The sequence below is a fragment of the Euleptes europaea genome, chromosome 18 (genome assembly GCF_029931775.1).
Source record: "Euleptes europaea isolate rEulEur1 chromosome 18, rEulEur1.hap1, whole genome shotgun sequence".
Taxonomy (NCBI): domain Eukaryota; kingdom Metazoa; phylum Chordata; class Lepidosauria; order Squamata; family Sphaerodactylidae; genus Euleptes; species Euleptes europaea.
The window spans coordinates 9,891,376-10,030,845 of record NC_079329.1 but is presented as its reverse complement, the minus strand read 5'-3'; the positions used below and the strand labels follow the sequence as shown (position 1 = coordinate 10,030,845).

Genomic DNA, 139,470 nt, shown 5'->3' with positions numbered 1-139,470 from the left:
AGCGGCTCTCCAGGGTCTCAGGCAGGGGTCTTTCACATCACCTACTTGCCTAGTCCCTTGAACTGGAGATGCCGGGGATTGAACCTGGGACCTTCCGCATGCCAAGCAGATGCTCTACCACTGAGTCACAGCCACTCTCCATGGCTCTCCAGGGTCTCAGGCAGGGGCCTTTCACATCACCTTCTTGCCTAGTCCCTTTAACTGGAGATGCCGGGGATTGAACCTGGGACCTTCTGCCTGCCAAGCAGATGTTCTGCCACTGAGCCACGGCCCCTCCCCAATCAGGAGGAATGCCAGCCTCTGTGACATTGCAAAGAGTGAGCTCCTTGAAGGGTGGACGCTAAATAGCCTTTATGCTTTAAAAATAAAACTTTTAGCAATGGAGGCATGCGTCCAAATTTAACTTTAAAAACCATTTCAGTGATCAGGCTTTTGGGAAATGCTGCTCAAACGTCTAGGAGCAATTCATATTTAAGGGGGACAGTGCTGCTGTCTATGGAATCTTTTCAACTTGTTTGGACTAATCGGTTTATGGAAATACGCAGTGTTTTTTTGAAATGCCCTATGCAAGGATTGACAGGCAGAATTTGGACCACTGCAGAGGGTTGTTGTGAGGTTTAAGTGGAGGAGAGAACAATCTGAGCTGGTTTGGGTCCCCATCATGGTGTAGTGGCCAGCGTGGTGTAGTGGTTAAGAACGGTGGTTTGGAGCTGCGGAATCTGATCTGGAGAACCGGGTTTGATTCCCCACTCCTCCACATGAGTGGCGGAAGCTAATCTGGTGAACCAAGATGGTTTCCCCACTCCTACACACGAAGCCAGCTGTGTGACCTTGGGCAAGTCACAGCTCTCTTAGAGCTCTCTCAGCCCCACCTCCCTCACAGGGTGTCTGTTGTGGGGAGGGGAAGGGAAGGTGATTGTAAGCTGGTTTGATTCTTCCTTAAGTGGTAGAGAAAATTGGCATATAAAAACCAACTCTTCTTCTTTTTCTTATATAAATAAATACAATAAATAGAAAACTATAGCAGCTGTACACTGGGATAAGCATAACCTGTTGAGTTTTGCTGTTAAAGCGCGCTCGGCCTCTTTCTAGGGAAAGATGGCTGTCCTGAATCTTTTCGTTTCAACTTTTTGTTTACCAACTTAGCATCCAGGTTTGCTACGGAGACTCATGGTCCCGCACTGAAGGGGGTGCGGTGGGCAGCCCGTCCAGTGTGCAGCTGCTCCTCGGAGAAGGGATCGTGAGGGTCTTGGGCCGTTTTGGGAGCCACGTGGAGTACCTCGCCTTCCGCACCAACCAAGGCCGCATCTTTGCCTTTGGACCCGGCTTCGGCCCAGGGACGTTCTTTAACGCAGAACCTTCCTTCCCAAACACGGTTCTGCGCTCCATCAGCGGCCGTTCCGAGTCTCTGGTTGATGCCATCGGGTTCCACTGGGACACTGAACAGTGAATGACAGGGGCATTGTCTTCCATCTCTGTGCCCTGCCCCCCCAGCATTCACCAGAACCCATTTATAAAGCTGTGATCAATGTGCCCTCAATCAAAGAATAAAAAATCATTAAAATAAATCCAAATGTCTTGTCTTCATTATAGGGTAGGGATGCCAGCCTCCAGGTGGGACCTGGGGAATCCCCTGGAATTACAGCTCCTCTCCAGACTACAGAGATCAGTTCCCCTGGTGGAAATGGATGTTTTGGAGGGTAGACTCCATGTTATTATACCCCATTGAGTTCCCTGTCCTCCTAGGGTTGCCAACCTCCAGGTAGCAGCTGGAGATCTATAGGTATTACAACTGATCTCCATGCAATAAAAATCAGTTTCCCTGGAGAAAATGGCCACTTTGGCAATTGGACTCTATGGCATTGAAGTCCCTTCCCTCTCCAAACTGTAATGTACTACTGTCTCATTGTATTAATATTCAATCACAATAAAACAGTTGGAAGCTGAAGAATCAAAGCAGGTTATTTTATTGGCCAATATAACAAAATGCTGGTGAAAATTGCCTAAAGCGCAGAGCAATTTCCACACACATCAAAGGATTGCAAGCATGGATATAGACTTTGATAATGGGTGGTTACAGAAACGTAATACACACGTAACACTGAACTGTTCAATAAACTTTTTGGACGTATAAGCAATTATTTGCATATCCAATAGAAAATGCTCTTCAAGGCGTTGCCTAATGGTTAATGAGGAGGCACAGCTTCACATTCCAAGATGACATGTCTTGTCTTAAATCAAAGCTCCAGGCTTAATTAAGGAAACTGCCTGTACCAAGAGGGAATGACCTCACCAAGTCAGCTGCCTGCAAACTGCTTGCTGGGTCACTCTGACCCAGGCTCCTCAGCAATGAATATAGCTTGACCAAAGTACATGTTACCCATAATGCAAAGTGATTCTAGACTTGTACATAAGAATCTATATATGTGTGTGTGTGTTATGCTATGTGAATATGCATATATGTGACAGCATATATGTTTTCTCTATAAACTAAGTTAATTAGGGCACTACAAAACCACGCCCTCCTCAGGCTCCACCCCAAAAACCTCCCAACCCGGAGCTGGCAACCCTATGTCCTCCCCAGGCTCCATCCCCAAAGTTCTAGGATTTTCCCTGCCTGGATCTGTGTTCCAGGCAACAGATGGAAGGCCACATTTTTCAATGCTGTCTTCTTTGTAAAGACTTCCTGTAAGTGGAAAGTTAGTAGAGCAAGGAGTGGACTGGGCTAGATACCACCCCCATATCCTAGTAGTAGTTGTTGTTTTTTACTTGCAGAATTCTAACAAAAAATACATGATGGAGCATTAAAATATAGTATCTCTTTTATCACCTCCTTCTGATGCTTGTATAAACCAGGCCTTAGGGCCTGGTTACAGGTTATACTTGCTGCTGAACTGGGTGGTAGGATGCTGTGGGTACTGCTGGCAAGAAATGGCACCATTTTTAATGCAGCGTAATGTGAACAATTCTCTCTTAAAGGTTTTTTAAGCCCAACAACTAGCACATCAGGGGACAAAGTTCTAGCACAGCTCACTCCTTGCAGTGCTAGATTTCTACTTGCAAAGAGTTTCTTGATACAATATTTAAAAGGTGATTTGTCCACCTACAACGAAGTGGTGCAGTCCATTCTGTTACTTCATTCTGTGCCACGTGTAAATCAGAGCCAAGCTACAGCTGCTCACATGGAAAGTAGCTGGCTCTGCAGTTGCCAATTCCAGGTTGAGAAATTCCGGGAGATTTGGGGGTGGAGCCTGTGGAGGGTGGGGTTTGGGGAGGAGAGGCACCTCAGTGGGGTATAATGCCATAGACTCCACCTTTGAATGCAGCCATCTTCTCCAGGGAAACTTGACCTCTGTAGTCTGGAGATCAGTTGTGATTCCAGATCTCCAGGCCCCACCTGGAGGTTGGCAACCCTACTATTTGCAGTCTGCCAACCTCTCCTTCACCACCACGCGTACCAGTACCCCAAAGGCAGGGAAAGTTGAACTGGCCAGAAGTGCTGAACTGCTTTTCCTTGGCAGCCCAGTTCTTGAGGAATCAAGCAGTAATTCCCTTTGCTGCTAGATGTTGCTTATTTTATTCTCCTTTTAACCCTTCTGGTATTTGTCAGGAAAGGAGCAGGGGAGATCTGGAAACAGGATGAAACGCTGCTCCTCTCCTTTGCCTCTCGCCAGCAGAGCCAGGAAGTAAAAAAAAAGACCTTCCCTCTTTCGGTTCCTCCAAGCAGCCAGCAAAGCTCAAAGTCTCAGTGAATAAACAGGCAAGTAGGAAGGGTTGGCCGAGAGGGAAAGTGAAAGCTGAGAAGCAGGCTGAGCCAGATCACAAAAGCAAAACAGGAGACCATTAAAATGAGTGAGGAGCAAGAGAAAACTCTCCAGCAGTTCTGTGCCAACCACGTCTTCCTCTTTGAGGGTCACAGAGTGGAAGAGAACTTCTCTGCCGTGGAGGCTTTGATGGACTCAATAGTGAAATGGGCTTACCAGTCCAGCAGTGGGTTGTACCCCCAAGGCCCCATCTGCGTGGGCAGCTACAGAGAAGGGCTGCAGCTCCAGCCAGAAGGCCGTCCCGTCAATTTCGACTTCCTTGTCCCGATAAGATTTAACCCGAAGTTGGCCCTTGTAAGCGGGGGCCTCCCTAAAGACCCCAGCAACTACGAGCCGAGACTCCCCACCTACATGTTCCATGACAAGGGGGTGCCCGTGTATCGCCGGGGCACTAAAATCCTCGTGGATCTGGAGGCCGCGGAAGAGGCACACGTGGAAGTCCACTGTCATAACAAAAAAGCGTGGTTGGAAGATGACGACGTCGACTTGGATGAACTGGACGAGTACAAGGTAGGTTTCCAAAATGTTGCTGAGGATTTTGCCGGTGCAATATGTTGGAGGTGAAAGATGTGCTGGAAATCGGGCACACTGGGACAGATGGTGTCCATTTTGCTGCAAGAACGTAAGGAAATAAGCACAGGAGGGACCCAACACTATAATTACAAAGTGCAAAAAAGTTCTATTCAGAAAAGTTACAAGTGATAAACAACATCAATATAGAATCAAAGCATCCATGATCCTATGTTAACTGCAGTTAATATTACAGGATAGTCACCATGTTCCATTTAGGATACATCAGTGACCACTGGACTTTGTTAACATAGGATCATGTTGGATACTTTGATTCTATATTGATGTTATAACTTGTAACTTTTCTGAATAGAACTTTTTTGCACTTTGTAATTATAGTGTTGGGTCCCTCCTGTGCTTATTTCCTAACTACCCAGTATCAGTACAGTGGTGACTTTTTTTTCTAGCAAGAACGTAAGTGGCAGATGCCTGGCAATGCACGTGTGCAGAGAAATAAGCATGCATTTGTCGCATATTACGATACACAGTGCCTATGTTTTCCCCATCATTCACAAGCTGCTTCAACTCTGCCTATAGCCGATTCAGTTTTTACATATATGCCTGACGCAGTTTAAGTGCAAACTTGAAAATGTGAGTGAACAAGTGAGGATGAACCTGGGTACGAACTACATGTTTGGCACCCTTAGCAAGCAGCCAGAGCTACAACTCTGTTGGGGTGTGTGGGTGTCAGTGTGTACTGTATGAAAGGGCCCTTAAAAGGCACAGGTGCAAATTCCAGGTCTCTCTTGACATAAAGAGTGAGCCACTCTTTTCCCCACTCCTCCACATGAAGCCAGCTGGGTGACCTTGGGCTAGACACAGCTCTCTTAGAGCTCTCTCAGTCCCACCTACCTCGCAGGGTGTCTGTTGTGGGGAGAGGAAGGAAAGGAGATTGTAAGAGGGTTTAATTCTCCTTATAAGGTAAAGAAAGTCAGCATATAAAAACCAACTCTTCCTCTTCTTCTTCTTGCTTGACCATAAGGGGGCTGCACCAAGCCTTGAGTGTAAAGTCCCATCAGGTCGCAGCCGACTTGTGGCAATCCAGGGTTTTCAAGGCATGAGACTAACAGAGGTGGTTTGCCATTGCCTTCCTCTGGAATTCATTGGCGGTCTCCCATCCAAGTACCAGCCAGGGCCGACCCTGCTTAGCTTCCAAGACCTGATGAGATCAGGCTAGCCTGGGTCATCCAGGTCAGGCCGCACCAGGCCTTACCATACGAAATTGTGGTGCCAGACTTCTAAATTTCCCACTATAGTTGACCTGGATGCTACAGTGGGAACAGCAGCCCCTCAGCATACCTGAAAGGCACCCTCTCCTGGCCAGGGCACTGCGGTCACCATATAGATGCCAGCGGGGGCTGCAGGACATGCATCCCTCCCCCTTTTCCGGTCTGTACACAGCACACCCGCTTTAGGGTTTGGAGGGAGGAACCCTGCAATACTTCCTTCCTTCCCTCTTCCTAGGAGAGCCTCAAACACCACAACCTCGACCCCGTCCAAATCCTGAACGACTTCCACAGTTACGTCGAGATTGCTTTGGACCCAGGTATGTTCCCCCACTGGCAGAGAAATCCCTCGGCTCACACTGCAGCGCATCGTTCTAGAATGGATATTCAGAGGGGTAAACTGCAATTCCTGTAAAAAAAAAACCTCTCTCCGTAGCACAATTCCAGGGAAACCCCACGCTCGTGGATATTTTTTGCTTCAAGTAGGCTCCGCTTCCCACCGATACTCAAATTGCAGTCTTTGTTTGGACAGGATTTCTGAGTCTTTAACAGCTGAGCTACAGGCAAAAATTCAATGGCCCTCTGCTCTCCTGCTGAGAAAAGCTGCACCCATTGAATTTCTGCCCGATGCGCAGTTGTCTAAAGGCACCAGGAACCCTGCCAGGAAAAATAAATGGGGGATAAATTTACCAGCCACCAGTTCCCCTTTAAATAATTTTCTCGTATTTCTCTTCCATGTCTCTTCCAGCACATTCGCACCCTCTGCAAAATGGTAAGTGTAAAGTGATTTTTAAAGAGATTCCGTCCCCCCCCCCCACACACACACACTGGGACAAGAAACTATGCTGGGGGGGGGGAGAAGGGAAGCTCTTATGGCATAGCGGGGGTTGGAGAAAGGAAGCCCTTATGGTTGGGGGGGAGCCCCTCAGCTGCCTGTTCCTCATTTAGGGACTTTTTTACAGTCAATATTAAAAGTCAAGCCAGTCTGAGTTCTAATTTGATGCTACTTTTCTTTCGTATGTTAGATCCCGTTTTCCAGCGAAGGCTCCGTCCCCCCAAAGTGCCCACCATTACCCCCTGGATGAGACGTGAGTTTTTATTACGGATCCCTTCTTACATGGAAAATATCCATGTCTGAGGAGGGGCCTTGGCTCAGGGTGTCCGTTGTGGGGAGGGGGAGGGAAAGTGACTGTCAGCGGGTTTGATTCTCCCTTAAGTGGTGGAGAAAGTCAGCATATAAAAACCTCTTCTTCTTCTTCCCTCAAGAGGACACGCAGCTAGAGGCCCTGCGCCAAGCTGGTCCTGCCATCCAGCTGACCTTCCTCGCAGGGCCTGATGTCGTGCCTGTGAAGCTGGTGCCTGCTATCCAGGGGGCCCTCAAGCTCTCCAACCAGTGGCTGAGGGAAGACCTGACCCACCTCTCTGACTGGTGGGGCGGGGACCTGGCCGACGAGAAGAGAAGCTTCCTCCGGAAAGTGGCCGCTCTGCAGGAGGTCGGGCCGGAGCTGGTAGCCAAGGGTGGATTTTGGAGGTAAACAACAATTGATTTAGGAAGATGGACTGGGAAGGGGAACAATGGCCAGGAGGCTGGAGCTAAAGAAAATGGGGGTACTGCCTTCCCTTTAGAGCGGGAAGGAGTTCTCACCTACCTCTTGAACATTAAGATTTCATTAAACTAAAGTAACAATATGAACATATGAAGCTGCCTTATACATAATCAGACCCTTGGTCCATCAAAATCAGTAATGTCTACTGAGACCCGGCAGTGGCTCTCCAGGGTCTCAGGCTGAGGTCTTCCACATCACCTACTTGCCTAGTCCCTTTAACTGGAGATCCCGGGGATTGTATCGGGGACCTTCTGCATGCCAAGCAGATGCTCTACCACTGAGCCACAGCCCCTCCCCATTGCCTGGAATACAGGATGCTCCTCAACTCACTCTCTCTCTGCGCCTAGGCTCTCGTTCAGCCACGCAGAGACTGTGCTTCTAAAGGATGTCGATGCGGACGGGGGACAGAGAAAAGCAGCTCTGAGACTTCTGAAGTTTGTCAACAATACAAGATGGATGCCAGAATATGGCCGAGTCTTGTCTTCCTACCACCTCAAGGTGAATCTGCCAAGCAAACCCAGGGGCCGGGGGTAGATTGAGCAATTTTTTGTTTGTCCACCTGTGTTAGCCAGCCCAATGCTATCTTCTCTTTCAGCTAAAACACAAGCACGTTTCTAACCCTTAAAACAGCATGGAAATTCTGGGAGGGAAACAAGCGTAGGGCTGTGCCCTTTTTTTCCCCTCGGTATTTTTCGGGTTTGGGTTTAATAAACCTGGAAATTTTCGAAACATCCACAAAAGCCTAATATAAGGCATTCAGCTTTTTAAAAAAATAATGGAAAATTTTCGGGTTTAGTAAACCCGAACCCGAAAAATATGTGGCTCGGAGCGGAACGCTGGGCTCCACGGTGGTGAGGACTTAGCCAGTAAGGGGGGAAGGGAGGGAAAGAGGAGGGGAGAGGGGAAATGATGGCGGGGCCAAAGTGGCCCCGAATACTGCTGAAAAAAATTGACATTATTTGGGATCTGGTTTTTCAACTCCCTTTCATTGCAGCCATGTTTTTACTACTGAACCCCCCGCCCCCAAAAAATACTAAAAATGTATTTTCGGGGGGGGGGGTCTGTTTGGCTGCAGTCAAATGCACAATCCTAGGTGCGAGTGCAGTGCTTACTGATGGACGTGAGAAGGCAGCTGTCTCCCGTCCCAAGTTTTTCAAAATAACCGACCAGCAATGTTCCCCCTCACACTCCCTCTGCTCCAGACCCTTTTATTCCACGCTCTCTCCCTCCCCTCCACGCTGTCTGAGAAATAGTTCTTGGAGAATGCCAGCGGCTGCTGACCATTACCATAAAGTCACCTTCCTCTCAGTCTCCCTAGTTGCCCATTTTGCACAGCTACCCCCGATCCTTCCCCATAGTCACAGATGCAGAAGCACACCTGCCTAGCCCCCTAACCCCCCCCCCCTAAACACTTGGAAGAAGCAGAAGAAGAGTTTGTTTTTATATGCCGACTTTCTCTACCACTTAAAGAAGAATCAATCCGGCTTACAATCGCCTTCCCTTCCCCTCCCCACAACAGACACCCTGTGAGAAGAGTTGGTTTTTATATGCTGACTTTCTCTACCACTTAAAGAATCAATCCGGCTTACAGTCGCCTTCCCTTCCCCCACCCACAACAGACATGCTGTGAGGTAGGTGGAGCTGAGAGCGCTCTAAGAAAGTTGTGACTAGCCCAAGGTCACCCAGCTGGCTTCATGTGCAGGAGTGGGGAATCAAATCCAGTTCACCAGATTAGCCTCTGCCACTCATGTGGAGGAGTAGGGAATGAAACCCGGTTCTCCAGATCAGAGTCCTGGGGTCTGCTCTTGCCAGCGGTGACTGTGGGATCTGGTTAACCTCTCCCTTCCCCTCCATTTTTTTCCAGACCGTTCTGCTGTGGTGCTGTGAAATCTACCCTCAGAAGGCACAATGGGAGACCCTGCTGTCCTCCGTGCAGAACCTCTTGAGGATCCTAACTCACACGCTCACAAAAGGCAACCTGCCTCACTACTTCCTGCGGCCCGTCAACCTCTTCGGCAAACGCTACCAATCCAGCCCTACCACCTACGGGCCCTTAGCCTTGCAGGCCCTCTGCCATGAAGCTGAAGTAATGTTGGTCGATGTTGTGGGATACCTGCTTCCGGATGACCAGCCAGGGGTCCACTGTGTCAGTGAAGACTCTGAAAAGATGGCAGCTCTCCAGGAGTTTAAAGAAAGGCATCGGGAAGAGCTGAAGGAACTCAAGAAGATGGAGGAGGAACGCATGTATGAGGAGGTAGAAGTGGGTGAAGGATAAGGGCTGAAGTCCTGAGTGAAGGACTTAGAAGTCCTAGCTGCCATGCCTGTTCTGAAGTTTAGAACTGGCCATTCTGCTATTAGGTTTACCAACATTTTGAGGACCATGCTGTTCCCTTTGAAAGGATCTCAGCCCTCGCGTTTACAGAAGAAAAACGTCTGAAATCATGCAGATAAATGCTGAAACAGAAACAAAAGAGCTTCCAGACCGTGAAGTTCCCCAGCACTCTTCCCCATCTCTACATGCATTCAAAACGTATAAATTACACAATTAAAAGTTGCTTGTAATGGCATTTCACTTGAGACAGGTTTAATGCATTCCTTCCTATGGTACATGGTGATGACTGAGCATGCTCATTACGCTCCAGCTAACCACGGTGGGGAGGAAGCGATGAAATTCATTCCCCTCTTGGTGTTCAAGATGCTATAATTTTTTTAAAGCTCTGGTCCTTTTGAAATGATAGGAGTCCTGGGAAAGGGGGCATTATTGAGGATCTGAAGAAAAGCACTTCCTCTGATCCTAATTAACTATACACGTTCAGGTCTCTTTGATCTGTGCAGAGGCGCTCAATAGCTTATCATATCTTGGAATAGGTAGTGAAAATAGGGTTTGACAGATGCATGCTGAGAGCCACATATTGCCCCCACCAGCGCTGAAGGGAGAGGTAAATATACCTCCCACCGTACTGCACTACTCAGATCCAGGTCTAAACGAGCAGCTCCCAGCTCACCTAGGCCCCACACGTCACCAGTCAGCAACAGAGGACAAGGGAACTAAATGCAAGATGGTCAAGCTTCAGGCCTGGAGGAGTCAAAAAATGGTTCCTCTACCTTAGTTCTGCTCTACAGGGCAGGGGGGTTCTCACACAGGCCCCGACTTATTTACTCTGATTGCAGAAGGGGAGGTGGTTCTGGCCACAACATATACTTCACTGACACCCTCATCCCATGAGATTCGCTCTCCAGGAAGCATCTTGACCCATGAGAGTTCTCAGTATGTTTCTAAGAGGGCAATACACATAGATGATGCTCGGCAAATGTAGCTGATCCTGGGGGAGGAGGATTTACCCGGTGTTCCCTGTTCTGATACCAGATTAGAAATAGGTTTACCTGAAAAAAGAGAGAGAGACAGAAAGAAAGAACAGGGGAGAACACTAGGTGAAGGTGAGAGAAAAGGCCCGGTAGCTGAAGTTGGTGAAGACATCAATCCGGTGACTGCTTCCAGCCGCTGTAAGCACCTGAAGGTAACGGGATGGTGTGAGTAAAGGGTGTGCGGGATCTACCCCCACGCAAACTACTTCCAACCTCATCTGCACAGCTCTCATTTTTAAATGCCTGTTCCCCCTCCCAATTCACTAACAGAACTAGCATTCTGAAATGTGTTAGAACATTCCCTCTCGCTTCAGAAAGCTTCTTCTTACCACAATCCCGGGTCCTGCCTAATAAATAAAATTGCTCCAGTCCCAGAACCCTACTCAACATGTCTCTAGGTGAACACATGAAGCCGCCTTCTACTGAATCAGACCCTTGGACCATCAAAGTCAGTGTTGTCTACTCAGACCAGAAGTGGATCTCCAGGGTCTCAGGCATATGAACATATGAAGCTGCCTTCTACTGAATCAGACCCTTGGTCCATCAAAGTCAGTATTGTCTACTCAGACTGGCAGCAGCTCTCCAGGGTCTCAGGCAGAGGTCTTTCCCATCACCTACTTGCCTAGTCCCTTTATCTGGAGATGCTGGGGATTGAACCTGGGACCTTCTGCATGCCGAGCAGAGGCTCTACCACTGAGCCACAGCCCCTCCCCAAGGCAGAGGTCTTTCACATCACCTACTTGCCTCGTCTCTTTAACTGGAGATGCCGGGGATTGAACCTGGGACCTTGCCACCCATTTTCCAGACAGCCTTGGTTCTCATCCTTGGTAGCACCACCCAATGCCTCGCCTATCTACCCCCCCATCCTATCCAGAGCTCCCCTCCCTTGCAGAAAGCCAGTCTCCTAGCCTTGAAGGCCTCTCCACTTCCTCTCTTTGGCCACTCCCCACCCCGCAGGTACCTTGTGCTCTGGTGAATGTTCGTTGATGGAAAGAGAGTATACGCAACGAGGGATGCAGGGGATCTGGGCCTTCACTTCCCCGCTGATCTGCAAATGGTTGATGGTTGGGCTGTGGCCAGCAGAGAGGATCTGCAGAAGATGTTTGGAACGGGGACCGCAGGGTCAGTTTTAGGGAAGAACTAAACGACTCCCCGCGTGAAAGAGAAGGCTGAATGCAGGAAACGACCAATCAGCCACAGCTTTTGGGGTTATTCGGTTCGTTCCATGCGGGAGGAGGGAGGAGGACTCGAGATGGAAAGGCCGTCAGGGAAAGCCCAAAGGCAGACAAACTCACCAGGTCCTGGTAAAACATGACCTGCTGCTGACACTGTGGCAAGGGAAAGACGGTGGTGGGTGTGACCGACCGGAGGTGCCACAGGGTGAGTGCTGGGCCCCCACCGCACACCTAAGGGAGGAGAAACAGTGACGGGATCAGAGACCTTGGTGGGTACACACCACTGCATCACAACAGGAGAGCTCCCAGGAACTCCGTAGTTCCTTCAAATAACGCAGGAAGACTTGGCCACAGCTTCTCCTGCAAACTCCCTCCCTTACTTCAGTTTCAGTTACTTCGGCCGGGGAGGGAGGGTTATAAATCACAAAACAAACAAACAAATAAATAAATAAAAGAGCAAGAGGACCACGACAATGAGGAGGAGGAGGAGAAGAAGAGTTGGTTTTTATATGCCGATTCTTCCTTTAGTGGTAGAGAATCAAATCGGCTGACAATCACCTTCCCTTCCCCACAACAGACACCCTGTGAGGTAGGTGGGGCTGAGAGAGCTCTAATAGAGCTGTGACTAGCCCAAATTCACCCAGCTGGCTTCATGTGGACGAGTGGGGAATGAAACCCAGTTCTCCAGATCAGAGTCCACCACTCCAATCCACCTCTCTTAACCATTACACTACGCTGGGTAGGAGGGAAAAGAAGAGGAGAGAGGCTGCTCCCCAGACGGAGAAGCCGGTGGCAGCAATGCGGGGCCCACTGAGACAGCCAAGAACAGCTGAAGCCCACTGAATGCTGGGAACTCCCAAATCTGGTAAGCCCTGGCCTAGGGGATCTCGCCATTTCCTTTCAGCAACAGGAATGGACACACTCACCATCCAGTCAGAGTCTGTTGCCAGGCAACGGATCCACTTCCCATTCTGCGGCCGGCTGCATTCCTAGGGGGAGTGGAGGAGAACATTACAAGCAGAAGGCTACGGGAATGTTGTTGATCGGTCCGGTAAACAGAGATCTAAAGAGCCTTACTGGAAGCGGAGAGTGGTCCGTTTGCCCAGAGGCCGATCTTGTTTGGGTTAAATGTGACCACGATCACGCAGGAGTTCACACACATTTTAAAATTCTGATTTAAAGTTGCAAGCTGAAAACGGTTTCTACTCTTTTCGAGAGAGGCTGAATTTCAGAGTTGTAACTCTCATTTGAAGGATCTGAGAATCTCTTGATTGGTCAGGCTTTTTCTCTGTATGCCTCCTGCTGACAGAAGTGAGCTGGGTGGCTTAAGGGCCTTTTCAGTGGTGGGACCTCCTCACTTTGGAACTTTCTCCCATCCAGAGAACTACCCACTGCCTGACCTCTTTAGTTTTAAGCACTAGGTTAAAACATCTTTTTTCTCTCAGCCAGCTTATCAAAAAACAAAGCCAAGGAAAACAATCAAGAAAATACGGCTGGTTTTTATTTTTCTAACGTTGCTTAATTGTTTTCAGAGTGCTTTTAGCTTTTACAATCTGCTTTCTTCACACTGCCTTGTGGGTGCTTTTGTATTATTATCTGTGTTGCTTTTAATTTTGAATTGGAGGCTGCCTTGGTAGCCTTTTAGCCTTGATTTTGTAGGGCACGAAGTTTGTTAAATTTATAATTATAAAGAGTAATTGCTCCAGCCAGATGGATGAAAGCAGACGAGGGAGCGAGAACAGGCACAAAGAGAACTGGGGAGCAACCTAGAGCAAGTCTACTCAGATGTAAGCAGCATTTTATTCAAGGGGGGGGCTTACTCCCAGGAAAGCACTCTTAGGGTTGCAGCCTTTTGTGTGCTTTGGAGTGGAGGGAGACCACTCAAGGCAGGAGGGGAGAAAAGAAACCAGGAGTCTTCAGTACCTCATATTTATGCACTTCAATGCACTGCACTTGACCCCCAGCACGCAAATCTGGAAACAAAATGGAGATCAAGGGATGACGTGAATCCTCTTTGTGATTGCCCAGTCAACCATTTGCATCATCCTAAACCCACCACAGAGGACAAAGGGGTGCAGGAACTCCCTTCCAATTTCACCTTCAAAGATGGGCAGCATAGGGAAAGGCAGGATGCATGCAGTTTGTCCCGGAGCATTCTGGGAACGTTATCCAGATTTTGCACTTATTTATTTGCATTCTACTTTCCCCTCTAATGGGGACTCAAAGCAACCCAAAGGGGAGGGGCCATGGCTCACTGGTAGAGCATCTGCTTGGCATGCAGCAGGTCCCAGGTTCAATCCCCAGTGGCATCTCCAGTTCAAGGGACTAGGCAAAAAGGTGATGTGAAAGACCACTGCCTGAGACCCTGGAGAGCCGCTGCCGGTCTGAGTAGACAACACTGATAGACCAAGGGTCTGATTCAGTATAAGGCAGCTTCATGTGTTCAAAGATAATATCTTTCCTGGTCTTCCAACATTCCAAAGCAACTTGCAGTATAATCACAGACTACATTCAAATACCAATGAAATCTAAGCACTTAACACTGACAGCGTCCTGACATTACCAAAGCTAGTTAGCCAGATAATGGAACAGCAGGCTAAGTTCAGAAAGATCTCAGCAGGCCTAGCGCATCTTCCTAAATGCCTGTAAAGTCCATTACTGGTGGGTTTGACTGGGCAGGGGGCCAATGTTTGAAAGGCCCTGCCTCAACAGAACACAGATTTAACTTCCTTCAGAGGCAGGACATACAACAGGCCCTCCCACAGCTGCTACTAAGGGAGCACACCACAGACAAAAAATGGCAGCCCAAATCTGAAGGCAGGGGCAAGGGAAAAACACCAGAAAGCGCATGGAGGCTGTAAGTCCTCACCCCAAAGGCGCACGGTGCCGTCCTCGCTTCCTGACAGGCACTCTCGAAGCTGATCCCGAAGTGCCAGGCAGTGGATGTAATCGGTGTGGCCCCGATATTCACGCTGTGTTGAAGACAAGATGAAAGTGGAGACCATGCAAAACTCCCCATGCAGAATCAGAAAAACAGCCCGTCCAGGTCAGCATTCTGGCATCAGCACCAACCAGCCAACAGCCAACCAAGTGAAGAGGCATCTACCATGGATGGGTGGGGGGGCACATACGGAACAGAATATTATTAGTTCCTAGCATCTCGTGGTCAGAGATAATGTCTCTGACCATGGAAATAATGTATACAGGGATCATTATATTAGCATGGAGGTTTCTCAACAGTGATGGACAGAAAGATCAGCTTTGCAGAGATTACTCAATCCTGCTAAGAAATAGCCTACAAAAACCCTTCTATTTTGAATGTGCACTAACAACCCAGAAACTGACTGTACAGAAATATATTTGGGGGGGAGACAGAGTTGGGATTGGGGGCATTTATTCAGTTTCAGAACAATTTGAAGAAAAAATGCTGAGCGCAGAGCCCCTGAGATCACAATGGCTGCAGGGACAGCATTCAATACAGGATACACAATCCCTCTCCCCGCTTCTCCAAGGACTCACAGTAAAGGCTCCGGACTCCAAATCCATCATGTGGATAGCACAGTCTCCCCCAGCCATTAGAAGACTGTTATCCTGGAGGATTGGGGGGGGAAAAAGGACAGTGATTTTGAGCACCAAGGTAGTTTCAGTAGAAGAGCAAGACGCCATGAGATTTCCATGCTACACGCTTTTGAGAGTCAAACCTCCCTTTGGATCTGACAAAGCTAAACCTGACTTTTGAAAGCATATACCCTGGAAATCTTGTGGGTTGTTTAAGGTCCTACTGGACTCAAATCTTGCTGTGCGCACCAAACAACTGAACAGCGCCCAAGCTGCCCCCCCCCCCTTGCACTGTGGCCATACCTTCAGGTTGAGCTGAAGGCTATTGATTTCTGGCACCTCCAGGCTGTTCCTGGGGAGAAAAGGAAAGAACAGAACTTTGCATCTGTATCTGTGTGAGAGAGAGAATAAAGAAAGTAGGGATGCAGATGAAAGAGGAAGGCGGAGCTCTACCCGTAAGGTGGCCTCCTGCTCCAGGCTTCCTTGCAACCCTAGAGGACAAGACAAAATGGAATTAACACCACCACAACAGAAACTAGGCGGGCTGGGAGGGGATTAAGGAAAACCTCCTTACCTTCTTCACAATCTCGCTCCAGTTCCAGGCCTTGACTTCACCATTACCAGCACTCAGTAACTGCCGGTCCGTGGAGACCATAGCATAGATGGGCCCATCGTGAGCTGTGGGAAGAAGCAATATGTTTCAAGGGTAGATATGGCATCATTTGACCTATTCTTGCATCTCCTGTGATTGACTGCGTGCCAGCAAGTCACAATTTATTCATGGTGACCTCAGGACTATACGGCTTTCATGGCAAGAGATGAGCAGAGATGGTTTGCCATTGCCTTCCTCTGCATAGCAAATCCAATCTTCTGTGGTAGTCTCCCATCCAAGTACAAATCATGACCAACTTGGCTTAGCTTCCAAGCTTTGATGAGATCCGGCTAGTCAGAGCCATTCAGGCAGTTGAATCCCCTCCTTGGGGCTAGAAAGCTTTAGCAGAATTCCCAGGGGCAGTCTAGCAAGTAACCAGGTTGGGACAAGCAACTGCAATGCATCCTGGGAGCTCTCAGTGCATCACCTGGCCAGTCACCTACCTGCAAAGGATACCACTGGCTTCTTACTCTCTTCCTTGGCCTCTGAACTCAGTGCTGCTGAGAGGCTGGATGGGAAGAAACATGAGGTGTGAGGAAACCAGGAAGGGGTGCCCAAGAAACAGAAGAGGCGAAGTATTATGAAAAGCTTGTAGATTACCTGAATATGGCAATCTCTCCAAAGTTGTTCCCAGCAGCTAAGTACTTGCCACAAGGAGAGACACTCTGAGAATAGACAGACATATGCAGGAGCTCACGGGAGCGTTGAATATCCATCTGGCAAGAGGAGCAAAGAGAGGAAGGAATGCCAAGATCAGCCTTGCTGAATTGGGCCAAGCTTCATCTAGTCCTGCATTCGGTTTTTAGTCTCAAAGGAGAATTTCCAGCTGGGCACAAGCAAAATATCTGTTGGGATTTATCAGGAGATGAATTTGGATCCCCTCCAGATTGGCACTACTAACTACACTGCATGTTGGGTAACATCCAGGAAGGCACATAAAATAAGGACTATGGAAAAACTTCATGTCCTGATGGGAGTTGTCCCCTTTGGTCCCTTGGCAAGGGCTTTTATTCTATTTAAGAGCTACAATGACATAATCAAAATAATCAATCAGGAGTAGCTGCCAGTCTGCAGAGACAACGGCGTACACATGAAGCTGCCTTATCCTGAATCAGACCCTCGGTCCATCAAAGTCAGTATTGTCTACTAAAACTGACAGCGGCTCTCCAGGGTCTCAGGCAGAGGCCTTTCCCATCACCTACCTGCCTAGTCCCTTTAACTGGAGATGCTGGGGATTGAACCTGGGACCCTCTGCATGCCAAGCAGCTGCTTTACCACTGAGCCACGGCCCCTCCCCTAACAACAAGTACAAGCTACGGTAAGAAAAAACACATTGCAGGATGGGCTTGGCCTGAAGGTTTGAAGTGCATCCTGGAATATCCTTTGCCCTGCATCACTGGCCGCAATTCAGCCTGGTAGCTCCTCTGTTGCAAACTGAGGCGGCAGCACCGGCTGAGTTTCTGCTCCTTGTGCCAAAGGTTCAGGAGCTTGGGAAGAGGTAAGAGATGGTAACCGCATACTTCCTCACATTCTTATAACAACTATCGCTGCCTGAACTGCTCCACCAATACATTTCTAAAGGCTCCTTTCCGCTTGCTTTATGTTAATCTACCCATATTCGTTTGCTTTCAGGATGCATAACAGAATTTTAACCTGACCGAACATCCGTAATCAGAGCCCTGAAGAGCTCGCCAACCATTAATGTCTAGCTAGGCAGGTAACAGGAAAGATAAAAGCTGTATTTGTGTGTGTATTTATATGCCACATGCACTAGAACCCTGAACCGCTCAGAGACTGAGCTTCTAGAGGCCCAGGATATTAACTGCAAAGTAGAGGCAGTGTTTTGCAAAAGACAGGAAGCAGGACATTTCCAGCATCTGCAATCCCATTAGAAATCAGTTGCCTAGAACTTTTTTTTCTAAGAGTTAAGAATGGTTCCTCAGTGGAAAGGGGTTCCTCGGGAGGTGGTAAGTGCTCCTTCCCTGGAGGTTTTTAAGCAGAGGCTGCATGGCCATCTGTCAGCAATGCTGATTCTATGACCTTAGGCAGTTCATGAGAGGGAGGGCACCTTGGCCATCTTCTGGGCATGAAGTATAGGTCACTGGGGGTGTGGGGGGAAGTAGTTGTGAATTTCCTGCATTGTGCAGGGGGTTGGACTAGATGACCCTAGTGGTCCCTTCCAACTCTATGATTCATTGGCTGGGTGCAGTGCATTGTGGGAGCAATCAGAACTCCCTCCTCTTCTGTCACATTCCACGCCACCGCCTAGTTTTCTCCTCTAGAACTCCTCATCATGGCATCTTCAAAGCATTGGCAGTATATAAAAAACTACAACTCCCAAGAGCCTCCGCGGCTTCATGAGAAGCGGAGAACTACTGGGAAGCGCAAGGCATGGCGGGAGTCGCAGTTTCCGCTATGGGAACACTCCCAGACGAAAACATTTCCCGGCACCACTCGCGCCCGCCCAGCGTCACGTGACAAGGAGCTCCTGCGTGCACAATCCGGGGTATTTTCGGCTACGGTGGACGAATCCGGGAGGCATAAGAAATAACATCTCGACGGTAAGTCGGCACGGGAAAAGAATCCCCGTCCGATTCTTTGTGCGCATGCTCAGATTCTACCTCGTCTTCCCCCCCTCCCCACCCCGGCGGTCCTAACCCCCGTCCGCGTACGGGCGCGCTCGCACTGACCGTTATTTACGTCGCGTCCCCTACGCAACCGCGCGCACGCGTAAAGGGCTCAGTGGGAAGCCCCACCCCCTTGGCGGGATATCCCCGCCCTTTCCTGTACTGGAGACCCGCCCTCAGGGCCGTGGCTGGGCGCAAAGCATGTCGGGGGCCTGTTTGTTCGGGTGTGGGCGCCGCAAGGCATCTTGGGAAGGGCCTTAAATAGCTACCCGCAGGCGCAAAGCTTGCTGGGATCCCCTTTATGTCCTTCACCTTGAGTAGGGAGGCGTCCTGGCTTAGGCAAGGTAGAATTCAGCTCAAGGCACATTTGTTTTGGCCTGAATTGGCTTGGCAAGTGCGAAGGATCATGGGAATTAGCCAGCCCCTTTTTACATTATAAGGGACAAAAAGCAGCCTTGCCTTCTAGCATGGCTGCCCTAGGTACATGCAGTGGGCTCCAGATGCAAGTAACAAGCGCGCAAGCTGCTTTGCAAAAGCAGGGAATGAATATTTCAAATAAGCATTTGTTGGGAAGAGGGTGCTGCATGTGAGGAACAACCTGACCTCTCTCGTCAGTAGGGTTGCCAACCTCTGGGTACAGGCTGGAGATCTCCTGCTATTACAGCTGATCTCCAGCTGATAAGAGATCAGTTCACCTGGAGAAAATGGCTGCTTTGGCAGTTGGACTCTATGGCATTGGAGTCCCTCCCCAAGCCCCGCCCTCCTCAAGCTCCACCCCAAAATCCTTCCAGTGGCGAATTGGGACCTGGCAACCCTACTGGGCAGACTTTACAATACCAAAGGCTGACGGTAGCGATAGGGGAGGCAACCATTTCTCGGATAGGTGGGCCCAGTTTTTGTAGGTCACAGGCAGCCCCTGCAATTGTGGCCAGAAGGAACAGGAAGCTAGTGGAGATGTAGAGCCCCTGCTCAAATGTAGTGATTTTCATATGCAAATTATTTGGAATGACTTGGTATGTGTAATAATGGATGAGCTTCCTTGAAAGACAGCTTGCCCTCACCTAGCAATCCCCCCCCCTCTCAATGTGTGCGGCTGCAGAAGATAATAGGTTCTGCCCCTAGTTGGGTACCTGATGGGTGCCCTTCTCCAGCGTAGTGTAGTGGTTAAGAGCGGTGCTTTGAAGCGGTGGGCTCTGACCGGGAGAACCAGGTTTGATTCCCCACTCCACATGAGCAGTGGACGCTAATCTGGGGAACTGGATTTGTTTCCGCACTCCTACACATAAAGCCAGCTGGGTGACCTTGGGCTAGTCACAGATCTCTTAGAGCTCTCTCAACCCCACCTACCTCACAGGGTGACTGTTGTATGGAGGGGGAGGGAAGGTGATTGTAAGCCGGTTTGGTTCATCCTTAAGTGGTAGAGAAAGTTGGCAAATAAAAACCAACTCTTCTTCCTCTCTAGCACACAAGGGTTCTATGGCAAATGTGTAAGAGGGCTCCTCTGCAGATCAGCTAATGTGGAAAGGACTCCCCAGCACTAGAAAAACAATGGCTTAAAGTATCCCCATTGATCCGTATCAGGATAATAATCTTACACTATCTGAGACTCCTCAAGCCATCTGTAAAGGTAACTTCCAAACATGCTGTGGTCAGTAAACCTCCTTCAACTTGCAAGGCAGCCCTTATGTTCAGCATAGCCAAGTGAATCACAGTTGGGCCTTGTATTGGAAAAGAGCATCGGTTTAACATTCCTTTCGCGTTTCCCCCTATAGATGGATCCTACAACTTGCCAGCAGACACCAGCTGTGCTTCCTTCCAGCCACCCCTTGCCCTGCTCCCTTCTAAGTAGAACTGTGGGCTGGAGCCAGAGTAGAGCCTCTGTCTGGGAACAGGCAGTGCCACGCCGAATGCCACGGATGAGGCAAAACCAAACTCTGGTGAACGCTGTTGGTATGCCGCAATCCCGGTGAGAAAGGCTTTTCACTTGAGTGTGACTTTTATTGGGGAAAGTTGGAAGTCAATGAGGGAGGGGAGAGAGAGAGAGAGTGGGGTGCCATTGTTCACCGGCATAGCTACCATTTGGGGCTTCCAAAACTACACTGAAGGAGGAAATCTGCAGCCCTTGGCGCCAGCGTGGTGTAGTGGTTAAGAGTGGGGGTTTGGAGTGGTGGACTCTGATCTGGAGAACCGGGTTTGATTCCCCAATCTTGCACATTAGTGGCAGAGGCTAATCTGGTAAATTGGATTTGTTTCCCCACTCTAACGCACGAAGCCAGCTGGGTGACCTTGGGCAAGTCACACTCAGTCCCACTTACTTCACAGGGTGTCTGTTGTGGGGAAGGGAAGGTGATTGTAAGCCGGTTTGATTCTTCCTTAAGCGGTAGAGAAAGTCGGCATATAAAAACCAGCTCTTCTTCTTCCCACCGTGCTGTCTGGACAGCCCTGAAAGTGAGAGAAGAGGTTGAAGTAAAAAGGTAAGACAACTGAACTGAGTTTATGACCATGCGGTAGAGTGTTGAGTATAATTTTTTTTAATCTGTTGTGGAAAAGGAAACAATTTTGTGGTAATAGGCTGAAAAGAAGGCCTAGAATAGCTATAGTGCTAGGGAGACTTGACAGCTTTGACTAAAATGTATGCTGGTGGATGAAAGTAACAAGGATGTGGGATTTTTGGCTCTTGAACCTGACTCGAAACCTCTTGTTTTAGCTGCCGGCCTGCGTCGCTTGCTTTCAAGCGGCACCTGGAGACCAGAGACCAGTAAGTGTGGGGGAAGATGGGGAGGGGCTGTGGCTCAGTGGTAGAGCACCTGCTTGGCGTGCAGAAGGTCCCAGGTTCAATCCCCGGCATCTCCAGTTAAAGGGACAAGGCGAGTAGGTGATGTGAAAGGCCTCTGCCTGAGACCCTGGAGAATCGCTGCCGGTCGCAGTAGAGAATACTGAATTGGATGGACCAATTATACTGATTCAGTATAAGGCAGCTTCATGTGTTCATGAAGGGTTGGGACACAAGTCTGTGCAGTGCATGATGGACGCTTCATAAAAGTAGAGCCTACTGTATCTTCATTGCCTGTGCAAACAAGTTGGAACTGTATGATTTGTAGCTTACTTTCTGATGGCACCTTAGCTGGTAAAATACAATTGGACTCTCTTTGGAATTAGATTTTACCGTTTTCATAGTATTCATAGGGAGAGCCAGCGTGGTGTAGTGGTTAAAAACGGTGGTTTGGAATGGTGGAGTCTGATCTGGAGAACCGTGTTTGATTCCCCACTCCTCCACATGAGCGGCGGACACTAATCTGGTGAACCAGGGTGGTTTCCCCACTCCGACACACGAAGCCAGCTGGGTGACCTTGGGCAAGTCACTCTCTCTCAGCCTCACCTACCTCACAGGGTGTCTGTTGTGGGGAGGGGAAGGTGATTGTAAGCCGGTTTGATTCTCCCTTAAGTGGCAGAGAAAGTCAGAATATAAAAACCAACTCTTCTTCTTCTTCAGTCTGGACAATTCTGGGAACAAGCTGCCGCCAACTAAAGCCACCCTTGTATATTTAAATTCAGTAGGTATGCTCCTATTTAACTGTGCTATGAACTTGCTATCCTCACGGAAATTGAGGGCATCTATCTTCTCCTTAGATACTGCTGGATATATTGAAAGCTCTCTGCCCAGCTTAATATGATTGGACACAATACAGCACCAGGAGGGTCCAAGCGTAGCACAAAATGCCGTCGCACACTGTGGGCTCCTTCATTTTGTAGTGATGTGCTGAAACACATGATGGGCTGTGTGTGTAGCGCTGAGTGATGAATTTACCATTAATTGTTTTTGCCAGTTGCCTTCAACTCTCTCTCTCTCACTCTGCCTCAACAGGGAACCCAGTTCGAAGCACTTCCTCTCCGAGGACAAGATGACCACCCGCTTTAACTCCCTCAGCCTGGACAGTGATCACATGTACGGTTCCAACGGCTTCCCAGTCAACGATGAAGACCCCAAGTGGCAGCAGGCCTACGCACGGCTAAAAGAACTGCAGCGCAGGTAGAAGAGATCACTATAGCTGTGTGCCTTAGAGAGAGCCGGCATGGTGGTTAGGAGCGGTGGACTCTTATCTGGTGAACCGGGTTGGTTTCCCCCACTCCATATGAAGCCTCTGGGTGACCTTGGGCTAGTCAGTTCTCTCAGAAGTCTCTCAACCTCACCTACCTCACAAAGGTCCCTGTTGTGGGGAGAGGAAGGGAAGGTGATCGTAAGCCACTTTGAGACTCCTTAAAGGCAGAGAAAATCAGGGTATAAAAACCAGCTGTCCTTCTTCAAACACGCTCAGGGAAGCTGAACAACAAAGCTTGAGTTTGAGGGCTCTCTCTGTCTTCCAGGCTGTCCCAGGATAGCGTAAACGAAGAAGCCAGTTCAACAGAAGAGGAAAATGAGTGCGGTGACGTAGTCGTGGACGGGGAATTTCTTATGCCAGACTGCCCCCTGCTGAAGCTCCCTTCCCTCTTCCAGGGATCACTCGGAAGGGTCAGTCTTGTACCTGAGGAAGTGTTACTCTCTCTGTGAGTATAGCATCGGGTCGGGGAAGAAAATGACGCAGGAGGACAAATTATTCGTATCCATAACCACCACCTTTCCCTCCTTCTCCAAGGAACCCTTGCACGGAACTCATCCTGTGGAGCCCTCCTGGAAACTCCGGCCTGCACTCCATCCGGACGCTGCTGGCTACTCCATCTTCTTTGGGCGCCTCCGTACAGCTTCAGCAGGAAGTGGGGGTGACACAAGAAGAAATGGAAATATGAGCTTTCCCTCTCTTCTGCTGCTGTCCTTTGAATCAACACACTGATTTTTTTAAACAGGCTGGCCTGTCAAAAGACTATCAGCAAATGGCGCTATTATCCAGCCACATACATTTTGCCGTAAACCTTTTTATTCCAATTCAGCAATACTCAATGTTTTCCATTAGACTGCAATAACTGGAACCTCTTCCTCTCTACTAGATATAAATTGTGAACAACCATCTGTATATACCGGTATTTTCCTGATAAATCATCCCCCCCATGAGATATGGCAACCGGACGACGGGTAAAATGGCCTTTTCCCCAGAGTGAATCCATCTCTAGCACTGAGATCTTAATGGACGTCCCCTTTTGGGGGAAATAAAATAATCTGAGTCAGTTTCATATCTAAATGCTCCTTTATTGAATAGTGGTGTCTCCTTACCATGTTTAATGCCATTAGCAGTGGGGTTAAAACAAAAAAAAAACAAAGTTTTAATTCTATACATATTTATGTGTATATAAAATATTTTGAGAAGCAAAATCTTATTGCACAGTCAGAGGGGCCCAGATTGAATGGCTGGGGCAGGGGGAGGGGAAAGGACGAGATTGCAGGTCTGTCTCACCCACCCAGCTTGGGGGCTGTGGGGTGGAGGCCTGCAGCTCCAGACATCCTCTCCTGCTCCTAGTTTAGATGAACACCCCCCCCCACTGTTGAGTTCTGGGGAGGGAAAGGTATCCTGCCTGACCGGTTGGCACCCACAGACCAAGCCTGCAGGTACAAAGGCTTACAAAGAAATACTCATTCAGCCCCAATCCTATATTTGGTCATTAACAGCCATAGCTTTTGTCTTAAATACTTGGGGTACATAGGGAGCGAGGAAGAGATGAATGATCCTATCCCAGACAGGAGGGGAACCTGACCAAGTTTCTGACACACTCCCCATTCCTCAGGACAGAACACTGCCCCTCCTGCCCTCAACTGAGCAAAGTGGAAGGGGAAAATGGGGTAAATGCCCACTGTTGCTAAGTGAAATGCTGAGACTTCTTCCTTAGATTCTCCTCAGTTACTCCTCTAACTTACACCTCGTTCACCGCAAGTGAGCCTATAAAGCAGAGGATGGTTCTCAAAGGTTAATGCCCACCTTGTTTTTCTGCCCCTGTTCCTAGTGATTCAAGGGGGGGGGACGCAAAAGGGTAAAACAAAGGGGAGGTTTATGGGCAACACTGCAAGAGGTTCAGAATGGCCTATTCTTCTCATTACCTTGTAGCAGAGTGTTCCATTTGTTTCAGCAGAACATTTTAATGCTCCTCAATCTGCCCCAGCCCCGTTTCTGCAGACTCCTTTCCCACCAGCAAGGAAGAACTTCAGAACTTATCTGAATCTTCCATCCCAGCAACTCTGGAGAGGGCTGCAATTCTCTTCCCTATTCCTCCCACCCAGATCCCAACCCCCCACACACACACACACATTTTACTGCTCCCGCCCCCCACACAGTGTCCAGTCTTTATTTGGAGTGGGAGGAAGAGAGAAGACACAAGTCCCCCACTTTCAGCAGCATTTCTTGACTGACGGTTTCTTCTTGGGCTTGTTGATTTTGACAACCTCGTTTTGCTGGTGGAGTCGCGCCAGGTTTTCCTGTTTAGTCCGGAGCACCATGGCTGTGATGGCGTTGAACATCTGGGAAAGGGGAGAGAGGTGGCGAGAAGAGGGGCTTAGCCTTCTTCTCCAAGCAAAGCTCACCCCACAGACAGAGAAGCAGCTAACCCCCCACCACCACCAGCAGAACAGAATACCTCTTCAACATTGAGGTTCTCCTTGGCGCTCGTCTCAAAGAGCCGCACTCCCATTTGCTCGCTAAATCGCCGGGCATCGGCGGTGTCCACTTGCTTCCGCGAGGGGTCTTCACATTTGTTGCCCACTGAGCATGGGGAAAGGATAATAAAAATGAGAAGCTCCCAAAGGATAGTGCAGTCACTCTACTTCAACGTGCAAACCAGGATTACAGCCTGACATCTGCAAACCACCACACTGAGAATCATAGAGTTGGACAGGGCCATACAGGCCATCTAGTCCAACTCCCTGCTCGATGCAGGGTCCACCTTGAACATCCCTGACAAGTGTTTTTCCAGCCTCTGCTTAGACTGCCGGGTGAGTTCACCACCTTTTTAGGTAGCTGATTCCACTGTCAAAACAACTTACTGTAAAAAAAACGTTTCCTAATATCCAGCCGGTACCTTTCTGCCTTCAATTTAAACCCATTATTGAAAGTCCTATCCTCTGCTGCTAACTGGAACAGCTCCCTGCCCTCCTCTAAGCGACAGCCCTTCAAATACTTAAAGAGAGCAATCAGGTCCCCCCAAACCTCCTCTTCTCCAGACTAACCATTCACAACTCCCTCAGCCTTTCCTCATAGCTTACAATCATCTTCCCCTCCCCACAACAGACACCCTGTGAGGTAGGTGGGGCTGAGAGAGCTCTAAGAGCTGTGACTAGTCCAAGGTCACCCAGCTGGCTTCATGTGGAGGAGTGGGGAATCCAACCTGGTTCTCCAGATCAGAGTCCACCACTCCAAACCACCACTCTTAACCACTACACCACGCTGGCTCTCGCACAGAAGGGTGTAAGATCCCCACTCAACCAGATGCAAACGAGAACAGTGGATCTGTAGAAAACCTCTGGCACCTAACTGCTAACTTGAAGCCCAAATGGGCAGCGATAGCAGCATCGTTCTCCGCTTGGAAAGCGTAACTGATGTGCTCCCCCCAAGAGACGAGAGGAAGGCAGGGCTGCCCTCTACGAATCACTCACCCAAGATCTTGCAGACGCTGTCACAGTTCTGCCCAATCTCGTGCAGCCAGCGCTTGACATTGACAAAGGACTCCGGGTTTGTCACGTCGTACACGATGATGACACCATGTGTGTTACGGTAATACCTGCCTCCAGGAGAACAAGAGACCACAGAATGGGACCCAGATGTTGGTGTCAACGCCCAAGGACTCTTAGTTCCCGACCACTCCTGCTTCATTCTACCCTGAATGTTGGTGACCTCTTTTTTCCCCATACCCCTGCTTTCTAGCCCAGGCCCTTTTCCCCATAAAGCAAAAGCTGTGGTTGACACCCATCCTCCAGAACACCCAGGAATCCCTTCTGCCCCAGGCTCACGTGGAGGTGATGGTCCGGAAGCGTTCCTGTCCTGCGGTGTCCCAGATCTGCAGTTTCACCCGCTCTCCATTTACCATTAGTGTTCGAATTTTGAAATCTACTCCAATGGTTGTGATGTAGCTACCTGGGGGGGACAAAGAAGGAGAGGAAGAATAGGAGGAGAGAAGTGCAGGATGAGGTCTTGACAATGGGACGGAGAGGAAGAAATATTACACCTGACTTATGATCTCAGTTCAAGTAGACCAAATAAAAACAGGGATGACTCCGGCTACCCAGAGTGGCCAAAAAGCAGCTGGAGGCAGGACTTCCTTTCTACAAAAACAGCACATGCTGCAATGCTTTAGAGAGGCCACCGTCTGCGACGGTCAGGGGATCGGCCACAGCTTTGTCAGGGATGCAACAGCCAAACAAGAGTCGTTTCCGCACAGGGGTTTCACCTGAGATCCGTTGCTCGCTGGACCCACACTTCCCTGTAGGGAATCTATGCACCAGCAGTCTCCGAGCTCAAATCAAGTCCCCGCCCCTTGAAATGCTGCTTTGTAATTGCTTACTTTGTAGAGCTTACTGTGAGAGAAAATCCCCCCCCAAACCCAAGTGCTGCATAAAAAAGCATATTAAAAACAAAAAACGGAGCAATCTGAAAGGGGGGGGAAATCCAAGCCTCAGTTTTAAAAAGCCTTTTTGCTGCTCAGAAAGAGCTCCCAGGAAGCATTTGAATCCCCGCCTCTTTACATGCTGCTTTGTAATTGGCTGTGAGAGAAAGCAAGCTTGCGTGTCCCGCGCTTTGCCTTACGCACGGGGATTTCACCCCGGCTGAGCTTAGAGGAGAGGGAAGAATCGGGTTAACAAAGGAACAGGAAGTCCTGGGATTTGTGAGGGCTGGCAGTGAGGTCCTCTCTAATGGATGGAAAACTCATGCATAACTCCAAAGAACAACCAAGACAGACTGGAGGGCAAATGTGAGTGAAAGTACCCATGCATAAACGACCAAGGTGTGAAAGCATTCGATGAAACAATTAGTGCCATAGGGGTCTTTGCTCACTGAGTGCCCAAAGTGAACGGGAGCAACACTGTCCTATTTCTCTATCATGCCTCCTTGAGAGCCTATTATTGTTTAAGCAAAACACGTGTCACACTGTTTGCTTTAAGTGGCTTGCGCAGTAATAAATGTAGGGATGTGCTTGTGGTTTTGCTGGGCCGTATGCGAAGGATCCCTTTTTCAGACTGGCTGTGTCCCTGCCCTCTTCGGTCAGTGGACTCCTTGGTACATATCCTTTTGCATTGTCCTTACGTGTACCAACTTAGTCTAAAACGGACTATACCATGTTTTAACAAATGGTCCGCATTTTTCGAGCAACTTTGGAGCAAAAGGTTCAGTTCCTCTTGGAGGACTCTGACCCTCAGTGTACTTATTTTGTTCTTTTTTTTTGGAGGCTGCAGAGAAGAGTCGAAGGGAGGGGTTTTTCGAGATGGGTCTTATTTAAGTTTTATGGTTTTATTGTTCAAGACCTCGGTCTAAGAACAGGGGGAAACAAAGAATTGGATGTGCTTATTAGCGGTCAGGAGTCTGGATTCCTACTGGTCTGAGAGTAGAACAATTCTCTAGTGAGCTAGAAGTCAGGAGAGTGGCCACTTACCAGAAAACGTATTGTCTGCAAAGCGGAGCAGGAGGCTACTTTTCCCAACTCCTGAACAGAGGGAAAAGAAAAGAGGAAAGGGCGGGAGTTTAGAGAGTCAGCAATATAGAGAAGCACCGTCCCTTCCAGCGGCCCAAGATAATCCTCTCTGCAGAGGGTGAAGGCTCCCCACCCAAAGCAAACACGCCCAGCCCCAGCAAATTTGCTCAAGACAGTCACACCCACCAACAGCTATTGTGTCCCCATGGGTGGATAGAGCACGCGTCACTGTAAATAAAAACTGTGTGGAAGTGATTACCTCACCTATCGTGATCCGCAGGGGAAGTGAGGCAGCTTCTGCAAAATGTGAACAATCCACAAATCCCGCCTTCACTCCCCAAGGTCGACAAAATCCAACTCGGTTTGCAAACAGCATTTTTGGGTGTGACTAGTAGTCTGCAGGGGATGGACAGCAATAAATGCATCTATCCTGGATCACAAGTTCACACTTTGGCACGAAGTCATCTTGTCCCCAAAGAAGGGGCATGGCTTGGATGCAAATACCATGCAATATCTGCACCCCTTCACGTAAGAGGCCTTAGGCAGCATCCCATGGTTCCATAATGGGTGGAGTATCACCCTCGTCAAACCCTTTTCTCCTCTTCTCTCCCCACCGCTAAAAAAACCCAGCTTTTGTAGTACAGAAGGGTCCCCAACTTTTTTGAGCCTGCGGGCACATTCGGAATTCTGACCCGGCATGGTGGGCGCAGCAACGAAATGGCTGCCAGAGGAGGAGGAGCCAGCCACAAAATGATTGCCAAAGCTTAACCTCAGTAACGTCGTGGGGAAAAGCCTTGCGCGATCAAAGCAACATTTTAAAATTTGCACGGCCAATCAAATCTCCAATAGTCAATCAGAAGCCTTGCTGGGCAAAAGCCCTACCTGGCCCAACCCACTTCCTAAAAACACTTAGTAGTGCTGGAAAAGGTACCATGGTGGTCATGGTCACCACACTGGAGACCCCTGCAGTAGAGGCCGGGTCTGCCCCGTCCTTGGTTTCTAGAGCACATCAAGACTGAAAGAGAAAGCAACATACATCTTTCTTGGCTACATGCTGGTTAGAGGAGGGGCTGTGGCTCAGCGGCAGAGCATCTGCTTAGCATGCAGAAGGTCCAAGGTTCAATCCCCGGCATCTCCAGTTAAAGGGGCTAGGCAAGTAGGTGATGTGAAAGGTGTTGACGCTATGTAGGGAATCAATTCTGGGCTTTTGGCCTGGCCAGAGTGGAACAGGCTTCCTCGGGAAGGTGGTGAGCTCTCCTTCCAGGGAGGTTTTTAAGCAGAGGCTAGATGGCCATCTGTCAGCAATGCTGAGTCTAGGACCTTAGGCGGATCATGAGAGGGAGGGCATCTTGGCCATCTTCTGGCCATGGAGTAAGGGTCACTGGGGGTGTGGGGGAGAAGGTAGTTGTGAATTTCCTGCATTGTGCAGGGGGTTGGACTAGATGCCCCTGGTGGTCCCTTCCAACTCTATGATTCTAGTGACACTCATCCTCTCCAGCACTGCTGATGGCCGGGAAGTTGATTCCCTGCATTGCATCAGCACCGTCATCATTCTGCCGCCCCAAGCAGACGCTTGGCCAAAGAACCAGCCCTGCAAAGCTCCCTTCTGCAGCCAGGCCAAGAGCGGCCTGTCCCCAGCCATCAGCCAGAGGAGCAGCCGCAGAGAAGTTGCTTCCCTTCTTCCGGCCAGAAAGAGCTCTGTTCCAGCTGTCCCACCCCCACCCCACCCCCGCTGACGTAATGACAGGAAAGGCACGGTGGCGCCTCTCACCATCCAGAAGGCCAAGGGACCCTGGAGAAAGGCACCAGCGCCGTGCCAGCCAGGGAAGAACAGATTCACAAAAATTAGACTTCTGTCCTAGAGCGCGACAACCCAAATAACATCAGTGCGTGGCTTGCCAAATAATAGCACTATATAGCAGCTAGATTCGACAACCTGCCATCACTGTGGATAAGATTAAACAGGACTCACACTTGTAGATCAATTACAGTCAGAAGAACATATGGAAATTAACTGTATGGACTATACATAAGGATTTGATTCTGTAACATGCACTGTTATTTGTAATAAGTATTTAGGTGTTATTTGTACACCGTTTTCTATGCATTTCTTGCAGACAATATAATCGAATCTAGCTGCTATATAGTGCTATTATTTGGCCAAGCCATGCGCTGCTGCTATTTGGGTTAGCGAGGGAAGAACAGCCTGGCTTCCGTGGCCTGTTAAAAGCTCACTTCCTTTCTTTCGGCATCTGCAAACTGATCCTCTCCCTCCGACCGCCCTTTCTCTTCTCTCTGGGCTTTGGAGGCTCAGGGCAAGGCACATCCTATTTTCATTCACATGCTTCCCCTGCCAGCAGTGACGTTTAAAAGCTGTGAGCTGCTTTAGGAGTCCTTTTTTTTTTTAATCTGAAAAAAGTAGGATAAAAATGCAGCACAGGACAATCGTTTTCCGCTCCGTTCGAGAATCCTGCGTTCACACTGTCTCCTCACAGCGCTAGACCTGATACTATGAGTGTCCGCGACAACTTTGGTGGTAGAACTCTAAATTTTCTCATCAATTCCTTTTTTTGGTTGTTGTTAAGCATGTTGGGGAAATTATGGCCAATGAAAATTAGCTGTTGGAAACCTTCTGAGCCCTCTGAAGGAAACCCAGAAAAATGGTTATTGATGAGAACTTAAAATTGAAATGACCCTGAGGAAAAGCTTTCTAGAACTTCCTAAGGTATTGACTGGCTCGGCTGTCACCCAACGAGGCAATTAAAAAGTCAATTGTGTGAAAGTTGGTTAACTTTAGTTTAATTCATCCCACCTCAGAGTAAAACGGGACCACTGAGTGAACCGACAGCAGCCATTTCCCTACCCAAAAAAGCCATCTGTGGCAACAGAAAACAACTCAGCACCCTCCTCTATATGACAGCCCTTCAAGTACTTGAAGATGGTTATCATAACACCCAAAGGATACTGGGAATCCCTCAAGCTAGTACAACTGAGACATGGGGAATGGGGAGACCTGCATCCTGTAAAGCCAACACATAGCCAAAATTTAGCTTTCATTCAATACAATTATGTCCTCCAGGGATTGTGTAGAGCAGAAACTTTAAAGAATGAGACAGAATGATAAAATAAAGGTCTGTCGGTCTTATCAGTTACTCTGAAGTTACACTGGATTAACTCACTGTGGATTGTGCTTTCCTGAGAATGTCAGCAGGGACCCAGGAGAGGAACAAGAAGTAGGCTGTAATTTAGGGTTTGTTTTTTTAAATAACACAAAAAAAGGAAGAAGACTTTCAGAATGAATAAGAAAGAGGTCTGACGAGGGCCGCGAGAAAACTAAATGCAACCATAACAGGAAGGTAGGAAGCCGGCAGAATTGCAGGAGGAGATTAAATCAGATGAAGCTAGAAAGTCACCCTGAAAAAAATGAAGAGCTGGGAGTTGTTTTTTGTAAAGAACATGGAGTGTGGCGGGATCAAACAGGAATGCAAAAAGGAGCAGAGGTAGGGCAGGAAGACAACAGCAAAACAGAGGAAGCAGGAGAGAACATGAGACGTGAGGAATCCTTACCGGAGTCCCCAATTATGAGCAGCTTGAACAAGTGGTCATAATCCTTGGCAGCCATTCACGTGCTGGGTCAGCTCCTCCTCCCGGTTTCTGTCGCTCCTTCCTTCCTGCAGCGATTCTCTGCCGCTCCCACACTCGCCAGTGGGAAATCTGCTCTGCCTCAAAACCCCATTGCAGCTGGGAAGGGGGGGGTCTCACGTAAAGATCCCCCACAGAGCCTTTGGGTGCGAGTTCGTGTCCAGCGCAACCCTCTCCGTAAGACACAAACGCACCTTTTCCGCCTTCGGAAAACACGAAGGCCGCGTATCTCCGTGCCTAGCGCCGCTCCAGTTCTGGGGAAGGGGTTACCCGGTGCACAGCCCCTCGGTCTCCCAGATGCTTTTTGTGTCCTTAAAAGAAAAAATATATATATATCATATGACTGGAAAAAGCCACACACCTCCGTGCGCCAAGACTGTTCTTTTCCACAATGCCAGGAAGCCGCAGAATAAAGTTGAGACGAGGCTGCTGAAATTAACGAGTCCTCCTCCGACGTAACACGCAGATCTACAGTTGACCGAAAGTCTTGACTTTCTTCCAGTAGGATGGACGAGGGAGCGGGGTTGAAGCGGACGGTGGGAAACGACGGGACGTCCCTTCCACAAAGAGTCGTGCCCCCTAAATTCAAAACGGGGGGTGCCGACTGGTGTCGAAAGCGAAGGAAAACCTGAGTCTAAAGCCTCCCGGGGGAAGAAACATACGAAATTCAAGAGGAGAAGGCTAAAAAGCAGGGTGCCTTCCCCAAAGCCGGAGGATTCGCGCTTCAGATCCAGCGTTCAAGACAGAAAGCAACACGCTTTTGCAGGGGGAAAGTAAAAAAACCAAGAACAGAAAGGGGTAAGAAACTCAGGGGGCGGGGAGAAGAACACTGAGCCCCCCCCTAAAAAAAAAGACCAGCTTCCCAAATAATTGCCAAAAGGGATCAAAATTTGACAGAAACTTTCAGGAAGTGGAAGCAGGCGGGGATGACAAGACTAGGCCAGGGGGAAGGAAAGGGGAGAGGAGAAAAACGGGGAGGGGTTTTTTTTCTTTTTGCCCCCAACAGATCAGAGACCTCCCCTCCTCCCCCAAGAGGAAATCCCCCGACAGGAAGGGAAGTGGAAAAGGGGAAGGCGACCCAGGAGAAGCGCCCGGTGCAAAGCAGCGGAGGACTGACCGGGAATCACCGGAGGGCCGGAGGGAGGAGAGGACGCGGCCGGAGGAGGAGGCGCGGGGAGGGATGCCTCATTGCAGGAGGGGGGAAAGGAAGGAAGGGAGGGAGGAAGGTGGGATGGATGGATGGATAGATGCCAAGGGGGCTGGATGCCAAGGAGAGCTGCGGGGGTCTGGCGGGCCGTGCCTCCTGCAAAGCCCAGCTGGCCGGCCGCTGGCCTGGGATCAGATGACCAGGGGCTGGCCGGGCGCTCCCCTTCCCGGCTGCAGCCTCCGCCTCTCCAGGCAGCCCGGGCTGGCTGCGGGAAGCGCGAGGCGCGATTCGAGCCAGCTGGCGGAGCGCGGGGCGGGGCTCGCCTATAATGGGCGGTGCTTAGCGACGGTGGGCGGGGGCTCGGGGGTGGCGAAGGGGCGGGGGCGGGGGAAGTGAGCGGGGCGGCATCGAAAGCCGGGTTGTCTTTCTGCTTCTACTGAATCAGGCCGTCGGTGCAGCAAATATTGTTGCCAGCCTCCAGGGGGTCAAACCAGAAAAAAAAAAAGATTGGCTCTGTGCTGTATATTGGGAGAGACCAAAAACAGCACACAAGGCAACAATGCCATGTAAATATAATTATACATATACAAATCACAATCATACAAAATGCACAGGTTGTTGTTAAAAGTGAAAAAGTGTGAAATCGTGATGAATTCTATACATATACAAATTACAAACAAATCACAAACATACAAAATGCACATGTTGTTGTTCTATGTGCATTTTGTATGTTTGTGATTTGTTGGTGGTTTGTATATGTATGTAATTCATCACGATTTCACACTTTTTCACTTTTTAAATCAAGAAAATAAAAAAATATTTAAAATGAAAAAGTGAAATCGTGATGAATTATATACATATACAAATGACAAACAAATCACAAACATACAAAATGCACATGTTGTTGTTCTATGCATTTTGTATGTTTGTGATTTGTTTGTGGTTTGTATATGTATATAATTCATCACGATTTCACACTTTTCCACTTTTTAAATCAAGAAAATAAAAAATATTTTAAAAAAAATAAAGTGAAAAAGTGTGAAATCGTGATGAATTATATACATATACAAATCACAAACACACAAAATGCACATGTTTGTGATTTGTTTGTCATTTGTATATGTATATAATTCATCACGATTTCACACTTTTTTCCTTTATTTTTTTAAATATTTTTTTTATTTTCTTGATTTAAAATGTCACCATATAATACCCTTATCCAATGCTAAAAAATGCTAATAATACTAAAAAGTCAAATAATATTGCTAAATTAATCACAAATTGACTTCCCCCTCTCCCATCTAAAAATAAATTGTATAATCTTTTGCTAACGGAACTAATCCCAATACTATTTTAATTAATATATTCTTATCCTATCTAACATTATTAAATCACTATCTAATATAAAATTGATAAAAAGTGTAGATAAGTGATTAGATCAGAGAATATCTTTTAAATGGATTTTTTATACTTTTTCACTTTATATTATATTTATATTTCATTGTTGCCTTGTGTGCTGTTTTTGGTCTCTCCCAGCCTCCAGGTGGTGGCAGGGCTGTGGCTCAGTAGCAGAGCCTCTGCTTGTCATGCAGAAGGTCCCAGGTTCAATCCCCGGCATCTCCAGTTAAAGGGGCTAGGCATGCAGGCGATGTGAATAGACCTCTGCCTGAGACCCTGGAGAGCCACTGCCGGTCTGAGTAGACAATGCTGACTTTGATGTACCAAAAACCTGATTCCGTATAAGGCAGCTTCGTGTGTGTTGATGCTATTGCAACTAATGTCCAGCCGATAGAGATCAGTTCACCTGGAGAAAATTGCGATTGGAGTCTATGGCATTGAAGTCCCTCCCATCTCCAAACCCTGCCTTCCTCAGCCTCCGCCCCAAAAACCTCCCGCCGGTGGCAAAGAGGGACCTGGCAACCCTATCCATCATAGTCAGTAGGGTTGCCAACCTCCAAGTAGTAGCTGGAAATCTCCCGCTTTTACCACTGATCTCCAGCCAATAGAGATCAGTTCACCTGGAGAAAATGGCATCTTTGGTGATTGGACTCTATGGCATTGAAGTCCCCCTCCAAACCCTGCCTTCCTCAGGCTCTGCCCCAAAACTCTCCAGGTATTTTCCAATCCAGAGCTGGCAACTCTAAAAGTCAGTATTGTCTACTCAGGCCGACCACAGTTCTCCAGGGTCTCAGGCAGAGAGGTCTTTCACATCAGCTACTTGCCTAGTCCCTTTAACTGGAGATGCTGGGGATTAAAATTAATTCTGCAGCAGAACACATGAAGCTGCCTCAAACTGAATCAGACCCTTGGTCCATCAAAGTCAGTGTTGTCTACTCAGACCGGCAGCGGCTCTCCAGGGTCTCGGGCAGGGGTCTTTCACATCACTTACTTGCTTAGTCCCTTTAACTAGAGATTCCGAGGATTGAACCTGGGACCTTCTGCATGCCAAGCTGATGCTCTGCCACTGAGCCACAGCCCCTGATTTTGCAGGAGGCATTTTTTTTTTAAGTTGCTATTTATTTCTGATTTTTGGGTCATGAAGCAAATTTCCTCCAGGCCAGATTGGCCAGGGATCCTGGAGATTTTGGTTTGTTTTTTTGCCATCTTCTGGGCATGGAGTAGGGGTCACTGGGGGTGTGTGGGGGGAAGTTGTGAATTTCCTGCATTGTGCAGGGGGTTGGGCTAGATGACCCTGGTAGTCCCTTCCAACTCTATGATTCGATGTGTTTAAATACACATCCCAAGGCAATTCCATTTTAATTCATTGGGACTTTCTTCCAGGAAAACGTGTCTATAGGATAGTAGACTACAGCCTCAACCCGATACACGAATTGCAAGGCAGATGGAACACAGTGAGATTTATTCCTGAGAAACCGTATAAAGTACTACTTTATTGACTGCAGTATTGACTGAACATGTTTATTTGTTTAGGCATTTATACCCTGCTGTTCTCCCCAATGGGGGCAAAAATCAACTTACAACATCTTTCTCAGTCCCTATGTTTTATGCTCACAACGACCCTGTGTGGTAAGCTATGCTAAGAGTAGGCTTGCCATTTGCCTACTGGTAGCGAGAGGTCTGTCCCCAGCTGGGGAGTGAGGTTATGCTTAACTATTAGCAACTCTCCAGTATTTCAGGCAGAAACTCCATTTAACAATGTTTGACAGGATGCCTTTTAAAACGAACGTGCTGTTTAAAAATATTTTCTTGCAAGCACACTGTTTACCTTCACTCACACAGTGTAAAATCATACTGTGGTGCCAACTGCTGTAGAAGCAACTTCTTAAAAAAAACTGCATAGCCAAGCAGTTCTCCAATGGCCAGTCAGAAGCCCCGCTGGGCAAAAATCCTACTTGGCCCCACCCAGTTTCTAAAAACACTTGGTGGGCACCTGGAAAGGTTCAATGGGCACCTCAGTGCCTATGGGTGCCACGTTGATGGGTGCCCTGCTATAGCCCCTACACTAATCTGGAGAACCGGGTTTGATCCCCCACTCCTCCCCATAAGTGGCGGGTGGAGTCTAATCTGGAGAACCGGGTTTGATCCCCCACTCCTCCCCTGCTATAGCCCCTACACTAATCTGGAGAACCGAATTTGATTCCCCACTCCTCCCCATAAGTGGCAGGTGGAGTCTAATCTGGAGAACCGGGTTTGATCCCCCACTCCTCCCCATAAGTGGCAGGTGGAGTCTAATCTGGAGAACCGGGTTTGATCCCCCACTCCTCCCCATGAGTGGCAGACTCTAATCTGGAGAACCAGGTTTGTTTCCCCACTCCTCCACATGAAGTCGGCTGGGTCACCTTGGGCTAGTCACAGTTCTCTCTGAACTCTCTCAGCCCCACCTACCTCACAGGGTGCCCGTTGTGGGGAGGGGAAAGGAAGGTGATTGTAAGCCGCTTTGAGACTCCTTAAGGTAGAGAAAATTGGGGTATAAAAACCAACTCTTCTTCTAGGTCCCTCTCCCAGGAGTCCTGGCTCTTCTCCCCACCCCTGTCCATCACAGAAATGTGAGTCCACAGCTCAGGCTCTTGGACGGCGGGTTGGCAGTCATGGTCTCTCCTCTGTTTACTCTGTGCATCTGCCGGATCCCTCCGTTCCACATTCCGCTCCGGAGGGTTGGGATGCCAACCGCAGCCACCCCCTCAGCGCTACAAGAAATACCCGCATTGTTCTTTCGTCAGGCCCGCTCGCGGGCAGAAAAATGCCACCCAGATGGGCACAGCTGGCGTGGAGGGGGGGAGGATGCCAGCAGAAGAGCCGAGGGATTCTCTTGCCAGAACAAGGGACGGGGCTGCCCGGCCAGAAGAAAAGGCCTTTGCTGGCGTTAGCGCTTCAGCAGATGCTGTTTAACTGCCCTTGGCCTCAGACTGGAGTCAGAACTGAGGTCTGAAAATAAACAAAACCAAACTCTGATCAGGTTGGCTTGCGTTTCATTGTGGTCGCTGAACGGAGGCATTCAGGATTTACTTCTGAGCAAGACTCGACAGAGCTGAATCCCATCCCATCTGCAAACCCCATAGTTCTGGGACGCACCAGGAAAAGATCGTATCCTTGAGCCATTTCCCCCGCTGACGATTCACCACAGCCTCGTATCTGCAATTAGAGCGTCAAGATGAGGGGGCATCATTGCCCAGCGGACCTGAGGCCTCTCATTTTGGAAACTGGACATGGTTTGCCACTGCTATAGTGGCCAAGTGGCTATAGGTTTCAAGAAGAGGTGCCCAAACCTATACTAAGTTACCACTACTAGAGTGTGTTCCCTTTCTGGCCCACCAAGGAATCTTGTTTCTGAACATTCCCTTCTCTTTGAAGAAGAAAGAAGAGGAAGAGTTGGTTTTTATATGCCGACTTTCTCTACCACTTAAGGGAGAATCAAACCGGCTTACAATCACCTCCCCCTCCCCACAACAGACACCCTGTGAGGTGGGTGGGGCTGAGAGAGTGTGACTAGCCCAAGGTCACCCAGCTGGCTTCGTGTGTAGGAGCGGGGAAACAAATCCAGTTCACCAGATTACTCTCTGCCGCTCATGTGGAGGAGTGGGGAAATCAAACCCGGTTCTCCAGATCAGACTCCACCGCTCCAAACCATCGCTCTTAGCCACTGCACCACGCTGGCTCTCTTGCTGCTATGTCAGCCATTGTGGTGTAGTAGTTAGCGTGTCGGACTAGGATCTGGGAGACTCAAGTTCAAATCCCCACTCTGCCACGGTAGTTCACTCACTAACCTTGGCCCAGTTACTCTCTCCCAGCCTAACCTACCTCGCTGGACTGTTGTGAGGTTAACAGAGGTGGGGAGAATGATGTTGGAAGCTGCTTTGGATCCCCACTGGGGAGAAAAGAAAAGAGGGGTATAAATAAATAAAGACACCATTCCCACAGAATCCAGCAGCCCTCTTCTCAGCAACAAAGAAGAAAAAGGTGACTTTTAAAACTATACATCTTTTTAATAAACAGAATATTATTAAACATATATTAACAAAATATACAACAAAAATACACTATAATTTACATTTTCTTCATTATAGATAAATAAATCTCTATTTTGGTTCATCCCGTCAGCCTTATTTTAATTGTAATTTTTTTAAAAAATTCTCCGCTTCTTAAGCAGCTGGAAAAGAATCTCAAGGAAAAAATAGGATATGCTTTGTGTATTTTTCCCTGCTTTCCTGTGCAATAGAGAGCGAAAGGGAAGAGGAACACCAGGCCCTGCCAGTGGTTATGTGACCTGCCAAGAATTCCTCTGCCACCCGCTGTTACAGAGGGAGTAAATGACAGTATCTCATTTGCATACGTATATGCAAACATTAAAAGACACCCCTTACTTAACTGTTTTTTAAAAAATGAGTAACAAAGAAAACCTGGGTCGTTTATGCATGGTTACTTTCACTCACATTCACCCCCAGTCTGTCTTGGTTGTTCCTTGGAGTTATGCATGAGTTTTCCGTCCATTAGAGATGACCTCGCTGCCAGCCCTCACAAATCCTGGACCTTCCAGTTCCTCTGTTAACCCGATTCTTCCCTCTCCCCTGAGCTCAGCCCGGGGGAAATCCCCATGCATAAGGCAAAGTGCAGAACATGCAAGCTTAGTTTCGCTCACAGCCAACTACAAAGCAGCATGTCCAGAGGCGGGGATTCAAATATTTCCTGCTTTCTGGGAGTTCCTTCTGAGCAGAATAAAGGCTTTTTAAAACCGAGGCTTGGATTTCTCCTCCTCTTCTTTCCAGATTGCTCCGTTTTTTGTTTTTTGTTCTTAAAAAGCTTTTTTATGCGGCAATCGGGTTTTGGGGAGGAGGGGACTTTTCTCTCACTACAGCCAATAACAAAGCAGCATTTCAAGGGGCAGGGATTCAAATACTTGAGCTTGGAGTCTGGTGGTGCATAGACCCTCAACAGGAAAGTGTGGGTCCAGGGAGCAACGAACCTCAGGTAAAAACCCTGTGCATAAACGACCCTGGTCAAAGTGGGAGCTCCAATATATTGTAACACTGCCTCCTACTGGAGAGGTGGGGGGAATTATTATGCTAGCACACAGTTTAGCAGCAAAATTGGCAGCCCCCCCCCCCATGTTGAAATCGGCTCATTTCAAGAACCCCAGGACTAGAAGAAGGCAAGCAATTGGGACCTTTCTTTTTATTCTCCACCCAGCTAGTCAAGTGTGCAATCGCGGATTGATTCCTTGGAGTTCATCCTTAAATTAAGCAGCCAAAATGCAAAGCAGGGTAATGCAGGGATTTAAAGTGCGAACAGAATCGAGAAGTGCATCCTTGGAACATACAAGTGGATTATCCAGCAGTGCGGTAACCACTATTCTCCAAGACGGATAGTTCAGACTTCTAAGAAGTCAGGTATAATTTCTTCCTCCCCTCACCGTGGAGAGAAAATGTTACGCTTGCTAATGTCAGAGCTTGGGTAGTCTACAAGAGAGCGAAACCATCAATGCCTAAAGGGTCAAGCCCCTGATGAGCAAAAAGCCAATCCATGGAGGACACAGATCTGACAAGGTTGTGCCTGTAGATTATTCTAGAAAATTCATAGCCGATCATTTGGATAACCCAGAATGTCTGCTGGAACACGGACTGGTCAACAGGTGTAGGATGGCCAGAAGTATTTTTTTAAAAATAGTTGTGTTTATGAAAACATTTCTACCCCACCTTTGTTCATTGTTCAAGGTGGCTTACCATAATAATAGTTTTGTTTGTTGAGTAATCCAGAACATCTGCCGTTAGCCACTATTTTCCAGACAAGGCCATCCTGCTGGCCAGTCAAGGAAGGGAACTGGGTGACCTTGACTCGGTCCGCGATAATCCCACGGCTAACTGATGCCATCCCTTTGGTCACGGTTGTTTATGTTACCACTTACCTACCACCTGGATACAGATCAACGCACATCTTTCAAACCAGAATATCCTAACCGAGCCTGGAGTGACGTGGGATATCCGCCAGCGGAAATGGTTGATCCATGGATATAGCTTATAACTCTCCGCTGATCCCAGTCAAATGTGAAGTGTGGTTAGTATCTAGATCACCACACCGGTCACGTGATAAGTGAGGACCCTCTTCTGAATGAATACGATGCCGTGAACCATTAGACCAATACAAAATTGTCACAGATGGAGAAATGGGATCAGTGCTCTTACGACTGAACTAAAGGAAGAAAACAAATTCTTTTTGCCTAGAATTAAACTGATGGGCCACTAAGAGACACTAGAGCCATTTCCAAAGCAGACACGTCTCATTGGCAGCTGCTGTCCAGTTTCAGCTTTCTCCTTCATCCGCGACTGGCATTTTATATTTCCCTCCACCTTTTTCCCTTTCTCCAGCCATCTCAGGAGCTCCCCGTCATCTCCGGGCCCTTCAGCTTTTCCAGAAGAAGGAGAGGAAGCCGGTGCCACTGGGAATGCTGGTGCCACGCCGAAAGAAAGGAGGGTTTTTGCCTTGGTTTGGGCTCTTAGGCGATGGAGATATGGTATAAGTCTGTTCCTGCTGCTTCTGGAGCAGTTGCTGATGGATGATGTATTGAATATCATCCTGGGTACCAGAAAGAAAGGGAAACATGAACACGGACAGGAAGTGGGGGAAAGGAATTCAGGGAAACTCCCCCCGCTTTTCCTCTCTTGTATTCTTCCTTTTCACGGTTAAGAAGAAGAAGAAGAGTTGGTTTTTGTATGCCGACTTCCTCTACCACTTAAGGGAGACTCAAACCAGCTTACGGTCACCTTCCCTTCCCTACAACAGACACCCTGTGAGGTAGGTGGGGCTGAGACAATGTGACTCGCCCAAGGTCACCCAGCTGGCTTCATGCACAGGAGTGGGGAAACAAATCCAGTTCACCAGATTAGCCTCTGCTGCTCTTGTGGAGGGGTGGGGAATCAAACCCACCTCTCCAAACCACCGCTCTTAACCACTACACCGCACTGGCTCTCACTGGTTAAATGCTTTATCTTTTCCTCCTGCCCCCCTGAACCATTTCTTCCCTTATTTTCTTTTGCCACATTCAATCCTAGAATCCTCTCTCTCTAGCAATTTACCCTACAGCTCTGTTGTTCTCAACCATTCTTTTGGGAACATGCAGAGACGCCTTCTAGCCTCCACTTTTGTAAACTTTTTTTTTTTTCAATTTTGCCAACCTGCCTCTCCTTCTCCTCTTCTCCCTCCATCGCTTTCTTTCCCCCTTTAGGCTTTCCTTCAGAACTGGAAGGAATCCACAAAGCGAACTTGGAACAAATTGTGAATGCAGGGAAAGAACCAAAAATTCTCATGCTCATTTCAGTCGTGTTGCTGTGTAAATCTGGAATGTATTAAAACCTCTCACTGGCGCCAAAACTGTTTTAGTGGTAATTTGGGATTCTGACATTTGGCGTTGGTTACCATTAAAGGTTTCCTGGGGCATCCTGTTCCCAGCATACAAGCTGAAAGATGTGTTTCAAGGTATTTGGCTAAACCTCAGGAAATCCTGCCTGTTCCTCACCTGCCAAGCTTCTAGTTCCTGGGAAAGAGCCATCTTCTGCCTTATGACACGCAATAGTTGCTGGCTCAGGGAATCCCGTTCCAGCGAGACTTTTGCCAGCTCCAATTCCATCTCACCTTTCCTGATGCGGCAGAAGAGAAAGAGAGAAAGGTGAGAAAATAATAAATATTACAAGCAGGGTGGGTAGGTGTGATTTTGCATGGAATTCCTATGATGTCCTGAAGGTGTCACCCTGCTATGGCATAAAACAGTGGATTTCCTTGGGGATGTCTCAGAAGTTTCTTACTTAATGGCTGCTGCCAGGCAGGCTTGAAATAAATGCTTTTAGTCTTTAAGGTGCTGCTGGACTGTTGTTTTATGTTGCTACAGCCGACTAACATGGCTACCTCTCTGCAATTTTCCTGAATCCTTCCCTGTCTTGGGGAGGGGCCATGGCTCAGTGGTAGATAGGGTTGCCAGGTCCCTCTTCACCACCAGCGGGGCGTTTTGGGGGCGGAGCCTGAGGAGGGCGGGGTTTGGGGAGGGGAGGGACTTCAATGCCATAGAGTCCCATTGCCAAAGCGTCCATTTTCTCCAGGTAAACTGATCTCCGTCGGTTGGAGATCAGTTGTAATAGCGGGAGATCTCCAGCTAGTACCTGGAGGTTGGTAACCCTAGTGGTAGAGCATCTGCTTGGCACGCAGAAGGTCCCAGGTTCAATCCCCGGCATCTCCAGTTAAAGGGACTAGGCAAGTAGGTGATGTGAAAGACCCCTGCCTGAGACCCTGGAGAGCCGCTGCCGGTCTGAGTAGTTGATACTGACTTTGATGGACTGAGGGTCTGGTTCAGTATAAGGCAACTTCATGTGTTCCATGTGTTTGACTACTCCCAAAATCATGCAGCTGCAGAGGTGTCCTCTAGGAAAGGCATACTCTCTGCTCATCTGGAGCCTTGGCCGGTACTCAACAGGAAATTAGTTTGTGTCCCAGAATGCTTCCCAAATTCTCTGCACCGCACATACAGCAGTTCCTAGGCAGGTGACTCCCTCTAAAAGCCATGGTTTAAAGTAACATGGAAAAGAAACGCCTACAAGCTTGCAACTGATTAAGATCATTTTAGCTAATTCCCTTCCCTTTGAGTTACTCATTAACACGTGGAAGTAAACAGGGCTTAAAGTCCTTTTCTTTGACTGAATGATGCTGATGAGATTGCCAACCTCCAGGTACTAGCTGGAGATCTCCTGCTATTACAACTGATCTCCAGTCGATAGAGATCAGTTCACCTGGAGAAAATGGCCGCTTGGGCAATTGGACTCTATGGCATTGAAGCCCCTCCCCTCCCCAAACCACGCCCTCCTCAAGTTCCGCCCCAAAAGCCTCCCACCGGTTGCAAAGAGGGACCTAGCAACCCTATGACGAGAGGATGGGAAAAGCCACCATGGAGAAGGAAAAATACCATAAGGAAACATGGCAGCTGAGATCAGCTCCAGCGGCCCCTTGATGCAGCAGAGGAGGTGAAGGGGAGAAGCAGAGGCTTAGGTCCCTTGGCTGAAGGTGACCTACACAGCCACCCATGGAGGAGAGGTTCTAGGGCAGAGGTGGGCAAATTTTTCAACCAGGGAGCCACACCTGAGTCTCTGCTCACTTTTCGGGTTTCCAAGTTTGATAGCTTGGAAACAAGAAGGATCAGCTTCCAACATGGAGTCTTCAAAAGTGAGCACCGATGCTCTGTGGAAAGGACTCCCTGACAAGGTGAGAGGGACCCCTTCCTCAGAGATCTCTGGGAGGTGATGCAAGTCCTACCTATTTGCCAGGGTTTTTGAGGAGGATTGAAGAAGAAGATGAAGAGTTGGTTTTTATATGCCGACTTTCTCTACCACTTAAGGGAGACTCAAACCGGCTTGCAATCAACCTTCCCTTCCCCTCCCCACAACAGACACCCTGTGAGGCAGGTGAGGCTGAGAGAGCTCTAAAAGAGTTGTGACTAGCCCAAGGTCACCCAGCTGGCTTCATGTGGAGGAGTGGGGAAACCAGCCTGGTTACCAGATTAGAGACTGCTGCTCATGTGTAGGAGTGGGGAAACCAACCCGGTTCACCAGATTAGCCTCCACTGCTCATGTGGAGGAGCAGGAGAATCAAACCCGGTTCTCCAGATTAAAGTCCACCGCTCCAAACCATCGCTGTTAACCACTATACCACGCTGGCAGGGATCTTTTAAGGGGGGGAAAGGGATCTGGGGCTCGCTATTTTACCTTTGGTTTTATCTGGGGATGTTTTAACTATTATTGCAAGCCGCCTTCAATCAAGAGGAAAGGCATGAAATAAATGTTTAAATACATAAACAAGTTAATAATAAATAAAAGATTTTCAAGAGTAGAAACTGCATATGGTGGTCCGGATGGCTTACATATTGTTTGCCTTAGCTGTTATTTGAAACGGGGGAGGGGCTTACAAATAAATAAGCAGAGCCTATGGAGATCGCTTACTTTATTATCGCCTCATCCCGATCCAGTATGGCTAATTTCAAGGCCTCATCCCGCTTGCTCTCTTGATACAGGCGCCTCTGGTTCTTTATCTCCTCCCTTAAACTGCAAAGTTCCACATATTGCAGAGTGACCTGAAAATAAAAACGTAGGACACTAAGCAACAAACAAACACAAAACCCTGCAAACAGTCCCTCAGCATAGCACCCTACAATGGGGAGGCACGGCGTCCCAATACCTGATCCTGGAGTTTCATGATCTCCATTTCCTTCTGCCTCAGTAGATCTTGTTCCTGATGACTCAGAGCTAATACTCTTTTGGCGTATTCAGCCTCCTCCTCCTCTGACCTCTGTGAAGGACTCCTTGGAGGCGCCGCAACTGGTCTGACTTGGCCCGTGCCGTTGACCATCAGCTAAGGAAGAGAAAACACACACAAGCTGGTGAGGAGAAGGAGGAGGAGGAAGAGGAAAAGAAGAGTTGGTTTTTATATGCTGACTTTCTCTACCTTTAAGGAGTCTCAAACCGGCTTACAGTAGCTTTCCCTTCCTCTCCCCACAACAGACACCCTGTGAGGTAGGTGAGGCTGAGAGAGTTCGGAGAGAACTGTGACTAGCCCAAGGTCACCCAGCTGGCTTCATGGGTAGGAGTGGGGAAACCCAACCCAGTTCTCCAGATTAGAGTCCACCGCTCAACCACTACACCATGCTGACTCTCCAGAGATTTGGGACACTAAGAGGCATCTGACTCTGGGGTGGAACCTCCTCTGGGTGCCAAATCTACAACTACAAATTAATATTTTGCGCATGCTTAGGGACACCCCTAAGTCTTCAGGTATCTGATGAAGGGAGCTTCAACTCTCCAAAGCTTATATCCTGGACATCTTGTTGGTTTTAAAGTCCTGCTGGACTCTAATCGTGCTCTTCTACAGCAGGCCAACGCGGCTACCCACCTGAAACTATCCCCAAGTGTTCAGAAACCCTAGCCTTGCTCACAGGTGGCCCCATTCCAGTGCCTTCCTGTTAGACACTGGGCTGTGAATTTCAGTATTACCAGAACAAGTCGGAGACGTGCAAATAATCAGGGTCAGGGAAGAGATTATTGATTGAGAAACTTCCCCCCTGTCCAAAATCTCCCTCTCATAGGGAACTGTACATTCTTAGATGTTAACCAAGTCAGTTTCCCCATCCCCTTTTCCTTTCCTCTTCTTTTAAATAGTTATCAACTATCCTTTGTATTCTTTAGGCTCTTATAGCATGCTGTTCACAGGCTCTTCTCCTTTTCTCAGTTTTTCCTGGGGAGGCATGCGTAAAGCATATTTGCATTTCTCAGCTGACTTTGGTCTGGTTTCTCCAGTGGAAAAGGAAATATGAGCTTTGAAGGGGGGGTTTCCAAATCATTTATTCCTCCCTTCCCCACATTTCCCTAAGTAGGATTGCCAGGTCCCTCTTTGCAACCGGCAGGTGGTTTTTGGGGTGGAGCCTGAGGAGGGCGGGGTTTGGGGAGGGGAGGGACTTCAATGCCATAGAGTCCAGTTGCCAAAGCGGCCATTTTCTCCAGGTGAACGGATCTCTATCAGCTGGAGATCAGCTGTAATAGCAGGAGATCTCCAGCTATTACCTGGAGGTTGAAGAAAATGGTAGCACGAGGGCTCAAGAGTATAACACCACACTGGGTAAAAAATACAAAATAATTATGCAATCAATGAGCATACAACTGTGCAAAAATCATATAAGCACTTCTGAATGTGCAGACAATATTTATAGGCATAAAGTCAACAAACACAATGATAAATAAAATGAAATGAAAAGCATTACATCATGCAGTGGAGCAAGCAAATATGTAGCACAAATTAGTGCTCTAAACTAAATACAATCCACAACGGGTACAGGGATATCCAGTCCAAAACATAAAGTCAAACATCAATAGTCCAAAAGTATAAGGTAAGAAAGTCCAAGAAGTGCAGCCAAGGAAAAGAACCAACATAAAAGGAGAACGTGTGGCTAGTCGTAAATCACGTTTCAAAGGCTTTCTTCAGCTCCAAGAAAGCCTTTGAAACGTGATTTACGACTAGCCACACGTTCTCCTTTTATGTTGGTTCTTTTCCTTGGCTGCACTTCTTGGACTTTCTTACCTTATACTTTTGGACTATTGATGTTTGACTTTATGTTTTGGACTGGATATCCCTGTACCCGTTGTGGATTGTATTTAGTTTAGAGCACTAATTTGTGCTACATATTTGCTTGCTCCACTGCATGATGTAATGCTTTTCATTTCATTTTATTTATCATTGTGTTTGTTGACTTTATGCCTATAAATATTGTCTGCACATTCAGAAGTGCTTATATGATTTTTGCACAGTTGTATGCTCATTGATTGCATAATTATTTTGTATTTTTTACCCAGTGTGGTGTTATACTCTTGAGCCCTCGTGCTACCATTTTCTTCAACTACGTTAACTTTGGCACAGGTGTTTCTCATCATTGTAATTACCTGGAGGTTGGCAACCCTATCCCTAGGGGCCCCCAAGGTGGACTTCATATTCTACATTTCCCATATTGACAGGTAGATTCCAATTCTTTTTAATGATGAAAGTTTAACACATGGCATAAACAGGTAGGTCCCCCGTTCTCCTCCTGTACCTTTGGGGTCTGCCCGGGGGCTCCTGGAGCATCCTCCAAGCTGCTTTCAATTTCTGACTGGATGGAAGAGACTGAGGTATCTGCGTCATGCAGCCGGATCTCTTCCTTCATCTCCTTGACCTGATGGTGAAGACGGCGGTTGGAGGCCCGCAGCTCCTCTGCTTCTGCTGCGAGCGGATGCATCTGGTGATGAGGAACAGAAAGGAGGGGTAGGAAGTGAAAATTAGCTGTGGGGGGGGGTTCTTCCATGAGGCAAAATAACGTTATGGAATCCATCTTCTTCCCCATTCTTGGCAACTGAGACTCTGAAGAAGCCCACACATAGCCATCTTTCCCATTGTCATTATAACTGTTTTCCTCCCTTTCCCACCTCAGCTCCTGAGACCCTCAGGATTCGCTCTCTAACCTGGGTTAGAGACCAAAAAGGGCAAGAGTCCAGTAGCACCTTAAAGACTAACAAAAATATTTTCTGGTAGGGTATGAGCTTTCGTGAGCCACAGCTCACTTCTTCAGATACAGATACTGAAGAAGTGAACTGTGGCTCACGAAAGCTCAAACCCTACCAGAAAATATTTTTGTTAGTCTTTAAGGTGCTACTGGACTCTTGACCTTTTTGACTACTGCAAACAGACTAACACGGCTACCCACTCTGGGTTAGAGAGGAGAAGAAGAGGAAGAAGAAGAAGAGGAAGAAGAAGAAGAGGAGGAGGAGGAGGAGGAGGTTTTTATATGCCGACTTTCTTGACCACTTAAGGAACCATCAAATTGGCTTGCAATCACCTTCCCTTCCCCTCCCCACAACAGACACCCTATGAGGTAGGTGGGGCTGAGAGAGCTGTGACTAGCCCAAGGTCACCCAGCTGGCTTCATGTGTAGGAGTGGGGAAACAAATCCAGTTCACCAGAGTAGCCTCCGCTGCTCATGTGGAAGAACGGGGAATCAAACCCGGTTCTCCAGATCAGAGTCCACCGCTCCAAACCACCGCTCTTAACCACTACACCACGCTGGATCTTAGAGGATGGTTGCCAAACTCCAGGTGGGGCCTGGAGATCTCCCGCTATTACAACTGCTCTCCAGATAATAGAGATCAGTTCCCCCAGAGAAAAGGGCTGCTTTGGAGGGTGGACTCTGTGGCATTGTACCTTGCCGAGGACCCTCTCCAAACGTTGCCCTCTCCAGGCTCCACCCCCAAAATCTCCAGGTATTTCCCAGCCCGGAGCTGGCAACCCTATTAGAGAGTTTAGAGGCTCTCTAACTCGGTGTGGTGCCACGCTTAGGGTTTGTCGTTGGAGAAATTTACCCGCAGCTCCCTTTCGTGATTCTCTCTGCGTAACAGAAGGAGGTTGTCGTGTAAGGTGTCCACCAGGGCCTGGATGGATTCGTTCTCCTCCCGAAGCTGACGGGTCTGCTTCTCCAAATCTTGCTTCCACTCCTGTAACATAAGATTCTGGGGAAGGGGCGAGGAGTGGGGATGAAACAGAAGTGGTCACCGCCCCCTTCAAACCACAGTTAGATCCCATCTCCCCATTCGGAAAAGGTAGCCCCCCGGGTCATTCATGACCCATGGGGTGACGTCACATCCCGAAGTTTACTAGGCAGACTATGTTTACCGGGTGGTTTGCCATTGCCTTCCCCGGTCGTCTACACTTTACCCCCAGCAAGCTGAGTACTTCTGTTGCCCCAGAAGGTCGAACCAGAACCAACGGGTTAAAATTAAATCAAAAGAGTTTCTGTCTAAACATTAGGAAGAATTTTCCAACAGTTAGAGCAGTTCTTCAGGGGAACAGGCTTCCTCGGGAGGTGGTAAGCTCTCCTTCCCTGGAGGTTTTTAAGGTTAGATGGCCATCTGTCAGCAATGCTGATTCTATGACCTTAGGCAGATCATGAGAAGGAGGGCAACTTGGCCATCTTCTGGGCATCGAGTAGGGGTCACTGAGGGTGTGTGTGTGGGGGAGGTAGTTGTGAATTTCCCACATTGTCCAGGGGGTTGGACTAGATGACCCTGATGGTACCTTCCAACTCTATGATTCTGATTCTACTCTACTGACCTCGGAAGGATGGAAGGCTGAGTCAACCTTGAGCCGACTACCTGAAACCGACATCTGTCGGGATCGAACTCAGGTTGTGAGCAGAGCTTGGACTGCAGTACTGTAGCTTACCACTCTGCGCCATGGGGCTCCTAATCTGCTCATTACCTAGTGGTAATTAAGAGTGAATGCCTCTTAGAGGGTCTGTATCTTGATGCTGGGGGGGGGGGGAACAGGTCATATTGCTGTCCAAGGAGGAAACTCCTTCCCCATCCCCAGTAAAAAATGTAACAACAAATTAAATAGCTGTCTGCTTTGCACCTTGTAGTAGAAAAGGGCAAGAGTCCAGTAGCACCTTAAAGACTAACAAAAATATTTTCTGGCAGGGTATGAGCTTTCGTGAGCCACAGCTCACTTCTTCAGATACAGCTAGAATGTGAATCCATCTGTCTTTAAGTAGAGGAGAGTGAATTCAGACAAGCATTAGTATATAAATGTTAACAGTATGTAAATGTGAATAGCAGGCGTGATGGGATTAGGTGTGGTATGCTTTGCACCTTGAACAGCCTAATAGCTGGTTGGCCTGGAGGGAATTATGGATGCAGGATACGACTCTGGAGCCGTTCAGAAAAGATTCAGGAACTGACAAGCGGGTTATGGGCTATGACCTTCTTTCCCTGTCAAATCCATAAACTGGGTTTGAACACACAATAGGTGTAACAACAGGATGCCATTAAAAAGGGGCCTTCCTGTGGTAACTCTCTCACGCACACACACATACAAACACACGTCCTCTGAAATGTCTGGAATCCGAGCCATCCACTTCGCAAGTCTCAGCCGGCGCAGATAAGAGATTGCCACACCGACAGCACTAATCTGTTTGTGAGCTTAAGTAGCTGGCGGGGAATGTGAGGCCAGGTGAGATTTTTGGTGTAGGCTTCTTAGGGTTGGGAACATTAAGCAAGGAAGTGGGAAGGATCGATGAGGAAGAGTACCTCTGGGCATGAGAAGAATGTCCTTCCCACCCCTGGGAGTAACCGCTACTAGGCCCTACATAACCAGGAGAAGGTAGGTGAGAGGACAGGAGGCAGAGGGTTGCCAGGTACCCCCTGGCCACCGGAAGGGGATAGGGGGTAGGGTTGGCAGATCCAGGTTGGGAAACTCCTGGAGATTTGGGGATGGAGCCTAGGAAGGACAGGGACCCCAGCGGGGTACAATGCCATAGAGTTAGGGTTGCCAACCTCCAGGTATTAGCTGGAGATCTGCTGCTATTATAACCAGGGTTGCCAACCTCCAGGTACTAGCTGGAGATCTCCTGCTATTACAACTAGGGTTGCCAACCCCCAGGTACTAGCTGGAGATCTCCCGCTGTTACAACAGATCTCCAGCCGACAGAGATCAGTTCACCTGGAGAAAATGGCTGCTTTGGCAATTGGACTCCATGGCATTGAAGTCCCTCCCCAAACCCTGCCCTCCTCAGGCCCCACCCCCAAAATCTCCAGGTATTTCCCAACCCGGAGCTGGCAACCCTACACAGAGTCCACCCTCCAAAACATCTATTTTCTCCAGAGTAACTGATCTCTGTAGTCTGCTGTAATTCAAGAGGATCCCCAGGTCCCACCTGGAGGCTTGCATCCCTAATGGAGGCATGTTATAGAGTGAGCTCCGGTACCTCTTTCTCCAAACATTAAGTGCTGGAGTTTAGAGCAAAGTTTCTTAAACTGTGGGTTGCGAGCCCATATGGGGTCGCGTAACTGAATGAGGGGGTTGCGAAATTTAAAATATATTTCTTTATGATTTATTATCAGTAAATGTTTGATTTGTATACCTATTGTATATATACCTATATACCCAGGGACACAAAAAAATCTCAGGCGAAAAGGGCTTGCGAGTGAAATTTTTTTAAGAAGCCCTGGTTTAGAGCAGGGCTTCTTAAACTTTTCCCACTCACGACCCCTTTTCGCCCGAGAAAATTTTATGCAACCTCGGTTGTATAGGTATATAAAATAGGTATTCAAATCAAACATTTACTGATAACAAATCATAAAGAAATTTATACTCTTGCCAAATTTTTCGCGACCCACACATTTGGGGTTGCGATCCACAGTTTAAGAAGCTTCGGTTTAGACCAGGGGTGTGGAACGTCAGGCCCGGGGGCCGTTTAAGGCCCCCAAAATAATTTGGTCTGGCCCTTCGTGGGTCCTGGCAGATCTCCAGCTCAGAAGGATCTAAGACTGGTGATCCGCCCCCTCCCGTGGACAGGAATAGCCTCTATGCAAGGCAAATGTGAGTTTGTTTTGCGGAGAAAAGGAACCTTTTTTCCCCCTTGCAGAAGAGTTGTTAGCTATGGAGCTGCTAGGACTGCCTAAGAAAATGTGCTAACCCTTTCCCACCTGGGCCATGGAGAAATGTATTCCCTCTGTACTACAAGAGGGCTGGGGGTGGAAGTGGCGACAATGGAGAGGTTAAAGGGGGCAGGGCCAGAATGCACAGGGGGGGGAGTTAGCCAGTGTGTCCTCATTTCATCCCTGCAGGCGGAGGTAGCAGGAGCCGGCTGTAGACTCCGGCCCCGACCATGCGGAGCAGGAGCAACTCCGGCGTGCGGCTGGACGGCTACGCCCGGCTGGTGCAACAGACCATCCTGTGCCACCAGGTGGCCAAGTGAGCCATTGGTTGGATGCCTGCCTGCTTGCCCGCGCGTGGTGGTGGGGGGTCATCTGGGGCAGCTGCCTGCTTGGGGCTTGGTCGGCTAATTTTTAAGTTGATCGTTTTGTATGGCCCACGAATGATGTTATCAATATCCAAGTAGCCCTTGGTGGAAAAAAGGTTCCCCACCCCTGGTTTAGAGCACTAGTGACTTACCGCATGACAAGCTGGAGAGACAATGGCATCTAGGGGCAGAAAAGGAAAGTGCCACTGCCTAGTGCTTAGGCCTTTCTCAGCATCTCTTGCAATCTCGTTTCTTACCTCGGCTTGCAGGCTTTGCGTCTGGGCGGCATGTTCAGCATTGCTGAGGGCCAAGGTGCGGTTCTCCCCTCGCAGCAGGCTCAGTTCTTCCCGCAGCTGTTGCTCCAGTTGGGAGACCTTGGGGGCAGCGAAGAGACGTTAGATTTCGACGTTAGCCTAACCCCTAAATTTCTTCTGAATTACCGAATGCCAGCCCTGGGATCTGTGACAAGGAGAGTGCCTCTGAGCATGCACAGAGTGTTTTGGCTTTACCACGGAGACAGAAAAAAACAGCAGCGAGTTGGGGGGAGGGGCAACGAAGTGACAATAAAGAAGAGAAGAGCATGTGCAGAGTCCCTTTCTTTTAGGGTTGCCAGGTCTCTCTTCGCCACAGGCGGGAGTTTTTTTTGGGCAGAGCCTGAGGAAGGAGAGGTTTGGGGAGGGGAGGTACTTCAATGCCATAGAGTCCAATTGCCAAAGTGGCCATTTTCCCCAGGTGAACTGATCTCTATGGGTATACATCCTAGGGTTGCCAGGTCCCTCTTCTCGACCGGTGGGAGATTTTGGGGGCAGAGCCTGAAGAGGGTGGGGTTTGGGGAGGGGAGGGACTTCAATGCCATAGAGTTCAATTGCCAAAGCGGCCATTTATCTCCAGGTGATCTGATCTCTATCGGCTGGAGATCAGTTGAATTAGCAGATCTCCTGCTACTACCTGGCAGTTGGCAACCCTAATCATGACTAGTATTCATGTTGACTAGTAGCCAGGAATAGCCCTCTCCTCCATGAACATGTCCACTCCCCTCTTAAAGCTTTCCAAGTTGGAAGCCATCACCACATCCTGGGGCAGGGAGTTCCACACTTATGTGTTGTGTGAAGAAATACTTCCTTTTATCAGTTCTGAATCTCTCACACTCCAGCTTCAGCAGATGACCCCGCGTTCTAGTACTATAAGAAAGGGAGAAAAGCTTCTCCCTGTTCATTCTTATTATTACAAATAGCTTGTACATCATTGTTCAGTATGCCACATTCTGACTCCATCCCCCACCCCGAGAACCAGGAACTTGAGCTTTAAAAGTAAAGAAATGCTCAAGGTTTTACAAGAACTACCAGATCAGTGGCACAACGCTGGCTCCGTGCCATTCCAGTTCCTAGAACGACCTAATAAGTTGCTTCATGTGCAGAGGGAAATCTTTCACATCCTATTAAAATGGGTTCCAGGAAGCAAAGGCACTAATGCAGATTATCCAGGGTCAGAAGAGACCTCTCCAAGGCATCGCCACGGTGAACGGAAGAATTATTATTTATTGCTTTTCGACAAGCAAGACAGCCTTGGAAGGCTTGTCTCATTTGTTTGACCTTGTTATCAGTTCCTCCTTGCTGCTCATTTCCCACATTCTTGGAAACCAGCCAGACTGGTGTTGTAACAACAAAACCTTATGACCTCAGCAGGAGTCTCATTTGCCTCCAATGGCTCCCTTGTTCTGCACAGAAACCTTTCACGGGGCACGCCTCGGCTCCTCCTGCTTTTGCGGTTCAATAGACTCTAAAGGAGAACCATGAACAGCGGGCTGTGCATACAAACCATGTTGCAGAAACACAGGAGGGGTAGGGTTGCCAATCTCCAGGTACTGTGGAAATTCCTATGTAGGAAAATTAATTATCAATGCTCAGCCACCAATAAGACTATTATACTGGACTTGCTATTTCCAAATTATGTATTCATAAGTTCTTGTAGGTTATCCGGGCTGTGTAACCGTGGTCTTGGAATTTTCTTTCCTGACGTTTCGCCAGCAACTGTGGCAGGCATCTTCAGAGTAGTAACACTGAAGGACAGTGTCTCTCAGTGTCAAGGGTGTAGAAAGAGTAATATATAGTCAGAAAGGGGTTGGGTTTGAGCTGAGTATTGTCCTGCAAAAGTATTGTCCTGTAAGTATCAAGATAATGTGCTAATGAGGATATGGTATGTTAATATGGAACCATTGTATCCTGAAGTGATCTGTTAATGTGTGTAATCCAAAACTAATCTGTATGGCTATTGTTGAATGTTGTCTTTGTCTGGAGGTTTTTCAGGGCAGGAAGCCAAGCCTTATTCATTCTTAAACTCTCCTCTTTTCTGTTAAAGTTGTGCTGATGTTTGTGAATTTCAATGGCTTCTCTGTGCAATCTGACAAAATAGTTGGTAGAATTGTCCAGTCTTTCGGTGTCTTGGAATAAGACCCTGTGTCCTGTTTGTGTCAGTCCATGTTCAGCCACTGCTGATTTCTCAGGTTGGCCAAGTCTGCAGTATCTTTCATGTTCTTTTATCCTTGTTTGTATGCTGCGTTTTGTGGTCCCGATGTAAACTTCTCCACAGCTGCAAGGTATACGATATACTCCTGCAGAGGTGAGGGGGTCTCTTTTGTCTTTTGCTGATCGTAGCATTTGTTGTATTTTCTTGGTGGGTTTAAACACTGTTTGTAGGTTATGTTTTTTCAAAAGTTTCTCCATCCTATCAGTGACTCCTTTAATAAATGGCAAGAATACCTTTCCTATGGGAGACTGTTTTTCTTGAGTTTTCTGATTTTTGTTTGGTTCAATGGCCCTTCTGATTTCATTCTTGGAGTAGCCGTTTGCTAGCAGTGCGTGATTTAGATGGTTAGTTTCTTCCTTGAGAAACTGTGGTTCACAGATCCGTCTTGCACGGTCCATTAATGTTTTGATTATTCCTCTTTTCTGTCGGGGGTGGTGGTTGGAGTTTTTGTGTAAGTAGCGATCTGTGTGAGTTGGTTTCCGGTAGACCTTGTGACCTAACTGAAGGTTTGATTTACGGATGACAAGGGTATCAAGAAATGGGAGTTTACCCTCAATTTCCTTTTCCATGGTAAACTGAATGTTTGGATGGATATTATTAAGATGATAATATGATAAGATGATATTATTAAGATCTTAATAATATCCATCCAAACATTCAGTTTACCATGGAAAAGGAAATTGAGGGTAAACTCCCATTTCTTGATACCCTTGTCATCCGTAAATCAAACCTTCAGTTAGGTCACAAGGTCTACCGGAAACCAACTCACACAGATCGCTACTTACACAAAAACTCCAACCACCACCCCCGACAGAAAAGAGGAATAATCAAAACATTAATGGACCGTGCAAGACGGATCTGTGAACCACAGTTTCTCAAGGAAGAAACTAACCATCTAAATCACGCACTGCTAGCAAACGGCTACTCCAAGAATGAAATCAGAAGGGCCATTGAACCAAACAAAAATCAGAAAACTCAAGAAAAACAGTCTCCCATAGGAAAGGTATTCTTGCCATTTATTAAAGGAGTCACTGATAGGATGGAGAAACTTTTGAAAAAACATAACCTACAAACAGTGTTTAAACCCACCAAGAAAATACAACAAATGCTACGATCAGCAAAAGACAAAAGAGACCCCCTCACCTCTGCAGGAGTATATCGTATACCTTGCAGCTGTGGAGAAGTTTACATCGGGACCACAAAACGCAGCATACAAACAAGGATAAAAGAACATGAAAGATACTGCAGACTTGGCCAACCTGAGAAATCAGCAGTGGCTGAACATGGACTGACACAAACAGGACACAGGGTCTTATTCCAAGACACTGAAAGACTGGACAGTTCTACCAACTATTTTGTCAGATTGCACAGAGAAGCCATTGAAATTCACAAACATCAGCACAACTTTAACAGAAAAGAGGAGAGTTTAAGAATGAATAAGGCTTGGCTTCCTGCCCTGAAAAACCTCCAGACAAAGACAACATTCAACAATAGCCATACAGATTAGTTTTGGATTACACACATTAACAGATCACTTCAGGATACAATGGTTCCATATTAACATACCATATCCTCATTAGCACATTATCTTGATACTTACAGGACAATACTTTTGCAGGACAATACTCAGCTCAAACCCAACCCCTTTCTGACTATATATTACTCTTTCTACACCCTTGACACTGAGAGACACTGTCCTTCAGTGTTACTACTCTGAAGATGCCTGCCACAGTTGCTGGCGAAACGTCAGGAAAGAAAATTCCAAGACCACGGTTACACAGCCCGGATAACCTACAAGAACCAATGAACTCTGACCGTGAAAGCCTTCGACAATATTATGTATTCATAACTTCAACATAGTTCAAGCAGTTACAATAATACATGCGGCATAACAGATTTAAACATACAAATTGCCATATTTTATGTAACTGCTTGAACTATGTTGAAGTTATGAATACATAATTTGGAAATAGCAAGTCCAGTATAATAGTCTATTGGTGGCTGAGCATTGATAATTAATTTTCCTACATAGGAATTTCCATCTAGCTTATAACCTCCAGGTACTAACTGGAGATCTCCTGCTATTACAACTGATCTCCAGAGTTGGTTTTTATATGCCGACTTTCTCCACCACTTAAGGAAGAATCAAACCGCTTTACAATCACCTTCCCTTCCCCTGCCCACAATAGACACCCTGTGAGGCAGGTGGGGCTGAGAGAGCTGTGACTAGCCCAAGGTGACCCAGCTAGCTTCATGTGGAGGAGTGGGGAATCAAACTCAGTTCTCCAGATTAGAGTCCACTGAGGGACCCGGCAACCCTAAAGAGGGGTATAAAGCACATTTGCACTTCTCACCTTACTTGGTCTGGTTTATTCTGCATGCAAATGCCAAGTTCTAAGCAGAGTGACACCCTTCTAAGACCACTAGGGTTGCCAGGTCCCTCTTCACCACTGGCAAGAGGTTTTTGAGGCAGAGCCTGAGGAGGGCGGGATTTGAGGAGGGGAAGGACTTCAATGCCATAGGGTCCAATTGCCAAACCAGCCATTTTCTCCAGAGGAACTGATCTCTGTCAGCTGGAGATCAGTTGTAATAGCAGGAGATCTCCAGCCACCACCTGGAGGTTAGCAACCCTAAAGACTGGTGACGTCAATGGGTTTAGAAGGGTGTCGCTCTAAAAGGATTTTGGATGTTTTTGTTTTGTTTTGTTTTGCCAAGGAGGAAGAAGGAAACAGAATAAACAGACAGACCTAAATCTCTGGTGGGAAGTACCGTCAAGTCACAGCCAATTTTTGGAGACCCCACTCATAGGGTTTTCAAGGAAAGAGAAGAACAGAGGTGGTTTGCTGTTGCTTCCAAGATCTGATGAGATCGGGCTAGCCTGGGCCATCCAGCTCAGGGCAAACCCATAGCACCCTCCCTCAATAACATCCCCATCTCTGGCATAGATCTTTCACAGGACCAAATTAAAGAAGAGTTGGTTTTTATATGCCGACTTTCTCTGCCACTTAAGGGAGAATCAAACCGGCTTACAATCACCTTCCCTCCCCCTCCCCAAAACAGACACCCTGTGAGGTAGGTGAGGCTGAGAGAGTTGTGACTAGCCCAAGGTCACCCAGCTGGCTTCATGTGTAGGAGTGGGGAAACAAATCCAGTTCACCAGATTAGCCTCTGCCACTCATGTGGAGGAGCGGGGAATCAAACCCGGTTCTCCAGATCAAACTCCACCGCTCCAAACCACTGCTCTTAACCGCTACACCATGCTGGCTCTCACAGGTACCTTGTGCTAAAATATATTCTGGGTCCTCGTATCCCTTGGTGTATTTGCACATAGAACCAAGCTCTCTCCGACTGCAGCCATAAGGTTGGTCTCCCACACTGTTATCCAGGCAGGGTCCTTAACCCTTTATCAGTGGTGTGACAGGCAGGAAGTCAGCAGGTGCTGCATTTCCCAGCATGGAGATGGTTGGGGTCAAGAAAGCTTCTCCTGTTGAATTTCTGCTCGCTGTGTATCTATTAAAAGGCAGTATTACCCTTCCCGGGCAACCTCCTGGCCCTCCCACCGACTGACCAGATCTCACCTGGCTGAGCTGCTCCACCAGGCGCTGGTTCTGTTCGGACATGTCCAGGACGGCCTGTGAGCTCTCGCGGCTGGTGTCCCGATGCTCCACACGCTGCTGTCCCAGCTGGGCCCGGGCGGCAGCCAAGTCAGTCTCCAGCTCTGTCACACGAGTCTCGAACTCGGCCTGGCCTGATTCAAGACGCCGGCGGAGTTCGTGTTTCTCTTGCTCGAGACGCTGGGAGGGCCGAAGAGAGAAAATGGGGAGGGCAAGATAAGGAGAAGCTGGAGACATGTCATTGTTAAAAGAATAGGCTGTGAGTTAGGAGGTCTCTGGTTCGAATCCTGCCTAGTCTTGTTCAGTGACCTTAGAGGATGCTGCTGCCTCTGGGCCTTCAGCCCTCCCTCATGTCTATTTTACTAGCAGTGGTGAAACATCTCATGTATGCCATCCTGACATTTCCGTTGTCTGATGCTAAACTTCAAGATTTGTGCTTTGCTTAGGCTCAGATGCGATAGATAGATAGATAGATAGATAGATAGATAGATAGATAGATAGATAGATAGATAGATAGATAGATAGGACAGACGGACAGACAGACAGACACCCCTCCCCTTTGCACTGGCGAAGGAAACAGGCAATGGAGGGGGGTGATGAAACTCAATGACTTTCTTACTTTTGTGGATTGGACGGCCCAAGGATTCTGAAATTTGGTGGGCCTATTATAAGGAACTCAATCAAAGATAAAGAACTAAGAAAGGATGCATTTATTCCTATTTTGCTTAGATGCTGTTCATGAGATGCAACCACTTCTTTCAGGATTTCTGTTTAAAGACAAACTTGTGTGTATTTTTTTGCTTTCTCTTCTGTGCCCATGCTTAAACATGCTACCTAACCACTAGGGTTGCCAGGCCCCTCTTCACCACCCGTGTAAGGTTTTTGGGCGGAGCCTGAGGAGGGCGGGGTTTGGGGAGGGGAGGGACTTCAATGCCATAGAGTCCAATTGCCAAAGTGGCCATTTTCTCCAGGTGAAGTGACCTCTATCGGCTGGAGATCAGTTGTAATAGCAGGAGATCTCCAGCTAGTACCTGGAGGTTGGCAACCCTACTAACCACAGAGGAGGGGGTTAGAGACCTTGAAAGGACAAGGGTGAAACAGGTGCTCCTTAGTTGAAAGAGTGAGAATCTAAGGGGGTTTATTCTTGTTGGTGGCAGTTTTTCCTCCTTGAGGTCTGGTAACTTGGGAGGCCTCAGCCTGTATGGACTTTTCTAGCACACAGTACTGACAGCGTGGATCTCTGTGAAATCTGGTGATATTGGTGGCGGGATAGAAATAATTACGCACCTAAACAAACTGGAAATGGGGAGGGGGTTCTCTCATGCCATAAAGCTTTAAACACTGAAGGTTTGCTTCAAATGTTATTTTCAGGTCAACTGAAGCAAAGCTAAAGCACAGCGGTGCGGTGCGGTTGTTCAATAAGACCAAACCAACGGAGTGCTGTCGACAGAAGGAGCTCAGGGGTGAGAATTTAAGTGTGGAGGAACTGAAAAAATTATCCTTTTCTACCCCACCAGCAGCCAGCCAGAATGGGAGAATGCTAAGGCCGAGGAGATTCAGCTCAGGTGTTCGGAAACCCTGAAGAGGCAAGGATAACCAAGGGGAAGGAGGCGGCAAGGGAGAGATCTGAGTCACAGCAAAGCAAAGGATGCCTGCAGAACAGCTCACGTCCCAATCTGCGCTGCAGAGACTCAAGCAAAAATCACCCCTAAGGACGTTGCTACTTTTCCCCCAGAGGAAAACCCTGCAGTCTTTCTTTCTGTCTTCTAGAAAGCAGCAAAGAAGGAGGAATTGCCAGGGGATTTGAAATACTTGCCTGGTTTAATAGTTAAGGAGACATCAGGTATGTGTGTGGGGTTGTGTGACTTATCTGCATTTTAAGGAAGCTGAATACAAAGGGATTCAGTCTTGCAGGCCCAGGGTGGAAAGTCCCTTGATTGCTGTTTAGATTCAACCCAAATTCAATGTTAACTAAGTGCGGAAGCAGGTATCAGGAAAAGAGGGTCAAATGAGCAGGGGGTTGGACTAGATGGCCTGTATGGCCCCTTCCAACTCTATTCTTCGAAGCCAGTGAAAGATTGCCCCACGCTGCTTCTGTGGTGAAAATGGATCCTGCCAATCCTACAGATTTACTCCAGTCTGCAACTTGGGGAGGGAAGGAGGAACCAAGCCCCACAGAAACTCACACAGCCTTCATGCTAGAGAACCTATTTATTTACTATACTTAACAGTCTGCCTTTGTTGCTGGGACTCGAAGTACATTACAAAATTAGAATAAACAATGGAATAAAGAAAACAGTGGCCTTTTATGCAAGGCTGTTTCCCTCGTGGTCACATGAACACACGAAGCTGCCTTATACTGAATCAGACCCTTGGTCCAGCCAAGTCAGTATTGTCTACTCTGACCGGCAGCGGCTCTCCAGGATCTCAGGCAGAGGTCTTTCACATCACCTACCTGCCCAGTCCCTTTAACTGGAGATGCCGGGGATTGAACCTGGGCCCTTCTGCCAAGCAGATGTTCTACCACTGAGCCACGGCCCCTCCCCAGTGGCTTTCTAGGATCTCAGCCAGATGGGGTCCCTTAACTATTTTAGAGATTGACGAAGCAAGCTCTAGCGGCACAATCAATCCACTAGCCTTTGAGGTGCAGTTTCCCACATTTTATCATTAAGCCATTCCACTTTGCTTTGCTTTGATTATGCATGGTCACTTTGCTTTGATTATGCGTGCCTTTCCCGACCATCAAAGGTTGCCACGCCTCGCGCATTTCCGCGTGTTTGGCCCGCGTTTTCTGGATGCAGCGGGCAAAATGTGCAGGGAGAGCGAGGCGATCTCTGATGGTCAGGAAAGGCGTGCATAATCAAAGCAAAGCCTCGAAGCAGCCAGGGGGGTGACTGCGAGGAAACAGCCGTGCATAACAGGCCAGTGTAAGACATGCCATAAACCATGCAGCAATTGGATAACCAACGTTTAACACTGATACACTACAAACCGGACAGGATAATACGTACAGCAAACAGTGCAATAAAATGCTCTCCTGACTAGTTCCGTTCATTACAACCCTATTTCCCTGAACCTTGAAGAAACCACAGGAAAAGGGTCCGTGCCCAGGTTAGCTCAATTCTTGTCAGCTCTTGGTTGCTAAGCAGGGTTGGCCCTGGTTAGTACTTGGGCTGGAATACCACTAAAGAAGTCCATGGTTGCTACACAGAGGCAGGCAATGGCAAACCACTTCTGTTCGTCTCTTGCCTTAAAAAACGCTAAGGGGTTGCCATAAGCCGGCTGCGACTTGACAGCACTTTCCACCCCCAAAGGGAATGGCAGGCAGCAGTTTTTATAGGCCTTAAACGATGCTTTACAGGAAAGGAAATGACAGAGACCAGCTGCCAGTAATTCAAGCATGAACCATGCACATATTTATGCCAGCCCACTAAAATAACCACACAGGGCGCTTCTGCATATACTTATTGTGAGTCCTCGCATGCGCCACTTCTTAATAAGTGACTCAACAGCCAGTGTTTGGGCTGCGGAAACTTTGTGGATTATTAATTATTGGTAATGTAATGATGTATATTTTCAACTACGCAAGTGGACCTGATACTGGCTCTTTGTTGATCCCCTGCTTTGAATTTTGACGTAGTTTGGCTCTTTTAATCGCAAAAGGTTGCCAACCCCTCCTGGACTAGACAGATATCCAGATCCATCTAGCAGGGCAAGGCAATTTGTACGTTCTCGTATGTTCTCAGACCAGGCTCCGATTAAGCCCTCCACATGCTCCTTGGCTGGTACGAGCCAGTCTTGCTCAAGAGTTCCTGCAGCGAAGGTGCTGTGGAGCTTCCCCAACACTGTGCCCCCAGCTACAGTGAAACCAATACACCCGAGGGGGGGAAGTCTCTGGATTCCATTCTTCTCGGACACACCCTGGATGGGACAGCTGCTCCAAACACAGGGACGAATTAAGAACCACAGAGCAATGGGGCTGGCAACCGTTTTAGCTTCACTTTGTGGAGTGATTCCGTAACTTTCTGATTTCCTCGGTCCATGGCCCGCTCTAATCCGTTCAACCTCCACCCCCCACCCCAGCGGCAGCCCTCTGGCCCCAATCCCAGTATCTGTGAGCAAGATAAATATTTGGGTCTTGGAAGAGAACGGCAGGTGGGTGAGGTTCTCTCAGGGTGACTCAGCCCGGGCGCTTTTCTGTTCCACTTTGTCACTCTCCCTTCTTCCCCGCTCCGTAATTATACCCACTCGGTACCAGTTCCACCACACCTCCGTAGTTGATCTCTATGCCGGACTCGTTCAACCAGTTGCCATAAGTATCATGCCCACAGGTTGTCCTTGCCAGCTGCACTTTTGGGCCAGGGCCTTGGGGGTTATTTGAGAGGGGAGTGGGTTAGAGCAAAGTAAAGGGTGGGGGAAGAAGGTTTCTCATAAGAAGAAGAAGAGTTGGGTTTTATATGCCGACTTTCTCTCCCACTTAAGGAAGAATCAAACCGGCTTACAATCACCTTCCCCTCCCTACAACAGACACCCTGTGAGGTAGGTGGGGCTGAGAGTGTGTGAGTAGCCCAGGATCACCAACCTGTTTTATCTGGCATACTAGCTGCAAATAAAAAAAATATTTATTTATTATTAAGGTCACCCAGGGATGAAAGCCAGAGCTCCTCTGAGCAACACACGAAGCTTTGGCAGGTTAAAGCCCAGGAGATCCGATCCCTTCGCACATTAACGCATTTTCTAACAAGGGAATCAGTTCAGCCTAGGAAATAACATGGGGTCCCAGGATCGTGCGGCGATTTTACAAATGAGGGGCCGTCACCAGGGCCGGATTTAGGTTTGATGAGGCCCTAAGCTATTGAAGGTAATGGGGCCCTTTATATGTCCAGCTGTCCTTTTTCAACAACAAATTGTCAGTGTTTTTTGTGTTGAATATATGCTATATGGTAATTTATGGACCTAATAGGTATCTAAAGCCATTTGCACATAGCAGGCGGGGCCCATTACTTACATCATAGGAGCCTACACAACACAAAACACTGTTGCTGTATGTAGGTTTTATTTTATTTTATTTTTATCTTATATTTTGGAAATGTACATCGTTGTTTTTTTCCTTTAAATTTTTTTGGGGGGCCCAAGAGAGTGGGGCCCTAAGCTACAGCTTGTTTGGCTTATACGTCAATCCGGCACTAGCCGTCACCCATCACCGTCTACACAGGCGATGTGACCGTCCCTCTATGGAAGAACCTTCTCGGTAGGAAATGCATAACGCATGACGCAGTGGAAGATTGGATCTCTTGGGGTCCCGTGGGAGGTTTTGTAGGTTAGAACTGTGGGGACAGGACCGCGTATTGCAGGATTTCTTTTGGAAAGAAGGTGGCCCTCAGCAAGATTACCACCGAAACAGTTTCAACAGGTGCTGCAAGCCAGCTCTCCTTGACCCATTTGTACGCCACCCTCCTTCCGAGAAATCCTGGGCAGCGTCGGCAGAGGTTACCCCATTTCATCATCCTCACAGCCACCCTGCGAGGTAGGCTAAGCTAAGAGAGAGCAAGGGGCTGAATGAGGAGCAAAGCCCAGAGGCCCTCCTTGGCCGACATCCCCCGCACCCCATGCTCCCCGCTACGCCTCTCACCTCCATGGCTTCCGTGTGCTCCTTGGCCAACTCCTCATACCTCCGGCCCAGCTCTTCATTCCGCTCCAGTAGCATCTTTCCCAGCTCAGCTGCCAGCAGGAGATCCTGCTCCTTCCTCTGAAGCAGGACCCTCAAATCCGCATCCTCGGGGTCCACGTCCCCGGCGACCCCATCGCCCACAAAAGACTGTCGGCGTTCACCCCCAAAGGGGTAGAACTCAACCCCCAGAGCAGGTGGGGTCAGAGGGAAAGGGGTCCGGTGGGCTTCCTCCTCAGGGTACATGGAGGAAGCTGTGGTGGTTGCCATGGGATTGCTGGGGGGGGGGCAACTGGAGGGCAGGGAGGCCCCAACTAGTGGGGAGGGGGAGAGGCGTCCAACAGGTTAGACTGGGGATAAGCTAGATTCCACGATTCCCAGCCGGGCAGTGCTTCCTAGAGGGTTAAAGCGTGGGGGGGTGGGGTGGCAAGAGAGCTGGTAACCAGGACGGCTGGGATCTACTTCCTTGTGGGCCAAGATATCTTCTGAAAAGAGAGAGAAAGCCAGCAGTACCATCCAGGTAGGATACAATCTCGACCGTTTGGATCCAGGAAAGACAAGGTTAGGACTCCCGGGTCCTCCGCTTCTTCTTTTTCCAGTTGGGTTTTGCTGTTTATCTCCTAGTTCCTGTCTCTGCCCTCACAGGCTGTGACAGGTGAATTTTGCACTCTCCTGTCTGCTCCTCCCTCGTTCACGCCCTCACCTGTCCTTCCAATTCCCTCCCTCTCTCCGTCCCTCCCTCCCGGGAAATTTCCAGCTTCTCAGTTCTTCCACTCCCCTTTACGCACACAGCAAACTGAATCCTGGCTCCTGCTCTGTACTACTAATAGCAACAGTGTTTAATAGCACACTTTCTCTTTCGCATTCATTTAATCAGCACAACAGCCCTGAAAGGTTGGCAGTATGATTTGCTCCAGATTATAGATGGAAGATTAACAATCAGGTTAATGATGAATTTGTGGCCCGGCTGGGATTTGAACCTGCCGCTCAGAGCTCATGCTAGCATGGTGTACTGATTACGGTGTTGGACTGGGATCTGGGAAAATGCCCATACTGCTCACATTCTCAGCCATACCTACTTCACTAGGTTGTTGTGAGGATAAAGTGTGGGAAACCATGTGCACTGACCAGAGCTCCTGGAGGAAAGGTGGGATAAAAATGTGTACTAGACAGACAGAAGAACAGGTACGCCACTCCAGTCCAGTAGATTTCATTCTCTTCCCACAAAACCCAGCAACCCTTGTTCCAAATCCTCTCTTTCCCTAAAACAAGGCTTTAAGAGATAGAGCAGATTAAAATAACACACAAATAAGTAAAAGCACACAGCCTTCAAAGAATGTATTAAAGTGAATTAAAATAAAAGATGTTTGCGAACTGGGTATGGGCAGAGGTAATGGGGAGCATTTTTCTGGTTATTTTAATCTGATTATTTAAATATGCAAGCTTAAACTCTTGGAAACTGCTATTCTGCTGCAATAGATCTGCAACTTTAATGGAAGATGGGTGAAAGGCAAATGCAGAAATATTTTATTGCACAAACATTTATTGCATAGAGGCCTCCATCTGTGGAGTCTAAGGGTACCATTTATTTTATTTGTTTAAAATGCTTTTTTGCTGCTTTCCCATTTAGACAGGGTCCCCAAGGTAGCAAAAATCAAAGCATTAAATTATTTCAAGTATTAAAACAGAATATAAACTAAAGTATACATAAAATAATTCCATAAAACATATAAGGAGGGCCAATAACAGTTATTGGGGGTTCGCCAAATTCAACAACAACAACGAAAAAGACTACCCACTGGTGGAAGACAAAATAGAGGGAGGCAGACCAAATCTTTTCTTTACTTATTTATTTAAACAGTTTCCCACCCCCACCCCCAAACCTTAACCAAAGACATTCCTGGGGTGACTTACAATAGAAGTATAAATATACAGCGTTACAACATAATAAAATTACATAACTAAAACCTATTGGACCCCGCCTATATAGATATGTCTCATGAGCACCTCCATCTCTAGCCAGCTTATTGGTTCTGCACACCAACTATTGTTATAAAATCGTTAAATTGTCTCCATAAATGTTATGCACGTCAAAGGTACAAATCCCTTCTTTTTTAAAAGCATGTTTTAAAAGTTTGATGGCAGAAAATCTTACTATAGTTATTTTGAGTCACTTAAAAGCGACTACAACGAGCATTCTTAAAATGCCATCTTAGCTTGCTTACATCCATGCGTGGGTCTGACAGAACCCAGGAGTCCTGGCTCAAAGTCTCTGATTACAACAGGTGAGGTTTATATATGGAAACTTGAGATGTGCTTGCCTTAGTCCCTATGGCATAGTGCCCCCTAGAGGAGATATGCCCCCCTAATATCTATTTCTTGGACCTCCCATCCATCTGTTCCACCCGCTCAAGCTTTAACCAGACCTGAAGTATTAAACACACACATCAAAATATACCTGATCAATATTCACGGCTCCAGATTTCCCCTTCTTCTTCCTCTAGGGAGAAATGTGAACGAGAGAAAGAACACCAGTGAACAGACTGCCAAGAGAAATACGTGCCGCGGCGTGAGAAGATATGTACTGGCCTAACTGCTTTTTAAATACAGAGTCAGAGGCTGGGATTTTACACTGTGTTTTGCCTAGGGTTGTCAACTGACTAGATAAGACAAGCTTGCTGTGTTCCTGTGCTTTTAACAGCAGCCTGATCAGCAGCGATCACCATGGGAAGATTTTCACAACATAGTGGAAACAACAAGAGGAGGAGGAGGAGTTGGTTTTTATATGCCGACATTCTCTACCTTTTTTAAGGAGAATCAAACCGCCTTGCAATCTCCTTCCCTTCCTCTCCCCACAACAGACATCTTGTCAGGTAGTTGGAGCTGAGAGAGTTCGGAGAGAACCGTGACTAGCCCAAGGTTACCCAGCGGGCTTCACGTATAGGAGTGGGAACCCGGTTCTCCAGATTAGAGTCCACCGCTCCTAACCACTACACCACGCTGGCTCTGTGGATCAAGCTGCTACAAAAGGCATAAGAGAATGGGCTAGTTTAAAAAGAAAAGAAAAGTTGACAACCCTCTTTCAAGAAACAAACATTTGAACATATTAAGTTGCCTGATACCAAGTCTGAGCATTGGTCCATCAAACTCAGCCCTATCTGCATTGACTGGCAGCGGAGCTCCAGGGTCCCAGACAAAGAAAAGTATTTCTGTGTACCAGAGGGCCTTTCACTAAAGATGCCAAAGACAGAACTTGGGACCTTCTGCACCCAGAGTTTGCGCTCTACCACTGAGCCACAGCATCTCTGGATTATAAATACATCTCTGTTCCAGAGGGACAGCTGCGTGAGTCGGACGCAGCAGAAACAAATAGGAGTCTCATGGCGGCTTATTAAAAGACGAAGAGATTTACCATGGCATAAACTTCTGATTAAGGGGACTTAGGGATGCCAGGTCCCTCCTTGCTACCAGAGGGAGGTTTTTGGGGCGGAGCCTCAGGAGGGCGGGGTTTGGGGAGGGGAGGGACTTCAATGCCACAGAGTCCAATTGCCAAAGCAGCCATTTTCTCCAGGTGATCTGATTTCTATCAGCTGGAGATCAGTTGTAATAGCAGGAGATCTCCAGCTATTACCTGGAGTTTGGCAACCCTCAAATCTGTGAATACTTAGTCTTTAAATTGTCACAAGACTTCTGCTTACTGGAGATATCAATATATAACCCAAAAGTAACATTCCTGAGCTTTTCTGGTTTATGGTGCAATACAATTATGTTGAGCAAGACTCGAGTCCAGTAGCATCTTAAAGGCCAACAAGATTTCCAGGGTATAATCTTTCAAGAGTCAAAAGTTCCCTTTGTCTGAGGAAGGGAGTTTTGACTCTCGAAAGCTTATACCCTGGAAATCTTGTTGGCCTTTAAGATGCTACTGGACTCGAATCTTGCTCTTCTACTGCAGATCCCACCCAGCTACCCACCTGAAACGAAAGATTATGTGTCACTCATGGGGTGGGGGGGAGGTAAGGAGCCCCATGGCACAGAGTTAGGGTTGCCAGGTCCCTCTTTGCCACCGGAAGGAGGTTTTTGGGGCGGAGCCAGAGGAAGAGGGTTGGAGAGGGGAGGGACTTCAATGCCATAGAGTCCAATTGCCAAAGCAGCCATTTTCTCCAAGTGGACTGACCTCTATCGGCTGGAGATCAGTTGTAATAGCAGGAGATCTCCAGCAAGTACCTGGGGGTTGGCAACCCTTCACAGAGTGGTAAGCTGCAGTGCTGCAGTCCAAGCTCTGCTCACCACCTGAATTTGATCGTGACGGAAGTCAGTTTCAGGAAGCCGGCTCAAGGTTGACTCAGCCTTCCTTCCGAGGTTAGTAAAATGAGTACCCAGCTTCCTGGGGGTAAAGTGTAGATGACTGGGGAAGGCAACAGCAAACCACTCCAAAACACAGTGGTCACTAACACACATGGTCAGTAATGACCCCATGCTTACACAAAGGACTGCATTTACCTTTACATTGGGGGGGGGCAGATAGGGATGCCAGGTCCCTCTTCGCCACCAGCGGGAGGTTTTTGGGGGCAGAGCCTGAGGAGAGCGGGGTTTGGGGAGGGAAGGGACTTCAATGCCATAGAGTCCAATTGCCAAAGCGGAAATTTTCTCCAGGTGAACTGATCTCTGTCGGCAGGAGATCAGTTGTAATAGCGGGAGATCTCCAGCTAGTACCTCGGCGTTCTCCCGCCTCCTGCGGGATTTAAAGACATATATGGACTTGTTGAAGCCTCATTGAGACTATTTGTGAACTCCTTATTGAGATACAATTTGTTATTTTGGTAGCCTTGCTACCTTGTTTCTTTAGACTTGGTCCATTTTAGCCTTTGATAAGTTTCCTTTTATGTATGTTCACACTATTCACTGTTTGCACTTTTGAATACATGTTTTTGCATCCAATTGTGAGCCGTGTACTTCCCCCCCCCCATAACTTGACTGTATTAGTACTTGTGCAATCTTTGCTTTAGTACCTGGAGGTTGGCAACCCTAGGTCCAGAGGATGCATGTTCTGTGGTGGTGTGGTGGGTAAGAGCGGTGGTTTGATTCCCCACTTCTCCACATGAGTGGCGGACGCTAATCTGGTGAACCAGGGTGGTTTCCCCACTCCTACGCATGAAGCCAGCTGGGTGACCTTGGGCTAGTCACAGCTCTCTCAGCCTCACCTACCTCACAGGGTGTCTGTTGTGGGGAGGGGGAGGGAAGGTGATTGTAAGCCGGTTTGATTCTTCCTTAAGTGATAGACAAAGTCGGCATATAAAAACCAACTCTTCTTCTTTCCGCTATGACAAGGTACCCAAAACACCACCACTGAGTTGGAGCAACTGATGTCTTGGGGTTTTGCAATCTGCTCATCTCAAATTTTCATGTTGCCACCATGCTCCCATGGCAACCAGGGTGGTGTTTAGCAGGGTCAGACCCCACCTGTTTCCCTGGTTTCTTGTAGCTCTAAACACCATGAAAAATCAGCTATTGTTCTCCACACTACAAGATGGCTTTTCAGGTAATGAGGAAATCAGCTGTGGTTTTCCTCCCTCATATCCTGTTTTCAACAGTTTCTTTCAGCTTTCAAGCAGTTTCTTTTGGCTTGACTGGAAGGAAATTAACCAACAATAGGGTTACCTCACCTAGAGAAATTATGTTCAGGGAAGGTCTGAGCACAAACCCCAACCCCAATAAAGTCCTTACTACTCACTCAGGCCACAACAAGACACCTGGATTCTCAAGGGGCAACGTGAGGTGAATTTGGAAGGATGGATTCAGGATTTCCTTGGCTTCAGACAGGTGCATGCTTGCAAGGCCCTTCCCCCATCACACCGTCTCCAGAAAAAGCAGATTTGTTGTGGCATCAAAGCCTTGCTAGGAATAGAAGAAGGGCGACTCAATTGGATTAGCAATTCTGACAGGACAGAGACCAAGAGCGGTTCTCTGGGGGGAAAGCAGGACCTGTTAGGTTGAACTACAGAGTCACACTTGTGGGTTTCTTCTTTGGCTCAAGAAGAGAGATTACCATGCCCACGGCTGCCAACCTCCAGGTACTAGTTGAAGATCTCCTGTTCTTACAACTGATCTCCAGCCGATAGAGATCAGTTCACCTGGAGAAAATGGCAGCTTTGGCCATTGGATTCTATGGCATTGAAGTCCCTCCCCTCCCCAAGCCCCACCTTCCTCAGGCTCTGTCCCCAAAACCTCCTGCCGGTGGCGAAGAGGGACCTGGCAACCCTATGCCACATGAACCTCAGGCCTTCATTCTCTGCTAGGGTTGCCAGGCCCCTCTTTGCCACTGGCGGGAGGTTTGGGGAAGGAACCTGAGGAGGGCGGGGTTTGGGGAGGGGAGGGACCTCAATGCCATAGAGTCCACCCCCACTCCCTGATAGTTTGAGAACCCTACTCCCTGATAGTTTGGAGGCAAGCAAGTCTCACCCCTACATGCACACATAGACGCACCAGTTTCTCCCACTCACTCCATTCATTTATGGAGGATGCTCGTGGAAAAAAACCCTCAGAGGAGCTAACAGAATCCTTTGCCCTGCACGCAAGGAGATGGGAGCAGCAAAATTAATTTTTTACCTAAGGCAGCCATATAGCTTGAGTCAGCCCCCTGTGCGAGCATGCACTGCTAGCATGAGGAGGAAAAATCCACCCTTTTAGGACTCACTGACCCTCCCTGATTGGCAGGTAGCAGCATGGCGAGTCAAGGGATGCCAAGTAATAAAGTAATCAAGGCCAGGGAGTGATAGACAGGAGGCCTTAGTTGACCTAATGCTGCAAACGCCTGTGTGGCTCACTGGACTGCTCCACCTTCCACTTCGGGCTCAGGAGGAGAGCGGGGTGGGGTTGCTGGGTCCCTCTTCGCCACCGGCGGGAGGTTTTCAGGGTGGAGCCTGAGGAGGGCGGGGTTTGGGGAGGGGAGGGACTTCAATGTCATAGAGTCCAATTGCCAAAGCGGCCATTTTCTCCAGGTGAACCGATCTCTTCGCCTGGAGATCAGTTGTAATAGAGTTGCCAACTTCCAGGTAGTTGTAGAAAAAAATAGACACCAGTGTACTGATACTGCAAAGTTAGGAAATTAGCACAGGAGCGAAACTATGTATAGCAAAGTGCAAAAATATCTATTTGTGAGCTACCAACATAACATCATTCATAGTAACAATCTATAATCAATCCATCAATATCCATAGTTCATAGCATATCCTAGTACATTTCTTCCAAAAATATGCATATGTCTAGCTGGTTTCTTCAAGGAGTGAAGTCAAAGTAGAGAGGGGATACGGCCGTTTCAAAATTCTTCTGTTCAGTTCACCTGGAGAAAATGGCCGCTTTGGCCATTGGACTCTATGGCATTAAAGTCCCTCCCCTCCCCAAACCCCACCTTCTTCAGGATCTGCCCCCAAAACCTCCCACCGGTGTTGAAGAGGGACCTGGCAACCCTAGTTCTAATAGCAGGAGATCTCCAGCTACTCCCTGGAGGTTGGCAACCCTAAGGAGGGGCTATATTGGAATGCTCCCTCCCCAAAAAAACCCAGCTTGTATCCTGTGAGGGAACGTCATATTGTAAACTTGTCTGAACAACTATATGAACTGGATATCCTATCATTGGAATCATTAATGTGAAAAGACATATGTGGTTGCTATTTGTATCCTGCAAAAGGATTAAGAATTGTATGAAGAAAGATTGAAGCTATATCAGCTTATATTGAAAAATAACCAACATAGATGATTAAACGGGACTGAGGAAGAATTCAAAGAATTGAAACGATCGTATCCCAGTTTACTTTTCTGCTCATTGAAGACTTCAACCTCGGCGTGAATTGTAACTGTACTTGTATATTGCCACTATCTAGCATTTCAACTGGCTGAATGCAACTTGTTATTGTGAATACAGATTTGTTATAATGTGCTATCAGTAGCATTTTTCAGCTATTTTCTGTACTCCCTGGAGGTTGGCAACCCTAAGGAGGGGCTATATTGGAATGCTCCCTCCCCCAAAAAAAACACCCTGCAAGGAAAACAATAGCACATCAAGTTGGGTGCTAGTCGATTTCTTTCTGTGCTGCTTTTCTACTTTCAGGCAGTTTTTTAAAAATGCAAATAGATGTAATTCCCTCCTTATAGACTGAAATGGTACTGCCCATTCCCCCCCCCCAACTCCCCGCGTTGCCCCTCCATTCTGCTAGGTGTGTCTAGATCAGGCCTTTGTCCCCAGATTATCTGAGAAACAGATAAAGTGAGAGGGAGGAGAGGGGGGGTCACTGGCTACAATTTGTCCTTTGGGGCCTGGGGCAGAATATATTTTTATACTGTACTTAATTACAGCCTGAGACACCGTCAGCCGGCTCCTCTTAGACTCGTGACTCAACAGCAACAATTGGACGTTTGCACTTGGCCCTGCCTGCCTGCAGCATTTATTTATTTATTTATATCCTGCCTTTCTCCCCAACGGGGACCCAAAGCAACTCACATCACTCTTCTCTCCTCCATTTTATCCTCACAACAACCCTGCGAGGTAGGTTAGGTGGAGGCTATATGACTGGCCCAAGGTCACCCAGCCAGTTTTCACGGCACGAGTGGGGATTCAAAGCTGGGTGTCCCGGAAACTAGTCCAACACTTTAACCCCTGCACCATGCTGGCTGTCATCCTGAAACTGTGTGACCTCTGACCTGGGAGTAGGGTTGCCATCCTCCAGGTGGTGGCTGGAGACCTCCCACTATTACAACTGATCTCCAGGCGACAGAGATCAGATCACCTGGAGAAAATGGCCGCTTGGCAATTGGACTCTATGGCATTGAAGTTCCTCCCCTCACTAAACCCTGCCCTCCTCAGGCTCTACCCCAAAAATCTCCAGGTATTTCCCAACCCATAGCTGCCAACCCTACCTGGGAGCCCTGCTGCATAATTCTGGATGTGCAAGGGGCTGACAGAGATGACTCAGTGGTGCCAGAAATGCGATTTGCACATACTCATTACTATTTTCAAGTCTCTATCTGTGTGTGTAAAGTGCCGTCAAGTCGCAGCCGACTTATGGCGACCCCTTTTTGGGGTTTTCATGGCAAGAGACTAACAGAGGTGGTTTGCCAGTGCCTTCCTCTGCACAGCAGCCCTGGTGTTCCTTGGTGGTCTCCCATCCAAATACTAACCAAATACTAAGCAGGGCTGACCCTGCTTAGCTGACACCTGACGAGATCAGGCTAGCCTGGGCCATCAAGTCTAGTGGTACCTTTAAGACTAACAATGACCTTTTATGCTTGGCTGTTTTCCTCGCGTTCACCCCTCCAACAACTTCGGGTCTTGGTTTTGATTATGCATGCCGTTTCTGACTGTCAGAGGTCACCTCACTCTCCCCCATCATCTCTGCGTGTTTTGCCCACGTTTTCAAAATCATGATAAAACAGGTCCCTGAAAACACGGGCAAAGTCATCGTGTACAGAGGGGTAACCGCGAGGGAAACAGCCATGCATAAAAGGCCAACATGTATTCCAGAGCTCACTTCATCAGATGCACAGGGTGTACTTCCATAGGTGATGTATTTATATTTAAAGTTACAAGCAACAGAAAAGTGGATATGGGGTAGGGTTGCCAACCTCCAGGTACTAGCTGGCGATCTCCTGCTGTCACACCTGATCTTCCCCAGTCATCTACACTTTACCCCCAGGAAGCTGGGCACTCATTTCACCAACCTCGGAAGGAAGGCTGAGTCAACCTTGAGCCGGCTTCCTGAAACCGAATTCAGTCACAATCGAATTCAGGTGGTGAGCAGAGCTTGGACTGCAGCACTGCAGCTGACCACTCTGTGTAGGGTTGCCAACCTCTAGGTACTAGCTGGAGATCTCCCGCTTTTACAGCTGATCTCCAGCTGATAGAGAACGGTTCAATTCACCTGGCGAAAACAGCCGCTTTGGCAGTTGGACTCTATGGAACTGAAGTCCCTCCCCTCCCCAAATGCCGCCCTCCTCAGGCTCCACCCCCCCCAAATCCCCAGGTATTTCCCAACCTGGAGTTGGCAACCCTAATATGGGGAGATGTTTCAAGGAGCGGCCAGCTGATATGCCAAGATCCTTTTACTAAGTACCAAAACATACGTTTTAATGTTGGGTGGGTGTGACGGTTGGTGCAAAGATCCAGCCCCTGGGCCCGAAAAGGAATTCCTCAGCTGGGTTTAAACTGCCAGCTTCCTCCCACTCTCGGCCTCACCAGGAGGTGGCCAAGTGTGAAGAGGGAAATTAAACATGGGGATTGAAAGGGAGGTAAGCAAAGGAGGGTGATCAAAGAGGACGCAGGTTAATTTCCTCTACAAAAGGAAGCGAAGTTAATTGGGCTGCAGGAAGGAGAAACTTGGTGGGGGGTTGACTCAGTTGGTCTGGCCTCTTTTGGACAACGCCCTCCTTCCCCAACAACATCTTACCCCACCCCAAGCTGCAGAAGGAACCCAGATGTCCTAGCTTCTGTTTGCCATATATATATGCCGTCAAGTCACAGCTGACTTATGGCAAACCCGTAGGGTTTTAAAGGAAAGAGACTGTTTTGGTTTGCCATTGCCTGCCTCTGCGTAGAGATCCTGGTATTCCTTGGAGGTCTCCCGCCAAATACTAGCCAGAGTCGAGGCTGAGAGAGTGTGACTGACTGGCCCAAGGTCACCAGCAAACTTCCACGGCGCAAGTGGGGATTTGAACCTGGGTTTCCCAGGTCCTAGTCCGACACCTTAACTACCACACCACACTGGCTCAGTAACCAACACAGAGGTAGAGCCAAAGCAACAAAAGAGACGCTGCTTTAGTAGGGTTCCCAGGTCCCTCTTTGCAACCAACAGGAGGTTTTTGGAGCAGAGCCTGAGGAGGGCGGGGTATGGGGAAGAGAGGGACTTCAATGCCATAGAGTCCAATTGCCAAAGCGGCCATTTTCTCCCGGGGAACTGATCTCTATTGGCTGGAGATCAGTTGCAATAGCAGGAGTACCTGGTGGTTGGCAACCCTATGCTTTAGTAAAATCCAAAAGTAAAAATAATGTAATACCCTTTATTAAGTCGAACCTAAACTAAAGGACAGGGGCGTTCTCCCAAACTCTGCATCCAGGTGGATGTTAGCTCAGAAGGGAAAGAGCAGGGCAAGGGAGAAATATCTTAGGCTTTGGCAGTGCTTAAGGACTGAGGTTGCAATGGGATTGCTGTCCTTCTTCCCCATTCACAGTTAGCAGATGCTCAGCAGGCAGAAATCCAACAGGCTGTTTTTTGCCAATCGTCACCAATTGAATTTTCTTTTGCGCCCCCCACCCCCAAAATTAGCAACCTTGTTCTCTAGCTTCCACTCAGCTCTCAATACCTTCATACCATGGCCTGAAAGATGTGTTCGTCTCACACTCCCCTTTTTAACCATCCAGCATGACAGAGAACTCGAGAGCAGGCATGACGCGTTATGTTCTTTCGGTGGGTCGTGAGAAAAGGTATTGCGTGGATTTTGGTTTCAGATCGAACCCAGCAGTCCGGCTCGCCGTCAGCTTTGCCCCTCCGGCACTCCAGGAGGTCAGAGACTTCCCGGCCTCTCCCTTTCTCTCTCTTTTACCCTATGGATCCCTTTCCCCTCGAGGAAGCCTGATGTTTCTGAGTTACTCTATGGATTGACCCAGCTGGAGTAGAGAGAGAAGTGAGACAGGAAGAAGGGAGGAGGAGCTGCTATATAGAGGCAGGGCTGCTGCCAGAGGCATCACTTAGAATCTTAGCCCAGCCAAGATGCTACTGCTGACTGAGCTCCTGGTTTCTCTCTTTCTCTGGAGCATCCCCCAGGCCAGAGGAAGATCAACCAATGGCCACGAGATCAGCAAGGGGGTGGTGAGTTCAGGATGCACCAGGGGAAAAAATGTGTTTGGGGAGGGGGGTGAATCCACTGAGTCAGGTTAAAGGGATTTGGGAGGCAGGACCCCTGAGTTTTCTAGGAGGATCAAAAGATCCAATATTAGGAAAGTAGGGGGAGAGGAGGAGCTGAGTTAGCTGGATTCTGTAGGGGGGAACTGGGGTTCAAGGGTGGTATGTAAGCCAGGAGCCCCTGAGAGGGAAATGGGGTGCAAAGGGACCGGCATGGAGGAGCAGGGAAGCTGGACTAGGCAAAGACTCTTGGAAAGTCATACAAAAGTCTAGTGGGATGGAATCAGAGGGGTGCAGAACTCCTGGGTTCTCTGGCGATAGGGGTTTTGCAGCTACTGTCTTTTGTTTCTTGCCCAAAAAGGAAGGATGTCAGAGTGGGGAATTGATCTGTCTCCTTAGGGTTTCATGTTACAAACCGCCTGCAGATGGAAAAGAATTGATCCCTTTAACGCCTGTTTCCTTACCACCACCACCCTTCACCTAAAGATAAATGGCCTCTTCCTACTTTTCAATCAGTTCCCATTTTTCCCCTGGGTCTATACCCAAGGAAACATATGTCTTCCATTTCTGCTTCTCCCTGTCATTCAGAGGAGAGTAAAGAGATCCACTCCCTGTCGTTTACAATTGGATGGATCTAACCCTACTTTTTAGTCACCTTTTAAAACCACTTTAGGCTTGAGAGAAATGTATTTGGGGACCTAGAAGATCTTTCTGACTATGCAAAGTAGGTTTGGGATGAGGACAGAAGTTATACTTTTGCTTTGCGGTATATGCAAATTCGTACTCTCTGCCTCTAAGAAACTGAGATTGTAGTAACTGAGATTGCGTTGTCATAAGATTTCCCACTGCGATCATGTAGCGTTGATCATCTCAGACCCTTGCCTTTGTAGAAATCTAATTAATAAAGGCAAGGGGTATCTGTGGCTGAAATGGAACATCACTTTTCTTTGCAATGCTCTCTGCTCCCATGGCCCGATTTTTTGCTCCATACTGCCAGGATTTCTGAAAGAGAAACACACAAAACAAACCAAGTGATACCCTTCCTCAAACCAACTTTCAAAAAAGTTGGCTGCAGGACCCTTTCTATGCTAGCAGACAGTCAAAGGTACCACGTGAGGATTTTGATGTAATTCAAAAAGGTTGGCCAAAACCAAAATCTATGTAATAACTTATTAAGGCCACGTAATAATTCATTGCCCTGACCTAGATGGCCTAGGCTAGCCCTGATCTTATCAGATCTCAGAAGCTGAGCAGGGTCACCCCTAGTTCGTACTTGGATGGGAGACCACCAAGGAATACCAGGGCCGCTATGCAGAGGAAGGCAATGGCAAATCACCTCTGTTAGTCTCTTGCCTTGAAAACCCTACTGGGTTGCCATAAGTCCGCTATGATTTGACGGCACTTTACGCACACAATAACTCATTAAGGTGAGATTGATTGGAAAAAACCTGATCAGATCAAACCCATTAAGAACGCTTCATCAGGTAGATGTCTGGTTCAATGAAGCGTTCTGGAGAACTCTTAAGACTGCTCAATGTGTTGTGTAATTTCTGAAGAACCTGAAAGCTTGCACAAGGGGGGTTGATCTGGTCAGTTGTTTCACTCAGTCCCACCCAGTTCCTACAGCTAGGGTTGCCAACCTCCAGGTACTAGCTGGAGATCTCCTAATAAAACTGATCTCCAGCTGATACAGACCAGTTCACCTGGAGAAAATGGCCGCTTTGCCAATTGGACTCTATGGCATTTAAGCCCCTCCCTTCTCCAAACCCCGCCCTCCTCAGGCTCCACCCCCAAAAAACTCCAGGTATTTCCCAAGCCGGAGATGCAACCCTACATTGTCCCACATGGCTTTTGACTACAAAGTTCCCATAGTCCCCAATGTTACCTTTTTTGGTGGTCAGAGAGGACCCCTCCTTCTGTTTCCCGCAGCAGCAATGCTGGATGGCTCCATCCCAGTGTGTTGTGCTATTTTGGTTGGTCAACAAAATATATTACATGCATTTAATTTTTGGATTTTCCTATGAACTCACATGGCTACCAATTTATTTTATTTTTTTAATTTAGTCAAAAAGTTTGTTTGCTTAAGCAAATCATTGCTGCTCTAGTGATGGTCTGTTTCCTTATTTAGCTTTAGGGTTGCCAGCCTCCAGGTGGTGGCTGCAGATCCCTCACCATTACAACTGATCTCCAGGCGACAGAGATCAGTGGAAAATATGGCCACTATGGAAGGTGGACTCTATGGCATTATACCCTGCTGAAGTCCCTCCCTTCCCCAAACCCTGCCCTCCCTGGCGTTCTCCAGATGTTGCCCCCTCACACTGGTATTCAGAGGTCTACCGCCTATAATGTGCAGTTTGGCTCACTTGCTTAAATTGTCTGCTACTGTTCAGCAGGCACCTCAATTTTGCAGCTCACCGGCTTGCCACTTGTGGTCAGGATTAATGGATGGGAGTAAACGGCGTACCGTTGGGCACCAGCCCAGATTCGATGGCCTTCTGCCTTCTCCAGCTTCCTTTTCTCCTTCTGCATCAGTTCCCTCTCCAGAAACATACAGACCAGCTCCTTCAAAGTTATTTTCAGTGAGACAAAATTCAATGAATATTTCAGGATGGTTTTTGGTATGTTTCAAAAGTGCTTTATTATAAATGATTGATAAAAAAGACTGGCAGGAAACTACTTCTGTCTCCCAGCGTCTGGTTTCCTGTGCTCACCTCTCTATTCTGGGGGAAGGGGGGGAGATACCTCTCATCTACTAGATCTCAGGATCTAGCCTGGCAAAACTCTCAAAGCAATGATCCATTGACAACTTTTTTTTTAATGCTTCCTCTGGAAAATAATTTCCACTAGCATCTTTTGGCCTTTCTAAAATAGATCGGCCCTCACCCTGTCCATCTGGAAACTGCAGAGGCGGGTGAGCATGTATAATATATACATATATATATATATATATAGGACTGAGAGAGAATGGCCATCCCGGAAACAGAGGCAAAAAGGGTTGTTGTTGTGGGGAGGTCATGGGGGTCCAGAGAAACCAGGGGGCGGCTCTCGGATTCCTCTGTTGCCTCCGTGGACTGAAACAAAGGAGTCTTTGAACAGGGTAAGGGGCTGCGATGAATTGGGAATGTCTGAATCTCGCTGCAGCAAGCCCTTCCCTTGAGAGGACGTTGCTGGGAGTTTCCCCCTTCTAGTAAACTCTCCTGCCATGGCCTTTACTGTAGCCCCACCCGGGACATATGAAGAAGCTGCATAATAGGGTTGCCAACCTCCAGGTACTAGCTGGAGATCTCCTGCTATTACAACTGATCTCCAGCCGATAGAGATCAGTTCGCCTGGAGAAAATGGCCGCTTTGGCAATTGGACTCTATGCCATTGAAGTCCTTCTCCTCCCCAAACCCTACCCTTCTCAGGCTCCACCCCTAAAACCTCCCGCCAATGGCGAAGAAGGACCTGGCAACCCTACTTTATAATGAGAGTCAGACCCCCTGACCCTATACTGCCTGTTCTGACCAGCAGCAGCTCAAACAGAAGCCTCTCGCACCATGTGCAATTCTTTTTTGGGTTTTTTTTTGTTTGGTTTTTTTAATTGGAAAAGCCAGGGATTGAACCTGGGACCTTCTCCACACAGGAGATGTTGATGCCAGGATCCCATGTACAAATCTCAATCACCTACAGGTTAATAACAGATGAAATGCAATAGCCAGGGTCTAGATAGAAGCCGAGAATCAAACTGCTGCAAGAAAGTTCAGGGATTACCTGGAGGGGATGTTAATGGATCACATTTGTGGTAGGGGATCTTCACACAGAGCCAACACCAACTTAAAGCTTTAGCAATCCATCGAAGGACAATAACAATCCCGCCTCTTTCCAACCTGTCTTGTGAACCTCCAAGACATGATTTGTCATATTTTTTGTACCGTCTTGCCTTCAAAGGAAAATCCCTCACAGTGTCCCTGGGAGTAGGATTAGAAGAAGAAGAAGAGTTGGTTTTTATATGCCGACTTTCTCTACCACTTAAGGGACACTCAAACCAGCTTACAATCACCTTCCCTTCCTCTCCCCACAACAGACACCCTGTGAGGTAGGTGGGACTGAGAGAGTGTGACTAGCCCAAGGTCACCCAGCTGGCTTCATGTGTACGAATGGGGAAACCAACCCAGTTCACCAGATTAGCCTCCACCGCTCATGTGGAGGAATGGGGAATCAAACCCGGTTCTCCAGATCAGGCTCTTCCGCTCCACACCACTGCTCTTAACCACTACACCACGCTGGCTCTGAGAGGCAGTGAGAGACAGTGTGTCTGGTTTGTGGGTACCCAGGGAGTGTTACAGCTGAACCAAATTCTCCCCAGTCCTAGCCCAGCTCTCTAATTGTTACAGTGTGGTGTAGTGGTTAAGAGCGGTGGTTTGGTGCGGTGGACTGTGATCTGGAGAACCGGGTTTGATTCCCCAATCGTCCAAAAAATACTTGCCTTTTACCCAGCTAGAGTTGTGGGTTGCGTGCGGGTGGAGGAAGTCGGATCCCACAGATCTATTCCTTCCTCCTGGCATTTCCCCAATACAAGAAGCTTTCCCAGAAGACTGGGCTACTTTCTCTTTTTATGAGTTTTACATCCTGTTCTGCACTCGGACATGATTCTTATGCTGATTTTGCTTTTCTGTTGGTTCATCTTATTACTACAGTAACAATGCAATCCTAAACAGAGTTACACCCTTCAAAGTCCACCGAAGTCTTAGAAACATGTAGCTCTGCTTAGGATAGCACTGTAAAACTATTTTTCTGCTCTGTCAGGCAGCCAGTTTTAACGTTTTGTTGCTGCTGTTTTTATTGCTGGTTGTATTACTGTGCGTTGATGTTATGGGGAGAGTTTTTATTGTGCTAATGGGAGACTACTTTGTCTCTTACCCTGACCTGGATGGCCCAGGCTAGCCTGATCTCATCAGATCTTAGAAGCTGAGCAGGGTCGGCCCTGGTTAGTACTTGGACGGGAGACCACCAAGGAATACCGGGGTCACTATGCAGAGGAAGGCAATGGCAAACCACCTCTGTTGGTCTCTTGCCTTGAAAACCCTACTGGGTTGCCATAAGTCGGCTGCGATTTTACGGCACTTTACACACACACTTTCAGCGCATTCCTGAGCAGAATGTCTGCGCCGGGCTTAGGAGGCAAACCAGCGGGGTTGCCTCCTAAAGAGGTTTCGGCACTGCCAAAACTTCTGCCTGGCGCCAAAAACCCAGCTAAAAGCTGGCGTATATTTACAAAAATAAAAAGGGGCGTTCCCGAGCCAAAAGTGCTCGGGAGGCCGACTAACGTCAAACCCACCCCGCGGCTGAGGCCAGAACGCCCCGGGAACACCTCCCTGCTCGCCGCTGCGGCCTGTGCCGGAGGCTGGAGGCCGGCGGGGGTTGTGGCGGCGTCCGGGCCCAGCACTGCTGCGGCGGCGGCTGGGGACTGGCGCCCAGGCCTGCGCGCCAGTGCTGGGGCCATAGTCGGCCTCCTAAGGGGTTTGGGCGCACCCGCCGGCGTGCCTCAAGAATGGGCTGTTTGTCCCCTATTGATAGGCCACCTCAGGAATTACAAATGAAGTGCTCAAGAGGCAAATGCTTTGAATAAATACATGCTACAAGAATCGCTGTGGCATTGCCTCCCAATTGTTTCTTGCCGGCGACGTTCTCTTGCCATTTGTCATTGCCCATGTAAGGTTGAGACTTCCAAATGACTTTGCTTTCTGAGAGGAAATTGTCACAATTGCCAGCCACAGTGGTTCACATCTTTTTGGTTTTGTGGGAAAGCCCTTACTTGTGTGTATGGTTGTCGTTCCATGGAAACCAACCCTCAAGAGTCCTGCAGTTAGACCTAGCTTTTTCAGCTTTCAGAAAGGTCCCTCTTTCGGCTTAGTTACGCTCTCATGTTCCTTTTCCCCTAACGCATCACCGGAAAGCAGCCGAACAGTTCACAGAAGCTGAAAGGGAAGCGGGCAATCCCCTTCTTATGAGAATGCTGGGGGGGGGGGGTCCAACAAATAAATTAGAAGCACCCCCATCTACAACCCCCCATGTTTTCTGTACTCTTTGGTTGTGGTTAGGAGAAAAGGAAGAGTTGGTTTTTATACGCCGACTTTCTCTACCTTATAAGGAGAATCAAACCGTCTTACAATCTCCTTCCCTTCCTCTCCCCGCAACAGACACCCTGTGAGGTAGGTGAGGCTGAGAGAGCTCTAAGAGAGCTGTGACTAGCCCAAGGTCACCCAGATGGCTTCACGTGTAGGAGTGGGGAAACCAACCCGGTTCACCAGATTAGCAGCCGCTGCTCATGTGGAGGGGTGGGGAATCGAACCCGGTTCCCCAGATCAGAGCCCACCGCTCTTCACCACTACACCACACTGGCTCTGTTAATATATGGCCCTGTTAATACATGTGTAGGGGTCCATCTTTTCGCCAATAAACCCACCCTTGGTTATGTTTGACAGGAATGGTTGACCCGCTATGGCTATCTCCCTCCGCCAGACCCCATGGCTGCCCGTCTCCAAACACAAGAAGAACTGGCAAATGCAATCAGAACAATGCAAAGATTTGCTGGAGTTCCTATGACTGGAAAGCTGGGTACGTTTGGCAGAAGTGGGCATCTGGATATCCATGCTCTCTGAGGGAAATGATGGTGGGGTTGAGGTATTTGGGTTTGGTAACACATATACTAAACCCACCATTTTTCTAGAAGGTCTTTTGCATCAGACCTCAGCCTTCGGATACTCCTTTTTTTCTTTGGCAACTGGTTAACAACTATTCTACCTGCTGACCTGGTGGCCCCGTGCGACTTTGGCTATTAGTAATGAGTGCCATCTTTGATATTTGATGCTTACTTGATTTTGTAAGATGATGTGTTCAGAATTTTAACTGTGTATTTACTGAATTATATTTTACTATTACTGTATTGTGTGTTAATATTGGTCGGTAGCTGCCCTGAGCCTGGGTTGGGCCCGGGATGAGGGTGGGATAAAAGTCCAACAAACAAACAAACAAACAAGTAAAATAATTAAGAAAGTGGCTCCCCTTTTCAGTGTTTCTGATTGCTGGCTCTAAGAACTGAGTTGGGTTAGTACTTGGATGGGAGGTAAAAAGGTAAAGGTAGTCCCTCGTGCAAGCACCAGGTCATTACTGACCCATGGGGTGACATCACATCCTGATGTTTACTAGGCGGACTATGTTTATGGGGTGGTTTGCCAGTGCCTTCCCCCATCATCTACACCTTATCCCCAGCAAGCAGAGTACTCCTTTTACCGACCTCGGAAGGATGGAAGGCTGAGTCAGCCTTGAGCCGGCTACCTGAAACTGACTTCCGCCGGGATCGAACTCAGGTCGTGAGCAGAGCTTTTGACTGCAGTACTGCAGCTTACCACTCTGTGCCACGGGGCTCCTTACTTAGATGGGAGCCCACCAAGGAAGTCCAGGGTTGCTATGCAGAGGCAGGCAATGGCCAACTACCTCTGTTTGTCTCTTGCCTTGAAAACCTTACGGGGTTACCATAAATCAACTGCAACTCAATGGCATTTTCCACCACTAATATCAGAGGTCTTGGCCCTTATCGTTTGGTGTACTTTTAGTTTTTCTTCCCTTGGATTGGCCAACAAATAGGTTTGGTGCAGGTGGGAATCCTCAGGTTAGTCCCCCCCAACCCACATCTGCATAAGCCCCATCTCCTGTGGTCATGACACCGTCTGTAAAAGTGAAAATCTGTGAAACGGGCCTAAGTAACCGAAACCGTAGTCACTGGAAAAGACAGTCATGCTAGGAAACGTTGAGGGCAGCAGGAAAAGAGGAAGACCCAACAAGAGATGGATGGACTCTATAAAGGAAGCCACGGCCCTCAATTTGCAAGACCTGAGCAAGGCTGTCAAAGATAGGACATTTTGGAGGACTTTCATTCATAGGGTCTCCATGAGTCGGAAGTGACTTGACGGCACTTAACACACATACACAACTGAAACCAGTCTGCACTCCTCTAGGGATGAGGAATCAAGAAAGTTGCTGAGCCAAGTAAGGGTTGCCAGCCTCCAGGTGGTGGCTGGAGATCTCCCGCTATTACAACTGATCTCCAGGTGACAGAGGTCAGTTCCCCTGGATGAAATGGCCGCCCAGAACAGTCTCTGCGTTTACCTCCTTTGCAGACCCACAGACGCTGGAGATGATGAACCGGCCCCGTTGCTCCCTCCCGGACATTATTGGTACTTCTGAGTTGATGCGTCGCCGGCGCAGGAGGAGACGTTATGCTCTCAGCGACACCATCTGGAACAAGAAGGACTTAACATGGCAGTAAGTCTGCCCCATCCACCCCCCTCATCCATAGGGTTGCCAGGTCCCTCTTCACCACCAGCAGGAGGTTTTGGGGGCGGAGCCTGAGGAGGGAGGGCTTTGGGGAGGGGAGGGACTTCAATGCCATAGAGTCCAATGGCCAAAGCAGCCATTTTCTCCAGGTGAACTGATCTCTATTGGCTGGAGATCAGTTGTAATAGCAGGAGATCTCCAGTTGGAGGTTGGCAACCCTACTCATCCAGCGAGTAAGGTTCAGTGTGTAAAGCAGTGAGCTGTCTTGTTTTTCTGTGTTTTTCCCAATCTATGCAATATCAGCTTTTCCCTTCATACATTTAATTTCCTGTCATTGTGTCCTCCTGTGGTTAATAATCATCTCATTGCATTGAGTTATCATCTCAGCCTCTCCTTATGGTCTGTTTTACTCGAATTCCTATTTTTCCTCACTCTAACTAGAATCATAGAGTTGGAAGGGACCACCAGGGTCATCTAGTCCAACCCCCTGCACAGTGCAGGAATTTCACAACTGCCTTCCCCAAACACCCCCAGTGACCCCTACTCCGTACCCAGAAGATGGCCAAGATGCCCTCCCTGTCATGATCTGCCTAAGTTCATAAAATCAGCATTGTTGACAGATGGCCATCTAGCCTCTGCTTAAAAACCTCCTGGGAAGGAGAGCCCACCACCTCCCGAGGAAGCCAGTTCCACTGAGGAACCGCTCTGTTAGAAAGTTCTTCCTGACTGCTCCCATTCCACCACATTTCTGATTTTATTGGTCCCACGTTTTTCCTCACTCTGTCAAAGTGTTCGTTTATGGTACTGTCATGAACACCCTTCGTTTCCCTTATTCCCCTCATTTTGTTTTCCCTCTGCAGTGTCCGTTCCTTCCCCCTCTCCTCCAATCTGCCGCACGATCACATCCGGAACCTTCTTTTCTATGCCTTGCGGGCCTGGAGCAACAGCTCAGCCTTGACCTTCCGTGAAGTGCACTCCGGAGATGCTGACATCCTCGTGGATTTCAGCCGTTCCTACCATGAAGACGGATACCCCTTTGATGGGCCCGGAGGCACCCTGGCCCACGCCTTTTTCCCCGGTGAACACCCAATTGCTGGCGATACCCATTTTGATGACGAAGAGACATGGATCTACGACCCGGAGAACACAGCACCAGGTTTGCTCAGAACTACAGACCTTCTCTGAGGGAATGCACCGTGGCATAGTTAAATTGTGGGACTCCCTGCCCCAAGATGTGGTGAGGGCTGCCAACTTGGAAGGCTTTAAGAAAGGAGTAGACATGGTCACGGAGAAGAGGGCTACTCATGGCTACAAGTCAAAATGGATACTAGTCATGATGCGTACCTATTCTCTCCAGGATCAGAGAAGCATGCCTATTCTTAAGTGCTGTGGAACACAGGCAGGATGGTGCTGCTGCAGTTGTCTTGTTTGTGGGCTTCCTGGAGGCACCTGGTTGGCCAATGTGTGAACAGGCTGCTGGACCTGATGGACCTTGGTCTGATCCAGCACAGCTTTTCTTATGTTCTTTGGGAAGAAAGCTGCCACAGGTAAAATTCTCTCTCTCTCTCTCTCTTCCGCTGTTAGATCGTGGCACTGATCTCTTTGCTGTTGCAGTGCATGAGTTTGGTCACGCCCTGGGGCTGGCTCACTCTTCGGCCAAGGAGTCCATCATGATCCCCTACTACCAAGGCCCCGTTGGACTACCCCACCAGTATCGGCTTCCTCTAGATGACACCATGGGGATTGAACAAATCTATGGTGAGCGGTTCACATACTCTCAAGAAAGCAGACTCTTCAGTATTTGTCACCTTCCTTTCTGACTTAGTCTTCTTTCTTCTTCCCACATTTGCAACCTGGTTTGCAACCTGAGTATGCAGCTTGCTGGGGGTAAAGGGAAGGTGACTGGGGAAAGCACTGGCAAACCACCCCATAAACAAAGTCTGCTTAGTAGTACCTTTTTTCTCTTCCTTCCTTTAATCAAATAAAGCAACCCCATCAGTTTGCAAGCAGGGAACTGTACAATGACAGTTGCCAACTCTGGGTTGGGAAATCCCTGGAGATTTTGGGGGTGAAGCCTGAGGAAGGTGGGGTTTGGGGCGATCAGGGAGCTCAGCAAGGTAATGCCATACAGCCCAACCTCCAAAACAGCCTTTTTCTCCAGGTGAACTGATCTCTATTTACTGGAGATCAGTTATAATTTCTGGAGATCTCTAGGCCCCACCTGGAGGTTGGCAAATTATACAAATACAGTCAAAGGCAGTTAGCTAAAATGTGAAATCGCTTCAAGAACAGCAACAAAAGAGGAGGTGGCTTTTGATTAGGGTTGCCAACCTCCAGGTACTTAAACAAAAATTATATTAGTGGTACTAGTTAGTTGTAGAAAACAGAGTACCCACTCAATTGCTAAACAAATCCACAAAATTCACACTTAAATCCAGAACAAATCACAAGGTTTTATATAATGTGCGAATGTAACAAATCACATAAACATACAAGTGCAACCTAACACTATATACAATAGTCTAACAGCCTCATAAACAGAGGAAGATGTTCATATTTACAAAAATACAAAGCAATTAGCAGTGGCTTGAAAGCCTCCTTTAAGCACAAAGATTATTCTGCATTACATACAACAATGTATTAAACAAGAAAAGGCGATGCGGGCACGGTGCGTGAAGTGCAGAGGTGCGGGGCACAAACGGCAACGCCTTTCCGGATTGCGGGCGTTTTCACCACACAAAGTGGGCTTCTTCAGCCCAAGGTTCGTCTTAATAACAAAATGTCCTTCAAGTTACAAAGAGTTACTTTCACAGTCTCTCATCCATTTTCACATGTCAGTTTCAACTGCTCCTGTCTCTCCAAGCAGAGATTAGACTATTGTATATAGTGTTAGGTTGCACTTGTAAGTTTACGTGATTTGTTATATTTGCACAATATATAAAACCTTGTGATTTGTTTTGGATTTAAGTGTGAATCTTGTGGATTTGTTTAGCAATTGAGTGGGTACTCTATTTTCTACAAACAACTTCCAGGTACTAGCTGCAGATCTCCCGCTATTACAGCTGATCTCCAGCCGTTAGAGATCAGTTCACCTGGAGAAAATGGCCCCTTTGGCAATTGGACTCTATGGCATTGAAGTCTCTCCACTCCCCAAACCCCCCCTCCTCAGGCTCCACCCAAAAAAACCTCCTGCAGGTGGCAAAGAGGGACCTGGCAACCCTACTTTTGATGCATTTCAATGGGGAGGGGATTATTGGCCCACAAACCTGCCTGTTTTAAAGCACACCAGAACATTGTAAAGAGCAAGTATGCCTGAGCAGCGTGTCACCTCCTTTAGGGTCTTCCTCTTTTCGCCCATGTGTTTTCTACTTTCTCTTTTCACTATTTACTATTTTTAAAGCACCTCCTGTCGCTTCCTGTCATAGAATCAGAAACAAAATTGATTGCCCCACAAAAAGAGAGAGTCCCTCAATCTGAATTTCTTGGTTCTTGCAGTCTTCCACACAGACATATATTGTTTCTCTTATTTATGTATTTCCTTTGGGCTTGGGTAGGAGTGGGCTCCTCTGTGTCTTTTGACCTGCTCCTTCCCTGTAGGTAAGCGCCAACCTGGTTCCCGTCCAGGCGACGACAGCCCGGCGTTACCGGTCCCTACAGCGCCCCCCATCCCTGATCTACCACCGTATCAGCCTACACAACAGTGAGTGTGGCCTACTAGCTGGTAACCCTTCTCATTCTTTCCTCCCTCATTGCTTACCGGGGATGTCATGCCAAGCGCAGAGCCAAAATTGGAGCAAGATCTAGACCAGACCTTTCCAAACTAGGAAAGCTACATCAGTTCATTGGTAGTGAAGCTGGTGAGATTCTGAGTCCCGGGTCAGAGCATCTGGCTAAGGAAGAAGAAGAGTTGATTTTTATATGCCGACTTTCTCTACCATTTAAGCGAGATTCAAACCGGCTTGCAATCAAGAGCCCACCGCTCCAAAGGAGAGTTGGATTAGTGCACAAGCTAAGGACACTACAGTTTAGGGACTCCGGTTATGAGGGGGGTCTCTGCATTTAAAACACACACACACACACTAAAATCACAAAAGATTTTGGTAGTGCAATGGAGCTAGGAAGTGCAGCCAAATCGCATTCAACTTATGGTGATCCCGTAGGGTTTTCAAGGGAAGAGTCAAACAGAGGCGGTTTGCCATTGTCTGCCTCTGCCTCTATGTAGCAACCGTGGGCAGCCCCATGCTACCCAGTGCCATTGGAGAAAGGGCATGTGGGAAGGTTTGCCGACGGAAGAAGGACACTAAGGCAGGTGGGTGGGAGGGAAAGGAGATGTCAGCGGGGGCCTGGTGGTGGGCAGATGAGAGAGAGCCTGGGTAGGGTTGCCAGCTCTGGGTTGGGGAAATACCTGGTGATTTTAGGGGTAGAACCGGAGGAGGGTGGGGTTTGGGGAGGGACTTAGGGTTGCCAGCTTCGGGTTGGGAAATACCTGGAGATTTTTGAGGCAGTGCCTGAGGAGGGCAGGGTTTGGGGAGGGACTTCAATGCCATAGAGTCCAATTGCCAAAGCAGACTTTTTCTCCTGGGGAACTGATCTGTCAGCTGGAGATCAGTTGTAATAGCAGGAGATCTCCAGCTACAACCTGGAGGGTGGCAACCCTACCCCTGGGTACTGACTGCCCAGGGCCCTCCAAAACTTGGAACCGGCCCCAGACCTAGCTGACAGGAGGACTAGAAAACTAAGCACTGGCCCTTTCCTGTTGTTGAGCCTCAAGAATTGCTGCCAACTGTACTGGGGCTAGAAGACCCACAGGGAGGTTCACGGCTTCCAAGTTTTAACTGCAACAAGCCCTCAACACTCTTCTCTCTTCCTTTCAGCCCACGCTCACGATCCCCTGACCGTTGCAAGGCCCATTTTGATGCCATCGCCAATATCCGTGGGGAAATGTTCTTCTTTAAGCGTAAGAATGCCTTTTCCAGACTAGCAGGCATGGTGGGCGGAGTTGCAAGCTCCGGGTTGGGAAATACCTGGAGATTTTGGGGGTGGAGCCTGAGGAGGGCGGGGTTTGGGGAGGGGAGGGACTTCTATGCCATAGAGTCCAATTGCCAAAGCAGACATTTTCTTCAGGGGGACTGATCTCTACCGGCTGGAGATCAGTTGTAATAGCGGGAGATCTACCTGGAGGTTGGCAACCCTAGTCCAATTGCCAAATCGGACATTTTCTCCAGGGGAACTGATCTCTGTCACCCGGAGATCAGTTGTAATAACAGATCTCCAACCACCACCTGGAGGCTGGCAACCCTAGGTACATCCTCTTAACAGGGTGGCGTAACTCTTTTGTATTAGAAAAGAGCAAGAGTCCAGTAGCACCTTAAAGTCTGACAAAATTTCTGGCAGGGTATGAGCTGTCGTGAGCCACGGCTCACTTTTGCGATACAGCTAGGATATGAAAGCTCACACCCTGCCAGAAATTTTGTCAGACTTTGGCTTTTATTGCACTTGTATTCCCAGCGATGTATTAAGAGTTTGAAAATGTTATAAAAAATACTGTTCGCACTTTCTATGTATTCCCACCGAAGTATTAAGAGTTTGAAAACGTTATAAAAAATACTGTTCGCACTTTCTTTGGCCCCTTTAGCTGTGAAGACGTCTTCCAACCATTTATAAGCCATGGTATCCAAAAACCCTTTTAAAGCGATGTTTTTTACAACATTTTCAAACTTTTAAAACATCGCTGGGAATACAAAGTGCGGTAACCCCCTTTAAGGCGCTGCTGGACTCTTGCTCTTTTCTACTGCTAGTGACAGACTAACCCATTGTGATCTTTTGTATTCGTTTCAGGGGGTTACCGCACTTTGTATTCCCAGCGATGAATTAAGAGTTTGAAAATGTTATAAAAAACATCTCTTTAAGAGGGTTTTTGGATACCACGGCTTATAAATGGTTGGAAGACGTCTTCACAGCTAAAGGGGCCAATCAAAGTGCGAACAGTATTTTTTATAACATTTTCAAACTCTTAATAAATCGCTGGGAATACAAGTGCGGTAACCCCTACTGTTTACCAAGGTTGTTAGAGATAGTTGGGTGTGTTCTTCTTGGTCTTGCCGAACTCACAGGGCAATGGTGTCCTCCTCAACTGTAGAGGACAAGTCCAGCACGATAATTTTCCTGCTAATGTGGGGAGCAGGAGGAATTCTTATTCAGCTCCTGTTCTATTAGAATTAGTACAATTCATTCCCTAGTTCAACGTGACAACTCTCTGATCAGTGACTGTTCATCATCTTTGGCGTGGCATTCTTTCTGTTAAAACTGTTGATTTTGAAAGGCTTGAAAGTTGTGGGTTTAGAAAGGGTGGGGCAGATGTTGGGTTTCTGACCTCATTAACGGCCCTGCCTAACTTTTCGAAGAAAAACATTTCTGGAGGATGCAGCCCAGCCGCAACCTGGTTTCTCTGGAGCCGGCGCAGACGCTACGGTTCTGGAACGGCCTACCCCACGATCTCAAGGCCATCGACGCGGTGTATGAACGCATGAACGACAGCCAAATTGTATTCTTTATCGGTGAGTGAAGCAGTGGGGCATTGAGTGGTGGGGCTCGAGGCCTCTTTGGAACGACAGGACAGCTGAATGTTAAAGAAGAGAGCGCGCAGGGTTTGCTCTTTGTACCATCTGGGCCTCCCCATTCCAAAGATTCTACCTGCTTATTTTAAATTTTTATCTGTTCCCAAATACAGAGTGCTTTTCTCCAAGGCCAGATTAAATGCACTGCCATTGGGGGAGTTAGCAGGCAGGTTTTCAAGGGTCCCCTTTTCCGAGCGACTTTGTGATTGTAGATCAGGGAGTCTGGACGCCGTTTGTAGATTGCAAAAAGCATGATCTCGCCAGAGACAAATGGATCACAATATACATTCAGAGGTGGGGACCTGCCCTAAAGCAAGATATAGTTGCAAAGTTATTGGCTGATACTGATTCAAATGTAACCCTCGCCGTGGCAAAAGTTTTATCTATGGTTTTTAACGATACCTCCCTTTTAACTGTACTGTTTAGATATTATATTTTTGTATTTTTTGGTTATTTATATATTATGGAATGTATTGAATTTTTTGCTCATGACCTGTTGATCCACGAGCATAAAGAATGGAATGAAGAAAATAAAGGAATAGTAAAGAAGAGTGGGGCGGGGGGAATGAAAAGCCAGGGTTCCAGAGAGAAGAGAGTCGGGGGAGCCATGTTTTCTGGCTTTTTATGCAACCATGAACATCCAGGTGCCCTTAAATCTTTAAAAACCAGTCTATAAAGGGATGGTACATGCAATCCAGTGCAACCAACTGCATTAGGGTTGCCAGGTCCCTCTTCGCAACCGGCGGGAGGTTTTTGGGGCAGAGCCTGAGGAGGGCGGGGTTTAGGGAGGGGAGGGACTTCAATGCCATAGAGTCCAATTGCCAAACTGCCATTTTCTCTGATCTGGAGAACCGGGTTTGATTCCCGACTCCTCCACATGAGCGGCGGAGGCTAATCTGGTGAACCGGGTCGGTTTCCCCACTCCTACGCACGAAGCCAGCGGGGTGACCTTGGGCTAGTCACAGCTCTCTCAGCCTCACCTAGCTCACAGGGTGTCTGTTGTGGGGAGGGGAAGGCGATTGTAAGCCGGTTGGATTCTCCCTTAAGTAGCAGAGAAAGTCAGCATATGAAAACCAACTCTTCTTTATTTCCCTGCCTTTTCAGGATCATACTACTGGGTCTTCCATGAGACTCGGGTCAATCCGGGCTACCCCCGTCCTATATCCGATCTTGGCCTTCCTGCCAACACCGTTGTGGGTGCTGCATTTGTGTGGCCTCACAATGGCAAGACATACCTCTTAGAAAAGAATCGGTACTGGCGCTATGATGATCAGCTGGGACGCGTGGAACCGGGGTACCCCAAGCCTGTCAATCTTTGGGAAGGGGTACCCATGGATCTGGATGATGTCACTCGCTGGAATGACGGTAGGTTTTGGAAGAAATGTACTCCCTGCAGAGAGCGTGGAACAAATTTTCTTGCCTTTTTGTGGCCTGTAGCTCCACAAGTTAGCTTATTTATTTATTTGAACATTTATAACCCACCCTTCCTCGTGGTTCAAGGCGGCTTGCGATAATCATTAAAAGCTTTTTCAATTAAAACCCAAAATAAAATAAAATGTTGCAGGATAATTATGCAACACAGTCTACATATCTTGGTCACCACTGAAGAACTCAGGTTCTGATGCAGAATTCTTAACTTTGAAGCCGAAGACAACTGTCTAGCCCTCCTGGCTGCAAATACTAATCTGACAATACATTGTTGCTCCACTTTGCAAATGAGTTCACAAAAGGTAGGCGACCACAAGGTAATTGGCCTGTCTGACTCTATCATCCACAGAAATTTAAAAAAAAAAACTCGTTTCAAAAATGTCATTGCCTCTTCCTCTGTAGTTAACTCAGACTCGCTACAGGTAACTAGGAAAGTGACTATGGGCCAGCCATTCACTTAAAAAGCCAGTCCAAACAAGAAGTCTTGTACCAACGACTGAAACAACTGCAGCAGGAGGGGAATTTGACAACTAATCAGCAGCCACAAGGGGAAAAAATATGGTTGCTGTTAAGTCCGCGTGGGAAGGATTCACAAGATCAGAGACGGAGTTCAACAACACAGCTTTATTTGATTTCAGCACAGAACGTGCCCTGCTTATATGCTCCCCTGGCCGCCTGCGGCCACTCCCCCCCCCCCCCCGATCCATGATGGGGGGAATACCCTCTCGGTGACCAATGGGACATGCTGGCTCATGGCCAATAGGATCCGTTGGCTTAGCCAATAGGGCGAGCAGGGTTTAGGATCCTTCGTGCGGAACTCAAGCTCCTAAATCTCCCCTTGCTTACTACCCTACTAAATACATACACAACAGTTGCTGAGGGAGATCTGCTGCAAAGTCCTTTGTTGGGGTGGGGGAGTGCTTGTTGTAAAGCAGGTGTCCTGACCTAGATGGCTCAGGCTAGCCCGATCTCGTCAGATCTTGGAAGCTAAGCAGGGTCAGCCCTGGTTAGTTCTTGGATGGGAGATCACCGAGGAAGTCCAGGGTTGCTACACAGAGAGGCCGGCAATGGCAAACCACCTCTGATTGTCTCTAGCGTTCAAACCCTGTGGGGTGTCCGTAAAGCAGCTGCAACCTGGCAGCACTTTCCACCACTAAGCAAGGAAGGTCCCCATTTCCCTGCTGCTGGCAGTTCCCCAGTTAGTGCAAAATGGTTGAATGGAAGAGAGTCAGGCACAGAAGTCTCCCCGATCTGCTGGCCATAGGCAATCTGATGTTTTCTCTCAACCCTTGCAAAATCTATTCCAACCCAAGTCCTCTTTCTCCTCCTTTGCAGGCAACACGTATTTCTTCAAGGGGGCCCAATACTGGGGGTTTTCTGGAGGCAACGTGCAGTCAGACACCGGCTACCCCCGCTCCACCTCCCGAGACTGGATGTATTGCCAGGGCCCCCCCACTTCCTCTCCACCAGCCCCCAGGCACGGAACGGGCGGAGAAAAGGGGATGTGCATCTGTCACGGGTCTGCAGTGAAGCTGGCGCCCCTCTCGGCCTGGATCCTGGCTCTGATCTGGGCCCTGTGTTGACCCTTTACCGGGCACCAAAACAATGTACTTTACATCCTTGAGGAGGAGATCAAATGGTGTGTGTGGGCGGGGGGGAGATTGTGAGTCTCCTGAGAACATCCCCACCCTTTTGATGGTGCTCTCTTGAATCCCACCTCTGATCTACTTGGATCCTTTGGACGTGTCCTCCCTTGGGCTCCATGCTTCATTTCCTAAAGGGAAAGATGCCGGAGCCTCAGCCTCCATGGTGGGCAAACGCGGCCCGTGATTTCTCAAGGGTGAAAGGAAGGGTACTTTGAGGATGCTCAGAGGTGATTTTCTTTTTTATTATTATTTCATACATCACAAGGCTGAGTTCCAGCTCCGTCCAAAGCCTGCTTGACCCAGCTAACCCACCCAGTTTCATTTCTCCTGCCCACTGGCTCTCCCCCCCCCCACTTCCTTACTGTCATTTCAAGGCAAGATGAAACCCAGAAGTCACTTTAGCCAGCTAGCATCATTGACTTAGTGATTCTTTTGCAGCCCCCCCCCCCAATACACAATTATTCCTTATAAACAGATAAAGATTTCAGGGAGGGGTTCAGTTATTCTGCTCAAAAAGGACTCTGCCGAAGAAGGTACTTGCTTACCCCCACTCCCCAGATACAAGGGACGTACACCTGAAAAAATACATGGTGTTTTTTGGATAGGGCGTAAATAGTGGTATTCAGTGTTATTTGAGTCCCCAGTATTCAAGTTTTTCCAGGATTCCATAATTACTCAGGTTCCATTATTCCCTATGGGGGACATGGGAGGGGGGGCTGCAGTGGCTGTTTTTCAACCAAATGACACCAAAATTGCAGGGGAGCCAGTGTTGTCCGCTAAAGACCCCCCCCCCAGTTTTAAGTGAATTAGACAAAGGGGTCTAATTCTACAGCCCCTCTTCAGGGGTGCAGACTGGGAGGAAAAATGGCCCTGGAAAAGGCCCCCACCCCCACAAAGAAGGTCAGGAAGAAGGAGCCAACCAGACCTGCCACTCTGTCAGGCCAACTAAGATTTTCAGCAGCTGTGAGCCTCCTTTCGTGGACTGGCTGAGACTCTTACCAGCCACGAGCCACACTCCTGTTGCCCAGGAAACCTGTTAAGGGTAGGGGAAGGCCCAGCACCCTTAAAATACACACCCTGGATATTTCTGAATGTTTCCAGAAATGTGCAGGACCCGGATACCAATATTCCTGAGAATCCTGAATACCGCTCCTGATATAACCGAACATACCGATAAGGTATTTTTCAGGTATATATTCTGACTGGGTATATCCGAGCACAACTCCCCTAACCTGACATGCCTACAGTGGAAATTATGTGCATTCGTTTTGGGTGCAGGCAGTGTTTCTATATGAGGCAAACACAAATCAGTGACTTGAGAATCTTGGCTGGAGCTGCAGCTCCCGTTCAGAGCTGTAATCCTAAAAGCAGATGAGACGCTTGAGGGGTCAGTTAATTTCTGGTGATTCATCACCAGGTGTATTGCTCTCAGAAGTTTTTATAATAAAAGCCAAATGGAAACTGTCTTTTTGACTTCTTATTCTGAGTCAAACCACTGGTCTGTCTAGCCCTGCATCCATTCTGATTGGCAGCTCTTTCCTAACCCTTTGCTACTGGATCTGCCAGGGACTGAACCTGGGGCTTCTGTATGCAAAGTCACTGCTCCCCCAGTAAGCCATGTCTGGCATAGTGGTTAAGAGCAGCGGACGCTAATCTGGAGAACTGGGTTTGATTCCCCACTCCTCCATATGAGCAGAAACTAATCTGAAGAACCAGGTTTAATTCCCCACTTCTACGCATGAAGCCTGCTGGGTGGCCTTGGGCTAATCACATTATCTCAGAACTCTCTCAGCCCCACCTACCTCATAAGGTGCCTTTGGGGGGAGGGAAAGGGAAGGCAATTCTAAGCCGCTTTGAGACTCCTTAATTGTAGAGAATAGTGAGGTATAAAAACCAACTCTTCTTCCTGGAAAGGAGGGGCAGACAGAAGAAGAGGGTTGGTTTTTATATGCCAACTTTCCCTACCTTTTAAGGAGAATCAAACTGGGAAATACTTTCAGATAGAGGAAGCGAGTCCTCTTGAACCTCTGCATACACAAAGCTTGCAAAACCATCTTGTGGAGCAGGGACTTTAAAATGACAAGAAGATGTCAACAGAACCCTGAATCACATCCCTTTGAATTCATGGAAGTCCGCTGCTCAATTCACGATGGCACAACGTCCTCTGTTTTAAAACTGCACTGCCCAAACTTCTTGATACAAAGAGATCGAAATGCTTCCAGGCACTGGCAACTAATCCATTATCTCCACCCCCCCCTCCCCTTTCCCATTCCAGAGACAGAAAAAGCAGCTGCCCTGCCAGAAATCAATCAGCCTTATGCCCGTGGTCACGCATGCATTCAGATAATCCATCCGCTAAAAGGCCATTAAAAAGTCTGACATTTTGCCTTCGCTCAGGGGCAAGATCTCTTTGCATAGTGTGAGAAATGGGTGCAAAACACTTGACTTCTGTTGCGTGCAGCAAGGAATTCCACTGCTGTGCTTTAGAGGCATCAGGATGTGACACTTGGTTTGGGTCGGGGCCTTTCAAATCACTGTCAAAAAAGAAACAAACCCCTGCAAGGATCCTCCACTCAATGCAGGCCTTATGAATTTAGTAATTTCTAGCAAAATCCTGCAGTAGGGATGCCAGCTCCGGGTTGCTCCTTTTGAACCCGAGCCTCGCTAGTAAGTGAGAGAGAAAAAAACTTAGTAAGGTGATCTAGTGTACCTCTCCCTCACATTCTTTCAAAGGACAGAACACTTCTGGCTTGAGAAAACCTTCAAACAAACCCTAAACTTTGCCTCCCATTGAAAGTGGTATAGTCTAAGTAGGTCTACACCACGTGCGTTTTTTTTTCCAGGACAAGGAGACAGGATTGGTGTCTCTGATTTATTTCAGAAAACACCAGGGAAATAGAAAACAGACATTTGACTTTTAACTCAAGAATCTCTCTTTATTAAATTATTCTGTTGGCCCCAGGCCCCCTCCCCTCTTCTATCAACCCCACCCCATCCTGGTACTTTTTCACGAGTCTTTCCTTCCAGTCTGCCTTGCTCTTATCCAACTGCCCCATCCTTGTCTCAAGAAACCCAAGAATCCTGGCTCTTGGACCAATCCTGACTCCATCATCCCCTTCCCCACTCAGGAGTTAGTCGATGCCTGGGGAGCTGATGGATCCGCTTGTTCGGCAGGGACAGCTTGTCCTGCTGTGGTGTCACCTTCTTGGGACATGCGGCTGCGCTTAAAGAATCCAAACTGGGGAGGGGAGAGAGACAGGCAGGATTAAGACAGAAAGGGATCCACGGGCGTCTGCCGGGTGGCGAAGACGAGAGGGCTGTACCTTATACAAGACGACCACTAGAACGGCTAAGAGCACAAGGCCTCCAATGGTGCTGCCAACAATGACGGGAACGGGGTTGAATGGCGAAATTATCTCAACTTCTGTGGTGATCTGTAAGAAGAGAAATGGGACAGAGGAGTCATCCTTGCCTCTCAGCTGCCGCCCTCTCTAAGCCCTCAGGATAACCAGAATGTTAGGCTGTCCATTGTGTGAGGAGATCCTAGTTGAATGGTGGAACTCCCTACCCCCAGGATGTGGTGAAGGCTGCCAACTTGGAAGGCTTGAAGAGGGGAGTGGACATGTTCATGGAGGAGAGGGCTATCCATGGCTATTAGTAAAAATGAATGCTAGTCATGATGCATACTTATTCTCTCCAGCATCAGAGAAGCATGCCTATTATATTAGGTGCTTTGGAACACAGGCAGGATAACGCTGCTGCAGTCATCTTGTTTGTTGGGCTTCCTAGAGGCACCTGGTTGGCCACCATGTGACAAGACTGTTGGACTTGATGGACCTTGGTCTGATCCAGCAGGGCTTTTCTTATGTTCTTATGGAGGATGGGGCTATCCATGGCTACTAGTCAAAATGAATACCAGTCATGATGCATACCTGTTCTCTCCAGGATCAGAGAAGCAGGCCTACTATATGAGGTGCTGTTGAACACAGGCAGGATAACGCTGCTGCAGTAGTCTTGTTTGTGGGCTTCCTGGAGGCCCCTAGTTGGCTGCCATGTGAACAGACTGGACTTGATGGGCCTTGGTCTGATCCTTCATGGCCTTTCTTATGTTGTTATGAGAAGTAGACTCTTACCACAGGATTCCATTTCTAAGAATGGAGATGCTGGGCCACAAGCCTGACTGGATTTTCTACCATCAGTGACCCAGAAACTCTTCTTCCTAATGCCAGATTTGGGAAAGCTGGTAATAGTAAGGAAAAAATAGTCTGCATATACTCAGAGGTACTTATTTCAGATGCTCCAGGACATCAAAGAAATACAGCCACCCTATTGGCCCTGAGGGCAGAAAGGGAGAGTATAAATTTTGTAAATGAACTGTAAGGGAGCCGGGTGACAGGAAGACCACATTCTGTGCTACACTGCACAATTTCAGTATTTCCCTGATGAGATTTGCACCATATCCCCTGGAGAAATTCTGCCCTCCAAGTTACCTGGCTGTAACGAAATTCCTCTGGCTGATTCTGGAAAAATCTAGACTCATCTATCCCCACCGAAGCCTCACTGCGAAGACGGAGAGTCTGGGACCGCAGCTGTAGGATTGACAGGAAAATTAAGTGGATAGATACACTAGGGTACAAAAGGGATATCTGCTGTTCAAATGTCTTCAGTGTGTCCTCATGACAATTCAAAGGAGGGGGGAATCAAGGAAATGTGCTGAATTTAACACACAGTCCCATATTTACAAGAAATTGATAGAAAAGTGATATAGTAAGGGGAAAAGGATGCAGAAAAATGAAGCTGAGAACTACAAGCTTGAAGTCAATTTTATTTATTTATGTTAATTATAGTCTGTCTTTCTCATGGAGACTCAAGGCGGATTACACACTGTAAGTCAATACAATCAGTGGGATGGGACATCCAACCAACAATGCAATAGGGTTTGGACTGCAGAAATGTAAGAAGTGGAAATCTGATACAGAGCTGAAATAATGATAAAAAAAGCACAACCATTTAAACACTGCATGTTAAATGATGCCAAAATTACACAAAAGGAGTGTATTTACAGCACCAGACAACACAGGGTAGTAAAGTCTACAATCCTTCTCCTTGCCTCAAAGCATCTTTCGGAACCATTTCATTACCGTACAGCGCAGCCCTATTGGTAGTGGGGGTGGAAAGTGCCATCAAGTCACAGCTGACTTATGGCAACCTTGTAGGGTTTTCAAGGCAAGAGACCTTCAGGGGTGGTTTGCCACTGCCTGTCTTAACATGGGCTGAGAGAGTCCGGAGACTAGTCCAAGGTCACCCAGCAGGCTTCATGTGTAGGAGTGGGGAACAGCACCTGGTTCATCCAGATTAGAGTCCGCAGCTCTTAACCACTACACTACACTTGCAGCCCTAGGGTTGCCAGCCTCCAGGTTGTAGCTGGAGATCTCCTGCTATTACAACTGATCTCCGGGCGACCGAGATCAGTTCACCTGGAGAAAACGGCAGCTTTTGGAAAGTGGGTTCTATGGCATTATACCCCTTTGAAGTCCCTCTCCTCCCCAAACCCTGTTCTTCTCAGGCTCCAAATCTCCAGGTATTTCCCAACCCGGAGCTGGCAACCCTAGGCAGCCCTATCACCTATGTAAAACAAGTCATTGCAAAGAATGGCACGGAAAGAGAAGACAGACTTCTGGAGAGGAAGATTTCTTTTGTTTGTTTTTACTAAACATGAAGTGTTCTGGGGAACTCAAACACTCGTTCACTATTTTGTGGTATTTCGACTAAGCCTGTTGAAAGGTATTCCGCCACTCTTTATAGAGGATTCCACAACTGGTCTGCTGCACCGTTTTTCACCTGAAGGGGGTGCCACCTACCTTGGAATCGTTTTGAGGTCTGTAAAACTCCCCAGAAAAATTGAACAGGATGGACTCTTGGGAGAGATTGGCGATCAGACACCGAACTCTGGTGCAGAAAGAGGCTCCCAGACACCCTTTCTGTCAAAAGGAAGAAGAATGGCATTTGTAGGCGCCTTTGCTGCCTCAGAGAAGCAGCTGCATCACAGTCCTCGGCATGAGAGAATCTTGTAGAAACGGGTACTTCCTGCCACAAAGGTGGCTACATTTCCTTACCGTGGCTGGTTCTTTGGAGTCCTTGACATTTGCCATCTGGAAGGTGTGCGGATGAATGCATACGAACTGGTTCCTCTACAAGACAACATGGGATTCTCATTCCGCCTACCCGCAGAGCACGGGAATTTTGGTCCTCCATCCCACAAGCTCCCTTCACACACACACCCCAAATCCTTCTTTCTGTTCACCCACAGATCATACAAGGAGGGAAGGTGGCATGGTATAGCTGGATCTTGTCAGATCTCAGAAGCTAGGCACTAGGATGGGAGGCCAGCCCCCCATCCCTGCCGGTGGCGATGGGGAGATGGGACCTGGCAACCCTAGAGACCACCAAGGAAGGCTCTGCAGAGGAAGGCAATGGCATACCACCTTTACTTCTCACTTTCCCTGAACTGTCCTTTGTTGGAGTCACCATAAGTCAGCTGCAACTTGACAGCACTTATGTACAAACAGATCAAATGCGGTGATCCCCTTTCTTAAACACTGGAAAAGGTCCAGATGTTCTGACTTATAGGGGCCTCCCAGTTACAGTCCCTTGGTCCTCCTCATGTACTCAGGGTCGCCAACCTCCAGGTGATGGCTGGCGATCTCCCTCTATTACAACTGATCTCCAGGTGACAGAGATCAGTCCGCCTGGAGAAAACGGCTGCTTTGGAAGGTGGACTCTATGGCACTATACCATGCTGAAGTCCTTCCTCTCCCCAAACCCCACCCTCTCCAGACTCCACCCCCAAAATCTCCAGGTATTTCCCAGGCCAGAGCTGGCAACCCTATACTCACCTCTCCACTGTGGATCAAGGTTACATTCCAGAAAAAGCCCACTGTAGTCCGCATGGGGAAATTGAAGGTCACATTGACTGGGGTGGAGCGCTTGTCTAAATTCCTGACCTACCAGAACAGAAATGGATGGAGGGATGGATGGCATGAATCAGGACAAGTGAGGGGCGGAGACAGTGCATGTGTGTATGGAGATGGTAAAAGGAGCCAATATGTTACCTCATAGCTGTGTGTGACAATCTTGGTCTCTGGCATCTCAGTAGAGAATTTTAGGTATTTTGTGGACTCAAGCCTGGAGGAGAAGGTACAAGGAAGGAATTCATGCAGGTACAAGTCCCAGTCCCAGGTTGCTTTCACACTGAGGTTTTGTCCCACATTCTCACTTCCACATTGTCCTTGTACGAACATAAGGACATAAGAAAGGCCCTGCTGGATCAGACCAAGGTCCATCAAGTCCAACAGTCTGTTCACATAGTGGCCAACCAGGCCTCTAGGAAGCCCACAAACAAGACGACTGCAGCAGCATTATCCTGCCTGTGTTCCACAGCACCTAATGTAATAGGCATGCCTCTCTGATCCTGGAGAGAATAGGGATGCATCACGACTAGTATCCATTTTAACTAGTAGCCATGAATGCCCCTCTCCTACATGAACATGTCCGTTCCCCTCTTAAAGCCTTCCAAGTTGGCAGCCATCACCAAATCCTGAGGCAGGGAGTTCCACAATTTAACTATGCGTTGTGTGAAGAAATATTTACTTTTATCATTTTTGAGTCCTCCTTCCGGGTTTCCCTCTGCCTCACAGATTGTTTTCCCAAACATGCTTTGGTACAATCTTTCTGGGAAAGATCATATTCAAAACTGGAGCTCTGTTGTGAAACTTGTGTGTATCCAATAAGTAACAGTGATTTTAACAAGGGAGCCAATAGCAGCCCCACCAGGCAGTTTGCAAATGCCAAAACACCAGGGGGAGAATTCTTTCCCCCTCCTGCCTTGCTCACAAGCAAAAAAAGAGTCGGTCATTTGTGTGGGAGGCAGAAAAATCCCATTGCACATATGATGCAAAGTCCTCGTATGTTCCGCAATGAACATGCAGACTTTGTAATACAGGTTGAGTATCCCTTATGGACATCTGATATCTGGATTGACCCAGAAACCAGACTTTTTGAACAAGCATGCAGGCATTACTCACAGGGCCTCAGCAACATGCCAATTTACTTTCTGATGGTTCAATGTACACCAAATTAAAAAAAAAATTGTTTAAAATTACATTCAGGTTATGTGTATAAAGTGTATATAAAACATAAATTAATTTCATGCTTAGACTTGGGTCCCATCCCCAAGATATTTCATTATGTATATGCAAATATTCCAAAAGACGGAAAGATCTGAAATACAGACCACTTCTGCTCTCAAGCAGTCCGGATAAGGGATACTCACCCTGTTTGTAGAATCATAGAATCTTAGAGTTGGAAGGGACCACCAGGGTCATCTAGTCCAATCCCCTGCACAATGCAGGAAATTCCAAACTACCTCCCCTCCACACACCCAGTGACCCCTACTCCATGCCCAGAAGATGGCCAAGGTGCCCTCCCTCTCATGATCTGCCTAAGGTCACAGAATCAGCACTGCTGACAGATGGCCATCTAGCCAGAATCAGCATTGCTGACAGATGGCCATCTAGCCTCTGCTTAAAAACCTCCAGGGAAGGAGAGCTCACCACCTCCCGAGGAAGCTTGTTCCACTGAGGACCGTTCTAACTGTTAGAAAATTCTTCCTAATGTCTAGATGGAAACTCTTTTGATTTAATTTCAACCTGTTGGTTCTGGTCTGACCTTCTGGGGCAACAGAAAAAAACTCGGCACCCTCCTCTATATGACAGCCCTTCAAGTACTTGAAGATGGTTATCATATCACCTCTCAGTCGTCTCCTCTCCAGGCTAAACATTCCCAGCTCCTTCAACCTTTCCTCATAGGACTTGGTCTCCAGACCCCTCACCATCTTCGTTGCCCTCCTCCGGACACGTTCCAGCTTGTCTACATCCTTCTTAAATTGGGGTGCCCAAAACTGTAGATAAGCCCTAAGCTATGCCCCTTATCCCAGAAAGGTATATACTGCTCTGAAGTCTTCCATGACCATCCCGGAGAAAGAGGCTCTTAGACGGGGGAAAGTTGAGATGGTAGAAAAGGGGGAAAAAGAGCCATACCCCTTCACGATGACATTGACAGGGTGAAGTACAGGAAGCCACTCCGTGGCCTCATTATCTTCCAGGGTGTCATTCTCGTTCTTGCTAGAAGGCAGAGGTAAACCACAATTAGGGCTGCGGAATCGGAAGTCAGAGGGACAGACTGACAAGCAGGAGGTCACCCCTACCTCTGGGCCCGGACTGTGAAGGAAACAGGCTTTTCATCCCAGGAGTCATTTCTGAAGACACGGAAGGAAAGCCGGAGGAGGGTCTGGAGGGAAATGTGGACATTGGAAATGGTTGAGGCTGAACACAGTACCCTATTCCGCTTGCGAAGAAGTTGTATGCCATATTGGCCCGTGCAAAATCCAGAACAAGATACAAAATCTTGCACAATTTTTTGGTATCATTTTGGGTTGACAATAAAAAGCATCACGTGGATTTTGGACCTTTTCCTGTTTACAGTGACAGTTTGCTCCTCAATCCACTCTCGCCAGTCTTTTCAAAACAGAAATTTGTGGTCTCAGCTGCAATTTCGGGGGTCAATACTTGCCATTTAATCAGTTAACAGATGACCGCATGTGTACCAACTCCCTCTGGGCCTAAGGAATTGTTCCTCTTTCCTTGAATTTCAAAAGGGCCATAAAATTTCCCCTTTCTTTTTTGACCTTTGGGATTTCACTTTAGAGGCATTGCTTAAGCTTTGTCTTATTTGTATTGATTGGTATGTGGTTGCGGCTTTAGTTTTATACCATTTTGAGAACATGCCGGGAAAATGCCAGATAAGTGTTCCGAAAAAATCAAAGAATAAGATGTAGAAACCACAGAACATCCAGACAGATTTGCTGTAGTGCTAAAATCTGGTCTCTTTTCAGCAGCCTCACCAAGTGGAAATCCTCTCATCTGACTTCTGGGATTTCAGCATATGTGCATTTGAACGTTTATCATAAGGACGAGAAGCGCAGTTTTTAAAAACGAAAGCCAGCTATCTCTCTCGATGCTCCTTTTTGCTTTTCCAACAACTGGGGCACACAAACAACCTGGCTATTACACTTCTCTTTTTCTCACACGTTCATTTGGGGTGGTTCATTTGGGGCGGAGGGTTGCAAACCTCCAGGCAGTGGCTAGAGATCTCCTGCTATTACAACTGATCTCCAGGTAACAGAGATCAGTTCCCCTGGAGGAAATGGCCGCTTTGGAAGGTGGACTGTATGGCATTATACCCTATTGAAGTCCCTCCCCCAGTCCCCAAAATCTCCAGGAATTTCCCAACCTGGAGCTGGCAACACTAGCGGTCTTAGCCAGGGGGCACCTGGGGCAGCAGCCCAACGCCCTGGCCAGGAGGGCTCAGCTGCCCATGGCTCTTTCCCCCAATGGAGGGAGAAAGAAAAGAGCAATCAGTGGTGACTGTCCGTGCCTGCCCGCCTGCCTTGCACACACTGTGAGGGTTAGAACATGAGAACATAAAAGAGGCCCTGCTGAATCATACCAAAGCCCATCAAGTCCAGCAGTCTGTTCACACAGTGGCCAACCAGGTGCCTCTAGGAAGCCACAAACAAGGTTGCCCCTTGCTTAGGGATGGCAGCCTCCAAGTGGGACCTGGGGATCCCCTGGAATTACAGCTCATTTCCAGTCTACAGAGATGAGTTCCCCTGGAGAAAATGGATGCTTTGGAGGGTGGACTCTATGGCTAGGATTGCCAGGTCCCTCTTCGCCACCGGCGGGAGGTTTTTGGGGCGGAGCTTGAAGAGGCCGGGGTTTGGGGAGGGGAGGGATTGAAATGCCATAAAGGCCAATTGCCAAAGCGGCCATTTTCTCCAGGTGAATTGATCTCTATCGTCTGGAGATCAGTTGTAATAGCAGATCTCCAGCTAGTACCTGGAGGTTGGCAACCCTATCTATGGCAATGTACCCCACTGTGGTCACGCTCCATCCCCAAATCTCCAGAGTTTCCCATGTTGGATCTGGCAACCCAACCCTCCCATCTCCTGCTGGTGACCAAGGGGGGCCTGGCAACCTTACCCTTGCTTGAGACTGAGGTGGTAGGCCCCAGTGGGGGGTGGGTGGGGAGGGTGGATTGGGCCCCAGAATCACAAGGACTGCCCCTGTATTCATTCTTTCATTCGCAACCAAACTCTTGAATTTCACTGACCCACTCGTTTTCCTGTCCCCTTGCTTCCATTTGTTACCTGCATGCCTTCCTTGAGATCCCGTGGGCTGAAACGGCAGGAGCTGTGACGGACAGATGTGTTTCCCTGGGATCCGTGCATTTTACAGGCAGGGGACAGACGCCAGTTGGACTGTAAAGGGGAGAAGGGGATATGGAGGAATTGAAACGGATCAAACGGAAAGTGGGTTGCAGAGGATGAATGGAGCTGTTTGTTTACCCTGAAGCAGCAAAAGGGCCACAATAAAATCGGCAGGTTGAAGGCTTAGAATAGATCATTCCTGCCTCCTCCAGTAGTGAATGGTTGGCTGGTAAAACTCTACGACAAGTCAAAATACCGGCCCACAGAGTTGGCTCTGTAAGGCAAGAGCTGCTGGGACATGTTGGGACCCTCTGGCTCTGATGGCTAACACAGGTGAGACCGAGATCACATCTTGGTATATTAATAACACACAAAATTCTAGGCTTGCGCAGCCTGGCTTTGCCTGGGGCCATGCAGGAAAGGGAGAAAAGGGCTTAACTCTTCAATCTCTCTTCGTTTCACTGTTTAAAACTAGACTCCCTGCTTTGTTAATAGCATTTTAAGGGGGGGGGATGTGTGTTTGCTTTTCCATTTTAAAATGCTAATAGCAGAGCTGGGTTCTCAAAAACAGTAACACATTTGGCTGCTTCCTAGGATTGCCAGGCCACGCCTGACAAGCGGTGTGAGGGCTGGAGCCAGGGACATGGGTAGGGTTGCCAGGTCCCTCTTCGCCACCGGCGGGAGGTATCTGGGGCGGAGTCAGAGGAGGGCGGGGTTTGGGGAGGGGAGGGACTTCAATGCCATAGAGTCTAATTGCCAAAGCGTCCATTTTCTCCAGGTAAACTGATCTCTATCGGCGGGAGATCAGTTGTAATAGCAGGAGATCTCCAGCTATTACCTGGAGGTTGGCAGACAAAAGTTAGCGTGCTGTACAGTAGTTAGCAACTATGAAACACAGCAACAATTGCAAAACTTAAATAATTGAAATAGTGTTATTCAATTCTCATATACACTATTAGCAACATCAAACTCACTTAACAAATAAGCTTTTTTAAGCAAACAGTAACAAAAAATCAGAGTCCATTGAGTCAAGGTTCAAAGTCCTTTTGACTGTAAGTCCCATAGGTTGAGGAGTTTCAAGAGGTATGGTTGATTATGTTTCCATTTATACAGAAGTCCAGTAGTCTTTCTGTTTCGGCTTATAAAAAGCCTTCCTCAGCGACCACTACATGAGACAAATCATAAACTTATACAGTGCAAAAGCGGCTTACAGAGGAACCAAAATTAACAGGTTATAAAATACCAAAATAATAAAATATAATGTAAATTTGTAAAGTACTTACACGCGAGCTGTTAGTAACTGGCTTTCGCGTTGGCAAAGTAGCCATGTTACAATCTCTTTTTTAAGAGCTAGGTCACATGATCCGCCTAGGCAGAAGCATTGTGGTTTAAAGGTACAGAGAGCCATAATAATACACACATTGATTACAGTATATTACAGATAGCATGCTAAGTCCAGTGATGTATTGAGTCCCTTGGGATATACAGAGTCAAATAAATGGATATATTTAGATTCTTGGCGTCTTAGTATAAGTTCTACATCAGACTTATCATACCTGTTGACACTAGTAAAATGCCATAGAACAAAAAATGACAACTCTTCGTCAGTATGGTTCTTTTCTAAGAAGTGTGGTGTCAGAGGAGCTTCTAAGGTCCAGTTTCGAACCCTGGACCTGTGCTCACTAATGCGATATTTAATTGGCCTTTGGGTTTTGCCAATGTACCAAAGAGGGCAGGCACATCTAATTACATAAATCAGGCACCGAGAATCACAGTTGTTAAAGCTATCAATGGTGAAAGTTCGACCAGTCACGGGATTAGTAATCTCACGGACTGTCAACATAAATTTACAACTTTGACATGATCCACATTTAAAGTTACCCTTTGGTAGGTGTGAGGATGACAGTGGACGTGGAATGTTATGTACCAGAATATCTCTAAAAGACCTCGTGCGCTTATACGCAATGCGCGGTGGTATTTGGCAACCAGGTAACTGTTGCACTAAGTGCCAGTGTTTCCGAAGGATTTTACTAATTAAAAAAGACATTGAAGTATACTGCAGGACACATGTGATCCGTGTTTCTGGTTGTACTGGTGATTCTGTAAATAATTCATGTCTAGGTTAGCTTTTAGTTTTTATCATAGCATTTTGAATAATGTGCTTTGGGTAGCCACGTTGTTGAAAATCATAATTAAGTCTCTGAGCTGCTTGTATGAAGTCAGACTGCTCTGTAGAATTTCTTTTTAAGCGAAGCAGCTGGCTATATGGTAGATTATCCTTTAAGTGGGACGGATGGAAGGAGTCATATTATTATGGCTCTCTGTACCTTTAAACCACAATGCTTCTGCCTAGGCGGATCATGTGACCTAGCTCTTAAAAAAGAGATTGTAATATGGCTACTTTGCCAACGCGAAAGCCAGTTACTAACAGCTCGCGTGTAAGTACTTTACAAATTTACATTATATTTTATTATTTTGGTATTTTATAACCTGTTAATTTTGGTTCCTCTGTAAGCCGCTTTTGCACTGTATAAGTGCAAAATTATGATTTGTCTCATGTAGTGGTCGCTGAGAAAGGCTTTTTATAAGCCGAAACAGAAAGACTACCGGACTTCTGTATAAATGGAAACATAATCAACCATACCTCTTGAAACTCCTCAACCTATGGGACTTACAGTCAAAAGGACTTTGAACCTTGACTCAATGGACTCTGATTTTTTGTTACTGTTTGCTTAAAATAGCTTATTTGTTAAGTGAGTTTGATGTTGCTAATAATGTATATGAGAATTGAATAACACTATTTCAATTATTTAAGTTTTGCAATTGTTGCTGTGTTTCATAGTTGCTATTACCTGGAGGTTGGCAACCCTAGACATGGGGATGCACATGATGTTAGCAATACCTCTACACCACTAATGGGTAAAACCTGGAAGTGACAAAGGGTAGCTCTAGGAATAGCTGAGTCTATGGTAAAATCATAGTTTCCAGCAATTCGTTGAGCTACCTTATGTCACTTTCGTGTTTTCACCCAGAAGTGACATAGCAACATCAGCAACATTGCTTTTTGTTGTTATTATTTTTCTCCGAATGCCAGTTCAAGCAGTGGTGGGCAACGGGGAAGTCTACTTAGGGCTGCCAGGTCCCTCTTCGCCACTGGTGGGAGGTTTTTGGGGCGGAGCCTGAGGAGGGAGGGGTTTGGGGAGGGGAAGGACCTCAATGCCATAGAGTCCAATGGCCAAAGCAGCCATTTTCTCCAGGTTGGCAACCCTAAGTCTACTGCTTTCCCCCTCCTACAAGAAAAAAGATGCAGGGACCTGCATTTTTCTCTATGGGAGCTGGGGTGGGGGGATTATGAACAGGAAAAAGCCCAAGGGGATGGGTTAAGTAGCCTCTTCCCTCTTTCAATATTGCAATCACTTGTGGCAACTTTTTATTTAAAATTTTTTCATATATATAATTAGGGCCTGCATCATAGACACACCAACCCCAACCCCACAAGACCTCTGTTGTCTTACTGGCATCCCCGCACCTCCCATCTCTCCCAGTTCTCCTCCTCTCTATGCCCCTCCCAACTCACCTGAAGAACTGAAGCTCCCTGGAAAGACAAAATAGGCGGATAGTAGAAGGAAAGGCCTGCCTCATAGGCCGTCTCACCCGCATTTTCTAGTTTCACGGTTAAGTTCAGTATGAAACTGGGAGTCAATTTAAGCCCCTTTGACCTGAAATTCAGCGACAGAAATATCTGCTCAGATCCAAGCAACAAATTTTAGGGCACTCTTGCAAGTCCTTTTCCCTTCACCCCACTTTGTGAAATCATGTGGAGGAGTGAGGAATCAAACCCGGTTCTCCAGGTGGGAGTCCACCACTCCAAACCACTGCTCTTAACCACTACACCACACCCCCAGCATCTTTGTTGACTTTGCAAGGCATGCTTCTTGGCTCACACAGGGCTTCATAGCAGCCAAGAGTCTACAGAGCTGTTGTGGGGTAATGATGAAAGACCAGGACTCAGGTCAAATCTCCACTCTGCCGCAAAGCTCACTGGGCGACCTTGGGCCAGTCACACGCACTCAGGTTAAGCTACCACAGAACCTGTAGGGATGCTAATTGCCTGGTGTGGGGGAGAATCTCTTCCCTTTAATAGAGGTTTAATAGGAAATTGTTAACCAGGTGGTGTCATTTACCACCGTACTATCAAAAGCTTCGGCTGAGCATTTCCTCTTTCAAAGGGACAGGAGGACATTTTTTCTCCAGGCCTGTTGGCAACTCTACTCAGAGGGTTGCTGGGAAGATTAAAAATGGTGGAAGGAAGATCAATGTGTGTCTCAACAAAAGATGCTGCTTACCCAGAAAAGTTAAAAGAGATCCGAAGATCAGACATACAAATGTCATCCGAGCCACAATTCTGTTGGAAAGGAACCTGAGAGCAGGGGAGAGAAAGGACAGCATAGGAAGATAGATCTCTGGCGCTGGTTATTTTGCCCAGAAAGCAGTTCCCAAGAGCCAATGTGTTGCTGTGATTAGAGTATTGGGCTAGGACTCTGGATACCCCAGTTTAAATATCCACTCACTGTAGGGTTGCCAGATCCAGGTTGGGAAATACCTGGAGATTTTTGGGGCAGAGCCTGAGAAGGGTGGGGTTTGGGGAGGGGAGGGGAGGGACTTCAATGCCATAGAGTTCAATTGCCAAAGCAGCCATTTTCTCCAGGTGAACTGATTTCTATTGGCTGGAGATTAGTTGTAATAGCAGGGAGATCTCCAGCTACTACCTGGAAGTTCGTAACCCTAACTCACTGATGACCACTGAGTGACCTTAGGCCAGTCACTGTGAAGATAAAAGTGAGGCAGCAGAGAACCATGAACATTCCCCTGAGCTCCTTGATGAAAAGGCAGGGAAAACGTCGGGTAGCTACCTCAATGGTGGTGGACAAATTGGTCCCAGGTTCAAGAATGGGTTGTAGATTCCTGGCAGAGGTGTCTGGTTCTGCTGCAACTGAGAAATTTGCCTTCAGCACTAGTGGAGAGACAGTATCATCCAAGCAGAGCTGGAAGACATTAAAAAAATATTGTATGGAGCATAAGTTTTCGCTCAAATCAAAATTTTCTCCCAGGAGTGTAATCCCCTGCCATGAGCTACTGCTTAGCCATGCTTCAAAATACCGTGAGCTTCCGTAAAGCATTGGCTTACCTGACAGGTGTGTCCTTTTATCTACATTGCAAAATTGTACTCATTTTATATCACTTTAGATGTCATGTATTTCCCCAAAGAAATTCAGAGATCAGTAATGCTGAGAATTCTCCCTTAGGGATTCCTAAACTCTCTTCCCACACAGAACTGCAATTCCCAGGATACCTTAGATGCAGGAATGTCTGTCTACCTGAGCCAGAAGTGTCTTGTTGACACAGACCGGCACCATCCCCAAGTGGATGGTTTCTGAGATGTTGCGTTCCTCTTTCTCTAGAGTCAGGCGTGGTACAGGCTGGTTGGCGTCAACACGGAGATCAAAGGAGACTGAGGCTTGGAGAGCGCCTGGTTTTGGAAAAACACAAAGATGGCTCATTCAAAAGGAGCAGAGTGCACTTGAATGATTAAACTGATGAGGAAAGAGAGAAGTGAATGAACAATCAAGAGCCAAAGTAGACGTGAGGGCATCCATGACTTCGACCCATGGATTACGACACCATTTTAAGGGATTTAAAAGTGTGAAATAAGAGCCCCTCAGGTAGGGTTGCCAACCTCCAGGTGGTGGCTGGAGATCTCCCACTATTACAATTGATCTCCAGGCAACAGAGATCAGTTCACCTGGAGAAAATGGCTGCTTTGGAAGGTGGACTCCATGGTTTTGGCTGGGGAGGGTGGGCTAGAAATATAATAAATAATAATATGCCATTAAAGTCCCTCCCCTCCCCAAACCCCACCCTCGCAAGGCTCTTCCCCCAAAATCTCCAAGAATTTATCTAAAAAAGAAATGCAGTTAGAGTATCTATAAAAGAACTAGAGAGAAACACTGGACAACATGGAGTGATTGAGGACTAAATTGGATGTGATGGAATCATACAGTTCCCAGCTCCAGCTTGGGAAATTCCTGGAGAATTGGGGGCAGAGCCTGCCAAAGGCTGGGCATAATATCATAGAGTCCATCCTTATAAGAACATAAGAAAAGTCATGCTGGATCAGACCAAGGTCCATCAAGTCCAGCAGTCTGTTCACACGGTGGCCAACCAGGTGCCTCCAGGAAGCCCACAAACAAGATGACTGCAGCAGCATTATTCTGCCTGTGTTCCAAAGCATCTAATGTATGCTCCTCTGATCCTGGAGAGAATAGGTCTGCATCATGACTAGTATCCATTTTTACCAGAAGTCATGAATACCCCTCTCCTCCATGAACATGTCCACTCTCCTCTTAAAGCCTTCCAAGTTGCCAAAGCAAATCCTCCAAAGATGCCAAAGCAAATCCTCCAGAGCAGCATTTTCTCCAAGGGAACTGATCTCTGTCGTCTGGATAGCAACGGTAATTCTGGGAGGTCTCCAGGCCCACCTGGAGGTTGGCAACCCCAGGGAGGACACAGATGTGCATCACATGGGTTGGCCTCAATGTTTACGGGCTGAGTAGGGGCCTTTACCAGAAGTCCATTTGGTGCTGATGAGTTTCAGGGTGAAACAAAGACAGAGGCTCCCGCGTGGGCCAACTCCTGAAACTTCCCCGCTTGCACAGTTGGGATCATCTGGGGGTACTGAGTGAGGCGAGAAATTCAGCGAAGAGATGACGGTGAAAATGGGCTGGGATCTGAGAGGGACAGAAGATGGGATCATTCCTGACCAGCGACTCCCTGAAATGACAGTCACTCCAAACAGGCCCCCCCATAGCTCCCTTGCTTGGCAAGCCCTGTTGAAGTAGGGTTGCCAGGTCCCTCTTCACCACCAGTGGGAGGTCTTTGGGGCGGAGTCTGAGTAGGGCAGGGTTTGGGGAAGGGAGGGACTTCAATGCCATAGAGTCCAATTGCCAAAGCGGCCATTTTCTCCAGGTGAACTGATCTCTATCAGCTGGAGATCAGTTATAATAGCAGGAAATCTCCAGCTAGTACCTGGAGGTTGGCAACCCTATGTCGAAGTGGCAACCATGTTAACATAATAGGGTGGGGACTAGGGTTGCCAGCTCTGGGTTGGGAAATACTGGGAGACTGTTGGGGTAGAGTCTGAAGAGGGCGGGGTGTGGGAGGTCTGGGAGGGGAGGCGCAGAGACCACCCCACACTTATTAACCACTATTTTTTGCCCTCTATCCACAACCATGAACTGCCTCCACCCCATTTTTATTTATTTAGAGGACTTCTACCCCACCTCTCCGGAATCTGCTCAAGGAAGATAACAAAAAAGGGAAAATGAAACAATTAATAATACAGGGTTTTAAAAAAATCTTACCGAAGAAGCACCGCATTTCCCATCGCCCCAACAGCCATGTCAGTCAATCCATCTCCACTCAGGTCCATTCTTCCTTGGATGGACTGGCCAAAAAACTTCAGCTCAGGGGATTGAGTGGTGGCAGCGATCCGCTGTACAGGTCGAGAAGAAGGTAGAGACAGACCAGGAGGCCATTTTAACTTTATACATCTTGATGACACTGTGAAAGGTATACTTCTATAGGGCTCTTTCACATTCAGTATATACAAACATAAACAACTGCGATGTACAATCTTTCTTTGACCAATATGAGATCCAAAAAGGACCAGACGTGTTTCGGCCTGGAAAGGCCTTCATCAGTGGTCAGTATAAAATTATAATTTGTCACACATCCTAATATTATAATCATAACATAATGGGCAGTAAGAAATATCTAAAAGCCCTTCTAGTACAGTGAAGCTCCCTGTGAATTTCTTTATTTCTTATACGCTAAAACCTGGCTTCACTGTCTCACCTTCTGTTGTATGTTGGGCTCTTAAGGATGTGGATACATCAAGCAGTGTATTGGGTCAAATGGCAAGTAATTAGTGTGTCTTGCTGATATATTACCTATATATTATATAGGTATACTTCTATAGGAGCCGAAGACTATAAAGTCAACTCTGGATGGAACAAATATTAACAAATTTTAGACTTTACACTTTACAAACGTCATTTTACTCAGTCTAAGGATTGCTATTTTCTCATAATTCATGTACTTTCACAATGTCATATATATATTCAGAACTGTATTATTCGTACCACCGAAGAAGGCTTCACAGCTCTAAGAGACGCGGTTCACCACATTAGAGTCTGCCGCTCATGTGGAGGAGTGGGAAATCAAACCCCATTCTCCAGATCAAAGTCCACCGCTCTTAACCACTACACCACGCTGTGTGTGTGTGTGTGTGTTAAGTGCCGTCAAGTCACTTCCGACTCATGGCGACCCTATGAATGAAAGTCCTCCAAAATGTCCTATCTTTGACAGCCTTGCTCAGATCTTGCAAGTGGATGGCTGTGGCTTCCTTTATTGAGTCCATCCATCTCTTGTTGGGTCTTCCTCTTTTCCTGCTGCCCTCAACTTTCCCTAGCATGACTGTCTTTTCCAGTGACTCTTGTCGTCTCACGACGTGACCAAAATACGACAACCTCAGTTTAGTCATTTTTGCTTCTAGGGTCAGTTCAGGCTTGATTTGATCTGTAACCCACTGATTTGTTTTTTTGGCAGCCCACGGAATCCGTAACACTCTCCTCCAACACCACATTTCAAAGGAATCTATTTTCTTCCTATCAGCTTTCTTCACTGTCCAGCTTTCACACCCATACATAGTAATAGGGGATACGATGGCATGAATTAATCTAGTCTTGGTGGCCAGTGACACATCCTTACACTTCAAAATATTTTCTAGCTCCTTCATGGCTGCCCTTTCCAGTCTCAATCACCTTCTGATTTCTTGGCTGCAGTCTCCCTTTTGGTTGATGGTGGAGCCAAGGAATAGAAAGTCTTGAACAATTTCAATTTCCTCATTGAAACCTTAAAGTTGTGTAATTCTCCTGTAGTCATTACTTTTGTTTTCTTGATGTTCAGCTGTTGTCCTGCTTTGGCACTTTAACTTTCAGCAGTAGTTGTTTCAAATCTTCACTATTTTCTGCCAGTAATGTAGTGTCGTCACCATGCTGGCCCTATGTTATTCCCACTTCACTGGCAAGCCTACTCAACTTACTGGACCAGACTGCCTCTCTTAGCTTTAAAGAGAAAGCAAATTCACTTGTGAATCAAACAAGTGAATCCATTTGCTACGAATGCATTTGGCCCTCAAACCCACCTGACTGTACTGTTCCCTCAGCCTGTCTCTTTCTCCAAGGAAGATGTAAATGGCCCCACGCTCTTCATCTTCCATGGGGGCCCCAATGGCCACGTCCGCGAGGCCATCCCCGGTCACGTCCCCCAAGGAGGAGAGGGCAGACCCGAAGCGGCCCAGACTGCTGCCAGAGATCCCGCGAAGTGTCTGAAGGTAATTGGTGCGACCCTGGAAATGAGGAACATGAAGAGTCAGTCTTGGGAGCCGGCATAGCATCCTCCTGTCCCCCTTGGTCTAAGCCATAAAAAAGAAACCCCTTCATTAAAAGCCTGGGTATAGAGATATGTTTTGGCCTGAAGCCTAAAGGAAAGTAACATAGGTATCGCCTCCCCATGGCTTCCTTACATCCTAATTGGTTGGCTTACCGTGCCATTGATGGAGTGGATCTCAACAAGCCCTCCTTGTCTCCCATTGTAGTAAAGGGGAGCCCCGATCAGGACGAGGTCCGTGTTCCCATCTGCATCTAGGTCTACAGTGCAAAGTTCAGCACCAAAGTAGGAGCCCACCTGAAACAAAAGAGAAGAACATGACTGTGCATGCTTATACATAAGAGAAATGAGAATATATTGAATTAGATTACAGGAGTATTATTCTGGCACCTGGCTATCTGGTTTAGACGGAAATGTAGTCAACAGGGGGGCACAGGGAGAGATTCTTCTGCTGCTGAGAAAACTCCATGCCCCCTCCCATTACCACCGCCCTGGGCTTTCCGGGGGAGGGGGTTGGGACAAACCCTGCCACCAGTCCCACAAAAGTTCTCTTCCTAAACCTCTGCAGATCTTCTGGCAGCAGATCTTACAGCAACCTCACTGCCCAGTGATTGATCAGGGAAGAAGAAGAAGAAGAGTTGGTTTTTATATGCCGACTTTCGCTACCATTTAAGGGAGAATCAAACCAGCTTACAATCACCTTCCCTTTCCCTCCCCACAACAGACACCCTGTGAGGTAGGTGGGGCTGAGAGAGCTCTAAGAGAGCTGTGACTAGCCCAAGGTCACCCAGCTAGCTTCATGTGTAGGAGCAGGGAAACCAACCCAGTTCACCAGATTAGTGTCCGCCACTCATGTGGAGGAGCAGGGAATCAACCTCGGTTCTCCAGATAAGAGTCCACCGCTCCAAACCACCACTCTTAACCACTACACCATTCTGGCTCCCCTACTTTGCAAAGCTCAGGGCCCCAGTCAGTCACCCCAATTTAGCATACCCAAGGGATAGCGCTGCCACCACCTTTATTCCTCTACTGGCAGCGGTATGGAGAAGTGGTCTCATGTTTGCCAGTAGGACTAGGAAGAACCTATTGCTTTTGGTCTCAACTCAGGTTGGATGTCTGTCTGCCTCAAAAGGGGTGAGTACAAGTCGACAGGGGACTTGTCCTGCAAGCTTTGTAGGCCTGCCTTTACTCCTAGATATCTTGCTTGCTCAGCATGAAAAGAACAACAGATTGATCCACATTGCAGTTCTTCCCTTTTACCTGTTTGCCCCCAATGACGGCCATTGGCTGCTTACTCTGCCTTTCAAAGACGATGACCCTCCCAATATGTTGGTACCGTGGAGCCCCGGCTACATAGAACTTCCTTTGGCCACGATGAGCCAGTGCCACAGCATAGCCTATTGGTCACAGAAAGACGAGAGGAACATCTTAACCAGAGGAATAGGCAAGGGCATGGGGAGGGGCAGAGAGAAAGGTGCGCCTGCCTCACCCACCCAGATATGAGTCGTTTAGGTCCACCCTGGACAAAGATATGTTGATGAAATGTATTTCGGGAAGGTCTCCCAAGGACTCTTCCTCCAGACCCCCAGCCCAGCCATAGGCACCAACAGCTCCCGACACCACATGCTCCTGTACAGGAGGAGAGCACATAAAATGTTAGAGACAGAAGAAGAAGAGTTGGTTTTTATATGCTGACTTTCTCTACCATTTAAGGAAGAATCAAACCAACTTACAATCACTTTCACTTCTTCTCCCCGCAACAGACACCTTGTGAGGTAGGTGAGGCTGAGAAGGTTTGAAGAGAACTGTGACTAGCCCAAGGTCACCCACCTGGCTTCACGTGCAGGAGTGGGGAAACCAACCTGGTTCACCAGATTAGCGTCCACCGCTCATGTGGAGGAACGGGGAATCAAACCCAGTTCTCCAGATCAGAATCCACCGCTCTTAACCACTACACCACGCTGAGGTGTGCAAAGACAGAGACTTCACTTCCTTCTCCTCTTCCCCAGAAGAGCCTGAATGCCTTCTCTTCCTGAACCGATGCATGAAACAGGTAAAGGTATCTAAATTAACAGGTGGATGCGTATACTCACTGGGGTGAGGAGTATGCTGAATCCACCTTGCGAGAGTTCTTGCTGAAATGAACTGCCAGAGGTCCCTTTTCAAGAGAAAACAGCAAAATAAAGAATAAGCCTTTCCAAATATGCAGTTCTGGGGAACGTCAGTCTGACATCTTTTCTCCAGGTCATGAAGCTATCACAGCACTCACCCATACCAGGAGGAGTACACAATTCCCTCCTCCCCCTGAGCTATTTCTCTGCCATTTTTACTTCCCGGTAAAATGTGGGTTAAGACTGAGACTGAGAAGGGCAGCCATGAAGGAGCTAGAAAGGATCCATAAGTGTAGGATGTGATACTGATGACCAAGATCAAGTTAATTCATACTATAGTATTCCCCATTACTGTGTATGGGTGTGAAAGTTGGACAATGAAGACAGCTGACAGGAAGAAAGTTGATTCATTTGAGATGTGGTGTTGGAGGAGACTTTTTCAGAATCCGTGGACCACCAAAAAAACAAATCAGTGGGTTATAGATCAAATCAGGCCTGAACTGACCCTACGGGCTAAAATGACTAAAATGAGGCTATCATATTTTGGTCACATTATAAGAAGAGTCACTGGAAAAGATAATAATGCCAGGAAAAATTGAAGGCAGCAGGAAAAGAGGAAGACCCAACATGAGATGGATTGACTCAATCTAGGAAGCCATGACCCCCAGGTTGCAAGACCTGAGCAAGGCTGTTAACAGTAGAACGTTTTGGAGGTCATACATTCATATGATTGGCGTAAGTCGGAAGCGACTTGACGGTACTTAACATACACACACAAAATGTGGGTGAACGGATGTCCTAAGCATCAGAAGCATAGTGTTAATGACATTGTGTGTATGTAAAGTGCCATCAAGTCATAGCCGACTTATGGCGACCCATTTTTGGGGTTTTCATGGCAAGAGACTAACAGAGGTGGTTTGCCAGTGCCTTCCTCTGCACAGCAACCCTGGTATTCCTTGGTGGTCTCCCATCCAAATACTAACCAGGGCTGACCCTGCTTAGCTTCTGAGATTTGACGAGATCAGGATAGCCTGGGCCCTCCAGGTCAGGGCATTAATGACATTACCAGTAATGAATACACAAAGTTCTTTTTTAAAATTATTTTTACATTTTTTAAAATCATTCATTTTTATTTTTAAAAGGTTAATCAACCTCCCGTTCTACTGTGCAAGTGCAGGAATGCTCCTAGGGATCTTTACAAGAAGAAAAGAAAACACACATCCTTAGGGTTGCCAGCTCCAGGTTGAGAAATACCAGGAGATTTTGGGGGCAGAGCCTGAGAAGGGTGGGGTTTGGGGAGGGGCTTCAACATCATAGAGTCCAATTGCCAAAGTGGCCATTTTATCCAGGGGAACTGATCTCTATCTGGTGGTGATCAGTTATAACAGGGAGATCTCCAGCTAGTAGCTGGAGGTTGATAACCCTACTTATTTTGCATTTTCTCTCCCTGTTGATGCCCTTCTGTTCTCCAGTACTGAAGTACTTACTTCATCAGATCTGTTTTTAAAAGCAGCAAGCGTATGTTCAACTATACCTTTACATCAATGCAACTCGTGTGTGTGTGTGTGTGTGTGTGTTAAGTGCTGTCAAGTCGCTTCTGACTCATGGCGACCCTATGAATGAAAGTCCTCCAAAATGTCCTATCTTTGACAGCCTTGCTCACATCTTGCAAATTGAGGGCTGTGGCTTCCTTTATTGAGTCAATCCATCTCTTGTTGCGTCTTCCTCTTTTCCTGCTGCCCTCAACTTTTCCTAGCATGACTGTCTTTTCTAGTGACTCTTGTCTTCTCATGACGTGACCAAAATACAACAGCCTCAGTTTAGTCATTTTAGCTTCTAGGGTCAGTTCAGGCTTTACAATCCTTTTTATGAGGCTCACATAACCTGTGGTGGCTTAAAGTTAGCATGAATGTACTGTTAAAGAATGCATCTTGATTATTATTTTTTTAATATTTGAAAAGATGCCAAGGGCAGTCACTAGGAAAATATTTTAGAGCTATTTCAAACCTTCAATGGCAAAGATCTTCTCCTTCAGCTGGTTCTGAAGAGTATCAAGTGCCCTAAAACTGTCCACGGGGAAGACATTTTCAGGGGAGGAAGCGATGTTGCGCAGCTCATTTTCAACTTGCTTGTTACCAACCTGAAACACAAGGAACAGAGATCTGGTTTTCTCCCAAGTGTGTGTGGGGAAACCCCACTGCTCCTTTTGGAACCACCCATGCCCTTCTAGAATCTTCCATTTTCCTACTTCCTAATGTTGTTAATTTCCCCTTAGGCAGCAGATTTGGGGCTGGACTTTTCCCGCAGACCCTTCATCAGGAGTTTCTTCGTGTGAAAACAACAATGGCCTGAGAAAGACAGCTTGTGTTTTTTAATTAACCTTTTCACAGCCTGAGGGGATAACTACATTGAGCACTTACAGCTCATGACGTGGAGCAAAAGCTGACCACCAAGAAAAGGATTTGGTGTGCCATGGCAGACTGCACTGGAGAGAAAAGAGTCTGAGAAGTTCCCTTCCTTTGGCCATTTATGCATGGCAATTAGTAGCGAGTTCCAGGCTGAACTGCCTTGCATATTTTTTTGAATTTTTCATGCTGAACTGTCTTTCCAGAAGTGACTGCGAAGCCGGCACATTCCTGCTTTGCATTTCTTAAAAGGTAAAGGTCCCCTGTGCAAGCACCGGGTCATTCCTGACCCATGGGGTGACGTCACATCCCGACGTTTACGAGGCAGACTTTGTTTACGGGGTGGTTTGCCAGTGCCTTCCCCAGGCACCTTCCCTTTAACCCCAGCAAGCTGGGTACTCATTTTACTGACCTCGGAAGGATGGAAGGCTGAGTCAACCTTGAGCCGGCTACCTGAAACCAACTTCCGTTGGGATCGAATTCAGGCCGTGAGCAGCTTTTGACTGCAGTACTGCAGCATTACCACTCTGCGCCACGGGGCTCCTTACTTGCATTACTTAAGAGCCCCTATAATACGACTTTTTGTGTTTGCTCTGCTTCCCCTCCCGCTGCGAAGAATCCCCTCAAGTCGCATTTTAAAAAAGCTGTGAGCGAGCATCAAAATTGACCATGCATAAATGGCCTTTGTGATTTCACTGTGATAATGAAGTAAATCTATGTATTTAAATGAATTGCAGAATATAACACAACTTCCTTTATTGCAATTACAAATCAGACTAACAAAGATCTGAACACAAGAAAAGAGAACAGCCCAGGGCATGGAGTTTTCCCTCAGCCCATAATCAGGTTCCAGTTAACTCTTTACTATCCATTTTACTACACCTTCTGTGAGCATATCTACTCTCACTTAGGATCCAAGCCACCATCTCCAAATACACCTTTTCCCCTTTTCAACATACCGCAATGGCATAGCGGATGATTCCTTTTTTATTTGTGGCCTCTATGGCTGCATCAAATGTGACGCTTTTATCGTTGGACACCCCATCTGTCAGGATGATCAGCAATTTCTTGGAGTGTTTCTGCATACCACCCTCACGTGTGAAGACCTCGTTCCTGTAGAGATGGGCAGCAATTGGATTGGGTCTGAAGGAAGGGTGGTGGGTGAGGGGGAAGAGAGGCCCGACCCCACAGTTTTCTCCCTAATACTCACACTACATGGAGAATGGCAGAGGGGGTGTAGGTATTTCCTTGCCTGTGCGTGGCACGGCGGATCATGTCCTCCACCTGGCCTCCAAGCTGGGCATAAGAAGCAAAACTAACCACAGTGCTGACTTCAGTAGAGAACTGGACAACAGCAAACTGGGGAGACGGGGAAGGGAAGAAATGCTGATCAGAAATGACCTAGCTTCTATGTAATGTAACCAAATTCACTTTTGTAAGGTCAATGTCCTACGGAACAGAGAACACTGGAACCTTACTGATTTCTTTGAAAATAATTCCATCTCTTGGATTTCTTTCAGACAGAGGGGGTTACTGCACTTGTATTCCCAGCGATGTATTAAGAGTTTGAAAATGTTATAAAAAATACTGTTCGCACTTTGTTTGGCCCCTTTAGCTGTGAAGACGTCTTCCAACCATTTATAAGCCGTGGTATCCAAAAACCCTTTTAAAGCGATATTTTTTACAACATTTTCAAACTCTTAATACATTGCTGGGAATATAAAGTGCGGTAACCCCCAGAGTTCAAAGCTGGCGTTGTTTGTTAAAATATTACTTTGTGTAAACCCACTTTAGCTAATCAGCAGGAAATAGGTGGTGGCTGGAGGTCTCCTGCTATTACAACTGATCTCCAGGTGACAGAGATCAGTTTCCCTGGAGAAAATTGCCACTTTGGCCATTGGACACTATGGCATTGAAGTTCCTCCCCTCTCCAAACCCCATCCTCCTCAGGCTCCACAACCAAAATCTCCAGGTAATTCCCAATCCAGAGCTGGCAACCCTAGGTCAGGGCCAGCACAAGCATTTTGGGTGCCCTAGGCTATGGTGGAGAAGCGTCTTCCTGCCCTGCTCCCCCTCTGTTGTGGGAAGGAGGCTGGAAGGGCAGCAATTACAGTTGCCAACCTCCAGGCCAGGCCTATAGTTCTCCCAGAATTACAACATGATCTCCAGACTACAGAAATCTATTCCCCTGGGAAAATGGCAACTTTGGAGGGTGGACTCTATGGCATCACATCTTGGCTGAGCTCCTGCTACTCCCCAGGCTCCACCCCCAAATCCCCGAGAATTTCTTAACCTAGAGTCAGCAACTCTACAACTGGCCCATACACAGGGTTGCCAACCTCCAGGTACTAGCTGGAGATCTCCCGCTATTATAACTGATCTCCAGCTGATAGAGATCAGTTCACCTGGAGAAAATGGCCGCTTTGGCCATTGGACTCTATGGCATTTAAATCCCTTCCCTCTCAAACCTCAGGCTCTGCCCCCCAAACCTCCTGCCGGTGGCGAAAAGGGGCCTGGCAACCCTACCCATACACCTCTGGTGCCCTAGGCAATTGCCTATTGCATCCTGCGCACAGATTTTAAAACTGATCCAATAAGTAGTCTGCTTTATGATAGAAACCAATACATACTGCCCTCCTTCCCACTTCCCAACTCACTCACCACTTTCCAGCCAGTTACTCCATCAACTCCATGCAATACCTCCACAGTCCCATTCCAACTTTTCTCACCTGGACATTTGGCCCAGCCACAGAAGCTATAAGCTTCAGGATGAATTCCAGCATGATGGTGAAATCAGGGTGACTAATGCTGTGGGAGTCATCAAATAAGATCGCAGCATCCACACCAAAGACGCATTCTGGGTAAACAAGAGGCATGAGGTGTAAGAGGACACATAACAAATACTCCCCAACCCCACTCTCTAAAATCCTGGAGCCCAACAATATAACAATGTTGTTCTTTATTCCCCTATATAATATTTTAGTGCTAAAGCAGTAGTTACACGGGGACACGCATGAAGCTGCCTTATACTGAATCAAGCCCTTGTTCCATCAAAGTAGGTATTGTCTACTCAGACTGGCAGCAGCTCTCCAGGGTCTCCGGGTCTTTTGCATCATCTACTACCTGATCCTTTTAACTGGAGATGCCGGGAATTGAACATGGGACCAAGCAGATGCTCTACCACTGAGCTTGTCTCCAGTCAGACATAAATTCTAACATTATCAGAGGCATCTCTGCCTCTCCTCTCCCCCACCCCTGTACATTTTATCTCTTAAATTTCTAAGCTTGAGGTTAAGGGCCTGCATCCTTTGACTGATGGCTAGATAGTAATTTCTTTCTCTTGATGCAGGAAAACCAGAACTATCATGGAGGGGGATGGACTCTCAGGTTGTAAATCCTTTGGATAGGGTTGCCAACCTCTGTTCCTTCAATTATTAGACAATCATACTAGAAGGAGGAGGTATACAAAGGTGCTCTCCAACCCTGACCTTGGAAAGCTGGACGAATCTCTTTCGGGTTTTGGTCAACATTGTTCAGGATATAGCAAATGCCATTCAGGTAATGGTTTTTCCCACACTGTCGCTTCCAAGTTGGACCACAGGCCTGTAACGAAAAAGGGAATCAACAACCCTGAAGCCTGGGGTCACCCAAGCTTCAACTCCTCCTCCTTTTCTGAGCTACAGGCTCAGGGCTCCCTGCAAACTCAGCTAGGGCTATGGTTGCCACCAGCTCCCCCTTGGAAAATACCTGGAGATTTTGGGGTGCAGCCTGAGGAGGGCAGGGACTTCAAGGAGGGGAGGGATTTCAAGTGGGGTATAATTAGGGTTGCCATCCTCCAGATAACCCTAATTATAGCAGCTGCAAATTTCCCGCTATTACCGCTCTGGCAATTGGACTCTATGGCATTGAAGTCCCTCCCCTCTCCAAACCTCACCCTCCTCAGGCTCCACCCCCAAAACCTCTAGATATTTCCCAACCCGCTGCTGGCAACCCTAGGTATAATGCCATAGAGTCCTTTTCTTCCAAAGCGGCCATTTTCTCCAGGTGAACGGATCTCTGTCATCTGGAGATCAGTTGTAATAGCAGGAGATCTCCAGCTACCACCTGGAGGTTGGCAACCCTAGCTACAGCCTGTACCCAATGAAGCTGTGCTGTCTGTTTTACAGGCAATGCCAATCTTGACTTACTTACTGTTAGTTTAGAATCGGATGCCTCGTCAACAGCCAGCGAGAGGCCCAGGGATATTTCAGAGGTGACTAGAAAAGGATGGATGGCGCATGAAAGAGAGACAGAAGAAGAAGAGTTGGTTTTTATATGCCAACTTTCTCTACCACTTAAGGGAGACTCAAACCAGCTTACGATCACCTTCTTTTCCCCTCCCCACAACAGACACCCTGTGAGCTAGGTGGTGCTGAGAGAGCTGTGACTAGCCCAAGGTCACCCAGCTGGCTTCGTGTGGAGGAGTGGGGAAACAAATCCAGTTCACCAGATTAGCCTCCGCCGCTCCTGTGGAGGAGTGGGGAATCAAATCCGGTTCCCCAGATCAGACTCCACCGCTCCAAACCACTGCTCTTAACCACTACACCACGCTGGCTCCCAAGGATTCATCAGAGAATTTGTTCCCACATCACACATTTATCTCAAAGGTTTGCATGCAGCACATAAAGCGACATACACTGTAGAACGTTTTCTGTGGAAATATACAGTTGCTCACAAATAACTCACAACGTTCTCATCTCCTCTTGATAATCTCTCTTTTTTTCTGGAATACTTTAAAACGATGCTGGCTGAAGCAGAAGAATGGTCCCATAGGACTTTGCACTCACCACCAGTTTAAACTGGGAAGGTGTCCTTAACTGGCTTGTACCAATAGTCGCTCAGTTTAAACAAGAAGCTCTGTGAATGCAGAGTTCCATAGGCGAATCTTCTTGCCTTACCATCATTACATGAACTGAAGACATGCACAAACACTCCTGCTGAATTGCCCAGAATCCATAATTTCTAAACGTTAGTCCATCTTTTCCTTGTTTCCTTTATAGCCCAAGAACTGATCCTGTGACGATAGCCTTGTAACATATAGAGAGCCTGGCTATTGCAACTAGGGTTGCCAGCTCCAGGTTGGGAAATACCTGGAGATTTGGGGGGGGTGGAGCCTGAGGAGGGTGGGGTTTAAGAGAGTAGAGGGACTTCAGTGGGGTATAATGGCATAGAGTCCAGCTTCCAAAGCGCCCATTTTCTCCAGGTGAACTGGAGAAACTCTGTCACCTGGCCATCAGCTGTAATCCCAGGAGATCTCCAGCCACCACCTGGAGGTTGCAAACCTTAATTGCAACATCTAACAACAGTGGTGGCATTGGCAAAATCCTTGACCAATACACGAGCTTATCAATGAACAGTCAGTATTGGTCCCCTGAGGAAGACTTACTTGGGGTCGAAACAGGATGATAACCGGACCCCTGTGGTGATTTTCACCTACACCCAGAGACCTCTATCATCAACGGGGTAGAAAACAGCATAGAAGAACCGCACTGAAAGGACTTGTCAATTACAGCAAGTACTGTATTTTCAACATTGTCCTGGTGACGGAAGAATGTGATGGGATCAACTTGTTCTTGATCTCCTCATGGTGGAGAAAAAAATGCATTGCATATAAATGTCTCCAATTCTATTCTCCTATCCTTAGGAGATTCATTACGCTGCACTCTTGTAATTTAAAATTTGTAATCTGTAACAAGATGTCTAACTTTATTATGTTATATGTGAGTAACTAACAATAGAGCATATTTACCATACCTGTTTTTGTTTGGCAACTCTGCTGGTTAATTTGTAATCACTACCTGGAGGTTGGCAACCCTAGAATGTTCCCTCCTCCCAGGTAACGCTGGAAACATCTGAGAGAAAGACTGGACAGGAATTCTAACAGAAAATTCTTATTACTGTCATGAAATTGTTATTCCCAGGATTCTTTAGGGCAACCACGACAGTTGAACTGGAATAAGTTGTAATAAAGGCATGCCCCCCCCCAACCATGAGTTCTGGGGTAAAATTATCAAACATACTGTTTTCTCCTTGCAACGGAGGTACTTGCAAAGGCTGGCATTGCTCCGTCTCATAGGAGCAGCGGAAAAGTGTCTCCGTCTGGTTGCGCGACAGGGGGGCACTCACTATTAACCTGTGGGAGAAAAACGAGGGAGTGTTTTTTGTTTTAGCTAATAGTCATAAGCAAGAGAAAAGGAAAAGAGAAAAGGAAAAGAGAAAGGGAATGCCACCGTACTCATTTGGTTCTCACCAGGGCGTGCCGTTTGCTCTTATCTGGGCGACACGATAGCCAAACTGGGCAGCGGCATCACCTCCAAAAATCACCTGTGTACCCGCATCAATGCTGAAGGCCGAAGAAAGTGGGAAACCTAGAACTGAGGGGTTAGATGAAGGAAGAGGCATGAATAATGGGAGAATAATGTTGTGATGGAAAATTCACAGCACTGAGGTTTAGGGTTGCCAACCTCCAGGTACTAGCTGGAGATCTCCTGCTATTACAACTGAACTCCAGCTAATAGAGATCAGTTTACCTGGACAAAATGGCCGCTTTGGCAATTGGACTCTATGGCATTGAAGTCCCTCCCTTCCCAAACCCCACCCTCCTCAAATTGCCAAATCGACCATTTTCTCCAGGTGAACTGATCTCTATTAGCTGGAGATCAGTTGTAATAGCAGGAGATCTCCAGCTAGTACCTGGAGGTTGGCAACCCTACCCCACCCTGAGCCTGGCCTTGGCTGGGGAGGGAAATATAATAAATAAATAAATAAATAGATAGATAAGACGTGTGAAGTGTTGTTATGGATCAGATTGTGGCTAGCTCTACTGGATTAGGGTTGCAGAATCAGATGAGGTTGTTGTTTTGTTTTCCTTTATATTTTTCTTTGCCTGTGGGCTTACTTTTGACCCACGCTTCTGCCTGAGAGGAAACCAGCCACACCCCTTTACTTTCCCCCAGAAGCAGTAAGTTGAGACACTTCGTGTAGGGTTGCCAACCTCCCGCTATTACAACTGATCTCCAGCCGACAGAGATCAGCTCCCCTGGAGAAAATGGCCCATTTGGCAATTGAACTCTATGGCATTCAAGTCCCTCCCCAAACCCTGCCCTCCTCAGGCTCCACCCCCAAGATCTCCAGGTATTTCCCAACCCAGAGCTGACAACCCTAACTTCATGGCATCTTCCCACCACTCAACCATCTCCTTCTCCATCCCCTAGCAGAGCCAGGTGATGGCCCCCACCGTGGAATCTGGCATGACCAGGTTTCTCCAGGGCAATGCTTTTAAGTCCAAGGGTTTTTTTCGGGGTTATTTTCCTTGCCGTATTATGTGTGTCTTCAAAAAATGCATGAGTACAAACCAACAAAGAGGGCAACGAGTTTATTCCTCGGAGGTGAACTTTCACTTCCTTAAGCGTTTTGTAGGAACCCCGACACATGCTGAGCAGAGACCATGACTCCGTGGCTCTTCATGATTCACCCCAGAAATTTACATCAGTTTGGGAAACTCACATCCTTTTGGGAAATAAACACCTTTCCCCTTGAAGTGACACCCAGGTTTAAAGACCCCAAAAAATGTACACTCCTTATGGATCTACAGTCTTTGTCTTAGGTACTGGGCTCCTTGGCTCCAGGAATCTGAGAGCACCAAAGCCGGGCCAGTGTTATACCCCAGGCTAGGGGAGTCATTGGTGGATTTGTGGGGGTTGGTGGGGCCTAGAGATCTCCGGGTATTACAACTGATCTCCAGACTATGGAGATCAGTTGCCCTGGAGAAAATGGCTGCTTTGGCAGGGTGTACTGTTACGGCATTATACCCTGCTGAGGTCCTTCCCCAGGCTCCATCCCCAAATCTCCAGGAATCTCCCAACCCAGAGTTGGCGACAGCAGCCTTAGGGGATCCCAGTGAACTCTGAAGCCCATGCACCTCACCAACATAGAGCTGTGGTCAGGATCTCTGGCAGAATTCATGCCAAGGGCTGTGATCACAGGAGTGGGTTAAAAGATTTATTTGGAAAGCATTTAAGTCACGAGCCGCCACACAAAAGTATTAAAGGTCTGACGTCAAAACGAACACAAACCCTCCCTCAATGGGCCGGGTACCTCTGCAAAGCTCCTTCCTCCATGTCTTTTCCCCATCCTTTTCTGACCCTCCAAAATACTGCCACCTTCCTCTTGTTAGCTCAGATCCAGGTCACCCACGGCAGAGTTAGCTCCCCCTTGTTCTCGACTACAGGCAATACTTTTTAAAGCCCACCCCTGCTCACGCATGCTCAAAACTAGCTTGGGTTGGTTCTCTCTTAAGCTGTTCAAAAGCTTCCCTTGCTGATTTCTGCAATCTCAGCTATGGTATTAAGCAGAGGAGCGGAGCAATTCCTCCCCACCTGAGCAGTTGGCAACTCTTCTACTGCCCTCCCCCCAAAAAGCCCAAGTAGAATTTTACTTACACCAGGCGCTGTAGAGCAGGAATGCAGCAGCTTTGAGAATCAGCTTCATTTCGGTGGTGGGCTCCATGCGCTTGCTTCAGCTCTCTAGGGATGTCTGCTGTCGGTTGCAGGACTCGGCGCCTCTACAAGTCATTTCCTATGATTGCCACACTCCCGCCGTTCTCCTCCTGTATTCTTTCGCCCCCCCTTCCAATGTTCTGCTTTATTTGGTCATGTGCATCCTCAAATGAAACACACCCAACATGCAGTGCTAGACGACGTTACGCTAACAGGACTGGCCAAAGGTGTAGGTAGCTGTCCTGACGCATAGATGGGTTTGCAAAAACTATGTGCAGAGGTATCAGGACTTTTGTTAACGGCGAAGGGTTTTTATCCACCCACCTCGACATTCGCTGGTGTGGGCAAAAAGCAGAAGTCTACCAGTAAAGTCTCACTCATCATTGTAAGTTTATGCTGGAAACATTTCCCTTGCTATGCAGAAGAAGAAGAGTTGGTTTTTATATGCCGACTTTCTCTACCACTTAAGGTAGAATCAAACCAGCTTACAATCACCTTCCCCTCCCCACAACAGACACCCTGTGAGGGACTGAGTGTGACTAGCCCAAGGTCACCCAGCTGGCTTCATGTGGAGGAATGGGGAAACAAATCCAGTTCACCAGATTAGCCTCCACCGCTCAAACCCGGTTCTCCAGATCAGTCTCCACTGCTCCAAACCACAGCTCTTAACCACTACACCAAATTGAGGAAAGGTTTGTCAATGGTGGCTGGCCACAAAAGCTAAACGGAACCTCCATGCTCAGCGACAGTATGCCTCTGAATACCAAAGACTAGGGAGGGGGGAGAGACAATGAATGGCCCCTCATCTGCATGACTTGCTTACAAGCTTCCCAGAGGCATCTGCCTGTTCACTCTCACAGACAGAAGACTGGAACAGATTGCATTTTGGACTGATCCTACAAACCCGTCATTACATTCTCAGGTCTTTTCTGCGTGGCTGTTCCACTCGCCGTCACCCCTCCGACGACTTCGGGTCATTGGGTTATGCATGCCGCTTCTGGCCGCCAGAGGTCGCCTCGCTCTCCCCCTCCGTTTCCCGGCGTTTTGCCCACGTTTTCAAATTTGAGATAAAACAGGTCCCTCAAAACGCAGGCAAACGTTAGTATTAATCAAGTGCTGGATCCAACCTTGAAATCATATGGACTAGGAACAGGTTCAGCTCCTCTGCTGCTGCTAGATTCGAGTCCAGTAGCACCTTAGACACCAACAAGATTTTGGGCGTAGAAGCTTTTTTCCCAAGCCTCAGTTTCCACTTCTAGAGGAAGTACTAACTTTAGCAGCAGGACGTGGAGATTCTGTTCCTCAGTCCAGCGTGAGATGGTGGTTCTTCCCACACAGAGCTGCCACTCCTTGTTCCCCTCCACACTGCAGTGTCTTCAAAGGGGCTTCCACAAATTGTTTTGTGGTCATCCACCCTCTGGGTTTTCTTCAGCTCTTCTCCCGTTTCCCAAACCTGCTTTGTTATGATCTTTTGTGAAAGATTGTACTAAAAGCAGGTTTAGGGAATGGAGTGGATTTCTGCATGGCCCCCTGCTTTTCTTATCTTGAGAAATCCCCATCCATCAGTCCCCTGAAGTGGCACAGCGTCTGCTTGGCATGCAGAAGGTCCCAGGTTCAATCCCCAGCTAAAATGACCAGGCAGTAGGCGACGTGGAAGACCTAACCCCGAGACCGTGGAGAGCTTCCGCCAGTCGGAGTAGACAATACTGGACCAACAATCTGATTCAGTATAAGGCATGTGTTCATTTTATATTTCAATGTCTTTTCTGTATGAGGTTGATCTGGCTGCGACATCTGTCACCCCATTGGTCGCCAGGGTTGATTCGGCTGATCTGGCTGGCTAGGCGGGTGTCCCCTACCTCTTTCACCGCTCCACGTGCTTCCCTCCCAAAGCTGCACGCTCGGTGGAAGAGGACGACCATCCCAGGAGTGTACCGTTCTTCGGTGAAGGGTATAAGCACCTGTTGTCCTCTGATATTTTTCAAACTCTTACGTGTTTTCCAGTAACATTTTTCTTTTTTCCACAACCTGCATAACGTGCGTGTTCCAGGCTTAAAACCACCTCTCAACACAGCCTGAAGGAGGCTCTCAAATGCTGCTGACCTCAGACAGTGAGTGGCTACCAGATCGTTACCTTGAAAGAGATGGGGGAAGAGGGTTTCAAATGCTTTGGCCAAGGATGGACTTGCCTTGGGACCCCTTACACAGGTGCTTCCTACATCTGGGAGTAGCATTTTATAGTGACAAGGACTCTTTTGAGGCATGGCCCACATTCATATGCATTGGAGGAACAGGCCCGTACCTGCGTAAGGGGGGGCGGGGACAGCCCCCAATACGCTTTTTTTTGCTTGTGTGCAAAAGAAAGTCTACAAAAGGACCGGCAAATGCACCTCAATCTGGAGTTAAAATTTCTCCCCCTAACAATGAAGATGGTCGAACAATTAAGAGTCACTTTCTTGTGCTGTCGTTCAGCAACTGATTCTGCCACTAGGCCACTGGGTCTGTGGGAGGAGACAAACCTATACTCTCCTCCCACCCCAAACTCCAAGCAAGCAATCACCCTCCACTTATTGTGCACACGCTTCCCTCTTGCTTTCTCCTCCGTGTGCCAAAAGAAGATTATGTCCAAAGTACTAGGGTGAAGAGTAGAACTGGCAACTGAATGTCCGACATCGCAGCCTGGGAACAGCAAGCGGATGATCAATCAAGCACAATTTAAGGTTGTTGTTTTTTATTTCTCACAAAACCAGAGTCAGATGAGAAGTCAAACCCCTTCCCCTCCAGAAACATACCGTCACACACACGCGCACACCCCGTTCCCCACCCCCTAAAGTTCAGCAAGTTCTTTCTGGCTGCTGCCGTGCTGAGTTACACCCCTCACGCTCCTTGGGGCGGGACTTGGATTCCAATCACGTGTAGAGGTCAAAATCAATGCGTTTGGAATTGTAGAACTGGCCATCAGAATTATCTGCCTTCCGGCAGTAGACACCATCGGGGAAATAGCCCTGGGACACCCAGTCCTGGAGGGATGCACAAGAGAAGAATGTTGAAAGGAAATGATGGTGGGGAGGGGAGAAATCATAAAGAGAATTTTGAGGGGGGGGGGGAGAATCTGAAAAGTGTCAAAGCCGGGGATTAACACAACCACTGCAAGGATGCAAATCCCTGGCTTGTAAACCAAGAGTGCCAACCAAAAATGCACACACACACACAAAGTGAAAAGCTGAAGGCAATAAAAGATAGCCAACATACACAGGTACTAATCAAACAATGAACATTAAAATCAAACAATCATTTGAAATCAGCAGTTTTTCAAGGGCTAGAAGCTTGGCTTTTTCTTTTCTTTAAAAATTAAAGCAGAGTTTCCCAGGAAGCGAAATTCTTCTCCTACTAATGAATTCTGCGATTATGTCAAGAGTACATACAGGCCAGCATTATAGGTAAAGGTAGTCCCCTGTGCTGACCCATGGGGTGACATCACATCACGACATTTACTAGGCAGACTATGTTTACGGGGTGATTTGCCATCGCCTTCCCCAGTTGTCTACACTTTACCCCCAGCAAGCTGAGTACTCATTTTATCGAACTCGGAAGGATGGAAGGCTGAGTCAACCTTGAGCCGGCTACCTGAAACCGACTTCCGTTGGGATCGAACTCAGGTTGTGAGCAGAGCTTGGACTGCAGTACTGCAGCGTACCACTCTGCGCCACGGGGCTCTGTAAAATGCACTCCTAAAATGCATTCCTGCAAATGTCCAAGGAAAGGTGCTTCCATAAAAATAAGACGGAATAATATAAGGGGAAAAGGCATATCTCCACAAGGAAAGAGGCTAGAAACGTTTCACTGAAAACTGCTAATTCGGACAGCTTGATATATATACTGGTATAATGGTATATTGATATAATGCTGATTTAAGAAACTATGGGGGAAACCTGCCTTGTTGCCACTGAGTAGTATTAACAGCTGCAACAGAGAAACTACACAAGCTTGTCCCCGTGTAAAACACATCTAAGCTCCACAAGGTAGGAGACCAAACACTGAACATGAGTCAGCAGTGTGATGCAGTAGCTAAAAAGGCAAACGTGATCTTGGGCTGCATGACAGAAGTATAGCGTCCAGACCACGTGAAGTGATGGTATTGCTTTATTCTGCTTTGGTTAGTCCTCACCTATTGTGTTCAGTTTTGGGCACCACAATTTAAGGAAGATGTAGATAAGCTGGAACGTGTCCAGAGGAGGGCAACCAAGATGGTGAGGGGTCTGGAGACCAAGTCCTATGAGGAAAGGCTGAAGGAGCTGGGGATGTTTAGCCTAAAAAGGAGAAGACTAAGAGGGAATATGATAACCACCTTCAAGTACATGAAGGGATGTCATATTGAGGATGGTGCCGAGTTGTTTTCTATTGCCCCAGAACGTCGGACCAGAGCCAATGGGTTAAAATTAAATCAGAAGAGTTTCCATCTAGACATTAGGAAGAATTTTCTAACAGTTAGATCGGTTCCTTAGGGGAAAAGGCTTCCTCGGGAGGTGGTAAGCTCTCCTTCCCTGGAGGTTTTTAAGCAGAGGCTAGATGGCCATCTGTCAGCAATGCTGATTCTGTGACCTTGGGCAGATCATGAGAGGGAGGGCATCTTGGCCATCTTCTGGGCACTGGGTGTGTGTGGAGTAGTTGTGATGACCCTGGTGGTCCCTTCCAACTCTACGATTCTATGATTCTAAGGCCCAAGTCTTCTAGGGAAGCCGGTGAAGACAGTTGCATCAAAATCCTTCACTGCCAAAAACCCCGGTTACTCCTGGGGCAATGGATCATATTCTAAAATATTTGGTGCAGACTGACAAGTGGTCGCTGCAAGGCAAGCAACCTTCCTTGGCCTTTCGCACCTGCGGCAGGCCACTATGGAAGGCATCATTCCCAGAAGCTGCGCAGTGAGAGCATCAAACTACCAACAACAACCCACGGATAAAAAGCATACACAGAGGATGAAAGGCTTGAATGCACATAAAGGCACCAAATTAAACGGAACAAGCAAGGTGGGAATAAATGAGCAACTGAAGGGTGGTGGTGGTGCAAAAAGGGAAAGAAAAAGTCATGCTGCATACCTATTCTCTCTAGTATCAGAGGAGCATGCCTGTCATATTGGGTGATGTGGAACACAGGCACAATGGTGCTGCTGAAGTCATCTTGTTTGTGGCTTTCTAGAGGCAACTGGTTGGCCACTGTGTGAACAGACTGCTGGACTTGATGCGCCTTGGTCTGATCCAGTAGGGCCTTTCTTATGTTCTTAAGATGACTGGCAAAATCACCCGAGAATCATAGTATAATAATTTCTCTGCTCTTTATAATTCACCACAAGCTGTTGCCTTAGAGCCCTTGGCTATTGAACAGGAGGTCCTGCCCAATTGGGAGGCAGTCTCTGTGGAAGTTTGTACCCAACTAATTAATGGATTGCGGCGGGGTAAAGCACCAGGGGAAGATTATATGCCACCAGAATTATACAGACTGGCAAAGTGGCAATGGACTTGGGGGTGGGGGGAGAGAAAGCATAAGGACACACAGGAAGATTGAGGAATCACCTGGAACCATGAACATGAGAGAGGGGGAGAGACAAAGAGGAAGAGAATTCGCCGCGGTTTATCTGCCCCTTTTAGCCTCTTACCTGCATCTGGGAACTGCTAAAGGGGCCGTAGAGTTCAGATGTGTTTGTGTTCTCCCATTTATATTCCCACATCACCTCGGTGAGGTCGTCGTCGTCACCGCCCGGCTGCTGCTCCTTGCCCCCCGCTGCTGGAGAACATTATCATGTCAGGTTGCCGACTGCAGCAAAAACCCAACAACAAAGAACTGGAACATACCATAGGGAGAATCACGATCGCTGGGCCGAACTACTTCGAACACAAGGGGGTGTATGGTGGCGGAAATGGCAGGTTCAAGTGCTTCCCAGCAAACTCTCTGTGCAGAGAGATGCAGCGTGTCGGGAAGAATGCCACACTCAAACCCTTCTCCCCAACATGCTCCTTTTCTAGTTGCCACAAGAAGCGTTCCGACACATGACTCCCCTTGCCAGCAGTCTAAAGTGGTACAGGCTCAGCAAGGAGCTTCTCCACAGGGTTCTCCCGATCATGTGTTCCAGCTCTACGGCTCCCCCATTTCTCTCCCTCCCCATAACTAGGCAAGCCCTCAGCTCTTCCACCCCGTCCTCTCACCCACTGGTGTCTTCTCCCCCAGCTTCGCTTCATCAATATCCTCAGCAAACATGTCTAGTTCGGGTTCGGGCCCAGAAGGTGCTGCAGAAGGATGATCCAATGCCCGGAGCCTCAAGGCCAGCTTCTCCCGGGTCTCCTGGTAGATTTCGTAGACCCCCCGCGCCACCATCTGGTCAGCCAGCCCTGACAAGCGCTCCAGCTGCTCCTTCCGCTCAGGGGACCCCGGCTTTTGGGGATTGCCTTCCTCTGCCGGTTCCGTCTCCTCTGCCTTCAGACGGCTCCAGGGCCTCCGCTGGCGCCCGGCGCTCTTGGCCACGCCCTTGTCTCCGAGCCGTTGGATGGCTCTGGCCACCGTCTCGCCAGGCTGCACTAAATCCACCATCCCTTCCAGAAGCGCCTTCTTGTCCAAAGGCGTCCGGCCAGCCCCGAGGTCGTCGTCGTCATCCTCTTCCTCGTCATCCTCCGCAGAATCCTGCAGAGCCTTCTTCCGACCGGGAGGCTGTTCCTTTATCTTGACCTGGTGGGAAAAAGAGAGGGAAGAATGCTTTTGCAGGGGGGGGGGGGAGTGATAGTGTGTTGTAGTGGTTAAGAGTGGTAGTTTGGAGCGGTGGAGTCTGGAGCACCGGGTTCGATTCCCCGCTCCTCCACATGAGCGGCGGACACTAATCTGGTGAACTGGGTTTGTTTCCCCCACTCTGGCACATGAAGCCAGCTGGGTGACCTTGGCCAAGTTACAGCTCTATTAGGGCTCTCTCAGCCCAACTACCTCACAGGGTGTCTGTTGTGGGAAGGGAAGGTGATTGTAAGCCACTCTGAGTCTCCCTTAAGTGGTAGAGAAAGTCAGCATATAAAAACCAACTCTTCTTCTATACCTTTCAAAACTTACGGAATGCAGATCTGGACTGAGAACTCTAATGGGCACCCTAAGAAACAAGGGCTACCAGAACTCAGAAAAGAAGAAGAGTTGGTTTTTAAACACTGACTTTCTCTACCACTTAAGGGAGACTCAAACCGGCTTACAATCATCTTCCCTTTCCCCTCCCCACAACAGACACTCTGTGAGGTAGGTGGGGCTGAGAGAGCTCTTAATAGAACTGTGACTAGCCCAAGGTCACAGAAAGATGACAGTCACTATAAAGGTACACAATAAAATCCCTGTCCTAGCTACTACTGCCATCTCATCCATCCTTGTGCACTGCCATTATGTGTGGTTGTGTGGATAATCATTGAGTGAGTAGCGCTTGAATCATTACTCCTATGTCACGGGGGTAGAGGGGAAGAAAGACCCTATAAAAACTACTGACTTATCAACTTATCTTATTTTGAGGGCCGCAAATCCCACGGGTCATGTTCAGGAAAAAGAACACCTAAATAAATCAATTATGGAAGGAAACGAGGCTTATTCCCCATGACTGAAGCCATTCAGCTGAGGTCTGGACCCAGTTCTCTCACAACCTATCGATACAGCTACACTTCTCTGAGGTGGCTCCCTCTGAATCTTTTCCCACAATCTGTGCGGTGCATGCACACAAAGATATCATGCGAACGCCAGATGCTGCCATCCTGCATCAAATGCAAATTCCTGCACTTACGTAGCGCAATCAGAGAATCCGCACAGCCTTACTTACAGCATCCTCTCTATGTGGTAACCTTGGGAAATCTCAAGGGCCTTGGGGTAACAGAAATCCTTTGCTCCAACAGTCCTCCACACGGGCTAGATGGGAGGTCTTACCCAATCTATGTTGTCCAACCAGTTGTCCCGAATCATGGCCTCCTTTTTCAAGAAGTAGTTGCCCTCTGAGTCAAAATGGCCTTCTTCCATCTCCTCCTGCAAATTGAATGGGGTGATCCGGATGCCATCTTCATAGTCAATGGTTGCAGATTCCTGACCTGCAAGGGTAAATGAGAAGAAAATTTTTCATACCACTCTCCTGTTAATTCAACAGTTCTGCAAGTTTAGCTTTTTAATCACTGAACTAGGAAGAACGCATGACCGTGAATCCTTTCACTCCGCAAATGTCCCACCCAGGCATCTCCTTACATTAAAAAATGTGCCATAAACTACTCTTCAAGAATTACTGAGACAACATTTGGCAAAAGCTTTGCCCATAGTTATTTTTGAAGTATTATAATGGCCCTTAAATCACCCAATTTCCCCCTCAAGCAACCATATCCACACTGCTGGCATCCCAATCACCACTCTTATCTTTATAGCCATAAAGGGCTAGAAACTTGCTTTATGGCTTAAATAAGAGAAAAAGGATATCCGACTGCTGAATTCTGACACCAAAACCTGCAATTCTAGCTCTGTCCCACACTTACCCTCCACATCGTCTGATGCAAGGATATCATATTTACTGCCTCGCCCTTCATCATCACCCTCATCATCGTCATCCTCTTCGTCGCTGTCCAATGAATGCTTGCCCTTAAAGCGACTGCCGGGCCCTCCGACTGCAGGTTCCACCAGCTGCATGGGAAACACAGGTGTAGAAATTCTGTATTTAGGGCCTGAAGTCTCTCTACCACTTTCCGTCAACATCAGCAGTTTCTGGCTTCTTTAAACTAGCAATTATCCCTGTTGAAAGTCTTTTTTAGTTAAAGAAAAAGTATATGCTGCCTCTCCAGAAAACCTTGTCAGAGGTGGCTTACAAAGTAAGACATGATAAAACAGCATCAAGATTATTTAAAAAAAAAATAATAACAGGCCATTAGAACCCCAGACAGAGCATGAACGCAGCATAAAACATTCCACAGCTTAAAATGATTCTTATAAAACAGCCCTCCGGCTAGAAGACGACTGTAAAAACCAATTTAAAAGCATCAAACCCCCTTCATTAAAAGCCTGAGTGAAATGTTTCAGCCTAACTGCTAAAAGAGAGCAGGAGAGGTGTCAGGCAAGCCTCACGAGGAAGTGCATTCCCCAGGGGAGGTGCCACTACTGAAAAAGCCCCATCTCTGGTCACCACTGATCTCAACTCCTGTAAGGAGGATATTAACTGGCAAGCTGGACAGTAAGGAGGAAGCACTCCTTCAAGCATATACCCAAATATCATAAATAAAGAACATTAATAAAATAAATAATCTTCCAGTTTTTGTATAACAAAAATGGTACCAATTGTTCCATGCCAGCTTTGTCTCCTTGCAGGCCAAGTTCAGGGTGAGGGAGGAAGGAAAGAGGTGTCCTCTCTCTTACACACACACAATTTCTGAAACTCATTTCTCACCTTCTTCTTCGGCAAACTCACGTCCTCTTCATCCTCATCGCCTTGATCCTCAAAGGTCACCTTGCGCTTGGACATTCTGGCCCTGGGAGAAGCAATGCAAATTAACGGGTGGATAGAACAGCCTACAGACTCATCTACAGAATGCACAACGTTCAGGACCCAGCTGTTGTGACGGCTTCTTGCTGTCTGTCAGGCTTCAGCAGAAGGCTGGCTCTGCAAATGATACGGCCCTTATCTCCACTCTGCAAATGTCAAGGGAAAGTTTGTAAACATATAGCTGCTGACTCCTTCTTTACAGCCCATGCTGGTATACAGGAGAGCTGTATGGGCACCACTTAACCTTCCTGTATATCAGAAGCCCCACCACAACTCCACTGATTACGGATTACTTAGAAGAAGAGTTGGTTTTTATATGCTGACTTTCTATACCACTTAAGGAAGAATCGAACCGGCTTACAATCACCTTCCCTTTCGCTAACCACAACAGTTACTCTGTGAGGTAGGTGGGACTGAGAGAGCTGTGACTAGCCCAAGATCACCCAACTGGCTTCATGTGTAGGAGTGGGGAAACAAATCCAGTTCACCAGATTAGCATCCGCCGCTCATGTGGAAGAGTGGGGAATCAAACTCGGTTCTCCAGATCAGAGTCCACCACTCCAAACCTCCGCTCTTAACCACTACACCATGCTGGCTCCCACCTTCTACCAAAGATGGAACCAAACATGTTTCAATCAAGTTTAATTACTGTGCACCATCTACAGCCAGTGGTTGCCTTGTTCTAGTTGTTCCTGGGTGAAAAGGTACTGGCTAGACATTAGGGTCATTTTTTTACAGTAAGAGTTCTTCAGCATTGGAAATGGCTACCTAGGGAGGTGGGGATCTCCCCCTCCCTGGCAGTCTTCAAGCAGCAGTTGGATGAACACTTGTAAGGCAGGCTTTAGGCTAATTCTGCATTGAGCAGGATGTTTTCGGTTGCCCTAGAAGGTAAAATCAGAAGCAACAGGTTGAAATTAAATCAAAATAGTTTTCGGCTAAACATTAGGAAGAACTTCCTGACAGTTAGAGTGGTTTCTCGGTGGAACAGGCTTCCTCAGGAGGTGAGGGGCTCTCCTTCTTTGGAGGTTTTTAAGCAGAGGCCAGATGGCCATCCGACAGCAATACTGATTCTGTGATCATGAGAGGGGGGGCAGGAAGGGTTGCGTCAGCGCTTGACTCGTTACATCTTCTTACATGCCCAAGGAAATGCTGATCGCACTTCGGAGTCAGGAAGCAATTTTCCTCCAGGCTGGTTTGGCCAGGGATCCTGGAGGTTTTTTGCCATCTTCTGGGCATGGAGCAGGGGTCACTGGGGTGTGTGTGGGGGAGGCAGTTGTAAATTTCCTGCATTGTGCAGGGGATTGGACTAGATGACCCCAGAGGTCTCTTCCAACTCTATGATTCTATGAGCAGGGGGTTCAACTAGATGGCCTGTGTTGTACTTTTCAACTCTATGATTCTATCCTCTGACATTAGGGTATAGAATCCTTTTAAAACAAGCCTTCAGACAGAACTGAGAAAGGGTAACCAGTTGCTAGAAAGAAAAACCACAATTACTGTGGGGACTAAGTACTACTCCCTCTCTAGTGAAGGAAAACCTCCTCTTCTTCCCACCTTCTCGTCAGGCTTCCACTCCTCTCCATAACCTCAAAGCAAAATAGCCACACCAAGACATAGACAGCCAAAAGAAACATGCACATTCTTTTCCCATTTTTTTGTTTTACGTTTTTTGAACTAAAACCCTCCAGATTTCTTGCTGGAAATTATGCAAATTTGCCTCTCTTTGTTCTCCTTATAGGGCTTTCACATTATTTGGGGCTTTTTTTGTGGGGCAAAACCCAGGAGGAATTTACGGGGGTGGAGGGCTGGCCTATCAAAACAAAGCAGCTAGGGAAGAGAATTAGAAGCCCCGCGTCACCTCCTCTCCCTCCTTCAGCCTTATCGAAACCCAGGCACGCTTTCCAGCTTCCCTCCCCCTGCATAAGGGCCTCAAAAGGTCTTGCACACCAAATGAGATGCATTTACATAGGCAAATGCATCTCATTTACATACATGCAAACCCACCAATCGCTGCCAAACCCGTTTCCTCCTCCTAGAAAGCACCCCAGGACTTTAGCCTCTCTCATAGGTGAACCCAAGACAGGAAGTAGGCTGGGAGCACAACTCAGCAACTTCAAGGAAATCCTAGAAACCCCCACTTTCTCCCCTCCTCATGGGCTCCCCCATAGCTCCCAAGAGGTCAAGCGCGAAAATCAATTAGAATATGCAAACAGCCCCCCTCGCCCCCAGCGGTAAAAACGGACCCCGCCCCTACCTAAATCCTTAAGCTGCCACTCTTGCAGCTACCCCGGGGCTCTCGAAACGCCACCGGGAAGGCATCAACATCCGGGGGCCCACAGCATTCGAACCGGATGCGACGGAAGCCGAACAGGGCCGTTTCACCCAGTGGCGGAAATGACGTTACTCCTGGCAGCCGATCGCTTCATTGCCGCCGATGGGCACAGCCGGAAGGAGGGCGGGCGAAGCCTTAAAGGCGCAGCGCCCCTGTCGCTTTGTCCTCTCCCCCAGGGATTAAGAAATTTCTCAGCTAGGCATTAGTAAATCAAA

The 139,470-nt window shown here is 47.7% G+C and overlaps 9 protein-coding genes and 1 long non-coding RNA gene across 10 annotated transcripts in view; 5 read left to right on the top strand and 5 right to left on the bottom strand.

Annotated features, from left to right (window-relative positions):
- Window positions 1–1,450, top strand: part of LOC130489612 (zymogen granule membrane protein 16-like) — a 4,886-nt gene extending 3,436 nt beyond the window's left edge. Inside the window, exon 3 of the mRNA XM_056863372.1 lies at window positions 1,147–1,450. Coding sequence (XP_056719350.1) covers window positions 1,147–1,450 — 304 coding nt within the window. The remainder of the gene's footprint in view (window positions 1–1,146) is intronic.
- A 4,406-nt stretch (window positions 1,451–5,856) lies between these two features.
- On the top strand, window positions 5,857–6,702 carry LOC130489613 (uncharacterized). The gene is made up of 3 exons (XR_008933835.1): window positions 5,857–5,940; window positions 6,369–6,392; window positions 6,646–6,702. It is a non-coding gene; the product is annotated as an uncharacterized LOC130489613 (long non-coding RNA).
- On the top strand, window positions 6,702–9,502 carry LOC130490403 (protein mab-21-like 3). Its single transcript, XM_056864229.1, has 4 exons — window positions 6,702–6,708; window positions 6,887–7,151; window positions 7,575–7,725; window positions 9,092–9,502. Exons 1-4 carry the CDS (start codon window positions 6,702–6,704, stop codon window positions 9,500–9,502), a joined length of 834 nt encoding a protein of 277 aa, XP_056720207.1.
- Window positions 9,503–10,641: 1,139 nt separating this feature from the next.
- THOC6 (THO complex subunit 6) lies at window positions 10,642–16,706 on the bottom strand. Its single transcript, XM_056863371.1, has 12 exons — window positions 16,579–16,706; window positions 16,422–16,486; window positions 15,901–16,004; window positions 15,780–15,817; window positions 15,630–15,678; window positions 15,288–15,359; window positions 14,638–14,740; window positions 13,692–13,741; window positions 12,695–12,757; window positions 11,889–11,999; window positions 11,555–11,683; window positions 10,642–10,739 (listed from the first exon to the last, which is right to left on the bottom strand). Exons 1-12 carry the CDS (start codon window positions 16,692–16,694, stop codon window positions 10,656–10,658), a joined length of 984 nt encoding a protein of 327 aa, XP_056719349.1. The 5' UTR covers window positions 16,695–16,706; the 3' UTR covers window positions 10,642–10,655.
- Window positions 16,707–20,512: 3,806 nt separating this feature from the next.
- On the top strand, window positions 20,513–23,390 carry LOC130490402 (uncharacterized). The gene is made up of 5 exons (XM_056864228.1): window positions 20,513–20,571; window positions 21,313–21,363; window positions 22,471–22,635; window positions 22,971–23,150; window positions 23,240–23,390. Exons 1-5 carry the CDS (start codon window positions 20,513–20,515, stop codon window positions 23,388–23,390), a joined length of 606 nt encoding a protein of 201 aa, XP_056720206.1.
- Window positions 23,391–24,917: 1,527 nt separating this feature from the next.
- LOC130489309 (ras-related protein Rab-35-like) lies at window positions 24,918–31,875 on the bottom strand. The gene is made up of 6 exons (XM_056862999.1): window positions 31,776–31,875; window positions 28,170–28,220; window positions 26,533–26,656; window positions 26,179–26,303; window positions 25,164–25,288; window positions 24,918–25,047 (listed from the first exon to the last, which is right to left on the bottom strand). The coding sequence occupies exons 1-6, from the start codon at window positions 31,828–31,830 to the stop codon at window positions 24,919–24,921; spliced, it is 609 nt and encodes a 202-aa protein (XP_056718977.1). The 5' UTR covers window positions 31,831–31,875; the 3' UTR covers window position 24,918.
- An 8,976-nt stretch (window positions 31,876–40,851) lies between these two features.
- On the bottom strand, window positions 40,852–63,880 carry BICDL2 (BICD family like cargo adaptor 2). Its single transcript, XM_056862996.1, has 9 exons — window positions 63,575–63,880; window positions 57,907–58,122; window positions 52,060–52,176; window positions 48,366–48,512; window positions 47,066–47,248; window positions 44,665–44,838; window positions 44,430–44,560; window positions 41,966–42,086; window positions 40,852–41,025 (listed from the first exon to the last, which is right to left on the bottom strand). The coding sequence occupies exons 1-9, from the start codon at window positions 63,878–63,880 to the stop codon at window positions 40,852–40,854; spliced, it is 1,569 nt and encodes a 522-aa protein (XP_056718974.1).
- Window positions 63,881–75,369: 11,489 nt separating this feature from the next.
- Window positions 75,370–93,448, top strand: MMP25 (matrix metallopeptidase 25). The gene is made up of 10 exons (XM_056862995.1): window positions 75,370–75,468; window positions 81,969–82,101; window positions 83,664–83,808; window positions 84,681–84,976; window positions 85,405–85,578; window positions 87,418–87,520; window positions 88,695–88,777; window positions 90,225–90,377; window positions 91,542–91,802; window positions 93,201–93,448. The coding sequence occupies exons 1-10, from the start codon at window positions 75,370–75,372 to the stop codon at window positions 93,446–93,448; spliced, it is 1,695 nt and encodes a 564-aa protein (XP_056718973.1).
- Window positions 93,449–96,635: 3,187 nt separating this feature from the next.
- Window positions 96,636–127,410, bottom strand: LOC130490400 (integrin alpha-X-like). The gene is made up of 30 exons (XM_056864227.1): window positions 127,344–127,410; window positions 125,153–125,276; window positions 124,923–125,035; window positions 123,055–123,119; window positions 122,352–122,466; window positions 121,593–121,720; window positions 120,074–120,222; window positions 119,823–119,976; window positions 118,466–118,598; window positions 116,441–116,505; window positions 115,841–115,976; window positions 115,608–115,744; window positions 114,504–114,644; window positions 114,103–114,306; window positions 112,259–112,389; window positions 111,462–111,625; window positions 110,216–110,367; window positions 109,751–109,882; window positions 109,184–109,257; window positions 108,415–108,556; window positions 104,778–104,888; window positions 102,777–102,859; window positions 102,610–102,693; window positions 100,624–100,696; window positions 100,408–100,515; window positions 99,628–99,702; window positions 99,373–99,492; window positions 98,002–98,100; window positions 96,835–96,945; window positions 96,636–96,749 (listed from the first exon to the last, which is right to left on the bottom strand). The coding sequence occupies exons 1-30, from the start codon at window positions 127,408–127,410 to the stop codon at window positions 96,636–96,638; spliced, it is 3,504 nt and encodes a 1,167-aa protein (XP_056720205.1).
- Window positions 127,411–130,124: 2,714 nt separating this feature from the next.
- Window positions 130,125–136,926, bottom strand: CD2BP2 (CD2 cytoplasmic tail binding protein 2). Its single transcript, XM_056862997.1, has 6 exons — window positions 136,828–136,926; window positions 135,926–136,070; window positions 135,336–135,493; window positions 133,604–134,120; window positions 133,057–133,184; window positions 130,125–130,420 (listed from the first exon to the last, which is right to left on the bottom strand). The coding sequence occupies exons 1-6, from the start codon at window positions 136,900–136,902 to the stop codon at window positions 130,310–130,312; spliced, it is 1,134 nt and encodes a 377-aa protein (XP_056718975.1). The 5' UTR covers window positions 136,903–136,926; the 3' UTR covers window positions 130,125–130,309.
- Between the last annotated feature and the right edge of the window lie 2,544 nt (window positions 136,927–139,470).

Bases quoted from the DNA above. Each gene is read 5' to 3' on its own strand.
- BICDL2 (XM_056862996.1), bottom strand. From the start codon at position 63,880: ATGGCAACCACCACAGCTTCCTCCATGTACCCTGAGGAGGAAGCCCAC. The intron at 52,177-57,906 runs GTGAGATCTGGT...GCTGCCCCCAAG, and splicing joins TGGTGGAGCAGCTCAGCCAG to GTCTCCCAACTGGAGCAACA. The intron at 44,561-44,664 runs GTATTGGGACGC...TTTTATTTTCAG, and splicing joins TCATGAAACTCCAGGATCAG to GTCACTCTGCAATATGTGGA.
- CD2BP2 (XM_056862997.1), bottom strand. From the start codon at position 136,902: ATGTCCAAGCGCAAGGTGACCTTTGAGGATCAAGGCGATGAGGATGAA. The intron at 135,494-135,925 runs GTAAGTGTGGGA...TTACCCTTGCAG, and splicing joins TGCATCAGACGATGTGGAGG to GTCAGGAATCTGCAACCATT. The intron at 134,121-135,335 runs GTAAGACCTCCC...TTTTCCCACCAG, and splicing joins GGTTGGACAACATAGATTGG to GTCAAGATAAAGGAACAGCC.
- MMP25 (XM_056862995.1), top strand. From the start codon at position 75,370: ATGCTACTGCTGACTGAGCTCCTGGTTTCTCTCTTTCTCTGGAGCATC. The intron at 87,521-88,694 runs GTGAGTGTGGCC...TCTTCCTTTCAG, and splicing joins CCGTATCAGCCTACACAACA to CCCACGCTCACGATCCCCTG. The intron at 91,803-93,200 runs GTAGGTTTTGGA...CCTCCTTTGCAG, and splicing joins TGTCACTCGCTGGAATGACG to GCAACACGTATTTCTTCAAG.
- THOC6 (XM_056863371.1), bottom strand. From the start codon at position 16,694: ATGGATATTCAACGCTCCCGTGAGCTCCTGCATATGTCTGTCTATTCT. The intron at 14,741-15,287 runs GTGAGTCCTTGG...TCTTCAACACAG, and splicing joins TGGAGTCCGGAGCCTTTACT to CGTGAATATCGGGGCCACAC. The intron at 10,740-11,554 runs GTACCTGCGGGG...CGTTACCTTCAG, and splicing joins AACATTCACCAGAGCACAAG to GTGCTTACAGCGGCTGGAAG.
- LOC130490403 (XM_056864229.1), top strand. The intron at 7,152-7,574 runs GTAAACAACAAT...CTCTGCGCCTAG, and splicing joins GCCAAGGGTGGATTTTGGAG to GCTCTCGTTCAGCCACGCAG. The intron at 7,726-9,091 runs GTGAATCTGCCA...ATTTTTTTCCAG, and splicing joins TGTCTTCCTACCACCTCAAG to ACCGTTCTGCTGTGGTGCTG.
- LOC130489309 (XM_056862999.1), bottom strand. From the start codon at position 31,830: ATGGCTGCCAAGGATTATGACCACTTGTTCAAGCTGCTCATAATTGGG. The intron at 26,657-28,169 runs GTAAGTGGCCAC...TGTCCCCCCCAG, and splicing joins TGCAGACAATACGTTTTCTG to GTAGCTACATCACAACCATT. The intron at 25,048-25,163 runs GTATTCTGTTCT...CCCCTTTCCCAG, and splicing joins AGAACCTCAATGTTGAAGAG to ATGTTCAACGCCATCACAGC.
- LOC130490400 (XM_056864227.1), bottom strand. From the start codon at position 127,410: ATGGAGCCCACCACCGAAATGAAGCTGATTCTCAAAGCTGCTGCATTC. The intron at 123,120-124,922 runs GTATGTTTGATA...ATCCTTTTCTAG, and splicing joins TCCGTTGCAAGGAGAAAACA to TCACCTCTGAAATATCCCTG. The intron at 115,745-115,840 runs GTGGGTGAGGCA...TGTGACCAATAG, and splicing joins CCTAAACGACTCATATCTGG to GCTATGCTGTGGCACTGGCT.
- LOC130490402 (XM_056864228.1), top strand. From the start codon at position 20,513: ATGCCACGGATGAGGCAAAACCAAACTCTGGTGAACGCTGTTGGTATG. The intron at 22,636-22,970 runs GTAGAAGAGATC...TCTGTCTTCCAG, and splicing joins CTAAAAGAACTGCAGCGCAG to GCTGTCCCAGGATAGCGTAA. The intron at 23,151-23,239 runs GTGAGTATAGCA...TCCTTCTCCAAG, and splicing joins GAGGAAGTGTTACTCTCTCT to GAACCCTTGCACGGAACTCA.